Raw genomic sequence first — 139,341 nt, 5'->3', positions numbered from 1 at the left:
AATATTTCAGCATTCACATACAGTGTATAATCATTGAATAAAATTGCAACATCATTGATTTCAGCCCCTCTCCTGGAATGCTGTTGTTGTGAGGATACATTAATTAAGATTAATTCACAAAACTATAATTAATTAATTATTTTCAGTCCTTAATAGCAAGTGGCATGGTTGGTTATCATGAGGGAGGGGGGGGGGGGGTCATCGTGGTTTGCATAACCGGACATATTAAAAGGAAATGGATTGAAGCACTTATTATTTTTAGTCGCGGGAAAAAACCCAAAGATTTTTAAAAATGTTTTCAATCTGACCGAATTCTATCGACTTTTTGTAATTTTTTAAATAGCACTAATATATATGTAGTACCTGTGATCCCTCACATATTTTAACAATTTTTAAGAATTCAGTCTCCCGTATTTCTTGTTAGAATAATAAATTCCTGTTGAGGATTTAGTATTTTAATCGATTACGTCCTGGTAGTATGACTTAACAAGTACGTACTTAGATCCGCCACTGCCTGTCTTATTGTTACGTACGTCAAAACGTAGACATGACGTCAAACATCATCTTAACCTGCCTTTCATAAACATTGAATTTCGTTAAACATTTCGGCTAGAATGGTGCACTAAATTTTGGAGCTAGGAGGCCACAAGATTAGGATGATAATCCACGTAAGTTCACAATCAGATTCCAAGGTGTGACTTTGCGAGATCTCAGCCATTTTTGACAAGGGACTTCTGGGACTGGCGTAGTCTCGTGCAACCAGTAGCCTTAGTACGTAAGACCTCGAGCTCGCGCTTCATACTTCACCGCCAAACTCCCCGTCAAGGCCTCATTACGTCACCTACGAATAAACGAACTCTGGTGGAAGTTTGACTTCACCGCATATCGTAACGTAGTGCAGTAGGCTGTGACGTCATAGCTAGTGCAACCAGAAGCTCTGCTTTTTCCGTAAATATCCGAAGAGCAGCTCGTCGGAGATTTACGGAGACAGTCGAGTGTCTGATTGAACGAGACTAGAAGTTTCCTTGTTAGAGGTTAAGATTTAGCTCGGATTATTTCCCGTCATTAGAGCTCGCAGTACGAGCCAGCGCAGGTGAGCTAAAATGTATACACATATACCCAGTTCTTGAAAAAGTCTTTGATAAATTATACTTGTCTTCGTATTACTTGAAATCCATCACTATTTACAAAATGAGTAATGGATATAAAAGATAATGTTAAGATCAATTAAAAGATGTAACTCCGTCATACATTTTACATTCCATGCAAAGTGTCCATATACACATCATAGATGTCGAGTTTTAGCAGTTGCAGATTTAGAACGTGCATGTTACACACGAGAAAGGAAGTCTCTTTGTGGTCTCTATTTAACTTATTATAACCCTTCTGTATTTTTTATCTTTTAATCAAGATAATCAGTATTTATCTTGATTGGTGCAATTTTGTATTGGCGGGGTTTCATAATTTGTGCCCTCAAGGGGAGTTTACCTGTATTCAACAGCCAGGTGAGGGTGCACAGTGAGTAGTTTTCAGATATTATTTTTCTGGACATTTTCGCGCATGATAGAAAATACTTTCATGCGTTTCCGAGATATCATTTCTTAAAAATGATCTTGAAAACAGACAATTGGAGTGACCAACAAAAGAGGACCAGATATGCTGATAGATATACATGTAAAACATGCTGATAGAGTGATATACATGTAAAACATGCTGATAGAGTGATATACATGTAAAACATGCTGATAGAGTGATATACATGTAAAATATGCTGATAGAGTGATATACATGTAAAACATGCTGATAGAGTGATATACATGTAAAACATGCTGATAGAGTGATATACATGTAAAACATGCTGATAGAGTGATATACATGTAAAACATGCTGATAGAGTGATATACATGTAAAACATGCTGATAGAGTGATATACATGTAAAATATGCTGATAGAGTGATATACATGTAAAATATGCTGATAGAGTGATATACATGTAAAACATGCTGATAGAGTGATATACATGTAAAACATGCTGATAGAGTGATATACATGTAAAACATGCTGATAGAGTGATATACATGTAAAACTGTTCTTTGTTTGTTGCTGGATCTATCACTGTGACCGAAGTTCGAACACAAGCATTCTATACTATTTTCATGAAGTGTTAGTGGTGGAGCATAGCAAATACCTGAGAGAGAGAGAGAGAGAGAGAGAGAGAGAGAGAGAGAGAGAGAGAGAATATCTTAAATAAAGCATCTGTGTTCTCTTATTTCTGTTACTCGCCAAAGCCTCCCAAAGTTTTATGTTTTTCTTTTGATATTCAAAGCTCCAAACCAATTCTGGTAACTGACACACCGTTTTCAGAAAGTGCGACGCCCTTCCTTCATTGTAACCAATCATTGATAATTATGAATACAAAGGCAGTGTTGCCCAAGCAAACCGCTTGGACTTGGGATGTACCAATTTATTTGATACACGCAAACGTCTTTTGTATTGAATCAGTTTTGGCATAATTTTATGACACACACATCTCGAAATTAAAATACATTTCCGCTTTCTTTTTTTTATGCATAAAAAGTTGATGAAATGTTTTTTCCTCGTATCTTCAAGACAAGCATATACATAATACGAGATATGATCTCATGGTTATGTAGAAATTCCTTGATACTAATCCCCTCTCTACCATTGGTGATTTAATAAATGATATTTTCATTACTAGATACGATCTCGTATTTAACATAGTTTGTGGGTTTACTCATCAAAGATTTACTTCCCAAAAGTTACCCCGAAAATTTTCACATTTGTTTACGGAAGAATTTCTAAAATTATTTTTTTTTATAGAATTTTTCAGCCTCGGTTTTTGTTTTTTTTTTTTTTTTTTTTTTTTTGTGATCGATCTTCAAAGTTGGCGTATGTTGTGTTGCTGCTTGTTGGTAGGGCTATTTCTCTAAATGTTAAGATAAAGGTCATAGGAAAAATGCTTCTCATATCAATGTGTTTGAAAAAAAAATGTACCTAAAAACATGAAGAAAAGAAAAAGAAAACCGGTCAGCTAATAAAGGAAAATAAATAGAAAAGAAAAAAATATGAGTTGGTGAAACACGGACCCTGTGTATACCAAAGGTGGGATCAGGTGTCTATGAGGAGTAAGTATCCCCCATCGACCGGTCACATTCGTACTTGTTTCCTTTTTGACTGCAGAACTGCAGAGGAGAGAGAGAGAGAGAGAGAGAGAGAGAGAGAGAGAGATTGTGTGTTAATAGTTTTGTGTCACAGGAAGTTTATTTAAGAAAAGATGGTAGTATGGAAAGCTCTTAAGTCAAAGTGTCATCTTTTAACGTACTTCTGAATGCAGGTTTTTTCGATTTGTTTGTTGTTGTTTTTGTTTGTTTTTTGGTTTTTTTTTTATAATTTTCATTACTTTTCAAAACATTTATAAACATACAAGACAACTTTCATCCTTGTATCCACACAGTTGGGAAGAATAATTAAAAATTACAGTAGCAGTTTAAAGTAACAGCAATTAAATCATTTAAAAAATGAAGTTATTCAAAAAGACATTACCATTTTGACCACCTTTTCAGAAAGACATTTGTGTTATAAAGATTTTTTCATGTGAATAGTATAATTGTAAATATGCCAAAATATCATTTAATGTAAAAGGTGAATGCAGTTTTATTGTTATAATACAATGTAATCTGGCGTTCTCGGGTAGAGCGTAATAATCTTGATAACCATGAAATGGTTCAGTTTATCGGTGCTTCGTAAATCCACTCCTTAATTAGATAATCTGTGATACACCTACATGTATTACCTATATCTCAAAGATGAAGATATCAACCCTCGCATGTCTACATTTTGATATAATTCAAACTATGAAGTATAGTGATTAGGCATTAAAAACACACCAAAAATATATATCTAACAAAAGACAGTAACAAGCGTGAAGTAAAGTAAAGTAAAGTAAAGTATGTCATTTCTGTCCTTTATGTACGTCACCATGATGCTTCTGAAAGGTGAAGATAACGAACACTGATCAATGTCATAACTCCTATAAGCAATACAAAATAGATAGTTGACAAACACGGACCCCTGGACACACCAGAGGTGGGATCAGGTGTCTAGGAGGAGTAAGCATCCTCTGTTGACCGGTCACACCCGCCGTGAGCCCTATCTTTTGATCAGTTAAACGGAGTTAACTGTAGTCAAAATTAGTGTGCCAAGAACGGACTAACAATCGGTATGAAATACGTCAGACAGCATTTGACCCAATGATAGGTTGTGTTGACAAACTAGATCGTTATAAAGATTATAATATTCACATTTCAATTTTTTCGATAACAATAGAAATGATAGTCATTTCCTCATGAATGTGCGTATGAATGTTGATAAATATAGTACGGCTATCTTAACGGCTAAAATTCTCCAACAGAACGGAAATAGAACATAAATATCAGAAATAAATTTCATTTATGAAATACTGCACATGAAGGTTTGAACCACAACGTTTCACGCCAACATACTTTTCATGAAGAGTTAACGCTCCCCATGACGTACATGTATTTAGGCGTAAAGTGTCGCAATTCATACCCCCATGATCAGTCAGAAGCACCTTACACTAGTAGTCAATAACTTTAAAAATAAAAAATGTTTTCATTAAACTGAAATATATACAATCTTCACATTATTGATAATTTTAATTCTTGAACAGTTGAATTGTGTTATTTATTTATTATTATTATTTTTTTTTTTTGAATTTCCTCATATTTAAAAGAATCACACTTCAGAATATTTTTGTTACAGTAGAAGGCTTTCTTTCCACACCTACGCGTAAATAGTGTACATATATGTGGATCTTTCAAATGTTTCCTTATTAATAACAACATATATGATATATCCATAATGAAAAACAAAACATAACTAGTTTTAATTGTAACGAGGACCGTTACAGATGTTCCCCAAACCTCCCCCAATTAAAAAGTGATGTTCTTGTGAATCTATAGGAAAAAATCATTTTATTTTAGCCTTTAATTACATGTAGTACGTTCAATATGGTCATTTCAGTACCAAAAAATGAAAGAAAGCGTTGCACGTGCATACACGCGCACGCGTGTATGATTCCGAATTTTTGTTGATGTCGTTCAACAGGCATTTGTATCATATACCCACAGTATGAATTTCATAACGTTTCCACCAAATATAAGGAAGTTATAGCGATTTTAAAATCGTCCAATCAGAAATCAGGACACGTACATGCACGTGCTGAGCAGTAATTCTAACCACAGCAATTTGTAAGGAGTACCAAGATACATCTAAACCCCTAATATGAATAGAATTTGATGAAAAACAAAAACGTTATCGTCCTTTAAAAATTGAACATTTAAAAAACGTTGCACGCGCATGCGCGTGTGCGTTGGCATTTTTTGTTACACCAACATATAGATACACATATTGTCTACGTATGCTGTGAATATCATCTCATTCGCTTCATAAATAAGATAGTTACAAACGTTTTAGCATTATCCAATCAAAATGAAGTGCACGTGCATGCGCGTGCAAATTGGTAATTTTGACCATGTAAATCAGTTAAGGGTCTCAATATCTACCTATGATATGAATTTCAAGCCATTTCAATGAACAACAAAAAAGTTAGACTGATTCCAAAGTTAGCGTACAAATTTTGTAATGCGCGTGCACGCGCATGCGTGCGCGTACAGAAAAAAGAACTATTATTTTTCATATCTACAAATGATATCCTACCATCCTAATTAGGTTTCATATCGCTTCCTTCAATATTCTGATTTTCCATTTTTTGTACCAAAATTGCAATGCACGTGCGCGCGCGTGCATGCACGTGCAAACAAAATGACTATCACTATGCACATCTACAAACGCTATACTATCATCCTGGAAAGTTTCATATCGATCCCTTTTGTAGTTTCTGAGAACACTACCGGACAAAAAAGTACCGGAGAAAAAGAATAATAATAACTAGTAATCCTAATTGTTCGTGAACAATTAGAGGTCTTTCCACCTTTTCTGGATTTGTTTCTTGACCTTCAATCTTGATCCATTCTTCAGTAGGTCAAATGAGGCCAAAAAACTTTCAAGTCAATGTAAACTTGGAAAACTTTCAGGGGCCATAACTATTTAAAGGGGTTGGTGAATCTTTTCGCACTGAATAGATTGAAGAGTCTACTAAATCAGTACAAAACATTAATGATTAAGGTTTGGTATCTCCAGAGTTAACGGTTTCGAAGGACTAGTGATAACAAGCTTTATTTGTAAGATGGGCAATAATTTTTAAAGGAGCCCGGCTTAAGGGCCAAGAAAGATGTTTTAATTGGTTTTAAAAGAACATACTAATGATGCAATGAAAAATGATGTATGTTGAAAGACAAAAGAGATATAAAAAGAGCTAAATTCTCAATATTTGAAGTAACTTTGACCTTTGACCTTTACCTAATATTCAGGGTGAAAGGTCAATGATCACATTGCAGTTGGTCCCATGTTTCTATGATTATCCGTTTAAAAGTTAACGATTGGCACAAACACATAAAAGGGCAATAACTCATATAAGGGGTCAGCGGATCATTTCACACTGAATATGTTGAAGTTGTGCTTTGAGAAACTGAATACATTGGTGAAGGTTTGGTGTCTCTATGGTCTATGGTTTCAAAGGGGTAGCGATAACAAGGTTAATAATGTAAGGGGCAATAACTTTTAAAGGGGTCAGTCTTAGGGTACAGGTATCAAATCTTTAAAATGGATTTAAAAGGACATACTAAAGATTCAATTATATGTAGTATATGTTGAAAGACAAAAGAGATCTAAAAAGAGCTAAATTTCTCATATTTTGAATGACCTTGACCTTTGACCTTGACATAAATTAAAAGGTCAAAGAATGGAGATTCTAATGCAGTCGTCCTATGTCTCTTGGATAAATGGTTTTAATTTTTTTTAATTATTTGTAAAAATGAAAAACTTTCAGGGGCAATAACTCATAAAAGGGGTCGAAGACTATTTTCGCAATGACTAGATTGAAGAGTCTCCTTGAATAGTTGAAGACATTGGTGAAGGTTTGGTGTCTCTACGGTCTATGGTTTCAGAGGAGTAGCGATAACAAGGTTAATACTCTAAAGGGCAATAACTTTTAAAGGGGTCAATCTTAGGGTACAGGGATTAAATCTTTAAAATAGATTTAAAACGACATACTAAAGATGCAATGATATGTAGTATATGTTGAAAGACAAAAGAGATATAAAAAGAGCTAAATTTCTCATATTTTGAATGGCCTTGACCTTTGACCTTGACATAAATTAAAAGGATGAAGATTCTAATGCAGTTGGTCCCATGTCTCTAGGATAAATGGTTTTAATTTTTTTCAATTATTTGTAAAAATCAAAAACTTTCAGGGGCAATAACTCATAAAAGGGGTCGAAGAATATTTTCACAATGACTAGATTGAAGAGTCTCCTTGAATAGTTGAAGACATTGGTGAAGGTTTGGTGTGTCTACGGTCTATGGTTTCAGAGGAGTAGCGATAACAAGGTTAATACTGTAAAGGGCAATAACTTTTAAAGGGGTCAATGTTAGGGTACAGGAATTAAATCTTTAAAATAGATTTAAAACGACATACTAAAGATGCAATGATATGTAGTATATGTTGAAAGACAAAAGAGATCTAAAAAGAGCTAAATTTCTCATATTTTGAATGACCTTGACCTTTGACCTTGACATAAATTAAAAGGTCAAAGGATGAAGATTCTAATGCAGTTGGTCCCATGTCTCTAGGATAAATGGTTTTAATTTTTTTCAATTATTTCTAAATATGAAAAACTTTCAGGGGCAATAACTCATAAAAGGGGTCGAATATTTTCGCAATGAATAGATTGAAGAGTCTCCTTGAATAGTTGAAGACATTGGTGAAGGTTTGGTGTCTCTACGATCTATGGTTTCAGAGGAGTAGCGATAACAAGGTTAATACTGTAAAGGGCAATAACTTTTAAAGGGGTCAATCTTAGGGTACAGGAATTAAATCTTTAAAATAGACTTAAAACGACATACTAAAGATGCAATTATATGTAGTATATGTTGAAAGACAAAAGAGATCTAAAAAGAGCTAAATTTCTCATATTTTGAATGACCTTGACCTTTGACCTTGATATAAATTAAAAGGTCAAAGGATGAAGATTCTAATGCAGTTGGTCCCATGTCTCTAGGATAAATGGTTTTAATTTTTTTTTAATTATTTGTAAAAATCAAAAACTTTCAGGGGCAATAACTCAAAAAAGGGGTCGAAGAATATTTTCGCAATGACTAGATTGAAGAGTCTCCTTGAATAGTTGAAGACATTGGTGAAGGTTTGGTGTCTCTACGGTCTATGGTTTCAGAGGAGTAGCGATAACAAGGTTAATACTGTAAAGGGCAATAACTTTTAAAGGGGTCAATCTTAGGGTACAGGAATTAAATCTTTAAAATAGATTTAAAAGGACATACTAAAGATGCAATGATATGTAGTATATGTTGAAAGACAAAAGAGATATAAAAAGAGCTAAATTTCTCATATTTTGAATGACCTTGACCTTTGACCTTGACATAAATTAAAAGGTCAAAGGATGAAGATTCTAATGCAGTTGGTCCCATGTCTCTAGGATAAATGGTTTTAAATTTTTTCAATTATTTGTAAAAATTAAAAACTTTCAGGGGCAATAACTCATAAAAGGGGTCGAAGAATCTTTTTGCAATGAATAGATTGAAGAGTCTCCTTCACTAGTCGAAGACATTGGTGAAGGTTTGGTATCTTTACGGTGTACGGTTTCGGAGGAGTAGCGATAACAAGGTTAATACTCTAAGGGGCAATAACTTTTAAAAGGGTCAGTCTTAAGGTACAAAAATTAAATCTTTAAAATAGATTTAAAAGGACATACTAAAGATGCAATGATATGTAGTATATGTTGAAAGACAAAAGAGATATAAAAAGAGCTAAATTTCTCATATTTTGAATGACCTTGACCTTTGACCTTGATATAAATCAAAAGGTCAAAGGATGAAGATTCTAATGCAGTTAGTCCCATGTCTCTAGGATAAATGGTTTTAAATTTTTTCAATTATTTGTAAAAATCAAAAATTTTCAGGGGCAATAACTCATAAAAGGGGTCGAAGAATCATTTCGCAATGAATAGATTGAAGAGTCTCCTTGACTAGTCGAAGACATTAGTGAAGGTTTGGTATCTTTACGGTGTTCGGTTTCGGAGGAGTAGCGATAACAAGCTTTTATTGCAAAAGGGGCAATAACTCCTTGAGGGGTCAAAGTTCATATACCCAGGGTGAACTGCCAAAATCTTTTAAGGAGTACATTCTTATGGACTATAAATCTTTTCGATAAATCTTGAAACTCAAAATCACGGGGAGGAAAAATAATAATAATAATAATAATAATAATAACTAGTAATCCTAATTGTTCGCGAACAATTAGAGGTCTTTCCACCTTTTCTGGATTTGTTTCTTGACCTTCAATCTTGATCCATTCTTCAGTAGGTCAAATGAGGCCAAAAAACTTTCAAGTCAATGTAAACTTGGAAAACTTTCAGGGGCCATAACTATTTAAAGGGGTTGGTGAATCTTTTCGCACTGAATAGATTGAAGAGTCTACTAAATCAGTACAAAACATTAATGATTAAGGTTTGGTATCTCCAGGGTTAACGGTTTCGAAGGACTAGTGATAACAAGTTTTATTTCTAAGATGGGCAATAATTTTTAAAGGAGCCCGGCTTAAGGGCCAAGAAAGATGTTTTAATTGGTTTTAAAAGAACATACTAATGATGCAATGAAAAATGATGTATGTTGAAAGACAAAAGAGATATAAAAAGAGCCAAATTCTCAATATTTGAAGTAACTTTGACCTTTGACCTTTACCTAATATTCAGGTTCAGAGGTCAATGATCACATTGCAGTTGGTCCCATGTTTCTATGATTATCCGTTTAAAAGTTAACGATTAGCACAAACACATAAAAGGGCAATAACTCATATAAGGGGTCAGCGGATCCTTTCACACTGAATATGTTGAAGTTGTGCTTTGAGAAACCGAAGACATTGGTGAAGGTTTGGTGTCTCTATGGTCTATGGTTTCAAAGGGGTAGTGATAACAAGGTTAATAATGTAAGGGGCAATAACTTTTAAAGGGGTCAGTCTTAGGGTACAGGTATCAAATCTTTAAAATGGATTTAAAAGGACATACTAAAGATTCAATTATATGTAGTATATATTGAAAGACAAAAGAGATATAAAAAGAGCTAAATTTCTCATATTTTGAATGACCTTGACCTTTGACCTTGACATAAATTAAAAGGTCAAAGGATGAAGATTCTAATGCAGTTAGTCCCATGTCTCTAGGATAAATGGTTTTAATTTTTTTCAATTATTTGTAAAAATCAAAAACTTTCAGGGGCAATAACTCATAAAAGGGGTCGAAGAATCTTTTCGCAATGAATAGATTGAAGAGTCTCCTTGACTAGTTGAAGACATTGGTGAAGGTTTGGTATCTTTACGGTGTACGGTTTCGGAGGAGTAGCGATAACAAGGTTAATACTCTAAGGGGCAATAACTTTTAAAGGGGTCAGTCTTAAGATACAGGAATTAAATCTTTAAAATAGATTTGAAAGGACATACTAAAGATGCAATGATATGTAGTATATGTTGAAAGACAAAAGAGATATAAAAAGAGCTAAATTTCTCATATTTTGAATGACCTTGACCTTTGACCTTGACATAAATTAAAAGGTCAAAGGATGAAGATTCTAATGCAGTTGGTCCCATGTCTCTAGGATAAATGGTTTTAAATTTTTTCAATTATTTGTAAAAATCAAAAACTTTCAGGGGCAATAACTCATAAAAGGGGTCGAAGAATCTTTTCGCAATGACTAGATTGAAGAGTCTCCTTGACTAGTCGAAGACATTGGTGAAGGTTTGGTATCTTTACGGTGTACGGTTTCGGAGGAGTAGCGATAACAAGGTTAATACTTTAAGGGGCAATAACTTTTAAAGGGGTCAGTCTTAAGATACAGGAATTAAATCTTTAAAATAGATTTGAAAGGACATACTAAAGATGCAATGATATGTAGTATATGTTGAAAGACAAAAGGGTTATAAAAAGAGCTAAATTCCTCATATTTTGAATGACCTTGACCTTTGACCTTGACATAAATTAAAAGGTCAAAGGATGAAGATTCTAAAGCAGTTGGTCCCATGTCTCTAGGATAAATGGTTTTAAATTTTTTCAATTATTTGTAAAAATCAAAAACTTTCAGGGGCAATAACTCATAAAAGGGGTCGAAGAATCTTTTCGCAATGAATAGATTGAAGAGTCTCCTTGATTAGTCGAAGACATTGGTGAAGGTTTGGTATCTTTACGGTGTACGGTTTCGGAGGAGTAGCGATAACAAGCTTTTATTGCAAAAGGGGCAATAACTCCTTGAGGGGTCAAAGTTCATATACGCAGGGTGAACTGCCAAAATCTTTTAAGGAGTACATTCTTATGGACTATAAATCTTTTCGATAAATCTTGAAACTCAAAATCACGGGGAGGAAAAATAATAATAATAATAATAATAATAATAATAATAACTAGTAATCCTAATTGTTCGCGAACAATTAGAGGTCTTTCCACCTTTTCTGGATTTGTTTCTTGACCTTCAATCTTGATCCATTCTTCAGTAGGTCAAATGAGGCCAAAAAACTTTCAAGTCAATGTAATCTTGGAAAACTTTCAGGGGCCATAACTATTTAAAGGGGTTGGTGAATCTTTTCGCACTGAATAGATTGAAGAGTCTACTAAATCAGTACAAAACATTAATGATTAAGGTTTGGTATCTCCAGGGTTAACGGTTTCGAAGGACTAGTGATAACAAGCTTTATTTGTAAGATGGGCAATAATTTTTAAAGGAACCCGGCTTAAGGGCCAAGAAAGATGTTTTAATTGGTTTTAAAAGAACATACTAATGATGCAATGAAAAATGATGTATGTTGAAAGACAAAAGAGATATAAAAATAGCCAAATTCTCAATATTTGAAGTAACTTTGACCTTTGACCTTTACCTAATATTCAGGGTCAAAGGTCAATGATCACATTGCAGTTGGTCCCATGTTTCTATGATTATCCGTTTAAAAGTTAACGATTAGCACAAACACATAAAAGGGCAATAACTCATATAAGGGGTCAGCGGATCCTTTCACACTGAATATGTTGAAGTTGTGCTTTGAGAAACCGAAGACATTGGTGAAGGTTTGGTGTCTCTATGGTCTATGGTTTCAAAGGGGTAGTGATAACAAGGTTAATAATGTAAGGGGCAATAGCTTTTAAAGGGGTCAATCTTAGGGTACAGGTATCAAATCTTTAAAATGGATTTAAAAGGACATACTAAAGATTCAATGATATGTAGTATATGTTGAAAGACAAAAGAGATATAAAAAGAGCTAAATTTCTCATATTTTGAATGACCTTGACCTTTGACCTTGACATAAATTAAAAGTCAAAAGATGGAGATTCTAATGCAGTTGGTCCCATGTCTCTAGGATAAATGGTTTTAATTTTTTTTAATTATTTGTAAAAATCAAAAACTTTCAGGGGCAATAACTCATAAAAGGGGTCGAAGAATCTTTTCGCAATGAATAGATTGAAGAGTCTCCTTGACTAGTCGAAGACATTAGTGAAGGTTTGGTATCTTTACGGTGTACGGTTTCGGAGGAGTAGCGATAACAAGGTTAATACTCTAAGGGGCAATAACTTTTAAAGGGGTCAGTCTTAAGGTACAGGAATTAATCTTTAATATAGATTTAAAAGGACATACTAAAGATTTAATTATATGTAGTATATGTTGAAAGACAAAAGAGATCTAAAAAGAGCTAAATTTCTCATATTTTGAATGACCTTGACCTTTGACCTTGACATAAATTAAAAGGTCAAAGAATGGAGATTCTAATGCAGTTGGTCCCATGTCTCTAGGATAAATGGTTTTATTTTTTTTTAATTATTTGTAAAAATCAAAAACTTTCAGGGGCAATAACTCATAAAAGGGGTCGAAGAATCTTTTCGCAATGAATAGATTGACGAGTCATCTTGAATAGTTGAAGACATTGGTGAAGGTTTGGTATCTCTACGGTCTATGGTTTCAGAGGAGTAGCGATAACAAGGTTAATACTGTAAAGGGCAATAACTTTTAAAAGGGGTCAATCTTAGGGTACAGGAATTAAATCTTTAAAATGGATTTAAAAGGACATACTAAAGATGCAATGATATGTAGTATATGTTGAAAGACAAAAGAGATATAAAAAGAGCTAAATTTCTCATATGTTGAATGACCTTGACCTTTGACCTTGACATAAGTTAAAAGGTCAAAGGATGAAGATTCTAATGCAGTTGGTCCCATGTCTCTAGGATAAATGGTTTTAATTTTTTTCAATTATTTCTAAAAATGAAAAACTTTCAGGGGCAATAACTCCTAAAGGGGTCGAAGAATATTATCGCAATGAATAGATTGAAGAGTCTCCTTGAATAGTTGAAGACATTGGTGAAGGTTTGGTGTCTCTACGGTCTATGGTTTCAGAGGAGTAACGATAACAAGGTTAATACTGTAAAGGGCAATAACTTTTAAAGGGGTCAATCTTAGGGTACAGGAATTAAATCTTTAAAATAGATTTAAAAGGACATACTAAAGATGCAATGATATGTAGTATATGTTGAAAGACAAAAGAGATATAAAATGAGCTAAATTTCTCATATTTTGAATGACCTTGACCTTTGACCTTGACATAAATTAAAAGGTCAAAGGATGAAGATTCTAATGCAGTTAGTCCCATGTCTCTAGGATAAATGATTTTAATTTTTTTCAATTATTTGTAAAAATGAAAAACTTTCAGGGGCAATAACTCATAAAAGGGGTCGAAGAATCTTTGTGCAATGAATAGATTGAAGAGTCTCCTTGACTAGTCGAAGACATTGGTGAAGGTTTGGTATCTTTACGGTGTACGGTTTCGGAGGAGTAGCGATAACAAGGTTAATACTCTAAGGGGCAATAACTTTTAAAAGGGTCAGTCTTAAGGTACAGGAATTAAATCTTTAAAATAGATTTAAAAGGACAAAATAAAAATGCAAGGATATGTAGTATATCTTGAAAGACAAAAGAGATATAAAAAGAGCTAAATTTCTCATATTTTGAATGACCTTGACCTTTGACCTTGATGTAAATCAAAAGGTCAAAGGATGAAGATTCTAATGCAGTTAGTCCCATGTCTCTAGGATAAATGGTCTTAAATTTTTTCAAGTATTTGTAAAAATCAAAAACTTTCAGGGGCAATAACTCATAAAAGGGGTCGAAGAATCATTTCGCAATGAATAGATTGAAGAGTCTCCTTGACTAGTCGAAGACATTGGTGAAGGTTTGGTATCTTTACGGTGTACGGTTTCGGAGGAGTAGCGATAACAAGCTTTTATTGCAAAAGGGGCAATAACTCCTTGAGGGGTCAAAGTTCATATACGCAGGGTGAACTGCCAAAATCTTTTAAGGAGTACATTCTTATGGACTATAAATCTTTTCGATAAATCTTGAAACTCAAAATCACGGGGAGGAAAAATAATAATAATAATAATAATAATAATAAACAGAAGAATATCAATAGGTCTTTCCACAGAAAGATGGAAAGACCTAATAATAAACAGAAGAATATCAATAGGTCTTTCCACAGAAAGATGGAAAGACCTAATAACTAGTAATCCTAATTGTTCGTGAACAATTAGAGGTCTTTCCATCTCTTCTGGATTTGTTTCTTGACCTTCAATCTTGATCCATTCTTCAGTAGGTCAAATGAGGCCAAAAAACTTTCAAGTCAATGTAAACTTGGAAAACTTTCAGGGGCCATAACTATTTAAAGGGGTTGGTGAATCTTTTCGCACTGAATAGATTGAAGAGTCTACTAAATCATTACAAAACATTAATGATTAAGATTTGGTATCTCCAGGGTTAACGGTTTCGAAGGACTAGTGATAACAAGCTTTATTTGTAAGATGGGCAATAATTTTTAAAGGAGCCCGGCTTAAGGGCCAAGAAAGATGTTTTAATTGGTTTAAAAGAACATACTAATGATGCAATGAAAAATGATGTATGTTGAAAGACAAAAGAGATATAAAAAGAGCTAAATTCTCAATATTTGAAGTAACTTTGACCTTTGACCTTTACCTAATATTCAGGGTCAAAGGTCAATGATCACATTGCAGTTGGTCCCATGTTTCTATGATTATCCGTTTAAAAGTTAACGATTGGCACAAACACATAAAAGGGCAATAACTCATATAAGGGGTCAGCGGATCATTTCACACTGAATATGTTGAAGTTGTGCTTTGAGAAACTGAAGACATTGGTGAAGGTTTGGTGTCTCTATGGTCTATGGTTTCAAAGGGGTAGCGATAACAAGGTTAATAATGTAAGGGGCAATAACTTTTAAAGGGGTCAGTCTTAGGGTACAGGTATCAAATCTTTAAAATGGATTTAAAAGGACATACTAAAGATTCAATTATATGTAGTATATGTTGAAAGACAAAAGAGATCTAAAAAGAGCTAAATTTCTCATATTTTGAATGACCTTGACCTTTGACCTTGACATAAATTAAAAGGTCAAAGAATGGAGATTCTAATGCAGTTGGTCCCATGTCTCTAGGATAAATGGTTTTAATTTTTTTTAATTATTTGTAAAAATCAAAAACTTTCAGGGGCAATAACTCATAAAAGGAGTCGAAGAATATTTTCGCAATGACTAGATTGAAGAGTCTCCTTGAGTAGTTGAAAACATTAGTGAAGGTTTGTTGTCTCTATGGTCTATGGTTTCAAAGGGGTAGCGATAACAAGGTTAATAATGTAAGGGGCAATAACTTTTAAAGGGGTCAGTCTTAAGGTACAGGTATCAAATCTTTAAAATGGATTTAAAAGGACATACTAAAGATGCAATGATATGTAGTATATGTTGAAAGACAAAAGCGATCTAAAAAGAGCTAAATTTCTCATATTTTGAATGACCTTGACCTTTGACCTTGACATAAATTAAAACGTCAAAGAATGGAGATTCTAATGCAGTTGGTCCCATGTCTCTAGGATAAATGGTTTTAATTTTTTTTAATTATTTGTAAAAATCAAAAACTTTCAGGGGCAATAACTCATAAAAGGGGTCGAAGAATCTTTTTGCAATGAATAGATTGAAGAGTCTCCTTGACTAGTCGAAGACATTGGTGAAGGTTTGGTATCTTTACGGTGTACGGTTTCGGAGGAGTAGCGATAACAAGGTTAATACTCTAAGGGGCAATAACTTTTAAAGGGGTCAGTATTAAGGTACAGGAATTAAATCTTTAAAATAGATTTAAAAGGACATACTAAAGATTCAATTATATGTAGTATATGTTGAAAGACAAAAGAGATCTAAAAGGAGCTAAATTTCTCATATTTTGAATGACCTTGGCCTTTGACCTTGACATAAATTAAAAGGTCAAAGAATGGAGATTCTAATGCAGTTGGTCCCATGTCTCTAGGATAAATGGTTTTAATTTTTTTCAATTATTTGTAAAAATCAAAAACTTTCAGGGGCAATAACTCATAAAAGGGGTCGAAGAATCTTTTCGCAATGAATAGATTGAAGAGTCTCCTTGACTAGTTGAAGACATTGGTGAAGGTTTGGTGTCTTTACGGTGTACGGTTTCGGAGGAGTAGCGATAACAAGGTTAATACTCTAAGGGGCAATAACTTTTAAAGGGGTCAATCTTAAGATACAGGAATTAAATCTTTAAAATAGATTTGAAAGGACATACTAAAGATGCAATGATATGTAGTATATGTTGAAAGACAAAAGAGATATAAAAAGAGCTAAATTTCTCATATTTTGAATGACCTTGACCTTTGACCTTGACATAAATTAAAAGGTCAAAGGATGAAGATTCTAATGCAGTTGGTCCCATGTCTCTAGGATAAATGGTTTTAAATTTTTTCAATTATTTGTAAAAATCAAAAACTTTCAGGGGCAATAACTCATAAAAGGGGTCGAAGAATCTTTTCGCAATGAATAGATTGAAGAGTCTCCTTGACTAGTCGAAGACATTGGTGAAGGTTTGGTATCTTTACGGTGTACGGTTTCGGAGGAGTAGCGATAACAAGATTAATACTTTAAGGGGCAATAACTTTTAAAGGGGTCAGTCTTAAGATACAGGAATTAAATCTTCAAAATAGATTTGAAAGGACATACTAAAGATGCAATGATATGTAGTATATGTTGAAAGACAAAAGAGATCTAAAAAGAGCTAAATTCCTCATATTTTGAATGACCTTGACCTTTGACCTTGACATAAATTAAAAGGTCAAAGGATGAAGATTCTAAAGCAGTTGGTCCCATGTCTCTAGGATAAATGGTTTTAAATTTTTTCAATTATTTGTAAAAATCAAAAACTTTCAGGGGCAATAACTCATAAAAGGGGTCGAAGAATCTTTTCGCAATGAATAGATTGACGAGTCATCTTGAATAGTTGAAGACATTGGTGAAGGTTTGGTATCTCTACGGTCTATGGTTTCAGAGGAGTAGCGATAACAAGGTTAATACTGTAAAGGGCAATAACTTTTAAAAGGGGTCAATCTTAGGGTACAGGAATTAAATCTTTAAATTGGATTTAAAAGGACATACTAAAGATGCAATGATATGTAGTATATGTTGAAAGACAAAAGAGATATAAAAAGAGCTAAATTTCTCATATGTTGAATGACCTTGACCTTTGACCTTGACATAAGTTAAAAGGTCAAAGGATGAAGATTCTAATGCAGTTGGTCCCATGTCTCTAGGATAAATGGTTTTAATTTTTTTCAATTATTTCTAAAAATGAAAAACTTTCAGGGGCAATAACTCCTAAAGGGGTCGAAGAATATTATCGCAATGAATAGATTGAAGAGTCTCCTTGAATAGTTGAAGACATTGGTGAAGGTTTGGTGTCTCTACGGTCTATGGTTTCAGAGGAGTAACGATAACAAGGTTAATACTGTAAAGGGCAATAACTTTTAAAGGGGTCAATCTTAGGGTACAGGAATTAAATCTTTAAAATAGATTTAAAAGGACATACTAAAGATGCAATGATATGTAGTATATGTTGAAAGACAAAAGAGATATAAAATGAGCTAAATTTCTCATATTTTGAATGACCTTGACCTTTGACCTTGACATAAATTAAAAGGTCAAAGGATGAAGATTCTAATGCAGTTAGTCCCATGTCTCTAGGATAAATGATTTTAATTTTTTTCAATTATTTGTAAAAATGAAAAACTTTCAGGGGCAATAACTCATAAAAGGGGTCGAAGAATCTTTGTGCAATGAATAGATTGAAGAGTCTCCTTGACTAGTCGAAGACATTGGTGAAGGTTTGGTATCTTTACGGTGTACGGTTTCGGAGGAGTAGCGATAACAAGGTTAATACTCTAAGGGGCAATAACTTTTAAAAGGGTCAGTCTTAAGGTACAGGAATTAAATCTTTAAAATAGATTTAAAAGGACAAAATAAAAATGCAAGGATATGTAGTATATCTTGAAAGACAAAAGAGATATAAAAAGAGCTAAATTTCTCATATTTTGAATGACCTTGACCTTTGACCTTGATGTAAATCAAAAGGTCAAAGGATGAAGATTCTAATGCAGTTAGTCCCATGTCTCTAGGATAAATGGTCTTAAATTTTTTCAAGTTTTTGTAAAAATCAAAAACTTTCAGGGGCAATAACTCATAAAAGGGGTCGAAGAATCATTTCGCAATGAATAGATTGAAGAGTCTCCTTGACTAGTCGAAGACATTGGTGAAGGTTTGGTATCTTTACGGTGTACGGTTTCGGAGGAGTAGCGATAACAAGCTTTTATTGCAAAAGGGGCAATAACTCCTTGAGGGGTCAAAGTTCATATACGCAGGGTGAACTGCCAAAAGCTTTTAAGGAGTACATTCTTATGGACTATAAATCTTTTCGATAAATCTTGAAACTCAAAATCACGGGGAGGAAAAATAATAATAATAATAATAATAATAATAAACAGAAGAATATCAATAGGTCTTTCCACAGAAAGATGGAAAGACCTAATAATAAACAGAAGAATATCAATAGGTCTTTCCACAGAAAGATGGAAAGACCTAATAACTAGTAATCCTAATTGTTCGTGAACAATTAGAGGTCTTTCCATCTCTTCTGGATTTGTTTCTTGACCTTCAATCTTGATCCATTCTTCAGTAGGTCAAATGAGGCCAAAAAACTTTCAAGTCAATGTAAACTTGGAAAACTTTCAGGGGCCATAACTATTTAAAGGGGTTGGTGAATCTTTTCGCACTGAATAGATTGAAGAGTCTACTAAATCATTACAAAACATTAATGATTAAGATTTGGTATCTCCAGGGTTAACGGTTTCGAAGGACTAGTGATAACAAGCTTTATTTGTAAGATGGGCAATAATTTTTAAAGGAGCCCGGCTTAAGGGCCAAGAAAGATGTTTTAATTGGTTTAAAAGAACATACTAATGATGCAATGAAAAATGATGTATGTTGAAAGACAAAAGAGATATAAAAAGAGCTAAATTCTCAATATTTGAAGTAACTTTGACCTTTGACCTTTACCTAATATTCAGGGTCAAAGGTCAATGATCACATTGCAGTTGGTCCCATGTTTCTATGATTATCCGTTTAAAAGTTAACGATTGGCACAAACACATAAAAGGGCAATAACTCATATAAGGGGTCAGCGGATCATTTCACACTGAATATGTTGAAGTTGTGCTTTGAGAAACTGAAGACATTGGTGAAGGTTTGGTGTCTCTATGGTCTATGGTTTCAAAGGGGTAGCGATAACAAGGTTAATAATGTAAGGGGCAATAACTTTTAAAGGGGTCAGTCTTAGGGTACAGGTATCAAATCTTTAAAATGGATTTAAAAGGACATACTAAAGATTCAATTATATGTAGTATATGTTGAAAGACAAAAGAGATCTAAAAAGAGCTAAATTTCTCATATTTTGAATGACCTTGACCTTTGACCTTGACATAAATTAAAAGGTCAAAGAATGGAGATTCTAATGCAGTTGGTCCCATGTCTCTAGGATAAATGGTTTTAATTTTTTTTAATTATTTGTAAAAATCAAAAACTTTCAGGGGCAATAACTCATAAAAGGAGTCGAAGAATATTTTCGCAATGACTAGATTGAAGAGTCTCCTTGAGTAGTTGAAAACATTAGTGAAGGTTTGTTGTCTCTATGGTCTATGGTTTCAAAGGGGTAGCGATAACAAGGTTAATAATGTAAGGGGCAATAACTTTTAAAGGGGTCAGTCTTAAGGTACAGGTATCAAATCTTTAAAATGGATTTAAAAGGACATACTAAAGATGCAATGATATGTAGTATATGTTGAAAGACAAAAGCGATCTAAAAAGAGCTAAATTTCTCATATTTTGAATGACCTTGACCTTTGACCTTGACATAAATTAAAACGTCAAAGAATGGAGATTCTAATGCAGTTGGTCCCATGTCTCTAGGATAAATGGTTTTAATTTTTTTTAATTATTTGTAAAAATCAAAAACTTTCAGGGGCAATAACTCATAAAAGGGGTCGAAGAATCTTTTTGCAATGAATAGATTGAAGAGTCTCCTTGACTAGTCGAAGACATTGGTGAAGGTTTGGTATCTTTACGGTGTACGGTTTCGGAGGAGTAGCGATAACAAGGTTAATACTCTAAGGGGCAATAACTTTTAAAGGGGTCAGTATTAAGGTACAGGAATTAAATCTTTAAAATAGATTTAAAAGGACATACTAAAGATTCAATTATATGTAGTATATGTTGAAAGACAAAAGAGATCTAAAAGGAGCTAAATTTCTCATATTTTGAATGACCTTGACCTTTGACCTTGACATAAATTAAAAGGTCAAAGAATGGAGATTCTAATGCAGTTGGTCCCATGTCTCTAGGATAAATGGTTTTAATTTTTTTCAATTATTTGTAAAAATCAAAAACTTTCAGGGGCAATAACTCATAAAAGGGGTCGAAGAATCTTTTCGCAATGAATAGATTGAAGAGTCTCCTTGACTAGTTGAAGACATTGGTGAAGGTTTGGTGTCTTTACGGTGTACGGTTTCGGAGGAGTAGCGATAACAAGGTTAATACTCTAAGGGGCAATAACTTTTAAAGGGGTCAATCTTAAGATACAGGAATTAAATCTTTAAAATAGATTTGAAAGGACATACTAAAGATGCAATGATATGTAGTATATGTTGAAAGACAAAAGAGATATAAAAAGAGCTAAATTTCTCATATTTTGAATGACCTTGACCTTTGACCTTGACATAAATTAAAAGGTCAAAGGATGAAGATTCTAATGCAGTTGGTCCCATGTCTCTAGGATAAATGGTTTTAAATTTTTTCAATTATTTGTAAAAATCAAAAACTTTCAGGGGCAATAACTCATAAAAGGGGTCGAAGAATCTTTTCGCAATGAATAGATTGAAGAGTCTCCTTGACTAGTCGAAGACATTGGTGAAGGTTTGGTATCTTTACGGTGTACGGTTTCGGAGGAGTAGCGATAACAAGATTAATACTTTAAGGGGCAATAACTTTTAAAGGGGTCAGTCTTAAGATACAGGAATTAAATCTTCAAAATAGATTTGAAAGGACATACTAAAGATGCAATGATATGTAGTATATGTTGAAAGACAAAAGAGATCTAAAAAGAGCTAAATTCCTCATATTTTGAATGACCTTGACCTTTGACCTTGACATAAATTAAAAGGTCAAAGGATGAAGATTCTAAAGCAGTTGGTCCCATGTCTCTAGGATAAATGGTTTTAAATTTTTTCAATTATTTGTAAAAATCAAAAACTTTCAGGGGCAATAACTCATAAAAGGGGTCGAAGAATCTTTTCGCAATGAATAGATTGAAGAGTCTCCTTGATTAGTCGAAGACATTGGTGAAGGTTTGGTATCTTTACGGTGTATGGTTTCGGAGGAGTAGCGATAACAACCTTTTATTGCAAAAGGGGCAATAACTCCTTGAGGGGTCAAAGTTCATATACGCAGGGTGAACTGCCAAAATCTTTTAAGGAGTACATTCTTATGGACTATAAATCTTTTCGATAAATCTTGAAACTCAAAATCACGGGGAGGAAAAATAATAATAATAATAATAATAATAATAATAAACAGAAGAATATCAATAGGTCTTTCCACAGAAAGATGGAAAGATCTAATAAACAGAAGAATATCAATAGGTCTTTCCACAGAAAGATGGAAAGACCTAATAATAATAATAATAAGAAACAGAGTAAAAACAATATGTTCCCAAACTTTGTTTGGGGAACATAATTAAGATGAAATACTTTAGCTTTTCAAAGTTAATGACAAAAGTCCTTAGGATAAATAAAACAGAAAACAATAATTCTTTCCAACAACTTTTTTTTTTTTTTTTTTTTTTTGATTGCTGGGTTTCTGATGGCTTAAATCTTTTCTACATTTCACGAAATCAATATTGTTATAATATAAAATTTAATATCAAAACACGAAGTTCATGTTCATATTATGGAAACAAAGGGATAAACATTTTCTTGGACAGTTGAATTTTAAAACGAATCTTGCCTGGAGTTTTCTAAGATTCGTACTAAATTCGGATAAACCTTTCTTCAAAGTATAATCAATTCCAATCAATCTTTTAATGTTTAATCAGTAGAATTCCTCGTATCAACCCTAGTTTATATTTTGTTTCTTCTATATATCATTGCATTTAGGCCAATGAATCTCAAAGTGTTCGATTTTTAAAAAAAAAATCATCCGTTAAATGTATCTTTCATCTTAAAACGACACGATCAACACAGATAAATATGCAAGATCCGCGTATGTTGTTACGCACACATCAGGGGCGTGCATCTCTAATATCATTGGATAAAAAAGAAATACTATCAACTGATGTTGGATTAAATAGCAGTGCGAATTGTTGCAGTGGTGCAGTGGAAAGCTGGTTTTGAGTACTACCATCCACAATTTGCATAACTCCTAACATAAAGTAAGTACAATGATTTTTTTTAAAGCAATGGTTTTGTTAATTAAAATAAAAAGGGAAGGAAAATGATTCGTATATTTTTGAAGATATATTGTCTGTCTAACAACATACACTGCATGATGACATACAGTATAGTTAGGAAACATACGCTCCGGGTTTTTTTTTTAATATTATGTTCGAGTCACAGATTACCTATTACAAAAAATGATTACCGACATAATATTGTAATCAAGTGGAAAGTTCTACTAGTCAGCGTGTAAACCTTAATAGATCTCAAGTCAGGTGATACCTTTTTTTTTTTTTTTTTTTTTTTTTTTTTTTTACACTTTTAAGGACATTGTACACGATATCAAGATGGAATCCTTTACAATTTCATCCAATAATATGTCATTGGAAACATGGGTAAAATTATATACATTGTATGTTCAATGTTCATGTAAAATGGAAATATCAATTTCAGAATGGCAGTTTGGGTCAATACTTTCTGTACATCCATACCTGAAGCGGCAATAAGGGCAGGTTACGAAGCTGACGGTAAGCCCCTTTACATTGCTCGAGAATCAATGGACGGTGTAATGACGCCTGGTAAATGTGGACCTCATCTTCACGGGGCCAAAATTCCTTATGGCGGTGAAGAACGTGACGTCAACAACTACGAAGTTTTGGTTCTTCCAAGCGATAAAGACGGCTATTACGAATGGAAGAAAGCAAGTTATGGTAACGTTCCCGCCAATGCCTACAGCACGGACGATGGAATGTACATTGGCCGCGCAGAATATTCCGGAAGTTTAATTCCAGGTAAAGTTCATGCATCTCACCAATGTGCTTATGTGCCTTATGGAGGGAAAGAAGTAAAACAAAGCCACTATGAAGTTTTGTGCAAGGTCATTTAAAGCCTGCTTTGTCTCTTGAACATTTCAGAAGAAAAGACTTTATATGAATGCCGTCGGGCAAGACTTATGCTTAAAACTTTCACAATATGTTTTAACCTTTACTACTGTTTCTGATTATCATCTGATTATAGCTGTGTTACATTAAATATCTTTTGTGAATTTGTAAATTACTAGGAAATATGTAAACACTGTATTCGGAATATTGATCTCAATAATAAAATACATCTTCAATTCTGCTCTTATTTGTTATACTTTTGAGATTCGATTCAATGAGAGAGAGAGAGAGAGAGAGAGAGAGAGAGAGAGAGAGTACCTTATCCAGGTAATAGTTGGGTATATTTTTGGACTTGATATGCATCTCTTCTCCGGAAAGAGTATGTCATAATGAAATGCAGCAAAGACTAGTACAATAAGCAGTGCCACTAACCGAGCTGGTCGTTAGTATTTTGTTTCATTCGAGCTATTTTCCTCATATGGAAACATCAACATTGTCAGTGAAGGGCTGCAAGAATCAGCCCTATGCTCGGCGCTACGGTCTTTGAACAGGGAGACATCTTTATCACGCCACACCTGCTGTGAAACAGGTTCTTGATGTTTGCAGTCTCATCGAAGGACCGCCCAATTTAGTTGCTTTTTATAACAAGCGATGTGTACTGACAAATTCTAATCTGGATCCCTATAGAACACAAACACAGGGTGATACAGTAATATACCTTTGGGATGAACAATCTAAAATGTCCGTTCTGGTTTACATCAGAACAAATACTTTTGTTAGGTGTGAAAGCAGATATTTACGATTAAACGTTGCTTGTTTAGCATACTTCTTGAAAACTAAAATACATAAAACATTGAGCATGATTTTGACTTCTTCGTAGTATTATGACGGGTAATTTATATATCATAGTACTCTTAGTCCAGCTATCTAGCGTTATCTTCATCTGTCATGTTTTACATTTTGTCTGAATTGAAGAAACCATTATTATTATTTTATTTTATTTTTGGAATGATAAAAAAAAAATTTGTCAAATATACATGCAGTAAACTTTAGATGATGATTGATTTATACATAAGATAATTAAAAAACAATTAAAATTCATATTTGAAATAAACATGAGGGTATGAACGGTGATACTTTACGCCTAAATACGTCATGAAGCGCTTTAACTCTTCATGAAAAGTATGTTGGCGGGAAACGTTGTGGTTCAAACCTTCATGTGCAGTATTTCATAAATGAAATTTAGTTCTGATATTTACGTTCTATTTCCGTTCTGTTGGAGAATTTTTAGCCGTTAAGATAGCCGTACTATATTTATCAACATTCATAAGCACATTCATGAGAAATTGACTATCATTTCTATTGGTTTCGAAAAAAAATGAAATGTGAATATTATAATACACGCTAAGCCTTCTTCAAATCCAAAGTATAATCAATTCTAATATATCATTTAATGCTTATTAATCAATATAATTTTGTTTATTAATCATATAAATTTATATTTTGTTCCTTTTGAATTAGATTGCATTTAGGGCAATACATGTCATAGTGTTTGGATTTTAAATCATCATTTTAGCTCTTACAAGTTTATTGTGATTTCGAATTTCCACAATTTCGGCTTGAGCATCACTGAAGAGACATTATTTCCCGAAATGCGCATCTGGTGCATCAAAATTGGTACCGTATAAGTTTTACGTTAAATGAGGAAATATAATTTATCTTTCATAAAGCGAACTGCTGATCAACACAGATAAATACAAAAGACCTGCGTATGTAGTTGCGCATAGCTCAGGGGCGTGCATATTCAATATCATTGGATAGAAAAATAAAGACTACAAACTGATGTTGGGTTAAGTAGTAGGATCGACTGTTGCAGTGGCACAGTGGAAAGCTGGTTTTGAGTATCATCATCCTTGATTTGTACATATCCAAGTAAGTACAGTGACTTTTTAAAAAAAAAAGAGAGTTTTTAATCAAATGGAAATAAAACAAAAGAAAAAGATTTGGCGTATATTTTGAAGATATCTTGTTCGCTTTACAACATGTATTGTATGATAACAAACAATTCTACTATATTCCCACGCACACTATACAGTATATATTTATCACTTGCATATGGTGCTTATATCCCTCAACAGACTCGATACGCAAGAGCTTGTTCAGTATGATAAGTTTTGAAATCGTGACAGGCGATCAGCAAACAGATTGACGTTACAGGGGTTTTAACAATCTCGTTTAATGTCAGCATTTTGCAAATTTTATGATCGTTAACAATAATTTACTTTGTCATTACAACCTCACATTGGGTAAAATGCTGTCTGGGGTGTTTCAGACCGTTCTCGGCACACTGATTTTGACTACGGATTAATCTGTTTACATGATCAAGACATAGGGCTCATGGTGGGCGTGACCAATCGATAGTGGATGTTTACTCCTTCTAGGCACCTGATCCCAACTCTGGTTTGTCCAGGAATCCGTATTTGCCCAACTCTTTATTTTGTATTCATTAGAGTAGTTATTAAATTGATTACTGTTAATTATATTCACCTTTCATAAAGAGGAAACCAATGCTCCGGTTTTTTAATATTATGTTCGAGTTACAGATTACCTATTGCATGCAATGATAATTACTGACATAATATTGCAATCAAGTGAAGAGGTTTATTAGTCGGGGTATACACCTTAATAGATCGTTCGTCATGTGAGGCCTTTTCACACTTGGAGGAACATTGTACACGATGTAAAGGTCAATTCCCTAACATATACATTCAAAGATTTGTGTAATTGGAAACATGGCTGAAATGATACTCATGTAAAATGAAAATAAGATATCATTTATTTCAGAATGGCTGTGTGGGTCAAAACTAGTTGTACATTCATACGGATGGGGCAATAAGGGCAGGTTATGAAGCAGACGGTCACCCCCTTTACATTGCCCGATCATCGATTAACGGTGTTATGACGCCTGGTAAATGTGGACCTCACCTTGACAGGGCCCATATTCCATACGACTCGGATGAACGTATCGTCCATGAATACGAGGTTTTGGTTCTTCCCATCAGAAGTCAAGGCTTTTACGAATGGCAAAAAGCATGTGACGGTAGCGTACCTACAAATGCCTACAAGACGGACAATGAAATATATATTGGCCGCGCACAATATTCTGGGAGTTTAGTTCCAGGTAAAATTAACACAGCCCAATGCTACAGAGGTGCTTTCGTCTCTTATGGAGGGAAAGAAGTAAAGCAAAGCCACTATGAAGTTTTGTGTCGGGTTATTTAAAGCCTGCTTTGTCTCTTGAACATTTCAGAAGAAAAGATTTTATATGAATGCTGTCGAGTTAGACTCGTGCTTAAAACTTCACAATATGTTTTAACCTTTACTACTGTTCCTGTTTATTATCTGATTACAGTATCTTTTGTTAATTTTTGTTGTAGCAGTTACTGGAGATGATTTTACTGCAAATTCTTACATTTCAAGGAAATATGTTAACACATATTAAGAATCTTGATTTCCATTATAAAATACACCTTCAATTCTGCTCTTATTTTATATACCTTTAATCTTCGATCAAACGAGAGAGAGAGAGAGAGAGAGAGAGAGAGAGATAGAGAGAGTACATGTCTTCTCCGGGGCAGCTGGTCGTTTTTTGGATTTAATATGCATCTTTTCCCAGGAAAGAGTTTGTCTCTTTTAATGAAATGCAGCAATAAATACCACTAACAGAAGACAGGTAGGTTGCATATATTGGTTTAACACGAGAATTGTGCACTCATATGGGAACCTCATCATTGCCAGTGAAAGGCTGAAAGATTAAGGCCTATGTTCGGCACTTATGACCTTTGCGCAGGGAGGATTCATTATCATGTTCTTCCTGCTGTGACACGGGACCTCGGTTTTTGCGGTCTCATCCGAAGCACCGCCCCATTTAGTCGTCTATTATAACAAGCGATGTGTACTGAGGACCATGTCTAACCCGGATCCCCAGGGGACACAAGCACCGTGATATGCCTTTGGGATCGTCAATGAACAATGTGAAAGATCCCTTCTGGATTACGTCGATCGGAACAAATACTTTTGTTAGGTGTGAAAGCAGATGTTTATTGATAATCAAAAGTTGCATATATAGCATACTTCTTGTAAACTACAAAGTATAAAACTGTTTACTTCCTCGGTATTTGGTGACGTGTAATATATGCATGATAGTCTTAGGCAAGCAATGTATAATAGCAGCTGGTTCACCCTAGCGTATCATTTTTGAAAATCGTTGTTTGTGATCTTCGCCTTTTCTCAGAGATTTAAAGCTATGTACTTCAGCTACTATGCTCTTCACATAGTGTGATGCGCTACACACACACACACACACACACACACACACACACACACACACACACACATATATATATATATATATAATGTAGAATATAACATAAAAAAATGTTGACTGGAAGAGTTATCATTCTTAAAATAGAAAAACCCAAATAACCCAGTACTTTCTGTAAAAGAAAGAAAAAGATTGTACAATAAATACATAGTTGGTTTGTTGTTTGGTTTTTTGTTTTTTTTTTTTTTTGTTTTTTTGTTTTAGTCCAAAACTTATAACTTTTTTTTTCAAATTAGTGAGGACCAGACAAACTTATAATTATGCAATGTTCACCTTAGTGCAATCCAGAAAGCTAAATTTATACGCATAATTATATTTGCATTTAAGCAAAACAGCAAAATGCAATAAGGATACAAGTCATGTACATATATACCACACAGACTAGAAAACAGGATACACTATTAATCCCTCAATGTGAACCTCAACATAACGACGACATTTATCTATGAAATGCATGTTTTCATTCATATGTTGATTCGATATATCACATTGAACAAAATACATTACGGAGTCTTAAGCACTTGTGTATTTGATTGGGTGATCTCGTTTGTCATATACACTGAGTGGCCGAAAGTATTGCAACAAACATGGCCGACGTCATTGCTTGATCAGTTGAGTAGGCATATTTCGAAACCAATTATAACAATAAATAATTACTGTACTTACTTTTGTTTGTTAGTATTTAGTGGCATAACCTTTCTGTATTATCACTTAGCGTAATCTTGCCGGAATGGATGTATACAGGCTTCGTATATATACTTGAGGCAGGCCATTCCATATCCTGGTCACTGCAGCAATTGGGTCTTGTTTACTTTTGATCTATCTCTCGATTGAATTTAATTTTAATGCAATGCCAGCCATTTTCTATAATGTTCAGATCTGGGGATTGTGCGGGCCAAGTAAATTTCTGAATTCCATTTTCCTGTTTCCATGCAGATGCCTGTCTTGACGAATGGGGGGTAGCATTGTCATCTTGGAATATAAAAGCTCTATTTCCAAAAACGTTTGCAAATACTGGTCATAGATGAGTATCAAGTAATTATATACACTTGAGGGAGTTCAAATTACCATCAACAGGCACCATTATACAAATTGCATCATAAGTTATACATCCCCAAAACATGCAACTTATTTTCACTGTCGATTTACGCTGATTCAGGCAGTATTGTCTCCACTTTTCCGAGGCCTTTCTCCATAAACTAACTGAGTTATTCTGTCCAATTACCACCTATGTTTCATCACAAAATATACCTTTCTGCCACTGTTCATTTTTCCAGTGTCTCTTATTTCTACACCACAAAATTCGTCGTTGTCGATTCACTTTACTGATGGTCAGAGTCTTCTGAATTTTCCCCCATCTGTAGCCTTCCTGTTTTAATCTACGGCGAACAGTTCTATTTGATACTTTTACAGACGCTGTGTTGTTAAAAGATGTTGTAATATCACGCAGAGATTGTCTCCTATTTGTTTTTACCAGTCTGAAAGTTTTACGATCGCCCCTGTCATCAGTCAGTCTTGGCCTGCCACTTCTCCGGTTGTTTTCTACACTTCCCGATTCATTAAATTTCTTTGAAATTCCCCCAACAGTTCTTCGATGTATTCCTATTGTTTCGCTGATATTGTTGTTATTCAATCCCCTTAAGTTTAAATCTACGATTAATTCTTTAACATCGGATGAGAACTCTTGTTTTTTCTTCGACATTATTTACATTCGTTACAATACAGGAAATCGTCTGCTGTTTCGTAATTATTCACGGTTCCCCTTAACAATCATACCCACGTAAATGTTTACCCAGGATTTTATGTTCCAGCACGTTATTTATCCCGATAAAATAGAATATAAATACCGAGACGACGTTTACGGCGACGACGTCGGCCATGTTTGTTGCAATACTTTTGGCCACTCAGTGTAGTTGAGTTGTCAGTTTGCTGTTAATATCTACATTCAATACGATATATAGATATTAAGCAGATGTTCTGCATATGATGAATTTTTAAATGAGGACAGGTTAGTGACCACTGCATGTACGTTGGTATTACACGAATTTCTGCAGTCTAACCAAACGCTCGGCATTTAGAAGTGATAATCACAGGTCTTTCAGATATGATCTTTAAAAGGACGGTCCCGTGTCATGGCAGGCGTTGGGACGTTAAAGAACTCTCACTGCGACGACCCTGAGAGCTAAACATAGCTCTAAAGTGGTACTTCACCTACAGCTGGTGACATCTCAATATGAGTAAAAAAAATAAATCCCAAAGGGATAACCAATAAACAATCTAATTATAAACGGACATTCTCCTTAAAACAATGTGCCGCGTTGGCACAAATTCGTCCTCTTTACGTCATAATCCATCCTAACCCTAGGGTTGATAATTTGAAGGGAAACAAAACTTGAATCCAAACAACTCATATAGGAAGGTTGGATTTTTTGAATGATTTAGTGTGATCCTGTTAATCTTGAAAAGAGGAGGTAGAATTATAAAGATGTTCGTTGTATATTTTTCTGAAATATTGATCCTTTGTTGTGACCCTACAGCATCATCGGAGACCACAATATGAATGAACCTGAATTTGCATTATATCTGTAGACGCTGCATATTAATGAAAAAGTGAAAATAACGACCTGTGAACAATCTCTTCACTGCTGTGAGGAATATGAAATAAAGAGTTGGACGTACACGAACCCCTGAACCCAGTAGATATGGGAGGCGGTGCTTAGGAGGAGTAAACATCCTCCGTTGATCGGTCATACCTGAGCCCTGTATCTTGATCTGTGTAATTCGTATTCAAAAGTAGAATCACAGTTGAGAGATATAAACACCATATGCAGGTGAAAATGGCATATTGCTACATAGAAATGGAAAGTTGACGATTGAAAAGCTGACGTCATTCCACTTGACATAAACGTTCAATAAAATATCTAAGTATGAAGCAGATATGGAAGATTACGTGTCTGTGGTGTCTTTTATTTCGAGTTCACAGGGATATATCGAATTGACATCTGATTGAAAATGAGTATTGCTAACAGATGAAACGTCGTCGATATATACTCGTCTGAATTTCAAAAGACTGTTGCAAGTTCAGATCACCAATGTCTGAATGAGGAACTTCTTTTTATATCATCGTGAGAGTGATTGTGCGTAGTATCAAGTGATATCTAACAACACATACTTTTTTTATTAACTGATGAAAGGATATGGGCTTTTGTGACGTTTAGGTATCCAGTATAGGTACGGTAACTCATATCTCTCTTTGTAAGGGCTTTTGTGACGTTTAGGTATCCAGTATAGGTACGGTAACTCATATCTCTCTTTGTAAGGCTTTTGTGACGCTTAGGTATCCAGTATAGGTACAATGTACGGTAACTCATATTTCTCTGTTTACCTCATCAAGATATAGGGATCACGGCGGGTGTGACCAGTCGACAGGGGATGTTTACTACTCCTAGGCACCTGATCCAACCTCAGGTTTGTCCAGGGGTCCGTTTTTGCCCGGGTCTCTATTTTGTATTGCTTATAGGAGTTATGAGATTGATCACTGTTCGTTATCTTCACCTTTTATTCATTTATCCCATTGTCTGGGATATAAAATGCGTCTAAATCTGAAGCGTTACAATGTGCCTAAACATGCCCCTGTTGTTCTCCAGACCTCGTATTGTTGCCCCACCCAGCAGCAACGGGCTATGATTTGAACAAACTTGAATGTACTTCATGTCAGCAAGCTTTGTGGTAGACCGTAAATTTCATGTAAATTGTAAATTTCAACTTTTTCTGACCCAGTGGTTCTTAAGAGGAATGTTTTAAAATGACTCAGTTTTATGTTTACCTTTTTGTTAATTATTTCCACTGCAAGGAAGTCATGTTTCCTGATTTGAAAAAACCCCCAGAAATTCTCTTTTGGCCACAATGATTTGTGTCAAGGTTGACTGAATTTGACCTATAGCTCTGGAAAAATTGCGATAATGTTTTCAGACGAAAGACAACAGGCGATAAGAAAACTTCACTTCAGATTTCAGCTCAGGTGCGCTGACAAGTTCATAAACGTTGTTATCAAGTCAGGGTCTTAACACAAATGATGAAATTATATTTAAGTCAAATTCCAACGTCAATTTCACAATGTCAAAGATCATGGTTTAAATTGAATGTCATAAGAAATCATTATATCAAGTCTGAAAGCACTAGCTTATGAGAATTAAGAACATATTGCTTAGGTTATGTTTTCTAAAAGGAGGTGAATTTCCAATGTCATCAGGTTAAACTTTTGTTACCAAAACGATCTTGTTACAACGGTTGCAGAAATGAAATATGACAATCTAATCGTTCAAAATTCAAAACTATATGTGCAGGGTCAAAGGTTTAGTTGAAATTCTAGACGTTGGATCAAATTGACAAAATACATAGCATAAAATGTACGGTTATGAAATTATGAAAACCCTCACTCATGGAGATCAGGATCTATTACCTAAAGTTAGGTCGAAACCAAACACCACTATACCGAGTTTAAAGATCCTGGTAACAAAAAAAAAATAATGTCAGAAAAAATATGCATATTCTAATATTCAAATACAAGAAACCCTTATCTTTCACCATTACAAACTTATTCGGAAGGTTACAAATCGGTTTCATTTTCGAAGTCGAGTCAAAGTCCAAGGGCACAAGGTAAACAATTATATAGTATCAACTGAAATAAAATATATTTACAAAATCTTCATGTTCAAGAGATAGTGGATATGTTATATTTCAAAGGTAGTCATTGTTACAAGGTTAAAATCTTTGGTAAGAAGAAAGATCTTGTCAAATGGGATGTACAAACGGAATATGAAAACTCTGTCATTCACAATTCATAAGTTAAAGGCAAGGATATATCTTCGTTCATTCTCTGAGGCCAAGATTACAAGGTGAAACATCATGGTATGAAACATAAGGTCGTGCCATCAGAAAAATGTATTCAAATTATAAAAGCCCTGTCTCATATAATTAAGGAGATATTGTCTGAGTTAGGTTTTCTTAAAAGCAGCCCATACTCCAAGGTCAATGTTACAGGGTAACCGTTCAAATCGTTGATACCAAACGCAAGGCCTTGTCACAAGAAATGTGCGTATGAATTATCAAAGCACTAGTACTCATCATTCAAAACTTATGAGCAAAGCCAAAGATTTGGACAGACAAGACAAAAACAATAGGCTTCCGACTTTAGTCGCGGGGGGGGGGGGGGGGGGGGGGGGGGGGGATAACACTTGAATCCGCCCAACTTAGAAACGTTTGCATTTGGTTATTATTTCAATAGTACCGCCATGTTACTCCTCGAAAGACTGTGTTGTAAGAAGGAATGCTACACCAGAGAAATTTGAAATGACTACGAATAACTCCGTTTACCTGATCAAGATATAGGGCTCACGGCGGATGTGACCGGTTGACAGGGGTAATTACTCCTCCTATAGGCAGCTGATCCCATCTATGGTATATCCAGGGGTCCGTGTTTACCCAACTCTCTAATTTGTATTGCTTATAGGAGTTATACATTGATCGCTCAGGGCCGTAAATTAACCTTCAATTTGGAGGAGGCAGGAAATTAGGCGGGGGTCTGTGCACACTGAACACGTTTCGTGCAAAATCCTTGATTCTAGGGCCTTCTAAGATGTTACTTGACTAACTCATTCTAAAAGAAAGATTTGGAATGCTTTTTAAGGGAGGTATCATGTTCTTAGTTATTGGAAACAACATAAATTCTAATGAACTTTAAATTTTAATTTTTTTTTTGGCTCAAAAGTTGGAGGAGGCAGCTGCCTCCTCCGCCTCCATGTAATTTACGGCCCTGTCGCTGTTCGTTATTTTCACCATTCCTATGGATGAAAAGTGGAAGCTATATGTACATGTGTATAACAATATCGTGAAATTGAAAACTTTCAATGTTACTTAATCTAGTCCAAAAAAAAAAAATACAGTTTTAGTAGAAAGCAATCTGGAAAAAAATTTAACTCCTGCTGGACTTGAACTTGTGATCTACAGTTCAGCAGTCGACATGCTAACCTACTGAGGTAGTCAGCTGGGTAATGATATTTGAAATGAATAGACAAATATTACTGATATATTCATTTCCATTCATGTTTTACAAGGAAGTCAGCCATTATGACGATTAAGAGTACCTCCTTTTAAACAATTTCCTGCGTATTCTAATATCAAACTTGGATTTCCGATTGTAGCCCCACACTACTCTCGGGGCTCTTGAATTGAACAACCTTGAAGGTGTTGTATCTAAAGATGCTTGTATATCATCTAACCAGGTACTAATCATGGTCCAGCGGTTGATTGTAGAGATATTTACCCATTTCTTTTTTTAAATGACATCTTATTTCCAAAGGCCACAACTTGTAAAAACTTGAATCTGCACTATCGGAGAAAACTTAATCACGAATTTGTTTTCCTTGAGAAGAAACATCCACCCTATCTATTGCCATGTAAAATTTTGGTCCCATATTAAGGCCCTAACCTTCTTGGGATTACAGTTTGAATAAACGCGATTCTGCACTACATGGGAATGCTTGCATATGACTAAGACTAATCAATTATTATTGATGAGACTAATCAATTATCATTAATAAGACTAATTATGGTCCTATTGTTCTTGAGAGAATATTTACAGATTTTCCCATGTACCCGCATGAAAAAATGTAACATCCTACTTCTGGTCCAGTAATTCATAAAAACGATTTTTAAGTGACTCTTCATTATTCGGGGGGGGGGGGGGGGGCATTTTTTCTTCATTATATTCCTCTTTAAAGGGGACATGGCCCTTTATATAAATCTCATTTACCGAAGAATGATTTGTATCAAGTTTGACTAAAATCTGCAGACGGACGGACAGACAGATCTGAGAGCACACAACAAATTCTTGGAAATATGTTGTATTCCAGTTCATTTTTCTGTTTATAAACATGAAAACGTGCACGTAGAGAGTCGAGTACTTCTGTGTTGCATCGTGCGATTTCCTTCCTCAAATTTCACATCAATATTACGCATGTTTTGACATTCCAATCACAGACAAGACTCCAAGCTCGTGAAAGAGGTAAGTGAATTTGTATCGCGACATTTTTATATATATAATATATATATTTATTTGTTTAAATATAAAAAGAATGGTTGTGCAGTTCTAAAATATATTGGACACTTTCTCAAACACATAACTGTACAATCACTTTTTGTACACTTTAAAATTGAGAGAGAGAGAGAGAGAGAGAGAGAGAGAGAGAGAGAGAGAGAGAGAGAGAGAGAGAGAGAGAGAAACAGCTCTCCAACATTATGTACAGAATCATATGATTATATATACATTTTGTAGTTACGAGGTCAGATAAATAAGGATATATATAAAGCAATAACACGACCAGTTTTTGTCGTTTGTCATTTTGTGTGATTTATAAATAGATAGAAAAATAGATATATTTTTAACATTATAGTATTTGTTTGAGAAGTATGTATCATGCATTCGACATTGTCCATCCGAGAAAGGATTTTTCCTATCTTTCTATAGATAAATATTATTAATTTGTTTTTTTATTCCTCCATATCATTGAAACACAAGGAAATTTATATTAAGGAATCAAAGATCAACATAATCTATTTATAGCAACAGTGTTTTAAAAATACGTTTGTTTGTATGGAGGAAGAAGATATATTCTCTATAACAAATATGACATCAACATGAAATCGATATATTTATGTCAGGTGCTTCACGACCATTATACGGCTATGGACAGGACATTGAGAGTAATTCAATGCATGACATTAGATAAAATCATTGTGAACAAAAGACATCAAATCTTTGAAAATTTGAAATGACTGCAAGTGAAATGGAAATGAGAATAAACACACGTACATATGCGTATATAAAACAGAGATAAATGTACTAGACTGCACATCAACTGCAATCAACTCTTTTACGTCACCACAACAGAAGCTCATCATATGAAACAATAAAAGACACGGCGGACTAAAATACTTGCTTGGGGGTGATTTGGCCAATCAAAATACAAATTATGCATAGCAAATTACTTGAAGTAGAAGTTACTAAGCGAAGATTGAGATAGAAATTCGGAAGATCTGAGAGAGTGTACGTATTGGGAGTGAATCCTGTTGATGTTAAGCTTTTTAAGGGGACCTCAGTATTGATTTACAGGTGTTGGAGCTCTTTAAGAGGACGACAGTATGAATTTACAGGTGTTGTAAAGGAACTGAAGGGTCACTTTAGATCATGAATAGTGTAATGACGGGTACAAGTTGTCAAGGTGCAGGTGTCTTCTAGGGGTATCAGGGACAGTAGAATAGTGGCGTCGCCTCCCCTGGTTGTCATTAGGGTTTGTAGAATAATTGGGTTCCCTCCCTTGGTTGTCTTTGGGGACTGTATAATACTTGAGCCCCCCCCCCCCCCCCCCCGGCTGTCATCAGGGACTTTAAAATAGTAAAGTCGTCTCCCCTGGCTGTCATCAGGGACTGTAAAATAATGGAGTCGTCTCCCCTGGCTGTCATCAGGGACTGTAAAATAATGGAGTCGTCTCCCCTGGCTGTCATCAGGGACTGTAAAATAATGGAGTCGTCTCCCCTGGCTGTCATCAGGGACTGTAAAATAATGGAGTCGTCTCCCCTGGCTGTCATCAGGGACTGTAGAGTGTCCCTCGCAGATATTGAAGCGTGAACAAGCAACCGGTAATCTTAATTTGAACTCGTACTATAACACAATTAAAAAGAAACTTGAACTGAAAAAAAAAAATAGACATTATTATTGCTTATCAGATCAATTTCATAAATACATAAAAATGACATTGTATGGCTGTGTACTAATTCAAGCAAGCAACGGAGAATGACTTAAACAAGGTTTTCTCGCAACTTAAGTGCAAGACATGAATATTTCCCTAAATTACAAAGTTCGTGTACATTATGAACACTTAATAATTGTACAAATTTGAAAACAGGTGGTTTTTGCCAATAATACTTTTTGATATATCTATGTCGAAATTCCTCGTAATGAGGGCAAATTGATATAAAGTGGTATTCGTCCTCTATGTCATTTTTACAAAATTTACATACTCTATTTTCTCTAAGTATATTGTTATGGCGGCCTGTTTCAATTTCAAGATTATGAGAGGATAGTCTAATTCAACAAATGTGTCTTTTATACATATTAGGTATAGGTTTACAAATGCAATACTGTAACGAAAACTTACCAATAACATGTTTGTAATAATACACTTTGAAGAACAATTAATTTGTTCAACTAAGCTTTGAACACACATATCCGTCAACCTCTGTTTTATAATAGGAAAGAAAAGTTTAGAAGTTCCATTCTCCTGATCACACCAAATATATCCTAACACTATATCGAACAATTTTTGTTCAATGCAATAAGCCCAATTTTTGCTACAATTTTTCATTCTATCACAGTTGTAATATAATTCATCGTAACAATTTCTAATTATACAATTTTCACTACGCAACACTTTAAACCAAAATTTGAACATTCTGAAGAATCGAATGATTTTCATAGGTAACCTCCCAGTTTCAAAATACACCGAGGCAGAATTTATGTTTTTTCGCACACCTAAAACAGATTTTATAAACTCTAACTGTATCTTTTCTATATCTCTGGCATTATGGCTTCCCCATACTTCACAACCATAATTCAAGATACTTGCTACATCTATGTCAAAAAGTGCCAATAGTGTTTCTGTGTTAAAGCACATATTTTTAACTTTTGATTTTAATGAGAACATAGATTTTCTACATTGACAGGCTAATTGTTTTTGCGTAAGATTGTAGGTACCGTTAAGCTTAAATAAAACACCAAGGTATACAAATTTATCAACAACTTCATTTGCTGACTATTCTGATTCCATTTTTCTGTATGTTTGATTTTACCTCCATTCCTAAAAATAACAATTTTTGTTTTATCAACATTAACAGTAAGATCCCAGTCAGTTGTATATTCATTTAACTAATCTAACATATTTTGAAGCTCAGCAAACACGACCATATCATCTGCATACATCAAAACATACAAGTTTAGCTCTCGCAACTGTAATGGCACAATATCGTGTTTTAAAAATTCTTCTTCAAAATCATTCACATATAACGAAAAAAGGATGGGAGATAACACTTCTCCTTGTAATAGTCCTACGTTACTTTAAAAAAAAATCTGACATCATACCTGCAGATTTAACACTAGATTTCATGCTTTGATACATAACCCGGATAATGCGTAGTAATTTACCTCTAATACCATATGTGCTGAGCTTTTTCCACAATTTAATTCGATCAACAGAGTCAAATGCTTTCTTGAAGTCTATGAAACAACAATATAATCTCATTTTTTTTTTTTAAAGAAAGCGTCATATTAATAATTGAGGACAGACAAAAAATACCTTCTGTTGTACCTATGTGAGGCTGAAACCCAAACTGAGCATCAGTTATTATATCATCGTTGTAAGACCACTGTACAAGTCTTTGGTTTAAAATCGAAGTAAATAACTTACAAAAACAACTCACTAAACTAATATCTCTATAATTGTTGGGATCTGACGTATCACCCTTTTCATGTACTGGAACAATTATGGATTCTGACCATGCATGAGGAAAAACACCTGTTCTAAAAATTCTATTAAACAAATTGTGAATAATAGGCAAAATACAACTCTGAAATTCAATACAATATTCATTCAACAGCAAATCAGTTCCATGGGATTTCTCTCGTTTTAATCTTTTAATTGCGTCAAGTATTTTCCCCCCACTTATTTCACAATCAAGCTCCTCAAATATAGTTTCATCAATATTGGTAAAGTGTTCTTCTGATGGTGTAGGTGCTTGCGATACCAGTTCTTTAAAGTGCTCAAAGAAAATAGATGGATCAGAGTTTGGTCTCTTTCTTTTTTTCATTTCACACTTTGAATAAAATGCCTTAGGATTTTGTTTACGTAAGTAGTCCAACATATTTCCCTCTGTCCGTTTGTACTGACGCTTCAGTCTAGCTGATAGGACCTTGTATGCTTTTTTTCGACTGTAAAAGTTCCTGATGCGTGCTTCGCGTTTTAGTGCTATTGAACAATCGAAGGCCATTGCGGTACACATAATACTTTCTCTTCAGTTCAGGTCTATGACACACTTAAAACGTACATTTCACATACATGTATATGATGAACAGAATAAATGCAACAAAAATATATTTTGACAGCACATGCCATGCAGATATATATTTGAGATTTTATACAAGAAACGTGAGTAGAAAAACTTTTGAATCAACTATCTATAAAGGACACAAGGCGTTAGAAACGAACACATTAAAGGATACATCTCGTGTTTTCAAAGTATACATAATTATATACATTTTGTCTTCCTTATGCTTACAGAAATTAATTGTAATAGTTCGTTCGTTGAAGTATTGGGATAATTAGCCACAATACGAACTTAAATCTAAGCCCCGATTTCAAAAAGCCTAGTTAATTAGATAGGTAGGCACGTGGTACAGTGACGTCATATGCTACCTTCGTCGATCAGCTTGTTGTAAAAGTAGTGTTAGATATTTTTAAAAATTCGGGTTTTAAGGGTCTAATTTATTTACGATGGATAACATTTATTTCGATGTTGACAAATTTCCCGAGTCTTATATCTTTTAGCCACCAGTGCATACAAATAGCGACCCAAATGTAGCGAGGAAAGCGAGTACGAAATAAAGAATATTTACATGAGATCGCTGTCTAAATACTATTTGGTAATGCCATTTCTTTAAACAACTGTGATTTGCGTTGTTGCTTTTCTAAAACGAACAGTGCAATTATTATTAAATTTATTTTTGGATAAGTTAAATAGGCCTAACTTATGATACGATTACGTATCATCAATGACAACTAGGTCTACTGTCATGGGTGCATTTGGGGGAAAAAAATAAAAATAAAAATCATCAAATTTATAGTGAAAATCACAATACTTTTAAATTATTTTATTCAGCAATTTTATTAATCATTATTTTTTTAATCTACACGTTGTTACTTAGGAAGTGGGAGCACGGCGTGCTGTTGTTGTAAGTTACGTACGCGTTCCTTAAAAAAAAAGAAGGCATTATACTTCAATCCAAAGTTGGGAAATATCATATTTTATTATTTACAATTGAAAGTTCAATTATTTTTATCTTTAAATTTCTTTTTTAAAACTACCAGTTGGTAGAAACTACGAACACAAGTTCCGCCTATATGTTGTTACAAGGTAAATGTCAGTTGGTGCGAGTGTAGCTTCGATAGAACCATTTTCTCGCAGTTTATCTACGTCTTTGTCCAAGTACTTGTTTGAAAAAGTACAGGGACAAATTCTACTGTTTTTTTATGGCAAAGACGGGCAAAGTCGTTGTGCCGACAAAAAATATTCTGGTCTTGTTCCTCATACCTTCCTTCGAAAATTGAAAAAGCACAATCCAAATCCTCTCTACTGACAGCAAGTACACCCTTAAACGGCACAAAACACCCTAATTCAGTGTTATTTACAAGCCGTTAATATGATAATTGGTTGTTGTTGGTGTTTTTCTCGGTTTTTTTTTTTGGGGGGGGGGGGGGTCAATTAAATCTAATCTGTTTATTCTTGCTCGAGGTCACATATGATGTCACAGATAATGGCGCGTAAAATATCGAAGAAACAATTGGAACTCCTCGAATGTCTCGCGCATTCTACATAGATCTCCAAACTCCCCGTCGAGGCCTCATTACGTCACCTACGAATAGACCTCTCCTATGTGACGCACCACAATATACAGATTTGTATATTCTGAGTCCGCGATTATCACGTAGGCAAATAACACTAAAGAAGTAGTTCGCAGTTAAAAGTTTGAAGATATTGATATTAATATAAAAGTGTGGGTTTTATTTTAAACATAAAATTATCAAAAGATCATTAAAAAGTAGGGAGACTCTGTTCAAATTATTGTGTAAAGTAATGAACTTGATGTTTACGTTCTTGTTTTGAAAGTTGTTTACGTTTGACGTTATGTTTTTTCGTCATTCTACAGTGACGTCACAGTATACGCGGCCTAAGAAATCGCTATCCCATAATGCCTAAGTGGAAGAGTTTGGTTTGTGAGCAAACGAACTTTGGTGGAAGTTTGCATAGATCTCGAGTACGCGAGACATTCGAGGAGTTCCGATTGATCAAAGAAAATATGCATGTCGTAAGATTTGAATTTCATCGCTTTCAAACTCGAAAACTACGCAAACTGTTTCATTTAAAACACATGTGAAGTAGATTTAGGCATGAAATATAATATGATACATGTGTATATCATTTAATGCATGAAATGAATTAATTTTGCGAATTTATTGTTTTATAGAAAGACGTGATGAATTGCGTGCACTAGATGCGTTATATTTATTGATATCATATGGAAGTCACCTGGGGCTTCAATTCAAATGTTCCTTATGTAACATAAATTATCTCTTTCCGTATTGAAAATTAGATAATGATTTTGTGAATGCAATTGTAATCTGTCATGCCGATAATTGACCAAAGGTCGTTCATAATTTCAAAATTTAAAACACTGTAATCGAAATATAATGCGTTACATGTATATTAATGCAGGGGTGGATCCAATAATTTTTGAAGGGGGGGGGGTTCTACAATTAATTTTGGGTTTCAAACGGGGGGGGGGGGGGGTCCACCTTCAAAATGCATGATTTTACCCTCCCCCCTTACCAAAAATCGGAACCCTCACCCCTTTGGATCCGCCACTGGAATGACAAACAGAAAAACTGCTATATTGTAATCAGTGACTTCATTTCTTGGACACTGTCAGGTAGTGTACATCCCAATTTCAGTGAAATGTTTTATGTTATATAGTGCAAACTTCCCGGAACTGTCCCGGGTCATTCGATATATATGACATATTGGACAGTTTTCGATTTATTACTTACTTTCAAGATCTGTGTCATCACAAAATAAATTCAACAAAAATAATTTTTTTGGTGCTTATCCATGTGTTTGTACATATCAGTAACTGTTAATATATTATTACAAAAGCTAGTCGTAACATCACGAAAACATCTACAGCATCGAAAATATAAGATGAATATCGTATTTAAAAAAAACAACTTTCAATGTGCCAGATCGTTAGTCTCGGGAAGTCGGATGCCCTTCGTTGAATGAGATGTATATAAGTGATAGAATTATAAACCTTCATGAAATGATAAATATGGGCCTAGCCAAGACTATCATAAGTATAACTAACATTGAATGCCTACACATTTTTTTGTTGATCATGTTGTCTCGACTTGCCGGAAAGGCCCGAGGTTGTGCGATTGGTTGTATGATGTTGCCTCGCTTCGTTCAGGAAATTTCCATGACTAAAATCACAGATTGAGGAAACGAACAGGCATATTTTGATTTATTTAACAATTATCAAATCTTATTTCTTCTGTAAGATCAAAATCAAGCATCAATAAACAACAGATTAACTTCATATCGTATTATCTTAAATTGTCATTAAAAAAAAGGAGAAAAGAAAACTGGCTTGGACCCGCCACTTTTGCTATTTCAGGGTAGTTTATCGAAAACGAAAGTGTAAATTTTTTAATTAATTTTACTCTATTTACTAACCAAGTAAGGTTCTATTATAGCTTACGGACTTCACCTCACATATGAAACAATATCAAAGTTGCAAGCGGTAACTCTGGAGCAATCGTTTTGGAGTTTATTGGCAAAATGTTGATGGTGCAGGAGTTCCAACAGTCTCGTTTTAAGTCAGTATTTCACAAATTTTATGGTCGCTAAACGATCAGTTTGCCAATACAACCTATCATTAAGCCAAATGCTGTCTGACGTGTTTCATGCCGATTGTTAGGCCGTTCTTGGCACACTGATTTTGACTGTGGATGACTACGTTTACCTAATCAGGATATGGGGCTCACGGCGGGTGTGACCGGTCGACAGGGGATGCTTAATCCTCCTAGGCATCTGATCCCACCTCTGGTATATCCAGGGGTCCGTGTCTGCCCAACTCTCTATTCTGTATTGCTTATAAGAGTTATGAGATTGATCACTGTTAGTTATCTTCATCTTTCGTTAAATAGATGGCAGTGATTTCTTGATTTATTTTCTAGTTTAAATTTAAAATGTCTTAGCTGGTATTTTGCAGGGATGCTCTGCTTTGCGTAGCCCTGACCCCAGGAGTCATACAACTATATGTAAAACGATCTTACTTTTGATATGATTTAAGTCTCAATGTTCCTTTTTATAGATGAGAGACGAGATAAAAGTGAGACTGAGATAAAAGTAAAACTGATTTAAAAGTGGAATTGATATAAAAGTGAAACTAGGGTAAAAGTGAGACCGAGATAAAAGTAAAACTGATTTAAAAGTGGAATTGATATAAAAGTGAAACTAGGGTAAAAGTGAGACTGAGATAAAAGTAAAACTGATTTAAAAGTGGAATTGATATAAAAGTGAAACTAGGGTAAAAGTGAGACTGAGATAAAAGTAAAACTGATTTAAAAGTGGAATTGATATAAAAGTGAAACTAGGGTAAAAGTGAGACCGAGATAAAAGTAAAACTGATTTAAAAGTGGAATTGATATAAAAGTGAAACTAGGGTAAAAGTGCGACCGAGATAAAAGTAAAACTGATTTAAAAGTGGAATTGATATAAAAGTGAAACTAGGGTAAAAGTGAGACCGAGATAAAAGTAAAACTGATTTAAAAGTGGAATTGATATAAAAGTGAAACTAGGGTAAAAGTGAGACTGAGATAAAAGTAAAACTGATTTAAAAGTGGAATTGATATAAAAGTGAAACTAGGGTAAAAGTGAGACCGAGATAAAAGTAAAACTGATTTAAAAGTGGAATTGATATAAAAGTGAAACTAGGGTAAAAGTGAGACTGAGATAAAAGTGAGCTAAGTGGTCCTCAAACCCCGTCATACATGTATATACACTGGGATATTTCATATTTTGTCACTTTTACTATTTGACAGAATGGCGGTCTGGGTTACCTCTGCTGGATGTCACATACCTGAGGGGGCCATCAGAGCGGGATACGAGGCAGACGGCAGGCCACTTTTTATTGCCAGGGCAAATATTCACGGAATATTGACGCCAGGAAAATGTGGATTCCATCTTCCTGGAGCCTACATTCCGTATGGCTGTGTAGAGAAGGTTATGAAACAGTATGAAGTCCTGGTTCACCCGACTAACGCGACAGGTTTCTTCGATTGGATGCGTGCGTCGAACGGAAAGGTACCCGATGGCGCCTACCAGACGGACAAAGACACGTACGTCGGCCGGGCCCACTTCTCGGGAAGCCTGGTTCCGTGTAAAATTGCCACAGCCCTCCCTCACAAGTGTGCCTATGTTGGTCACCACGGAAAGGAGCACAACTTAAAGGATTACGAAGTTCTGTGCAAAATCAGATAACTCCATGATCATACTTTGTCTAACCGGAAACTCCATGCAGTGTGATATTTCAAATAATGCATGTCTAGATTTCTTTCAGCCCATGTATAAAATTTAAAACCGTAACTATGCAGTATATAATTATTTTCTAAGTCAAAATGTTTGAATCCATGCATTGGAAACAACGGCCAGCTGTATCTTCTGATTATAGATTCTGAAATGTCCAAGAATCAACCAATTTATTTACATATACATATACGCGTGTTAATGAAATCGGATTCTACTTGACAATCAAAGGTCTGAAGGGTCATAATAGCTTCCGGGTTTGATATGGTTGAAAGGTATTAGGGAAGACATTGCTGCACGTTAAACGCCAGTTTTGATGTTTGGGAATTCTTTACTGTATATTTCTACATAAATACGCGAGGATTTTATTATCGCGTAATTACATGAGAGGCGCCACTTGCAAAATATAAATACTTGCTTTTTGTTTTCGAAAATACAGGTAATAAGTCTTGATTAACAGACGACACGCGAATTATTGTTCACGCGATTTGAACGATAATCATTAATAAAATTTAAACTAAGTTTTATCAAAATAAAGATGTTGGTTCTATTGAATAGATAGAGCATTACACATGTACAGAAATAAATTTCTGTACGTGAAAACAATTATAATGTAATTTTGCTTCATTTAGCGCCTTTAAATAGATTTTCTAACACACGTATCTCTAACAAAAGTTTATATACCATTTTTTGTCATTGAAATTGTAAATCAATTTTTACAACAAAAATATTTGACACCAATATGACATCTGATATTGTTTTAACGGCAATACACATAACCCCAAGTCACACGTGCACCACTAACCGTGTACACCTTTCAATTCATATCAGACCAATGTTACATGCTACATGTACCTGTAGAAAACTTGTCTATTTCAAAGCACTACACCAGTAATTACCTGTCATTTCTAACCCTAGAATTTTAGCAAGGAGCAGTACGTACAAGTGCAGTTTATCGTTTCAAAATATGCATTGTTTTAACCTTGAAATTATATAGGATTGTAGAATAGTTTGTACCACAATGTAAAATGTCTGAATGCGAAAACACATTTTCTCTCTTCTTATTTTATGTCCATCAGATAAAATATTCGAAATCATCTTTCACCAAAATTCATAGCAACTACATGTATCAACAAAATAATGGTTATACAAATCTTTCTCAATCATTTGATGGCATAGTACCGTCCTATACCTGTAGTCACGTGTGTTAATTATACATTGCACATTGCAATATGAAGATTTTGTTTATAACTATGTTCTATCAATCATGCTCTTTCACTTTTGATTATTTTGTTTTTTCTTTAACATGCTAAAGCTGCCTTCAATGTGTCCTTGATTGAAAATAAACCCTCCTATCATATCGCTGTTAAGCCTGTACATATATATACTCGTAAACACAGGTCAATAGTATATCCATACTGATCTTTGAATTGCTCTTACATTGTCACATAATAGGGGATTTTCGAGTTCTTCCATGTCCGTGTTTAGTCTGCATTTAGTCACTATGACGTCATACTTTTTTAGGCATGGTCATATCCGGTTTATCATAGTTAACGTAAATACACAAAGTCTTGTGTAAGTGTATACAAAACATATTAAAATGGACGTTGATTCTATGCAAGTATCATCGAACTAAAGAAATTTTTGTAATAGATAAGTGTTTCTTGTTCCTTTTACCGTAAAAGTAATATACAAAGGCTATGTAAACTTGCGATTGGCCCTATAATCTAAATTTGGAAATCCTTTCCAAATATGTTGGTGTAGATACGTAAAAAGAATTGATCTCAAGCTCTTGAAAGTCAACCGCCGATTGGTAAAGAAAACTAACTGAATGACTGAGTTGTCGGAAATCATCAATAAAATTGTGGGGGAAAATTAAATGAGGACATATACCAGCTATTGAAAGTTATTATGTCATGATTTATCTTTACAAATACATGTATTTGGCACCATTGGAATGAACGGCGACTTCAGCATTGCAAATCCGATAATGGATATATCGGTACTTCTGAGGCATGCACGTAGAATGTGGGAGGGGGGGGGGGGGTCCCCATTTTAACAACCATAACTTTCTATTATTTATATATACAAATAAAGATATATTTCGTGACACAACCCCCCCCCCTCCGACTTTTTATGGCGGCAGAAGTGAATGGTACGAACGCAATTTATGGAGTGAATCCATAATATGTTCTCCCTACGATTCAAGTAATCAGAATTGGGGTGGGGGGTTGGGTTCTTATGCAATATACACGATACGTTACCCCCACCCCGGCCCCGCCGGCGTTGGCACGATAAAGAACCCTCACTGCTACGGCCCTGAGTGCTAAGCATGGGTCTAAATTTGCGGTACTTAACTTAAAGCTGTTGGTGTCTTAAAATGAGAAATGAGTGAAAACTCCTCGAAGAGTCGTAAAAACAATCAATCATTCAAACCTCCCTCCTGAATTTTAAAAGGTGTGAATATAATGTATATTGAGGTATAATAAGTCGTATGTCACTACTTAACCTTCATCCATGCATTTCAAATTTGAAAGATTTTAAATATTAGTCAAAAGAACATGTTAGGATTTGTTTGTTTTGATATATTTATTTATTTTGTCAAGGATTCTCTGACTACACCCCCCCCCCTTCCCTGAAAAACTATGCTTCGTGCCTGTTTTCCCCTCTTGCGTAAATCCGTATTACATCCCTCTGCCACTCACCAATGGCACTGGTACTTGAATTCGGTATCAAAACCATTGAGTAAAATAAATGAACGAACTCGTCTGATTGTTAGCTAAACCGGAAGAAAGCATGCCTTAAAAAAATCGCCAAATCACGTGACTTAGGTAGATTCTAAAACACAAAATACGCACGGAACGGAAGAACTCGAAAATCCCCTATTAACTTTACATACCTTGTATAAAACATTGTCAGGTACCACAAAGCAGCGCATGCGTGTGGACAGTTGCTCATTTATGTTCACACATGATTGGAAGGGGGTTGCAAATGTGTTCATAACTTTTTTTACTTTAAAGTGTTGATAAAAACAATCAATGCAATTGGAAACTTATACAATTGCCGTCCTATCGATATGTAATATTTCATGCTCACAGACAATTATATCGCTTGTGTTCGACTTTAATTAAAGAGTAAAGGTATAGAACTCTAAATATAGGGTGCCATAATTCGCCGTTGTAAAAAACAATAAACCAAATGCTATAAAATTCTATTTTATATTCTAATATATCTATATAAGTCAGCATTTCGCAAATTCTAGGGTCGTTACAGTGTATAACGATCTAGTTTGCCAATACAACCCACCATTGAGTCAAATGTTGTCTGACTTGTTTCATACCGATTGTTAAGCTGTTCTTGGCACACTAATTTTGACTACGGATAACTCTGTTTACCTGATCAAGATATAGGGGTCGCGGCGGGTGTGACAGGTCGACAGGGGATGCTTACTCCTTCTAGGCACTTGATTCCCCTCTGGTATATACAGGGGTCCGTGTTTGTCAAACTCTCTATTTTGTATTGTTTATAGGAGCTATGAGATTGACCACTGTTCGTTGTCTTCACCTTTTATTTATCCATACATAATCAATCTACATTACTGTCAAAGTTGATCGCGAAATTCCGTATACTTCCCAAAATATGCAGAAATGAATTCGGAAAATTGCTTATTATTTTTGGGTCGAGTTTTAGCTGGGCCCTGGCACTAAACGACTAAACAGAATGTTTGAATACTCAACCAGCTAAAATATATAATGTGCAGCTTTAGATATCATTTCTAAGTTGAATCTCTTCAGTTCATAAACTGAAGTCCGTATAGCTCCAAATGACTGAAAACTGGGAAAAAAATCGTCTGCACTTCCACTTATTGCAGCCATTTTGATCAGTACAACTAATTACTCAAAAAGGGTGAAAGGATCCATAACAATTTAGAGACTCAAATACTAATTTATATCAATATTAATTCATAATAACATGTCTTTACAAGGATATACATGTCTTATTAATATTTCATCCAAAGCACATTAATACGAGTGTTTGATGATTTATAATAATGATGTTAATTTGGGTAGTTTGTGGAAATCATGAATCAGTCCCTTTACATGTAAGGAGAAGGTACAGTAAGGGTCAATTTTGGCCTATTTTCAGAAGTTGGTAATTTTATGCCTTAATACTATATAGGGTGTGTACTTTCTATGTATAGTAATTGTATCCATGTATTACGTATATTTTTTGTGATATGTGGTACCAAAGTTGGCATGTTTTGCGAGTGCAAGATTTTAACCTGTGTCTGATGACGTTTTTTCAATTCTTATTCAGAAAAAATAGTTCGATATACCTTGTTAATTAAATTGCTTTGGATAATTTTTAAATATATCAAACTATTTTTTCTGTATAGGAATTGAGAAAACGTCATCAGACACGGATAGAAGACGCAACGTTAAATCTTGCACTCACAAAACATGACAACTTTTCTACTTCATATCACAATTCAAATACACCTTAATTGTAAATAGTGTTTCAAGATGATATTTGTAAGATGTTATTGAAAAGAATTTTGTTTGTGTGTGTTAATACCGCTTTGGCATTACTGCACTTTAAGACGGTGTGTAAGCTAAATTAAAGTCACGTTGTATTCCTAGCCACTCTGAAAAGGCGCGAAAATATCCTTCTCTTAGAGTTCTCTGTGTTTTGTACATTTTTCCTTGACCCATGAACTCGGTGATTCACCGTGTAAGTAAGGATCTATATCTCGTGATGTCATCCACATGTTTTGCTTTGAGAGGCGGGTCAAACATTTTTCCCGTTAAATTTTGTAAGATTTTAATAAACCAGAAATCCCAGTGACAAGAGGGACAATATTTTTTTTCTAACGTTACTAAAATTTGATATTTTGACTTGGAAGTTCAAATGGAAATCTTTTCATCATTTCATTTTTTTACGCTAGGAGGAAAATTCTCCTTCATGTCTTGACGGGGTCAATGTTACATTATTCTCGTCGTTTTATAAACTTATAAAGGTTAAGAGCGGCTGCGCAGATATATGTGTGTATACATGAGTGATTTGGTTGATTGTTTTACTTTCATTTGAGAATTTTTCACTCATATTGAGACGTCACCAGCCATAGGAATCTAGACCTATGCTTAGCGCTCATAGCCGTAGCGGTGATGATTTCTTTTACGTACCAACGCCTGCCGCGACACAGGACCTTCGCTTTTACGGTCACGTGTGGTATAAATATGGACTTGGTTGACAATTGGGTGTCGACAAAATCCAACTGAATTGCTATCTGAAAGTAAATATTGTTGGCAAAGTTGCAACGAATTCTATAGATCTTAATGAAAAAAATCTCAATAAGCATTTTGTTCTTCATATGATTTATGTACATTCACTTTTGAATACAGTATTTCGAAAGCTAAGACCTACCGTTTGATTTTATAGCTAGCAATCTCTAATTCCGTTCTAAACAATTCAAACATAATCGCTACGCCCATTTTCTTTTCGCTCTTGCTCAGTTTGACAATCTCATTAATTCCTCTAGAGCTCACAAACGTCAGAACTCCGCTAAAGGAAATAGATACATGAATTTTTCCAGCACACAATGTTTCATCGAAATTCTTTGTAAACAGCCATGAGCGAGATGCTGACGAGAACGGTTGGTCATCATGCAATGAGCCGTTTTGGAGTCCGTCAGCACTTATACCCAAACGAAGATAGGATGGAATAGCTCGGACGTCTACTGGTTTCACCTGTTTGATACACAGAGTGACCTCCTCGCCGCAATTAAGACGCCTAGTCAGACGACACACGGACCGCGAATTTCCGTGTTTTAGACTCAGCAGACGTTTTTGTCCCCCTGTGGCCTGCACATTGTCTCCCATGACGTCATGGAATTTCATTGGATTGGTTGCTGTGGATTCTGAAAATAATTCAATAAATGAAATAAAAAGTTAAGATAATTAAATATTTGTTTAATTTGCAAAATACTTACATTTCAACATGACTTTATTCTTTAAATAACCTTAAAAGATTGTGCAGTTCATTTGACAATTCGCAACACTCAAGGCATTAATTACAGTGTCACACAAAACGATGTCATTTAGGTCACAGTTTCAAATACGACCTTTTACGTCGAAGAATCCACGGTTAATCCATGGATGTTCCAACATTTTAAATGTAGAGAACGGAGAATTTGATATTGGCATCGATAAAATGATTTCAATTCTTGGCCAGGAGTAACAACTCTTGTATCCTTATTCAGACTCAAACGTTCTCCGGAACAAGAATACAATACATTAATAAATCCAGTCTGTATTCTAGCTACTGTACATTAGGAAACCATATTCAAGGAAAATCTCATTTAATTCAAAATAGTGGATCATGTATATACATGTAACAGCCGTCAGGATGACCAGTCAACTCCGCCGCCGGCTGATGTAGGGAATGGATTAAGGACATACACCGCCGGCTGATGTAGGGAATGGATTAAGGACATACACCGCCGGCTGATGTAGGGAATGGATTAAGGACATACACCGCCGGCTGATGTAGGGAATGGATTAAGGACATACACCGCCGGCTGATGTAGGGAATGGATTAAGGACATACACCGCCGGCTGATGTAGGGAATGGATTAAGGACATACACCTTAGTTTGTATATGGGTCTAGATAGATCAGAGGTTTGATCACATAATTAAGAAAAACAAGATCATCTAGTAATGTAATGGTCCTGGGTTCGATACCTGATTTTGCCAAAGATTTTTCTCTCCATCTTCGCTAAATTAATGTCCATTTATACAACTTACTGTAATACATTAGGGCTGACTTTACATTTTTATTTGCAACAACCAGGAACTATAAAAACTGCCCGGTCACCAAGGGATGCTTACTTCTCCCAGGTACCTGATCCCTCCGTTTTTGACCAACTCTTTATAGGAGCTATGAGATTGATCACTGTTCGTTATCTTCATTTATTCATCCTAACCTAACGGTGATGGAGTTTTAATACCAACGATGTGGAACTATTCGTGTAACGGACTTTTACAACTTTTTGAGCGAGGTATATTTTCTTATTTTGAATAACTGCAACGTTTTGCCTTTAAACATTGTAATTAATGGGGGTACTGTACTAATATTTGAAAAGTGTGAATTTCTTAAGCATTTGATCCAAAGCAGGGCATGTTATCGCAACATTTGCCTTTAATTGCAAAGTTTTTACTTTTGATCACTAAATTTATAATGGTTTTGCATATTGTGTCTAGTTAAAAAATGCATTGTTAATGTCTTTATTTGCAAAAAGAACTTTATTTGCAACGGCTTGCAGTTCATAAAAAATGTTGCGTTTAATTGCAAAATAACTTGCATTTATTCACAAACATTTCGTTGTATTTGCAATGTCCATTGCATCCAATTGCAAAAGTTAGCAATTATTAGAAATAACAATAAAATGCATGTGTATCTCTCAAAACAATCTCCGGAATAAGCTCCCTTAACTATTAGCTAATGCATTTCTCTTAAAGAGAGTTAAAAAAAATATTCAATATACTCACGCAGTTCAATTTCTACATTTCCAAATCGCAAATAAAACACAAGCCAAGGCGCCCTTCCATGGTCTGTATTCAAAACGTATCTTTGACCATCGCAGAAAAAAAGGAGTTGATTAGAATCTCTGGAAATTTTTACTCGGTTGGAAGAGTCGAACGTTTTCACCACGATGGCAGTCTTTAGTTCCGAAAAAGTAGAAAAAGAAGACAACCTCTGCCTATGAAGGACAGGGTCACTTTCTAGTACACCAAGTGCGACTTCACCACTCCCCGTGACGTCAATGCATATATGTTCTAAGTGCCCCATTGGTCGATTACTAAACGTCACACCTTCCGATTCAGAAAATTCCCAAAGTGCACATCGCCGATCGTTGGATACGTGGATGTTGTCTCCACAAGATACAAATCCCAAATCTGCACTTGTGTTCGACCCTGAAACATGTCATAATTATAATCATATATGATGTATGCATTTTGATTTCATCCTAAATGCTATTATGTTATTTTCCCGTGGGGATCCAGGTTAGCATAGGTCTTCAGTACCTCATGCTTGTCATAAGAGGCAACTAAAAGGGGCGGTTCTTCGGATGGACCGCAAAATCCGAGGTCCCGTGTCACAACAGGTGTGGCACGATAAAGTTCCCTCCCTGCTCAATGACCATAAGCGCCGAGCATAGGCCAGAATTTTGCAGCTCTTCACCAGCAGTGGTGACGTCTACATATGAGTGAAATATTCCCGAGAGGGGCGTTAAACAATATACAATCAATCAATTTCTTGTTATTTACGATACTTACTGAGAGGGTCGGAGGCCCACAACTGTTCACGCCAATTCTCGGATTGCTCGTTGACCATTTGTCGAGTGTTGGAAAGCTTTCGCATCCACGAGCTTGAGAGTTTTTTTATTAAGTCTTTGACTTTTCCTTCATTCAACAGGAACTTGGAGTTTTGCATTTCCTACAGAAATTGCGATACGTTGAAATCAAATGAGTTTATAAAAGGTATCACGTGATCAAATTACTACTCTAGATAGTGAATCAATAACACAGGTTTAATGAGTTAGATATGGATAAAAAGTTAATACTACTGGATGCTATTAAGAAATCGATTTCATTTATGTTATGAAAATACATGAGGATATGAACTGCGACGTTTCACATCGACGTTCTTCGTGAAGCGCGTTTGAACTTTGTATGTTCCTTCTGAACTCTGAAGATTAACAATACTCTCTGGTCTCCTCATTGACTCCCATTTTAAGGAAGTCAGCTCCTGAGCCTCTGAGAATAACTGCGAAGGATGCTTCAACTAAGCAATTACTGGTTCAATACTGATCTCATTGGTGCAAACATATTACACTGAACTCTATCCAGTTAAAAAAAAGATGTGTGAATTCAAATTTTGAAAGGGTTTGACAGGGACTATATTTTGTGGTGGAAGGATTGATTAATCAAAAAGTTCTAAATTTGCATGATATTACAGTTTCTGTTTCATGCATTATATCTTCTATACGTGTATTTCAGTTTGATAATTTATGATACAAGTAATTCAGACTTGGAACTAGTTCAAATGTTGTAACTGATTAATTTTGTTGATATATTTTTCCAAACAGAACACCCGATTCTTTAAAAAGTTTAAATTAATTTACTCGAAGGTGTGTATAACAATTCAGTATTTTCACCAATAATTTGAAAAAAATTATCTCCACCATACCCCCATTTTAGTTCGATTTGAAATTTTAAGACAAGGCCTTGAAAACTGTAAAATTTTAGAAATTGGCATTACTCGTAATATGTCCTTTTAAACTGTTAACTTTGATATCATGAAGTTTTTCTTATATCAAGTGCAAAAATTTCATTATTTCCACTACTTGTATCAAACTTCTGTTTTTCAAAATCTGTATTGATAGAAGACATGATTGTGTATCTATTTTGTGTAGTGATTGATTTGTGTTAAATATGTTGTGTTGACACCGACAGACAAATCAAGTTTAATTGGATAAATTTTGAGTCAATTTGAAGTGCAAATAGGTCATGTTTAGAACACTGTAGCTAAATAACAAGCATTGCGACCCCAGTTTTTCTTTTTGGTTTCCTAATTCTCCTTCAATGTAGACATTAAAAATACACCAAGTCTCTCACCCCCCCCCCCCCCCCCCCCCAATGACATTACTCCAAATCTAAGGTGCGAACCTCTTAAAGTACTGCTCCATGCTATAAACTGAACTGATATATGAAATGTTCAGGAAAAATATGTTGGCATGAAGCGTTGCAGTTCATAACCTCATGTACTTTCAAAAATGATTTTTTTTCTAAAATTACATTTACATTGTATTTTCGTTTCTGTCAGAATTCCCAGCCGTAAAAGAAATCTATCAAAATTCACACGTGCATTGTTCACAACTGATCTGTAGTGCATTCATGAGAAAATGACAACCGTTACTATTTGTAAAACTAATATATCACAGGCAATGACACTAGGAATGTAAATGCATGTATATTATGCATCTAATGAGCGCTCTGTACCTTCAGTGCAGGATCAGACTGACCGAATGTTGAACAAACCACCTCCAATCCCAGGTCTAACATTGGTAAGAGCTCGCCTTGGCGCTTGTTATTAAACATTTCCTGCACGTGTTCCAAATCCTGAAAGAAATTGATCGTCAATTAGCTCGACCTTAAATCAAACCGGTCAAAATCACACCGATTAAAATCATACCGGTTAAACTGAGTAACATATCTAAAGAAATATTAACCTTCAAAAGGGACACCTCTCTCTGGTTTCCATGACGCACTGTGGTGATGACAACCATAGCTGAATAAAGATGGAGAGGGTCATCTCTAAGAGTCCTTATGATTTCAGATATCTGTTTGCTACGGCGGATAGATATCACGTGTGCTATTTTTGTCACACAAGGAACTGCTCTATTCCACAATAAAATAAAGTCCGCCTCCGTAAGACTGATGGTAGTGGCCTTAGAGATGATCTCGTTTCTAAGTCTACGAAGTTCCAACACAGCATCTGTGACATCATCACCGAGACGGAAAACATCTAAATTTAATAGGAGCATAGACAAGACGATGATATCCAGACTCCTGCTGCTGACGTCATTTCTGACGTCATATCGGCAGCTACAAAGTCCATGTACAGACGTTTTGATGTGCTGACAATCGCGACTACGTGTGTGAACAAGGGTGAACAAATCTTCGTATTGTGATTTCAGCAAATGGCCAGAAAAGTAAACTGCTTTGTGGGTAGGGCAGGCACAACAGCCGTTCTTCTGCCACGAGTGAAATAGCTCGTGGCGGTACTGAAAAAGAAGTTCCCGGAGGGATATGTGTTTCTGCTGCAGAAAAAAATCCAGAACCGTCTGCAGTAATTCTGTTCCGTGTTTTAGAATCAGGATTCCCACCCGAAAGAAACGCTGACAGTCCTTGTCTAACATCAACTTCGACATGTTCCTGTATAATAAAAACTAATGATATTACAAACACACACACACACACAGAGAGAGAGAGAGAGAGAGAGAGAGAGAGAGAGAGAGAGAGAGAGAGAGAGAGGGAGAGAGAGAGACCTTACCTTAATTGGGACATCCGATCATTGGAATTTAAAGCTCCGCAAAACCTTTTAGATTTCTAATGAAGCTATCGGATTTTCCCCCCATTATCTTGAAACTTACGTTACATTGCACAATCAATAATCTTTTTCGCAAACTCTTCACTATTTATTCAATAAATCAGAGGACGCGATATGTACACAAGATTTTGCGACACTCTCGTTAAACGTTCGCGGTTTAGCTCCTGTTCTATGCAATACAAATACGTACAGTATTTTTAAGGTAAGAAAACCCACACCTCTTTAGGTGTACCCCGTCTGAGTAATGCCGATAGCAAAATAATCTTTTAGTTTAATAATGGGATAAAGTTTGTTTGTATTTCAGTCTGCAATAATAAATTGAATTGAAATTAAGTGAGTGTAACGGCGCGCTTTACAATAAATCAGATACCCACAAGACGATTTGTCTAGTTTTGTAGACAATAGTTACGGTTTGTCCATACAGAACCATTCTTATTCGAGCAATACACATCTTACAAAAGGACATTGTCAAAGTCTTACACGACCCGTGAGCGCTGTTGGTTTAAGATGATTGATTTAAGAAAAAAAGATTTACTGGGAGTGACAAATTGCACATATATAGATAATACAACGAGCGAACGGCCTTAATGGGTAGAAACCTCCATAATGATTTAAACAGCTGTACTTATCTCTTGATCAACAGCGACATTTAAAATAGGTATGAGATTTTTATAAGTTCTCGTACACTGCAAATATGTTACACAACATGAATCAAGTTAAATTTAGCTTAAGGAGTTTTGTTATTCAACTTTTATAATCGGCCGTCATTAGAAGGCTTTTAAGTACATTTAGTTTATAGTACACTTCTCGAGGTATAAATCAATCAATGATGTTTTGAATTTTTTCTAATCTTTAGTTCATGAAAATATGCAATGTCATACTCAAGATGAGATTATCTCTTTTCCCATTTAAAAAAAAATGGTTTCCACCCCACCCCCTATTTTTGCGATTCCGGTGGAGATATCCAGCCCAGAAGATATATTAACACTCGCATGGACAACGATGCGCTTACTTAAAAAATAAACCCTGTTCACATACATGGTAGTTTCATATTAAGGTTTTTTAAAAGATAAAAGCTACCTAAATAATCTTTTCACTGTTTTCTTTTACATGTAAATGTTTTCAAGCATGGAATTAAGGGAAAGTTAGTCATTTTAGTCACTAATTAATCAGCTTGAAAGTAGTTATGTACAAAAATAATACATGAACATCTGATCATACAGCTTTAAGTTCACGATAACACGAGAAAAAAACCCAACAACCCCCCCCCCCCCCCCCCAACAACATAGGCCTACAAACATACATTTCTGGTCAGAGATACGGATAATGCGACATCAAAGATACATGTACAGGTTATACGAAATCAAAGATTGTATTGATTGATTGTATATTGTTAAACGTCCCTCTCGAGAATATTTCACTCATATGGAGAAGTCACCATTGCCGGTGAAGGGCTGCAAAATTTAGGCCTATGCTCGGCGCTTATGGCCCATGAGCAGGGAGGGAGGTCTCATCCGAATGACCGCCCCATTTAGTCGCCTCTTACGACAAGCAAGGGGTACTGAGGACCTATTCTAACCCGGAGAGGAACAAAAGAGATGACAGCATAACGTCACAGCGGACAAACTAAACCATGCATATTTATAATAAACATACACAGTTATCTCAGAGAGTGCAAACAGACACAGTCATGTTAGTTAATTCAGATCTCGTTAACGTTTTGACGTAACATCGGGAAGTCTTAAATTACAAAATAGTGTTTGTTAACATAGATCTTTCGTATGTGAGAAAGTGCACTAGTACTACGCTCCTACAGATAATGACATTTCTCGTGTTACAATGTATAACCTTGCATTTAGTAATAGATCTGTCCACCTCCCCAGCTCCACTGCTAATTAGTGATTTGGAATATGGAATTTTGCAAGTATTTTCCCCTCAGTTTAAGTGGCAATACGCTCAAGTGCTTTTTTCACATTTTATGATCAAAGTTCGTTTTAAAAAGCTTATATACATAACACCATTAGATGAAATATAACCAGATGAAACCTGCACCTTAATTTTGAACATGATTTGGTTTCACCCTAGATATTCAGTTACGGTAGGGAATTATGTAAACATTTACAATGGAGAGCTTTTAATAATGCATAAATATGCCACTATCATTGTAAAAACAATCTTGGTTTTCTTTTTTTTAATCTAATAATAAACTAATTCTTTCATTTGCAAACGCTTCTGCACCCCTATCCCACTCATTGGGCTGGAAATCCTGGATCCATGCCCTGTGCGGATTGAGATTTAAATCAAAAGACATTTTATGATTCTCATTTGACAATGATTTTCACTTTACATCGTAACGGGGAAAACATGACAGTTTGTTTCCTACTGATAAAGTGAAAGCACCGTGTATTTTGCAAGTCCTTCGAGATATCGGAATACACACTGAAACAAAAAGATATCCCAAACGTGAATATTGCATAATATAAAATCATACGTAATTCGAAAGCTTTTTTTTAAACCTTTTATGAAAGTGTGACTTCTAATTTGAGAGTTTAGAATTCACAGTCAAGTAATCTACTAAATACTATGGATCATCTTCCTAAATAAACCTACTGATTTTAGCAAATCTTCGGTTTTAAATATCCTTGCCGAGGACAGTATACATGTACTATACTCCAGTATAGCGGTATTTGATGAATTATCGGCCACCAGGAAGCGGTCGGTTATATCACAGGAATCTGAAGTTTTATCAATTAAATAAAAAAATATTCAATCCGGGAAAAAAATTACCCACCATCTTCTTTTAAAATACACCAGGATGGCAACGGAATTAAGGGGGATTTCCCTAAAAAATTATTCCTGGGTTTAGCTGGACATATAGCGATTATTTCAACAACAGACTATTTTGTATATAGAACTATCATTCTCGTCTTCAAAGTTTTACATGGTCTACCCCCGGTTATTTAGATGTTTTTCAGTATGTTCATGAATTAGCAATAGATCTACCAGATTAAGTCAAAGTAATTCATTATATATCCAGAGGGCAAAGACACAATATTTTAGAAGATCTTTTACATTTTACGGTTCACAGTTATGGAATAATATGCCAGAATTTTAAAAATATTACCCAACATTGGAAACTTTTATTTATTTATTTTCAGTTTTAAATATGTAAATAGCGTACATGTTTGTATACAACATACCTTCATATACTATTTTATATTGTATCTGTATAATACTGCTGTCTGTATATATGTTTTCAGGACCACAATGTAAACTCGTTTTTAAACTAATTGTGCTATCCTGTTTAAATAAAGGACATTATTATTATTACTGGGGTGTTTCAGCTATTTATCAGAATAAATCTATCCAATCTCTGGTTATGGTTATCCTCAATCTATGGGCCGTTTCTAGCATTTTCCCCACTTGCTGATGGATAAAAAATGGGTTTTTTAAGATAATGAAAACAAGGTTTAAAGTATTGTTTCACCAAATCCTCATCAAATTGGATCTCTTCGATGTTCGTCCGGGATTACATTGTACCTAAGGTGTTCGACATCATCTAAAACAAGGATGAATTCAAAGAAATCATAATATAATTTCTGTATTTTCACAAATATTTATTAAAAATTTTCATGGCATTATATGTTTACCCATTGTTGGGTAAACGTTTAATAAACAGACCCCCCACCCCCTCCCCCACCCCCCCCCCCAAAAAAAAACTTCTTGAGACATAGAACGGGCCGAGTGGCTAGAGCATCGCACTTAAAATCACACGGTATCTCACCTCTGGTCAGCGCGGGTTCGAAACCCGCTCGCGCCGGTGTGAGAAAGATTCCCAGTTTACTTACGGAAGGTCGGAGGTCTCTTCCCCGGTACATTGTATCTGGGTTTTCTCTTCCACCAATAAAAACTGGGCGCCACCATATACCTGGAAATTATTGAGTGTGGCAGAAAACGCCAATCAATCCATAGTACAAGCTAGCGCTTTCAGATGCTGAAGTCGCGTTTTACATTACGCCGAGGGATATTGAATGATTAAATATTGTTTTACGCCACTCTCGATAATATTTCACTCATATGGAGACGTCACCACGGCCGGTCTATGGCTGTACAATTTAGGCCTATGCTTGGCGCTTATGGTCATTGGGCAGGAGGAATCTATATCATGCCACACCTGCTGTGACACGGGGTCTCGGATTTTGCGGTCTCACCCGAAGGACCGCCCCATTTAGACGCCTCTTACGACAAGCAAGGCGTACTAAGGACCTATTCTAATCTGGATCCCCACCAGAACAGCAGGAGTCATATTGATTTTCAAGCATCCTCATATAGAGATTCAAGTTGTAACCCCGTGGAGTATGGTGGGTTGAAAAGTGAGAAAGAAACTTTTATGTATAAATATTTAAGGAAAAAAAACCCTTAATCTTCCGAGGAATAGTGCCATGGTCAGTCTGATTAATATACAAGCATCCACAGGTAGCGCAGACGTAAGTGTGTTCCAGTCATGGCCCCGAAGTGTACAATGGGGCCTCAATAGAGGGTCACAGTTCTACGTGGTAATGTATAGGGAAATCGTCTTCTCAAGGCCAGCAGGACCATGCTTAGCCCATTAATATGCAAGAATCATCAGGAAGTGTAGATTTCGATTTATTCAAATCATTTAACCCTGGAGGGTAAGATGAGGCGAAAATGGGTGATCAAATTTTTACATGACAATATATGAAGAAATTAATCTGCGTCATTGATACTTGCTATCATACAAAATTACCATTTATTGAGACGTCACCAGCTGTAGGTGAAGTACCACAAATTTAGACCCATGCTTGGTGCTAAGAGTCGTAGCAATGAGGGTTCTTTATCGTGCCAACGCCTGTCGTGACACGGAATCTCAGTTTTTAAGGTTATGTTCGAAATGCCGAGCGTTTGGTGAATGAGTAATCACTGCCTATTTTAACGTTTAGGTTTGACGCGGCCAGGACACGAGCGGGGTTCGAACTCACGACCTCTTGGTTACGCTCTACCACTGAGCTACCGCGACCGGTCAATGTGTTTCTTGTGCTTCAGATGTAAGAGGTGACTATAAGGATAAGAAATAAAGGATACTTAAGATCGCAACGCAACAGAAACCTCACGATGGCTTGAGACTGAGCTGTATCGTCTGGCCTGTATCTGCAGACACACTTAAAGACTGTTGCATTGTATTGATAATTGTATACTGACGTCATCATGGTCTATTTAAGGAATGACTTTCATTCTGGGGCAAGTTATACAAGTATAACCCGTTTTGGGTCAGTATACGCTTTTTTATAATCCGCGAACGAGTATAACCTGGTTTGGGTCAGTTTACCCTTTATAGTCCGTGAAGCGGATTGTAAAAAAAAAAAAGAGTATACTGACCCAAACCAGGTTATACTCGTATAACTTGCCCCAGAATTAACGCCTTTCCTTATAATTTAATGCAAGAGACAAAGATACTAATCTTCGTTTATCAAAATGTACATAAACTCGGAAAAATACAAGTCAACTGAGCCGCGCAATGATTCACTTAGCAACAACGAAGCATCGCGTCTAGCTATGAAGGTCGCCATCTTTAGTCTTAGTTCTACGGAGCCTAGCCTAGGCCTATTTATCAAAATGTTATATCGAAGGTGAAGTTTGTCATGATAAAAAATATGTGTAGACTATGCATACAATGCGTATTTCGCTGCTCTTCAAAGCTAGAGATCGACTTTGAAGTCGCTTATCTCCTACAGATTGAGAAAATAAGAGAAATTGCATTGTTTAGGCCTACTCAAAATAAATCTTCAAATATCAGAAAATGCAATTTGCGGCTTTTAACTCTGTGAAAACTTCTACTACATGAAAACGCTGTCGCTAATAGTAAATCCAACACAAGAAAAAATATATATAAGCAAGTGACAAATTGTGATCCACATGTCAATGTGACTGACGTCATGTGATAAAATGTAACGTATGAATTTCCCCAGTCAGAAATGTATTTCAAAATGAACAGGACAATGCTTACTTGATAAATCATTAATGCGAATATAATACAGGCCTATTTGTTTTAATCTATTATTCGACCATCATACAGAGAAATATGTTTTACAACAGTGATTTGTGTACAAGTAGATGCTAATATTGACAACGAGAAAACAATATGTGTATCAAACCGAAGAAACTTATTGTACACGTTGACTTTCTATTCCATAGAAGGCTGAAAACAGTGCTGCGATGTACATTTAGAAAGAGAGAGAGAAAAATAGTCCCGGCTTCTGGTTGTTAAGGGGGTGTGTCTCCATACCAAACCAGCTGACCAAACCAGCTGATACAAAAAACAACCTGCGTTCCTCAATTGGAATTTGACCAATCAGAGACAAGGATACAATAAGAATGAAATCATATTGAAATATTCTTTCACACAAATGCAGGATCCCTTTACTATAACGAAAAAATGATATGCCTCCACGAACCTTTTGGAAAAACCCGTATAAACGACTCATTTAACATCTCAATGAGGTGAAAACTACAAGCAGTTCACGGGTACCCCTCCTGTATTTGAATAGTCCATTGAAATTTCCTTCGTGGATTATGATTCCCAGAAACTCTCTTGTTAATACCTGTAATGCATGCTGTTCTCTAAAATTTAATTTGTCTATACGAAGATAAATTGTGCTCTTAAACAATTTCAACACAAGTTGCTTCCCAAGCTGAAGTCTTGTAAACATTCCCTGTCGACCGGTCGCACCCGCCGTGAGCCCCATATCCTGATCAGGTAAGCGGAGTAGTCCGTAGTCAAAATCAGTGTGGCAAGAACGGCCTAACAATCAGTATGAAACACGTCAGGCAGCATAAATTGTATATTACACAATCTTACAAAACAATTATTTGGCTAGGCTTAAATCAGAAAATTGACTAATACCCGGTAACTACAAAATGACTAGTTAAAGTTTAAATCAGGCTGACTAATCGCATGACACAAAGTAGTCCAGTCAATAAAAAATATAACAATGCTAAAACACCGAATACATAGCAAAACAACGGTGCACAAAAAGGCCACAGAGCTACGACAAACGCTTCATTCAGCGTACCTTGAAACAAACACTCTGTAATGTGTAAAAGAGACCGAACAATGATATACTCTTTACCTATACAACGTCATGAATTGTCCCAGAAAATGATATGAAATATGGCAAGTCAAACGTGACAATATTTGACCTTTTCCATTTGTATTGTATAATTTTTCATTTGTACATGTATATGTTCCATATGCATTTCATAATTTTTCATTTGCTTTGTACATGCATATCAATATTTTCAAATTGATTTACAATCATGTAAAACAAAAAAATCCTTTTGCATTGGGTATTTTCTATTTCCATTGTATATTTTTTTTAATTTGTATTGTATCGTTTCCATTTGGATTTTGTTTTTTCAAAACTTGTATTGTATAATGTTTCATTTGTATTTTATATTTTTCATTTGTATTGTATCCAAGTTTGTTTATTTTGATTTAAAGATCTGTTCTTACATATTAATTTTTGACTACGGAATACTCTGTTTACCTGATGAAGAGATAAGACTCAGTCAACAGGGGATGGTGTGACCAGGGGTCCGTGTTTACCCTACTCCGGGTAACGCGTTTTAAAGTTATTTGAACATTTTCGAATTTTCCTTATATGTTTATCTACCAGAATTCAAAATGGTGGCCGTATGCAAATAAACAAATAGGATTTATTTCTGCAAGTGAGATCAGGAGGCGATGCTGTAAATTAGCTGAATGTGCTGATTAAAAAGCCAAATTTCGATTTCATCATAGTTTACATGAACCTCTATCTGTTGAACTAAGAAGTGATGACATTTGACCAGATGTTCACAATACGAAAATTTCAGCATGTAAATAAAACACAAACTAAATTTGAAACATCAACTATGTAATATTTTATTTCTTTTTATATTTCACAGTAATCAGTGCAACTAGGAAAATTGCATGTTTACAATGAGAAATCTAACTTTGACCTTCTCTGTGCAGTAAATGTCAGGAAATCAATTCTTCATTTCATCGTCTGTTTCAATAACGCCTGTAAACTGGAGGACTGCAGTCTCTCAGACAGCCAAAGCTACAGCATTTTTGGTCGCCTGGACAATTGTAATCTGAAGAACAGCGGGCCAGACAGATGGTGAACGGGTTTCCCTGACTCGGGGGTGGGCATGCGCCGGGTTTCGTTGGTGGATAGCGCGCAAAGGCTGATGAAAAAACGAAAACGATTGACTTAAATCACTGTTACATGTACATATAATACAATCTGTAAATCATATGACATATTACATAATAAAAAGATATTTGCAAAATATCTATTGCTTGATCTCAAGCTTAATTAATCATTCATTATTATTTTTTTTTTTGGTCATCGCAGCTCGAAAACGTAATTTAAGGGTACCACGTGATCTATCAAATGCGTTAACTCCAAACCTTTAACCGTAATAGATGATGATGATGCTATGCGTTTATCATGAATAAAGATATTGTTGTATGTTGACATCTGTTTGAAGATATTATGAAATATTTGAAAACTTTAGAAACTAAATCCTTTTCACAGTTCCATGATTCATTTGACGTGTAGTTGAAAACATGAAAAATACACTTTCGTTTACATCAGTTGCAATGTTAAGATCAAGATCATGCAATTTCATCATTTAAAAATGTTTTCTCTGTGGGTTTACACACTGTATATGCATATGTCTTGAATCTGATATTTACTATAGTTGTTTTGGTTTAAGTTCCGTTCCTCTGAGATTGATACATCCTGTCATGAGGTCGAATGCTGTCTGGCATGTTTGGCCGTTTTTCGCATACTAATATGAAGTACGGATTAATTCATTTCTCTGATCAAGATTTAGAGTTCGCGATGGGTTTGTCCGGTCAACAGGGGATGTTTACTCCTAGGCACCTGATCCCACCCTTGGTGTGTTCAGGGATCCGTATTTGCCCTACTTGTAATCTTGTATTTCGTTGTAGAATTTATGAGATTAACCACTGTTCGTTATCTTCACTTTTCAATGGATTTTGTCTAATTTCATGCAGGTTTGATTATAAAGTACTAATTGGAAACTCCCTCCTGGTATGACATTAATTGAACTCTCCCACACTACAAAAGATCGCCAGGGATGCACTAAATACGGACAAAATTATGAATCTGCGATTGCTTATGATGTTGAATTTCCTACTCGTTATTCCCTGACTGGGACCTGTTTATTTATAAGGTTAGTAGTAACCCTGTTCTAAAACAAATGAAAACTTACCGCATGTGCACATCAATCCGAGCAACAGAATGCTTACAATTCGAGACATTTTAAATCAGCAAGTTCAAGTGACGCTTACAGATAACTTGAAATCCTTATATACCTGATATGGGGGAAATTATTGCATATTCTTGAGAAAAAACATCACATGACGAATACCAATTCAACATAATTTAAAACTTTGAGATCAAAGTTTACCTATTCTGGTGACATCACTGAATTGAAGTATTAAACTGAAACATGGTGATTCAGAAAATTAATTGCTATTTACGCATTTACAATGCAAATAAAAATGACGTTTATGTAATTTCTGGAAAAAGAAGGGGAAAGAAATTTTGACATCATTGATAGGTGTTTCTTTGATAGGAATAAAACTCGGAAATTTTCATGTTTGGTGACCAGTCATCCAATAATACATTGTTAATCTTCGCTCGGATTCTACACACAAGTGCTCTCAAGTTGATATTAGAAAGATGCTGGAGTTCCTTATTGACAATATATAATTATGTAATCTTTGAAATGTAAGTCTGTTAAAATTTTCAAAAGCACAATTCGTTCTCCTTTATCCGTTGACTTTTTTCACAGGATAAAAGTATGCCATGCAGAAAACTGAAAAGTGGCTAAATGGTGGAGCTCTGGTATTCAGTAAACTTTCCAGACCTTTCAGTGAAATGAATGGGACAGTCTCATCTTGTGTGTATTCTTTGAGGCAGTTTTATGAAATATGACCTGCCTTAACATGTCGTTTATGTCTCTTTAACCGATTCAATTCGCGAGAGTCTGCTCAGTGCATGATCATTTATTGACAAATAAATTCATTTTTCAGGGTTTTCATCAGTCTCGTAGAAAGTCTACATTTTGCAAATTGTGTAACCTTGTCCCATCTTTTGCAAATATAACCTGTCATTAGATCTAATGCTGTCTGAGGAGTACCATACCAGTTGTAATGTCGTGCTTTATATACTGTGTTTGACTACGGATTACTCAATTTACCTGATCAAATTTGAAGACTCACGGTGTGTGTGACCTTCAACAGGGATGCTTACTCCTCCTCGGCACCCGCCAATCCCACCTCATGTTTCCAGGGAGTCAGTGTTTGCGTACTCTTAATTTTGTATTCGTCGTTTTATATATATGCATATGTATATTGAATTGGTCGTTGTTTGTTGTTTTCACATTTTTCTTGATCACCGTCCATTACCTTCGCCTTTTAAAAAACAGAACTAGGGTATTTTTCTGTACCAAAGTATTTATTTATTAATGGAAACCTTCGTATTGACCCCAAATAACAATTATTTGTCTTTTAGTTTAATTATATTTTCAGATTCATAAAATTTAACATTTCTAATCTTCATGAAAATTGAATTTCATGAACAATATAGCCCTTATTTTATGTATCCATGTTTACCATGCTTGAATTAAAAACAACACCCAAAACAACTGTGATTAGTAATCAGTTAGTATGCCCCCGTAATCGATTCGTTTATGATCTTTCCGTTTGTTTGTCTGCCTGTCCGTATGTTAGTCCTTTCAACTTGAACACAACGTTCTAACGGATTGTGATAGAGCTTTCATATTTCTTGTGATGAGACCTTTCTTTTGGCACCAAAGTTTTTGACATTGTGACCTTCATCTTACAGTTTGACCTACTTTTGAAAAAAAAACATTACCTTGGTGATAACGTTTGAATGGTCAATATTTTTATTATTCATAATTTACAGGTATATTTCGTATGACAATACCTTTCTTTTGGTAACAAATGTTTTTAACTCGACCATACAAGTTTGACCTACCATGAATAACTCTAATCTTTCCATAACATTTGAATGACCAGTCATAGGGCATTCATATTCCTTAAGTTTATTCTTTGTGACAAGACCACTCTTTAGATCTCACAAGTAGTTTGCTGCCATACGGGGACAATGGTGTTTCCTAAATAATCTTTTTTAACCATTTTTGAAATAAAGGTTTCACAACATCAAGCTATACAATACACAACCAACCAACCAATTTCTTGCAAACTGTAAGTAGAAATTGCAGGTGTATAGTAAATATATGCTAAAGTTTAAAAATAAAAATATTTTAATTGAGTCATCTATAGAAAATATTGTCAAAAATCCTCCATCAGAAATTCCGGATGGAGGAGTTATCTTTCTTAAAATAATAAGATCCACACAACCTGTTTTGTACGATATTTATACAATTTAGTCCAAAAATATAAATTCTTTCTCAGGCAAGTGGGAAACGGCACAGAAATGAAAAAAAAAAATTGCAATGTTAATTATGGTATCAACTGAATCTACAATGGTATCTACAATTTACATAATTTTAATGCACACTAGAACGCTAATCATATTATGCATATATTTGCATATGAGCAAAGCAGAAAAATGACATGCATGTTCTGATATTATAGATTCTGTTGTGAACTGTCTATAGCAGTATACATGATTAAGGAAGCTGACGAAAAGGAAGGTAATATACACAAATAACAAAACAAAATCTGAAACTAAAACAAAACACAACAAATAAAGACTGCTTATCAATTACTATACAACATAACACAAACAGATAAAAATTCTAATTGAGTTTGTCTCCAAGATGAAAGGTGAAAATAAAGAACAGTAATCAATGAAAGGTGAAGATAACGAACAGTGATCAATCTCATAACTCCTACAAGCAATACAAAATAGATAGTTGGGCAAACACGGACCCCTGCCTAGGAGGAGTAAGCACCCCCTGTTGACCGGTCACACCCACCGTGGGCCCTATAACCTGATCAGGTAAACAGAGTTATTCGCAGTCAAAATCAGTGTGCCAAGAATGGCTTAACAATCAGTATGAAACACGTCAGACAGCATTTGACCCACTGATAGGTTGTATTGACGAACTAGATCGTTAAAACGGCCATGGAATTTGCAAAATACTGACTCTCGAGGATGTTGGAACCCCAGTAACATCAACTTGTTTGTCAGTAACCTGCCTCGATTTAAATACTGATCATACATAGAACAAGTTGTTTGCGTATCGAATCAATTGAGAGATAGAAATATATTATGCAGGCGGTAATGGAATAATGCTACATAAATATTGCGATGTTGACGATGGAGAAGCTGAAATCATCCCGTTTGTGCTGTTTCATTCTAAATTCAATTGAAGACAAAAACAAAACCATCAACGAAATTGTGTTTCAACAATCTGTCCAATATTTGACCAATGACGGCAAAATATGTATTATTACAATAAATAACACCCTAATTTAAAGTTACAACATTGAATTATCATCAATTTAATGGAAATACACTTGAAAAATATTCTCGCCAAGGACAAATATATTTTCTCCTACGGCCTCGAGCAAAAGATCCGTTCTTCGAATGCGAAAATAACAAACAGTGATCAATCTCATAACTCTAAAAGCAATATAAAGTAGAGAATTGGGCAAACACGAACCCCTGAATATACCAGAGGTGAGATCAGGTGGCTAAGAGGAGTAAGCATCCCATGTCGACCGGTCACACCCGCCTTGATACCTGTAACAAACGAAACAGCAGTGTTGACCCCAAACCTAGTCATTAACTGGATACTGTCTGAGCACCTTTGATGTATAGATTTCATACATACATTTAAATCACACTTCAAATGAAACATTAAATATAAGGAAGAGTGAATTTACAAAGAGAGTACGGCAGACACAGGAAACAAACCAGAGGTGGGATCAGATGCCCAGGAGAAGTAAGCATTTTGATTATGTAAATGGAATAATCCGTAGTCAAAAACGGTATGTAAAGAATGGTCTAACAATCGGTACAAACACGTCGGACAACATTTAATTTAATTATGGGTTGTATTTGCAAATTACATAATTTACCTGATTAAGTTATAGGGCTCTAGGCGGATGTGAACGGTCTATAGTGGGTGCTTATTCCCAGTCACCTGATCCCACTTCTGGTACATCCATTGGTCCATGTATGCCTACATTATAGGAAAAGAACAGTGAGTTTTGAGATTGATCACTGTTCATTATATTCACTTGCATGGTAATATGGAGAGTATAAAAGTATCACATAACTCGATATATAATATACCCTGGAAAGATGTTCTGAAATTGAAAAATAATATTAAAGTACATTTGGATTTAGATACCGACGCCACGTCAAGCCATCACATCTAACATAGGAAATGACTGTTCCTCTTTCAACTGTCAGTTGTGAAAGTGAAAGTTACGCGTCATTCGAATAGGACCTTGAAAACGAAAACAAAAATCATCTAGTGGGACAAAATACAACAAATTTTTTTGATAATTTATTCATTATGCTCACCTTTGTATTCACTTAAAGGGAAAGGCAACCCAAAAAGTTTTTACAGGATAAATGATAGGGTTAATTATATGATAAAGATTTGCCATACTATTCTGCTGATATACGGCCTAGATAAGCTTCATTACTAATTGAAAACGTCAAAAATTGAAATTCCCGCTATCTATAAAGGCTGTCATGATGTGGAACTCTTTTGTATTCAAGACCACAAAAATCAATAAGTTTGACGTCACACCGTCTATTCCGGTTTTGATAAGATTCTAAGGTCATCAAAGGTATGCAAGTGGTAGATTTTACGAATACATTGTAAATAGGTTGATTAGTGTAACTAACTTCCTCTTGTCAAGCAGTTAATTACACTAATGCGAAAGGGAGATATGAAAAAAGTTTTTTTTCTCACCCTGACCCAACCAAGTCATCTGAAAAGAAAATACTATGTAAACTGTGGATCCATCATTTGCGTAATGACAAGTAAGTTGAGGTTCGAGACATTTATATGAAGAAATGTGTACCGTCTGCCTGGTCTGCGACTCGACTGAACGTCTTCTTTTCTTAATGTCTTCTTGAGAAAGAAGGGCTCAAATCTATACGGCTCCAAACTTAACTGTTCGTAACTTGTCATGTTTACAGTGCTGCGAATGAAATAAAATGAGTTAAAGACTGTCATTTACGATATCAAAAAGTAATACTTTATTCATAAAAGCAACAATGTGGTTAAAGTTGCCTTTCCCTTTAACGACAAACATTGTGTAAAGGAATGTTTCCTCTCGACTTTGATAATTTTACATAGACCTGTAACAAAAGGATGATTAAAATATCCAAGAAATAGAACATGGTTTTTCAACTGACCTTATCGGGCGTGTTTACCTATGTGTGGCCTTTCATGTTATCAATAACGGAGCCGATATACTCATCAAACTGTTAACATGTAAGGCTGATAGCAAAGAAACAAAATTAATGAGCTAACATCAAACATACTTGTATTTACTCTGAATCAACCCAGTGTCGCACTAATTGTGAACCTGATAATAAATCATTTTACCAAAATATTGCAAGTTGATCTGACATCATTATATTTACACGTGAAAATTATCGTTTGCATCAGTTATTAATTATAAAACATCATAAGAGATTGTTTTCCACACTGATTAATAATGAAATTAACCCACAATTTTGATAAATAATTACGGTAAGGTATGTAGATTTTCTTTTCAATAAGTAAAGCATTCGTAGTGTATTAACCACTCCTCTAAACAACATCTCCCTGACAACTAATTCTAATTTGTTCAATTGTCCACGTTATGCCGATTCTTCTCCTGTCACTTGATATTTTACTTATAACCATGACTAATACCTGACAGGTAAAATATGAATTCTGAAATTTGTATTTGCTTTCTACTCCATACGGAACGTATCTCTTTTCATTCGTCTCGAAACATAATCAAATGGTTACATTGTCATTTTACAAAAAATGAATGAACAAAACTCCACTAAATTGAAAATTTAGATAAAATCATGCTGAAAATAAAACAGGGCCGAGATTATTATCAGGGAGTGAGAACTTTGTAAAAGTAGCAATGTGTACAAAGCGTTGACAGAGACTGCTTCAGCACGCTTCATTGAACAAGTACAAGTATATTGTAAATTTTCATTCATTTCTGTGCGATACACTGTACGAACACACATCCATTAAAATGCATACAGTACATCAAACATACGTGACATCCTGTCTATCAGAACATTTGACATGCTACAAAAAATAGTTTAAACAAGCAATAAAGACGGACTTTATGGATTACATTTTCATTGTTCATGAAGACATATAAGCTTTTATCTTCTTCTGTTCAATATTTAAAATATGACTTTAAAAGGCCATCTTTATGCAAAACCAGTTGCAATAGACACCCCTCAAAAGCAAACCACCCCAATTATAATTATTTCCACAATATCTGCAGGTTCTGCTCTGCAATTATGTTTTTGGTCTGCGTGTTTTTATTTCTAGCAATTGTAAATATTAAATGAAATATTACTTTAATTCTGAAATGCCCAACTGTTCAGAAAATCTCTCTCTCTCTCTCTCTCTCTCTCTCTCTCTCTCTCTCTCTCTCTGTAGAGAAATATATAAGCAATTGATTGGACGACATGCCGGGACTATGAATCCATGTACTCTACCGATGGGATTCAAAATGACTTCCATAGACCTATATACATAACCTCTTCGTAAAATAATCATTATTTTAAAATACGTCGTTTTGTTCTAGCATTTTCAGAAATTATTTGTAAAATTACATTTACTTACTCTGATTAATAAAAATAGGTCTGCTTGTGACGTAATAACTATATCGTCAGTGTGTTTGTAAACACACAGACATCACGAAACGATTTCTAACACTGATCGCTTTGCAGTATGACATCTTCATCTAACAGCTCGGGAGATTATAAACTTTGACAGGGAATGAGAATCCACATAATTATTGAATGGTGATGATAACGAACAGCGATCAATCTCATAACTCCTTTAAGGAATACAAAATAGAGAGTTGGGCAAACACGGACCAATGCATATAATGCATGCTTAGAATTAAAGAAATAAAGTCATTAGTATTCACTGCTCAGTTGAAAAGACTCCTTACATTAGTAATGACATTTCCTTTTCTATTTCCTTTTAGGATATATAAAAATGCATGTAATTAAATAAATTACTTATATCTTTAATCAGTACATGTTGATTTCGTGCGAGAACTAGAAATGGAATACCTTCAGCGTTGAGTTTCTCTGTAACGTAAGTCGGAAATATATCTTAACTAGGTAAGGCATTAATCCGTAGTAGAAATAAGTATGTAAAGCAATTGGTATGAAATATGTCAGACAGCATTGGGCCTAATGACAGGTGGCGTTTGTAAACTGTATTCATTTTAAAGACGATAGAATTTGCGAAATGTTGACTTTAAACAAGACTGTTGGAACCCTTCTAACATCTACATATATGTAAATAACCTGCCTCGATTTAAAATATACACAGAGTATGCCTTATTGAATCAGTTAAGAGACATTAACACCATATGCAGGTGATTAAGGAATATTGTTACATAAATATAAAAAGTTAATGATAGAGAATCTCAAGTAGTTTTCTTTGTCATAAACTTAAGTCGACAGTTTATAGAACTGACTGCGTAAATCGGAAGGATCGTCACCGGTACGCTGTGCTGTTGTACCGAACCTGTGACTGGGTAACGTCCATAGTCACACAATTCATTCTGTATTCTGGGTTTGAAAACTCCATATTTGGATTCTTCAAATAACAAGTCAATACTTTCAAAGGAATGCAAATACGTTCACAAAGGTTATACTCAATTCCGTTGACAACATAAGATTTGTAGGTCAGCCGACCCCCCCCCCCCCCCCCCCCCCAGCAGTACCTCACAGATCCAATACCAAAATGTATGTAATCTTGAAATTTTCAAAAAAGACATTTAAGTTGCTTCGCTGTATACCACAATCCCTAATTACTCTACATAAACAGTATATTCTTAATTTTGTATTCTCTATGTAGGAGTTGTTAAAATGTTTACTGTTCGTCATCTTCACCTTTTCATACAGTATTTGGCTTTCTGTTAAGTGATGTAGTGAAACTGGGTTCTAAATTACGATAGGAACGAATTACCACTCTATTTTTACCGGAAACGGGAACCCCGAATCTCTTTCGTGGTTCCGGGATTTGAAGAGGCAAGGCCGCGTGTCGATTGTCCAGAGCTTTTTTGTCATTATCGTTGTGTTTATTGCGTGTCTTCTAATATATTTGTTTATTCTTGAAGTGATAAGGTTTTTAGGCCAGAGGATCACTTTAACGAAACAACACCCGAACAGTACCTGGTAACGTATTTAACAACTTTAGGTAAAATTAGTACTGAGAAAGAATATGGCATAAAGCAGACAAGGGAAAATTGAATTTTCAAAAGATATGTTCTCCTAAATACAATTTGAACTTATGACTATCGGAGTCTCCGCAGTAAATCAAACATGTACCTTGTACATGTAGTATATGTATCTGCTGCGAATGAGGGTGCTTTTTCAAATTCAGTTACCCTTTTTTCATATTCCATTGAGAGTACAAAACCTGTTAGAGTAGGAGAACTATTTTTTTGTGTTTATTCCATGTTGAAATTTGCTGTGAATTTCTTTTGATTGAATTGAAACGCAACCGCGGAGAATAAGTTTGCGTGGCCGATTACATGCCGCCAGGTAAGTCCAAAAGACTAGATTTTTAAAAAAAAATTTAAAATAAAGCATGAACAATAAATTGAGGAAATGCTTCCAGAAAGACACAAACATTACACGTTTATGATGTCACACACTGCAACATACCCCGTCCTTTACGCTCCGGACTGCCCACTATAGAACAAAATGATAAAGCCAACTGTTTGATCTCATATTCACTGCTTATTGTTACCGCCTTTAGTTTTGATTAAATTCCAAATTAAAACAAAATACCGATCTCTAATTTTGGAATGCTTCTATTCTATGACACCTTTTATAATGAATAAAATACCACATGTCGAGTTCTAAATCACCGAACTAACCTTTAGCCTCCACACAATATTTAAGTTTTACTTTCGTTTTCATTAGATTACTCCATTTCAAGTCTGAAATATACTGTTACAGAAGATTCAACATCACTTCCGTTTCCTGTTTCCTGTTCAGCATCAGAGTAAAGCAAACCTTTCTATAGACCTCCATACGTATATAGTTCTAAAGGTGAAATTCCAAGTTCTGGATATTTCACCTGAACTCTCGTTCTGACATAATACCAACACGCTTCTTCATTAATATGCAGTATATGATGAATAACAATGAGGAAACTCTAAATGTCTGGAGACTTTTTGGCATGAAATTTATTTAGGGTCAAAGCGTGATTACCATAAATAAAAGTCGTATAAAACCCCGCGTTATTTAGTATTTGTACTGAGAATTAATCACATCACTGTACTTACCAGTGATTGTCAGCATGATGAACACAATGAACATTAAATATCTGTGTGGATTTTTACTGCTCTCGTGCGTTGCTGGTAAGCCATTTCATCGTCTTGATGAATTTAAACATCCCTTGGGAAAAACTCATCTTAATCGATAAAACTATATATTTTATATTGCTTTTTTGAAAGATAAATGGACCATGGGATTTATTTCCAGATTTCACAAATTTAGTCAGCTTCTGCATGTTTGGCCACTATCGATAGGTTATATTTTTCTCTTCATACATTATACACTACATGCCTTATTTTTATGAACAGGTTATAAACTTGTGTTTTAATTCTATTTATAGATTACACACTATATGTTTAATTTATATTTATAGATTACACGCTACATGTTTAATTTCTATTCATAGATTACACACTATATGTTTAATTTCTATTTATAGATTACACGCTACATGCTTTATTTCTATTTATAGATTACACGCTAAATGTTTAATTTCTATTTATAGATTACACGCTACATGTTTAATTTCTATGTATAGATTACACACTACATGTTTAATTTCTATTCATAGATTACACGCTGCATGCTTTATTTCTATATTTTTATGTTCTTATTTATAGACTATATACACTACGTGTTTTGGTTCCAATAATAGTTTACATACTTATGTTTATTTCTATCAATAAGTTATACACTACATGTTAAGTTCTATTTATAAGCCATACACTACATGCTTAGTTCTATTTATAGATTATACACTACCTGTTTTAGTTATACACTACATGCTTAGTTCTATTTATAACTTATACACTAGATGTTTTATTTCTATTTAAAGATTATACACTACATGTTTTATTTCTATTTATAGGTGCACACATGCCAATACAAACCACCACGATGAGCTCCGTCAGCCATTGTTATGACTCCTATTATGAATGCACTGATGCAAATCCCTGCTATGAAAAAGAGGTGTGTCTTCACGGATGTTGTGTGAACGCTACTTGTCCAGGCCCGGAGTACTATTGTTTTTCAAATGGTGAATACCAGTGTTATGAGGACGAACACTGTGGCAAAGAATCTGGATGCTGCGAGAAGAGCCCCGTTACCACAACACCGCCCCCAAGTTTTCACCACGGACCCTCACATGGCATGGCTCACAACAATGCACATATGCCAACGCAAAATATGGGTCATGCAGGTTCTCGTAATGCGGGTCACGCACCTCACCAAAATGCAGGTCACGCACCTCGCCAAAATGTGGGTCACGCACCTCACCAAAATGTGGGTCATGCACAATCTCCAAACATGGGTCACGCGCCACCTCAAAACACAGGACACGCACCCGCCGGTCAGAGAAACTGTGCAGAGTATTACTATTGTTCAAGCATAGGAGACTGCTGGGAAAAAGAGACCTGTTATAACGGATGCTGTGTTAGTACCCCTTAAAGTGGATGGCTTCATCATGTCGTGTTAATATATTTCTACTGTTATTTATTTTATTTTCAAATACATTTAGACTGTAAGGGACATGTGTTCTGTCTATTTCATTTATATCCTAACCGCGTTCATTTTCTATTCCTGAACATGATTAATCTAACAGCTGAAAATTGTGCTGATTCATCATCCTTAAGAGTTGAATAGCAGGTGCGTTATTTGTTCAAAAGTGAAATAATGCTACACCACATTGTCATGGGTTCTTAATGGATGTAAATCTTTCTAAATTTCCAATTACTTCACACAGACAACGGCGTAACTCACACAATGTGAATAGAACAATATTTTAACATGTCTATGAATTATGTCCATTATAATTTACACATACTTACATAAAGGCAATTTTATTACGTTAATGAAAATATATTAAAAATTAGTAAATTAATACATGTGTCCAATTTTGCGTTTAAAGATTCAATTATTAATTAACTAATTGGAATTTGCTTAAAACTTCAGCAATAATTCAGGGAATTTCCGCCTATGTAAATGTATTTCAATAAGACATTAATCAAATTATATCTAATTCAATGACCCCTTGTCATTAACAAAAACGTGCAAATAACATAACTTTTTATATTTTGACAAGTTCCAGACCTGTCAATGTTTGTGTAATATTCATAATGCATAAAAATCCAATACTAATTATTGTGGTAATTGTTTCTTTATCTTCAAAAGTCGCATTTGCGGATCGTAAATTTTTATGTATGTATATTCAAATTAAATTACATAGCTCTAACAAATTATATCCGCATGCCAATAAAGTAAAAAAAAAAAAAAAAAAAAAAAAAAAAAAGAAAAAGAAAGAAAAATAGATTGGAAAACACACATTTCTAAAAGGCGTTTATTTGATTTAATTTTCAAAAGTTCTTAATATTTAATCAAGAAGGAAGAAAATATTGTGAGAATTAACACAAAGTTTTGTAGACACTCTCAAGTTTTCAATATTTGGACAATTGACATGACTTTGGAGGAGAAAACACATTTTTGAGAAAAACATCTATCTTTTTTACCTTGTGCAGACCATTGTGAAAACGAGCACATCACGAGAAAAGCTTGCTAGAAGTCATATCTGATTACTACTAACACTTACAGTGAATCATTTTTATTAAATATCGATATTTTGATACTTTTACAGAGACAATATTGCAATAGTAATTAAACAAACGAAGCAACTTAGTAACCGTGTATAATTGTATTTATTTTGGACTATATACAATGTGCAGAATATGTAGACCACGTGGTACATTTTGTTTAAATATTGTATTGATAAAACACTGCTTCGTTTTACTATGACTTTTCTTCTAATACATGTGACTCATCAAAATTGAAAAAAGAATCTTTGGAAATATATGAGTAGGAATAAGAGTTTCCTTAGATAATTTCCAACAAAACCAGAAACCTTGTCAATTGATTGATTTATTGAGTTGATATTTGAATGTCACTGTAGATATAGGTTTATTTCCTTTAATATACGGCTAGATTGACCAAGCAAAACCTAGCCATTCCAATCCTTAATTTGATGTATGATTTTCGAATGTTTATTTTATAGCCCTGTCTTCTCATACAATTAGTGCAGTTGCACAGGTACTGAAAAATGTATAATGTAGAAATTAATTATTACGAATATGGTATAAGAATTAATTCTATTATGATATCATATGCATTTCGTAAAAATGAAAGTCATTGCATAAATTTATTTGTCTCTCGGTGTATTCTATACATACATATTGTGCATTACTGACACGCGCAGCAAGATGGGACACTGTAAAAGTTTGTAATATACAAGATGTTCCCAATTCTAAAACATAAGAAATCGAGAAATGTCACCAGGTCAACGTTTTATAGCTATAATTATAGGAAATTAAAAACCGTTTTATTAATATATTTTCTTCATATTTTTGTCACATTATTAGAATCCTAAGTTCAAAGTTGGAGTTGTCGTTCTTTGTTAATATAGTATATTCATGAGCGCTGTTGAAAGTTCCAATTTTGATAACGTGCGCGTTTGCTTGTCATCAATTTTGTTTCAAATATTGGATCGTTACTTACAGGAGAAAAATGTTTTAATGTATACACAAAAGCAGCTTAATCATTCGCCATCGTAATTTTACAATAAACAAAAAAAAACAAAACAAAAAAAGAAAAAAAACCATCGGTCATAAGTAAGTTCTATATTTTCATGGACATCGATACTCCACTATTCTCTTTAGCACAACCTAGAATTCCAAAAATAGCATTGTAACTTTGACTGCTTTGTCACGTCACAATCCCAAACCAACCAATCGCGTTCTCTGACAATAAAGCAAATCTGGTTGTTCAGTGCCTACGACAGATCGACTGGCCTGTAGTGCAATTAATTTACAAGGATATTTTCAACACAATGCACATACATGTAAACAGAACGCTAATATATACGTAGATTGGTCAACTTTTTAAAATTTTCATGGTACATGAACACGTGTATGTAGGCCATGGAGTGTACAGCTATATATTTTTTTTATTTTTCATGTCGGTGATCCTCATGCAATATTCATGCCAGAGTAATTTCATAATTTCAAAAATAATCATTGACTGATTAGTTATAAGTATATATAGCGCCGTAAACAAACATTTTTGAGTGAATTGTAGACAGTTCATACCACAGATTGGTTAGTGAATTGTAGACAGTTCATACCACATATTGGTTTTGATATATTGACATTGAGTAGACGGTTCGTCGGTTGAAGCTAGAGAGTTCAAGCAATATCGACGATCTACAATCCCTAATCATTGGACAATTATTCAATTTGTGGTTTCATTACTCCTCGAAATTATGATGCCATGCCCATAATATTACACTTGGCAGCCGCGAAGTCTCACGATTTTCATCTGTTTGGATGTTTTTATTCCGTGTCCAAATGAATTTAATTTTCATATTGTAATGTACACTAAACGAAAGCCGCTTCTCGTTCGGTATTTTAACGAAAACAGAAAGTTAAGAACGATGGAGTCGTAAAACCAAAACTGAAGGAAATAGTCCGTAATTGGCACGGAGAGCGATGGCAGAAAAACAGCTGATCTCCGTGTGAGAGCCCGTCACTTATCATTTCTCGTGATGTGTTTCACCATAAAATGGTGCAGTTTAATCGAAACACTTTATAGTTATTGAAAGTGGTCTTACTTTTTAAAATTGGCTTCTTAAATGGACCCCCTGACAGGAAACTGAAACCAAAATAGCACTGGCAGGATGGTCTAGAAATAAATCAATATACATATTTTCTTCAGGGTTGAAAGGTTTTCATGCGATCAAGTATCTGCTGGTAAAAAGGAAGATTTACTCTCATTCGATGACTTTATGAAAGGCAAATATAACGAACAGTGATCAAATCGCATAACTCCTATAGGCAGTAAATGATCGTTTTTGTACTTCAGGGTGTTTGGTTTAATTTTACAGAAGACAATTAAGGGAAAGAGAAAAAAAAAACCAAAAGAGCATTTAGAGTTTGGCATCTGCCCAATTTGAAATGTTTCTCTCAATAAACGAAAGAAAAAACATCCCTAGCAGAACTTCCTTATCTGACGTCACAGATTAATGAACTGCAGATGGCGCTATGTGACACCATCCAATATATGTTTTACGAAGGATTCTGGTAAACATTTATATAGATCATTGTCAGAAAGTCCTCCATATTTAGTTGCAGTGTCGCCAAAAAGGACAATTAACGACTGTTAGTCTGTCAGATACAGGGATTGTTAATAATTTACTCGGTAATTGGAATTTAATCCGTAAAACATTGATGCCACACTCATCAATAGATTGGTACAGGCAATTTTCTGATAGTATGAAAAGGGCGAATCATTTAAGTGTGAACTATCTTCAGTCATACATGTATATACATACAATGCACATATTTACGTATTGTAGTAATTGATCATCACACAGAAGTAATTCGTTGATACATGTAGCATATGACTCTTTCTGTAACAAAGAGCTAAATCTACAATAAAGAATTGTATAAAACTACAAAAAAATGTAATGCTGTAAATTTCTAAATACACGGGACAAAATAATTATCATGTATTTTAGCGAGAGGCCTTACTCGCGAAAAAAAATTATTTGCTTTTATTTTCATATTGTTAAAATTCATATAAAAACTCTTGATCCCTCGCGAATGTATGTTCTCGCGATGTACACGAATTGTTTCGCGATATTAAGTACTCGAGTAAATTAAGGAATCTACAGTATATTTTCTACAAGCGTCTGTATGCTCTCTATAGAACTAGCCCCGTGGGGATCCGGGATAGAATAGATCCTCAGTACTCCTCGCTTGTCGTAAGAGGCGACTAAATAAGCATTTCTTCGGATGAGACCGCACAAACCGAGGTCCCGTGTTACAGCAGGTGTGGCACGATAAAGATCCCTCCCTGCTAAATGGCCATAAGCGCCGAGCATAGGCCTAAATTTTGCAGCCCTTCGGCGGCAGTGGTGACGTATCCATATGAGTAAAAAAAATTCGAGAGGGGCGTTAAACATTATAAAAGTCAATTAATCTATACAAGTATATTTTCCTTATCTAGTAAGCAAATAAAAGGACATCATTGAGAAAATGGGTGTGCCTAAAATTGTTATTTCCCTGCTCGAAATGAAATCAACAAACATTTTTTAAAAAGACTAATTGAAAACATTTTATTGAAAGAAGATATTAACGGTAAACTAAAAACTCAACTTTATGGCAAACGCTATGATTTTAGCTTCTCCATCGTCAACTTTCTATATTTAAGTAGCAATATTCCATTATCACCTGTATATAATGTGTATATATCTCGACTGATTCAATACGCAAGAGCTTGTTCTTCTCAGTTTTTAAGATCGGGGTAAGCTACTGACAAACAAGTTGATGGTACAAGAGTTTCAACAGTCTCGATTAAAGTCAGCATTTCCCAAATTCCATGTTAGTTATAATGATTTAGTTCGTCAACACAACCTATCATTGGATGAAATGCTGTCTGAAGTGTTTCATACCGATTGTTAAGCCGTTCTTGGCACACTGATTTTGACTACGGATAACTGCGTTTACCTGATCAAGATATAGGTCTCACGGCGGATGGTCGACATGGGATGATTATTCCTTCTAGGCACCTGATCGCACCTCTAGTATATCCAGGGACCCGTGTTTGTCTATTCTCTTTAGAGAAGTCGAGAGGCATAGGCTTCATCAACTTCTCTTCGCAAGCATTCATGTTTTGATTTTGAAAAACGTGTAAATGCCGGAGTCGGTGACGGTTTATGCCTCGACCGACCTTTCGACTCAGATGTGCCTGGGTTTACGCAATAGACAAGTTGTTTTCAAACATTTAATAGCAATGGACAAAATCCGTCACAAAGAAATCAAAACTTTCTTGCTTTTAATCCATTTTCAACATGTCCCCTGTCCCGGGTTTACGTTAACTGGTCTTGGGTGCTGTCACAATAGGGGACCAGTTAAGAGAAAAACAGGCTGACGTAATCGGAGTTGTGATTCAAACCCGGGACAGGGGCATGTTGAAAATGGATTAAAAGCAAGAAAGTTTTGATTTCCTTGTGGCGGTGTTTGTCCATTGCTGTTAAATGTTTGAAAACAACTTGTCTATTTCGTAAATCCAGGCACATCTGAGTCGAAAGGTCGGTCGAAGCATAAACCGTCACCGCCTCCGGCATTTACACGTTTTTCAGAATCAAAACATGAATGCTTGCGGAAGGAAGTCGATGAAGGCTATGCCTCTCGACTTCTCTAAAAAGAATAGTGTTTGTCCAACTCTTTATTTTGTATTGCTTATAGTAGTTATGAGAGTGATCGCTGCTCGTTATCATCGCTTTTCATTCTAAACCATGGTCATACCAGGTACACTTTAGCACATTCTACTCGCATGATAGCTACGCAAGGAATACTCCGAATAGAGAAGCCTCATTTTGAGTTTTAAAAAAACAAATTACTGAAGAAAATGTCTGTGGGGAGTTTGAATGGTAGATACTACAAAGTATCCCTGAACGCTCACAACAAGCGACTCAATGAATATTAATGGCTGTCTAATATGTCAAAATATATAGCCGACATGTCATCTAATTTGGATACATGTAACATGTACATTTATTCAAATAAGAGTGGACCTAAGAATCATGGCAATGTTTAGAGTCCAATATCTGTTTGTATATTTCTTTCTTCAACGTGCCTTCGTAAATTCTTCTCTCATACTGAGACGTCACAGCTGTTGATGACGTACCCCTTTAGACCTATTCTTAGCGCTCTGGGCCGTTGCAATGAGGGGATTTTTTAACGTGCCAATGCCTGCCGCAACACGGGACATCCATTTTTAAGGTCATATCTGAAAGACTCGTGATCCTCGCTACTAATCGCTGAGCGTTTGGCAAAGGAGCAATCACTACCTATACTTACCTCTTAGGTGTGAGGCGGTCATGTCACGAGTAGAGCTTGAACTGAAGACCCCCCAGTCACGAAGTGAATGCTCTACCTTTGAGCTTCCGGGACCGGTTGAGAATCCAAAATAAATGGTCCCTAATGTGACCGGTTGAGAATCCAATTATTAGAAAAGCGATTTGTCCTTAAAGCAATACAAACTGTAACTGACGGTAAATAAATTAAAAAACAAATAGAATAACATATTTGAGATTGAATACATATAACTTTATAGAATCAGAGTGAATCTGAAGCAATAAACCCGTCAAAATTTCATTTGAGTGCCACATTTCGGGAAGTATTATTTTTGTACGCTTATAGTTCTTTTTGCCATTCATGAAAGGATGTACATGTAATATTTTAAAACAAATGAAACGTGTAGTTGCCCACGTCAATTTCCGTCTTTGTATATGACCTCGGTCTCAGCAACCCGACTGTATTCGGCAATCATCGTTCCTATGTCCGTGTATATGACGCAATGGCGGTTTATACGAAACGCTAATTGTATGTACATGCATGCTCTCAAACAATATTCTCTTGTTTATTCTACTGAATGTTTCTACAGATCTTGAGAATTATATCAATTATATACCGACTGATGGCAATTAATACACAATTGGGTAGTTAAAAAATACCGTCAGTTACAGTTTGCATTGCTTTAAAGAACCAATACTTTATACCTCTCGTCATTGATTTTGATATATTTTGATAGAACACAACATGTATCCATTATGAAAATATAATTTGTAATATATCGTGTGTACAGTGAAGTTAATGCAGTTTTACGTTTCTCTTGAAAATGTTTCACTCAAGTAGCGACGTCACGAACTTTAGGTGAAGAGGGTTTTTTTTTTATCGCGCCAGTCACTACCATAACACGTGACCGACCTGTACTTTCACTACGAAAATCAGACGCTTGACGAAGGAACGTATGCAGTCACTATCTATGTTAAACGTTTTAAGTAATAAGTATTATCACAAAATGTACTTTCTGTTGATATGGAAAAACACGAAGATGTATATCATTCTCTCTCTTTCTCTTTTTTTTTTTTTTTTTGGCTTATAGAAATTACATTAAAATTAATAATCTTTTCAATCGCCCTTGTCAATATTGATACAAACCTGTTATCGTGTGGTGATGTTACACACCGGCCTTTACATACAAGCATATACGTATTTTTACTGACGTTTACAAATTCATAAATAAAATTGTTGATTCAATTATCCATTATTTTACGTAATACCAATTTATTTAAATTGTACTATTTGTGAAATCAAAAATCATATTGTTAATTTGTTTGACACTTTGATATATTATTAGGAGAGGGACCTAGTAAGTGGTTAGAACTTTTGATTTATTCAGTAAATATGTTCAACGCACACCGCGGGACTGGGATTAAGAATTGAACCCGGGATCATTATAAATGAATATACAAGTCATTAGAGTAATTAAGGGGAAAATAGTCATTGTTTAGAGAATGACATAGGTATTTGATAACAGTCAGTGATGTGATGCTGTAATTGTGGTCTAAGCGAATTAACACCTGAATTATCAATTCCACATCTCATTTTGTCACATAAAACCACACTTGATAATGAAAATTGTGCCTCTTTTGTCCTAATGATGGAAACGGCATTCAGTACATGTTCGATAGCTCAGATAAAGGTTAGTAAATTGTATCTGGGACTGTTTGTCCATGGTATGCCGAAATATTTCTGTAATCCTCTCTCTGGAGGCTCTGGGATACAAACAGCCTCATTGTTCATAAAAGGATTAAGTTCTAAAAAAAATTTCATTCCAACTGTTCTAATTATTTAAATATAATTTGTAGATCGCAGAAAAGTTTACGAAAATCAAAGATCGGAGCTAGCATCACACTGAAATACACGGAAATGCTGTTGATGCCCTTCGTCAATGATTCTTCCTACATAAATATAGATTATTCGATATAACTATACCTATGTACTTCTTATTCAGGTGTAAACTTTAATGTGTCCGGATTGGCTGTCTAATCACCTTCTAGCGCCGTACCAGACAGTCGTTTTAATAAAGGACCTGGGGTCCAGGAAGTTAGAATCGGAACATAATCAATGACCACGTGTTTTCTATTGTCGTAAATCAAGTAATGCCATCTTTTGCGGCTGGTTAGACAACCTGTCATTTACAATTCGGCGTGTATTGTTACAAGGTCATACCTACAGTGACTCCGTAATGCTTTTCTTCAAATGAATCTAAGTTTCAATATAACGATAGAGGAGAATGCAATGAATACACAGTTATTTAAAGATGGTGTCCGCTTCCTCTTATTTTGATCTTGGCCTGTCAATATTGTTTTCTTTTCTCGGTGACGCAGCCTCGTGAAATCGGTAATCACACTTTCTATCAATCGCTCTGTTTCGTTTTGTCAAGTTTAGCTGACGTGACGTGATGGAGTAGAAATATAACGGATAATGATTTCATACCGGACCGCTTTACCACCGGGATCATAGTCAACCAGTTCCTCGAGCAAAAACCAGCCGTTATTAAAACAATCGACTTACATCAAGTTACATGCAAGTTGCAGTCAATGTTCTCTCTTTAGTTAATCCTAGTAAACAAAAAAGTTGTTTGTCACATCTTTCACGACTCTTTGACATCTTTAGGACAGACCCGTGGGGACCCGGGTTAGAATAGGTCCGCGATAACCCTTGCTTGTCGTAAGAGGAGATTAAATGGGGCGATCCTTCGGATGAGACAACCAAAAACAAGGTCCCATATCACAGCAGGTGTGGTACGATAAAGATCCATCCCTGGCTCAAAGGCCGTAAACCCCGAGCAGAGGCCTAACTTTTGCAGCCGGAAAAGGTTGATGTCTCCATATGAGTGAACGATTCTCGAGAGGGATGTTAAACAATATACAAACAATCGTTAGGACACTCCTTAATCAGAGTTCCCCTTTGTTATTTAAATCTCAAAACTTGTAATATTTTGTACTTGTTTGATGCTTATGGACCTTGCCAGCAAACATAAACCCGGTTTCTCCCATTACAAACTTTATTTCATCAATCTGGCGCAATTGTTCTTTTTATGATTTTACTAACCTGTGACAACATACTTACAATGATTCTGATTGGTTGTTTATAATTGTCCAATTATCGAACAAGGCCTTTTATCTTTCATTTTGACAGAACATCGAGAACACTTGTGTCTACTGCATGAAAGGTGAAGATAACGAACAGTGATCAATCTCATAACTCATATAAGCAATACAAAATAGATAGTTGGGCAAACACGGACCCCTGGACACACCAGTGGTGGGGTCAGGTGCCTAGGAGGAGTAAGCATACCCTGTCGACCGGTCACACCCGCCGAGAGCCTTATATCCTGATGAGGTAAACGGGGTTATTCGTAAATGTAAATGTACATTTCAGTAGAGTTGACATCAGCTGAAAGACGGACGTTTACAAAACCTGCAAGTGTATGATGAGAGAACATGTTCTCCTTAAAAGCAGGTTTTCTCAAACTTTCGTTTTTCCTTGTATATTTATTTCGACAGAACATCGTGTATACTCGTGTAAATGTATATTTCATTAAAGTTGCTATCAGCTGAGGGAAAGAAATTTACAGAGTTTACCCCGGTTTCGAGATACGTTCGAGTTTTTTCCCTTTTAAGAACTCGTACATACTAAGACGCAAAACAAATTGTTCACATGCGAGAGTGGGACGAATATTCATCACTGCATAATTGAATGTACTCAGTATGTTTCTCATACGCTGTTTCATCACCCAAATTCAATTGATACACAAACTAAATAGGTGATAAATATTCAGGGAGTAATTAAATACATCAAATTCTTATTATATCACGTAATTTCGTTGGTCGTAGGTATCAAATACAGGGTATTACTTTCAAATGTGACATTGTTTTTATGAGAACTGCTTAAGTAAAACATTTCTTTTGATAGTATTTTGTATTTCCAACGTTTACATATTTAAAGAGAAGCCTCTTTTAATACATTTTATCATCTTCCTCACTGACTGCAGGTTCACTCTGTCCCAGTTAGGCCCTCAAAGTTCTACTAAATGTACCTCCTACACAGGAGAGATCTTATCTCGAATCTAACGTATTCCTTAAACCCAACAGAAACACGCCCAATAACGCGTGTTCGTTGCTAATAGCACCCGTTCCTTTTTTTTTTATTATTATTTTCAATAGTCTCGTGGCAAACTCCTTCTCTCAGAAAAATAAGAAAAATTAAGAAACTCGATTTTGAGAAGAAAACAGAAAGGTTAGTACAATGTAACTCGCATTGGTTATGGATTCTGTATATCCCCCATTCATTGCACTGAATAGGCCCATTGTTCTGACTTACATTGATTGCATTGTTTCCAGTAGTCTTTCGCAGGATGATGAGTTTATTTATATTCCTCAAAAGAAAGAAAATAATCGACGATGTTTTCATTAGATATTGGGTTTCATTTTACATTTAAGATCATACAACGTGTGATAGACAAGATTCTTTCTTTTTTGTATATTATTTAATCTTGCAAATGAAAATCCATAGCCATTTTAAACCAAAAAAGAATTGTACACAGACATCTTTATTAACGGAAATTATGACAATTTTGACCAATCAAGAATTTTGGTCTGAATCGTATATTTTAAAACTGGGCACCTGATCCCACCTCTGGTGTGTCCAGGGGTCCGTGTTTGCCCAACTATTTATTTTGTATTGCTTGTAGGAGTTATGAGATTAATCACTGTTCGTTATTTTCACTTTTCATAAAACAAATCGTAGGATAGGAGATTGAAAAAGGAATGTGGTGCACAGAAAAATGGTTCATCCTCTCTAACTGTCGTCCCTGTATTATCATACCTGTACATGTGAAGAACAATACATTTTTAGGTCACCTGAGTAAACTATTGCAATTGGTTGTCGTCCGTCGTGTGTTAACAATTGAACATTTTTAACTTCTTAATAACTACCAGTCCTTTTCTTTTAAAATTTGGTATGAAGCATCATTGCGACAAGGGGAACATAAATTGGAAATTCCAGGACTCCAATACCCCTGGGGCCCTAGGGGCGAGACAAAAATTGACCAATTTTCAAAAATCTTCGTGTCAAAAACCACACTCATGTAAGAAAATCTAAATGCATAGTGATGTAGAGCAGAAAGGCCTCTACCACAATTGTAAATTTCATGATCCTCGGGGTAGGGGTTCTGACCCCAGGGCGGGGCCAAACTTGGTATATAGTGTAAATGTCTAAAACATTTAAATAACATCTTTTTTATTGCTATTGATATTAAATTGAAAGTAAATATATATTTAGAAAGAACAGACAGTCCTTTACCAAAATTGTAAATTTGATGATCCCAGGGGTAGGGGTTTTGGCATACTTAGGAATAGCAGAACAGGATGTACAAAAATGATGAATTTCATAACCCAGAGTTATGACTTTAGGATTAGTCATATCTTTTGATGTTTTAATGTTAGTACACCTATCATTTAAAGTATTTATGCACTTTTGAGGGCAGTGAAGTTTTAAGAACACTTATACTGTTGCTGGACATTAGAATTTAGGTTAGATATTCAGAACAGGAATTTTTTTCTAGATTTCATAGCCCATGGAAGTAGTGATCCTTTTTCACTAGTATTGAGGTGACCAATAAGGCCTGTGGGCCTCTTGTTTTTCAAACTTTGGTCTATGATGCTTATAAATACTTAAGTCTTTGCGCTTCATGAAGTATGCTGGCGTGAAGCGTTGGAGTTCATTCCGCCGTGTATTTACATAGATGAAATTTATTATTTATAATTACATATTGATTTCATTTCTGTCTGAATAAAAACTATATTTATCAAGATTCGTTCGCATATTGTTCACATTCATGAGGAACCAGCCTATCGTTTCAATTGATAAATATATCGAAGGAAAAAAACCCATTGCAGCTCTCTGTAAATATTTTGTATATAACAAACAGTGCAAAAGAAACATCAACCAGAATCAATCTCGTTTTTCAAATAATCCTTAATTAGGATTGCATCTTGAATGAATTCATTACAGAGCATCATTGATCTACATCTCTCAATTACTAGTTCACGAGGAAACAATATCACCAATTATATCATCAGAAGATAACTTTAGCTATAGAACGTGGGCTGTCTTATACGTATGTTGTAACTTTAGAACGTGGGCTGTCTTATACGTATGTTGATATACCCCACCTAAAATGCTTTTATTTGCTATATCAATGGCAGAAATAATGTTTTTATTGGTTTTGTTGTATAGTAACCTATCAACTTATGATAACTTTATCTAAACAAAGATTATCCGGACAAACAATTATATTCTCTTGCAAAAAAAAAAAAAAAAGAAGAGATCCCTTGGCGAGAACTTTCACCTCAACGTTCATACTAAGAGATCGCACACAAAGTTAGAAAAAATATGTCCTTCTCATAACTCCACACCGACTCCAATTCCTTGATTTCAATTCTAGAAATGTTTCCTTTATGAAATACGCATCAAGAATCGGGGCTGAGGCAATCGCACCTCAATAACTGCTCTATGACAGTCATATAGTTCGGTGTTTTGTTGGTCACTTTGTACATCATTGATTAATTTAGACTCTATCAAGTGACATGATCAAGGCACATACATTTCCGATATTTTGTATCCTGGTGTGTATTGAACAGTTGCATATCCGTTTTTTAGTTCAATTGACGTCCTCTCCACAAGGTTATAGCCGATGAGCTTAAAGAAATACAGACAGGCAGATGTTGAATAGATGCAAAATGTAATGAATAATAAATCAAAGATGTCTTTTTCAAGGCTTCCCCCACTGAGGTGGTTTCTACAAGGCTAGAGAACTTGTGTTATCGAAACATCGAGTAAAATACCTTTCTTTCTTGGCATTCAATGCGATATATAGTATGCCCTATATGTCATTCTATCTTTATTCTAAACTAGTTTTATGACAGTTCTTATGGACGAAGAGTATGTTCGAATTGGGTATGAATTGAAAGAAGCGACATCGGAAGTGCAATTTCTGGATTAGATCTTTCAAAACATATTTACTAACATTTGTTATGGGTCAGAATAAACCCTAGATTCAGCATAAATCAAGCGCAAAGATTTTAGAAAGTCCAAATTCGCCTGTTGCTTAATGATTCTGATGCGTAACCCAGTGCTTTTACCATAACATTCACTGTGTATTTATACTACAACAACAACAAAAATGAAATTTCCAGACCTTTCGTTTCTACGACTCAAATCAATAGGGTTACGGCAAAACAAGTGTTACATAATTTTTTTAATATTGAACTGCCAAACATCGTTCTAAACATATGCCATCTAGAATAGTGTCAAGGTCACAGGTGTCAATAAAGTACAAATGTATTACACAACCCATTCAGAGCATAAACATGTATTGCTGATCAGAAAATATGCCAACACTAGAATTTCTAGTATCAATCTTTAAAAAATGTATTTCCTCTGTGATGAAAAAGAAATCGCGAATAACATGTACTATATGATAGAATTTTGTACGCTGATTTTATCCATTTCTCTTAAGAAAGGAAAACAAATTCTGTCGCAAATTGTGGTCTCTTCGAAATATTGTATGCAATGCAATAAAGTTGAATGGTTTGGATTTTGGAACCGTACAATGAGGAATGAAGAATTTATCTAAGATTTTTTCCTGCTCTTGATTTTGTATTTGTTATAGGAGTTATGAAATTGATCTCTGTCTGTTATCTTCACCATTTCTTTTCACCTAATACCACATAAACATGAATCCTTAAGTTCTAAAGGATTTTCTTTTACACACCTACATGTCCCTACACCAAATGTATTAACCGAATACAAGCAATCTGATTAAAATAAGATCTTTGATCCGCTCCGTTATTGTTATGTCGCTACAACAATAACCGAGCGGATCAAAGATCTTATTTTAATCAGATTGCGAATGCAAGGTGAAAATAATGAACAGTGATCAATCTTATAACTCCTATAAGCAATACAAAATAGAGAGTTGGGCAAACACGGATCCATGGATATACCACAGGTGGAATTAGGTGCCTAGGAGGAGAAAGCATCTCCTGTCGACTGGTCACACCCGCCATGAGCCTTATCTCTTGATCAGGTAAACAGAGTTGCCCGTTATCAAACTTATTGTACCAAGAACGGCCTAACAATCTGCACGAGTTACGTCAGACAGCATTTGACCCAATGATAGGTTATAATGGCAAACCAGATTGTTATAAGGATCATAGAATTTGCGAAATGCAGACTTTAAACGAGACTATTGAAACCCCTGCACCATCTACTTGTTTATCAGTAGACTGTCTTGATTTGAAAATTGATCATACGTAGAACAAGCTCTTGCGTATTGAATCAGTTAAGAGATATATACCATATGCTTAAGTTTTCGTTGAACTTAAGCTACATGTATTTGTATGTCAGAGAGCTGAGGTATCTCGTTCATCTCTCGAAACAGCTACTACTGGTGTAAATACAAAGTCTCGTATAAGACACATTAAAATAATATTACGTATTATGTATCCTTCTGTGTTCAATATAACCACCCCCCCTCCGCGAACAAAGTTCAGGGGGGTATATAGAAATCACTCTGTCTGTCCGTCTGTCTGTGCAGATTCGTGTCCGGACCATAACTTCTTTGTTCTTTGACATAGGCATACCATATTTGGCACATAGGTGGATCACCATGAGATGATGTGTCGAGTACCTTCATGACCTCTAAATGACCTTGACCTCAAGGTCAAAATTAAAGTTTTTTTTAGAATGGATTCGTGTCCGGGCCATAACTTCTACGTTCTTTGACATAAGCATACCATATTTGACACATGAGTGTATCACCATGAGACGATGTGTTGGGTACCTTTATGACCTCTATAGGACCTTGACCTCAAGGTCAAAATTAAAAGTTTTTACAATGGATTTGTGTCAGGGCCATGACTTTGTTCTTTGACATAGACATACCATATTTGACACATGAGTGTATCACCATGAGACGATGTGTCGGGTATCTTCATGACCTCTATATGACATTGAAATTTGACCTCAAGGTCAAAATTGATTATAGGGTTTTGACATAGTCATACCATAAGGCATGGGTGTATCACCATGATACTATGTGTCATGTACATTCATGACCTCTTTATAACCTTGACCTTTGATCTCAAGGTCAAAATCATAGGTTTATACCATGGATTTGTGTTCGGACTATATCTTCCATTTTCTTCTACAAAGGCATACCATATTTTTACACTCAGGAAAGAGGTAATTTATACCTATTAACGACACCCGTTGGGAGATTGGGGTAAGCGGGGGTATTCGTAGTGAGCATTACTCACAGTACCTCTTGTTAAACCAAAAGTTATGAAGGAATTAGTTACATGTACATGTAATTTACCTGAAAGGTGAAGACAGCGAACTTATATAAGGAATAAAAAGTAAAGAGTTGGGCAAATACGGACCCCTGGACATACACGTACAAATGGGATCAGATGCTTAGGAAGAGTATGCATCTCCTGTCGACCGGTTAAACCGACCATGAGCCCGGCTGACAACGTTTGTACCAACATTGTCTAAGGCTCATCATTACAAATGTATTTTAAACTAACTTAACTTTAATTCTTCAATTGGTCATCCAACTGATATTCCAAGTTCCCTTTCAAAATAAGAACTTCTTCAAAAGTACGCCGCAGTTCTAAACATATGTACTATTCCAGTCAGTGGGACGAATAGATATGATATACCGCATCTATACTAGATTCCAAAGCTTCACAAACTCCTTACGAACAGGGATACGTCGCCGGATCCGGTAAATGTACCAACCTCTATCTTTGCTCCTCACAGTAATATTAAATATTTCAGACGTATTGTACCACAACATATGGTAGATTAGCTACAGAACTGTAGCTCTCTGAAAAAAATATTGTGACGGACAGAGAGCTACAGATCCACCCCTATAAAAATCTTCGATTTACGGCGCACGGTTGAGGCCTGATATCGTTGTATTCTTGTGTTGCTCTCACATAAATTTAATATAAAAAAATTCTTAACATATTTTCCTACTATACTTGTGTCCAAACATACCTTCAAATATTCATTAAAGCCCCATACGAACCGAAAACTCAAGGCTTCAAATGATTTCGTTTGTTGACGTAGCCATGTTAAGTAGCCAGTCAAGGCGCGTTGCTTGTTGGCGTGAGAGCGCGAAGGCGCGTTGCTTGTTGGCGTGAGAGCGCGAAGGCGCCGTGCTTGTTGTCGTTAGAGCGCAAAGGCGCGTACCTTGTTGGCGTGAGAGCATGAAGGCGCGTTGCTTGTCTGTGCGAAGGCGCGTTGCTTGTTGGCGTGAGAGCGCGAAGACGCGTTGCTTGTTGGCGTGACGGCGTGTTGTGACTAACGCGCAGTCACGCTTTTGGAAATGGCCCTATCCGGACACCATACATATCTAATGTAATTGTTAAGATTCCCATACATCCACTAGCATTATTTCAGTAACCACGACCTTTCTCAGGTGATCAGACATGAATATCACAACATGAACTTGTTTTTTGCCATAAAATTTACTTACTGTGGTCACCGAATGCCATTCTTCCGTTCAGCTTTCGTGGATGGGGTTATTATTTTATAGCAGGTCGAGGTAATTCTTGTCCTGACGTGCCCTATGAACATCAAGCAGGGCGGGAATACAAACCTTGTTTAAACCGGTACGTCGCATTGCTATACGAATTTTGTGACCGTTCGACAAGGGATACTTACTCCTCCTAGCATCTGATCCCACCCCTTGTGTGTCGAGTGGTCCGTATTTGTTCAACTATGTATTTTGTATTGCTTATAGGAATTATGAGATTGATCACTGTTCGTTATCTTCACCTTTCATAGACAAACAGAATACACCACAACCGCTTTAAACCGTCTTAGGGCTTGAATAGTTACCATGGCATATGTATGGTGTGTGTATCATAACGGCATCTTTCTACACTTAAAGACATTAAAGGATTGTGATCTCAAATACAGTGCTGGCGTCTCTGTTGCAGTTTTCAGCTGAGAAGTTTGGATATTATTTGTAGTTCCTAGAAATTATTCAACAACTCTGTCTTTTCTGACTTTTTCTAGAATTTTCATGTTGATAGAAAAGTGAAGATAACGAACAGTGATCAGTCTTATAACTCGTATAAGTAATACAAAAAAGATAGTTGGGCAAACACGAACCCCTGGATACACCAGAGATGAGATCAGGTGCCTAGGAGGAGCAAGCATCCCCTCTCGACCGGTCACACCCGCCGTAAGCCCTATATCCTGAACAGGTAAACGGAGTTACCCGTAGTCAAAATCAGTGAAATGTTTTTCTCATTTAACTGACTTTCGATTCTATATCTTTGTACACTACGAATTTGCTAAATGACATTAACCTTAGTGAATATTGAAATTATGTTTTACATACATATACTATGCTTGCTGGGAATTTTCACAGATAGAAGAATTAATCCGTTTTTGTGGTAATAATAAAACGAATTTAGCCCCCTATGGTTTACATGCTCTTGAGAATAGTGACATGGAAGGTAGTGCTCTCGAAATTTTTCTTCCCTTTGGAACAGTTATAATTTACGTCGTATACCTTGTAATACACATTTTAAGAACATAACGAAAACGCTAGATGGCATTACATAATACATTTTAAAAAGCATACATCGTTGTAAATTGTCAATGTATTAGGAATGGTTGTATCCTACATTATATTTTCATGGAATGGTTGTATCCAGCGTTATATTTTAGTTATCATTGATAAACGTCTTCATCGCAAAGTTTTCTTCCTGACATTTATGGTATATACTTGTAATGGTGTTGTCTTTTCACCGGTGTAATTGAACTGTAGGTGGGTTTTTCTATTTTCTTAAAAACGAAGGAAGCGAACGACAGAGACCAATTTACAAAAAAAAATCTAACTGTGTTGAAGTGTTGAAGTAAGTAGTAGGGGGTCTGACCGAATGCGGTATATCATTCGAACCAGAATTCATTGCGTCACGTGATAGGCTATACAATTCAAGAAATATCTGTGAAAAGAAAGCTATAGGCCACTTTCTAACCCCTCCTCACGGACATCTACACTCTCCAAAATAAATTGCCTTAAGGGTTTGTTGTACTCTGCGTTAAAAGCATGATTGTATCTTACGTAGGAATGGTTGTATCCAACTGACGTTTGGCTTCGGTTTATACGTAGTCAAAATCAGTGTTCCTAAGAACGGCCTAACAATTGGTATGAAACACGTCAGACAACATTTGACCCAGTGATAGGTTGTATTGGCAAACTAGATCGTATGAGTCTTTAAAAAAAAACAAAAAAAAAAAAACAAACAAACAAAAAAACCCCCCAAAAACACACGACCATTTCTTACAAAGAATTAAAAACTATGTATTTTGAGATTCATTCCCCCCATCTTTTCCACTTTCATTCTACGCACAATAACCCTGAAGTTGATATTAAATAGATGCTGGAGTTCCTCATTGACAATATCTACGTGGTATTTGACAATCAAGTCTTCCTACAATCTATTTGAATCCCCATGGTTAAGAATTGTGCTTTTTTATTAGCCGACTTTTTGATATTCTTATGAGGCAGAATCTATTCAAAAGGTTCCACACGAGAAGAAGAAGAAAAACCCCTTGTAGTGGCGTTCAACTCGACTTTTAGATTTATCGAATACATTCCATCTATTAGGAGCGAGATCAAAAGGTCGATGTCAGATAAAAATCAAATTTCAAATAGTTAGGGGTAGGGTATAAAAAACCCGTAAGTTTCTGTCACCCGACATCGATTACGCATTAGTGGGAAAAAATAAGCGACTATTAAAAACCACATAATATTACATTAATGAGCATTTAATAGTTTTAATGTACACTTTCATGTGTGGTATATAGAGTGTTATTTATACTCGTATGTATTTACTTGTTAATCGATTAGACTAGTTTTAATATTCATCATTTTTAAAATGGGGGGTGGGGTATCTTGGTGATAAGTATGTGAATTCAGTTGTTTTTTTTTTGGTCAGACATTGAACTTTTGATCTCGCCCCTTACCAACGTTTATTTTCATCAATATGTCGATTCGATATATCCCAGTGAGTTCGAAATAAAAGACACCACAGAGTCCTTTATATGTGCTTCATATTTGGATATTTTAATGAACATAGGTGTTAAGAGGAAATTGACAACTCAACTTTACAATAAACGAGATGACTTCAGTTTCTTCATCGTGAACTTCAAATGTTCATTATTACATGTATCCGTATATGGTGTTAATGTCTCTAAACGGATTCAATACGCGAGGGCAAGTTTTAAATCCATGTAAGCTACTGACAAATACGTTGATGTTACTTGGGTCTCAACAGTCGTTTGAAGTCAGCATTTCGTGAAGTCTAAGATCGTTATAATCACCGAATTTGCAAATGTAACCGGTCGTTAGGCCGAATGCTGTGTTTCATACCAATTGCTAGGCCGTTCTATGCATACTGATTTTGACTACGGATTACTCCGTTTACCTTATCAAGTTAGAGGGAGCACGACAGGTGTGACCGGTATTCAAGAGATGCTTATCCCTCCTAGACACGTGATCCCACCCACATCTTGTGTGTCCAGGGGTCTGAGTTTGTCCTACTCTGATTTATGAGATTGTCGACTGTTCGTTATCTTCACTCGATTGCTGTAAGTTCCACGTGATTCAGGCACCGGTAGTCTATCAAATATACAGGTTCTCGATATTTGATTTGTTGTCTTTAATGTAACCACTTTTTTTTTTTTTTTTTTTTTTTTTTTTTTTTTAGAAATGCTGTGTCTGAATGAAGTTCAACGCAACAACGCAATTGGTTTACTGGAAGCAGATGTGTCGCAGTAGGTTTCAATGTTGCACAAAGCATCATAGCTCACCTTTGAAGCAGATATCAACAGCATGGTTCAACAAATGATTGCCATAAAGCAGGTAAACTACGCGTGACGTCAGCAGCATAGGTTCGCTTTATCTGCTTACATTATCATCGTCAACGATTCACAACAGCGTCATTTACAGTATCTACCATTCCGGGATTCACAGAATATCAGATCAGACTGTTTGCAATCGACTACGAGATGTGGGATTGAACGCGCAGACTTGCTTGTGGCATTGTTTGTTCTGACTTCGCAACATCGCTGGAACTGACTTCAATGGTCTCATACTCATAGAGTATGTCCGCAGCAACGCTGGCGAACAGTTTGGTTCAGCAATGCATCTTGATTTTACTGAAAGAGGCCTGGTGGATGACTCAGAGTGTATAGACACCAAACTGAACTTTTTGAGCAAATTGCATCCAGGAGGTTAACCGGTTTGTGGAGGTCGTGCTATGATGTGGGCAGGATAGCATATGTTCACATACAATGTACTTTGATAGCTCAACTGTATCCTTATGAAGTCAGGCAGCCACACTGGTTCCAGTAATGCAGCATATCGGGGCAGAATTCCTTTTTGCCAACGCCAGATCACATATTGTCATTTAACACGTGATTTTCTGCAAAGACGAAATATCCAGGTTCTTTCTTGGTCATCCAAATAACCAGATTTGAACCCTATCGAACATGCATAAGACGAACCAGATAGGCACCCGCCAAAGACAACGGCGGTATCAGACTCTGCAACAACAGGCTTAAGCTCTGCAGTTAGAGTGGAACAACATCCCTAGACAGTTTTAGAGACTTAATTGTGTCCATGGGAAAACGCTGTCAGGCAGTCATTGGTGCTTGTAGGAGGGGGTTAGATATTGAACTTGCGTGACCTTGAACTATTGGTGACTGTAATTACCATTATTGGTCTGATACTCCGAGTATTAACTCAATGTGAATATCATCTTTGTGTTATCAATAAATCATTAATAATCTTGCATGCCTTAAATTGAAATGAAATTGCACTACGCGTTTCTCTTTTCCCTCTTTTTCCCCTCCTTTTTGTTTTTCTTTTTTTTATCAGTATATTTTGTTTCAAATGAATTTTATTTGATTTTATTGAAAATAATTTTGTTGGAATACAGGTGTGAGCATTGTGTTATCAAGGTTATCGGGACATAAAGTGCGCTAAAAAGTCTTTGAGCGGTAAATGCTATATCCATAATCGGATATGTTGAGTAAAAGACTTGTACATGGGGATGCTCCGATAAAAAATATTTTTCAATAGCAATGTTAATGATTATATAACCAAAAAAAAGATATCATTTTGTCTTCAAGTTTTCTTTTATTCCAAATTCGTAGTCAACATCAATATGTAAAGAAACATGTCAGACGCCATTCGACCTTATGTCAGGATATATCTAAAAATTAGATCGGTATAACGGCTACAGAATTTGTGAAATGCTGATTGTAAATGAGACTGTTGAAACCCCTGTAATATCAACTTATCTGTCAGTTGCCTGATTGAGCATACAAAGAACATGCTCGTAAGAATCGAATCAGTTGAGAGACATAGACAAGTCATAATGTAATATTGTACGTAAATATGGGAAGTTGACGATGGAGAAGCCAAAGTTATCCCATCTGTCAAAAAATGTGTTGTTAGTTTGCTGTTAACATCTATGTTCAATGAAATATCCAGGTATGAAGCAGATGTGGAAGATTCTGCCGTTAATATTCATTTTCAATAAAATATCTAAGTACGAAGCAGATGTGGAGGACCCCGTTGTGTCTTTTATTTTGAGTTCACTGGGGTATATCGAATGTATAAATCCAAATGTTTAGTTGAAGGCCACAATAATTTTTTTTCTTTTCATGTAGATTCTGCCTCGTAAGAATATATAAAAAAAAAACTTGTCGACTAATAAAGGAACACAATTCAATCCATGCCCATGTATACAGTTTAAAAGTTAATAAAATCATCAAACATCACGCACATATTGCTGAAAAGAAACATCAAAGTATACCAGTGAATTAGATATGGAAATAGTTATTGATGAGGAATACTTGAAAGAAAACTTTCCACAAATTGCACGGTTTTTATTTCGATTTGTAACTACTTGACAGTGCTTGATATATATCTAATCATGATATATATCTAATCATCAAATTGGATTTCTATGTCCGATATAGTTCGAATATTATAGAATCGATATATTGATTATCAATGTTGCATATGATTATGAGAATTGATCGATTTGTTAATACTCTTATTGATCAATTTACTAAGTGCAATAAATAAAGCATATAAACCAGAATTTCACTTCCTATAAACCAGGTAGTAAGACCGAACAAGACCATCTAAATTCTCAATTTTAAATGCTATGGGGAGTTGAAGCAACAGTGATATAGGCTGTGATTTAGTATAGACTACAGGTGATTTAGTATAGACTACAAGTGATTTAGTTTAGACTACAGGTGATTTAGTTTAGACTACAGGTGATTTAGTTTAGATTACAGATGATTTAGTTTAGACTACAGGTGATTTAGTTTAGACTACAGATGATTTAGTTTAGATTACAGGTGATTTAGTTTAGACTACAGGTGATTTAGTATAGACTACAGGTGATTTAGTATAAACTACAGGTGATTTAGTTTAGACTACAGGTGATTTAGTTTAGATTACAGATGATTTAGTTTAGATTACAGGTGATTTAGTTTAGACTACAGGTGATTTAGTATAGACTACAGGTGATTTAGTATAGACTACAAGTGATTTAGTATAGACTACAGGTGATTTAGTTTAGATTACAGATGATTTAGTTTAGATTACAGGTGATTTAGTTTAGATTACAGGTGATTTAGTTTAGATTACAGATGATTTAGTTTAGATTACAGATGATTTAGTTTAGATTACAGGTGATTTAGTTTAGACTACAGGTGATTTAGTATAGACTACAGGTGATTTAGTTTAGACTACAGGTGATTTAGTTTAGACTACAGGTGATTTAGTATAGACTACAAGTGATTTAGTTTAGATTACAGGTGATTTAGTTTAGATTACAGATGATTTAGTATAGACTACAGGTGATTTAGTTTAGATTACAGGTGATTTAGTTTAGATTACAGGTGATTTAGTATAGACTACAGGTGATTTAGTTTAGACTACAGGTGATTTAGTTTAGATTACAGATGATTTAGTTTAGATTACAGGTGATTTAGTTTAGACTACAGGTGATTTAGTATAGACTACAGGTGATTTAGTTTAGACTACAGGTGATTTAGTATAGACTACAGGTGATTTAGTTTAGATTACAGGTGATTTAGTATAGACTACAGGTGATTTAGTTTAGACTACAGGTGATTTAGTTTAGACTACAGGTGATTTAGTTTAGATTACAGGTGATTTAGTATAGACTACAGGTGATTTAGTTTAGATTACAGATGATTTAGTTTAAACTACATGTGATTTAGTTTAGATTACAGGTGATTTAGTTTAGATTACAGGTGATTTAGTTTAGACTACAGGTGATTTAGTTTAGATTACAGGTGATTTAGTTTAGATTACAGGTGATTTAGTATAGACTACAGGTGATTTAGTTTAGACTACAGGTGATTTAGTTTAGATTACAGATGATTTAGTTTAGATTACAGGTGATTTAGTTTAGACTACAGGTGATTTAGTATAGACTACAGGTGATTTAGTATAGACTACAAGTGATTTAGTATAGACTACAGGTGATTTAGTATAAACTACAGGTGATTTAGTTTAGATTACAGATGATTTAGTTTAGATTACAGGTGATTTAGTTTAGACTACAGGTGATTTAGTTTAGATTACAGGTGATTTAGTTTAGACTACAGGTGATTTAGTTTAGATTACAGGTGATTTAGTTTAGACTACAGGTGATTTAGTTTAGATTACAGGTGATTTGGTATAGACTACAGGTGAGTTCACTGAATTTTGAATAATTGAAATAATCGAAGATATCTAAATGAGTGAATTAATACAAATACATGCAATCGCTAAACAAAGCACATGAATTGTTTGACAGGTCAGCATAGGATGCTTACTCCTCCATGTATGTCCCCTCCAGGAAAGTCTTACTCCTGGTGTAACCAGGGGTCGTTGCTTGTCCTTTTCTTAATGTTGTATTCTTTATAGAATGTATGATTAATCACTGTTCGTTATCCATACTTGTTCATCAACTAAAGGTTACTCAAAAGTTATTTCTTATAATTTGATCTAGCGTTACAAGCATGTTGCAATGTGCTCAGAAAGCATACGGCGTAAGTATCAAAAGAAGATATATTTTATGATTATGCAGGGGAAAATAAAAAAAAAGGTTGACCATTCTTTTTATGCTATTACAACTTTTCTTACGATAAGTTTAAAACAAATTAGTTGTTTTTAAAGAGCTTGAAGTAACTGTCAAAATTTTGAAGTTTATATAAGGATGTTATTTGTTGTCTGTTGGGAGATTATTGTGATGTCATGGCGTTGCAAGACCTGATGTACACGTTGTGACATTAAATCCCAAGTATTGTGGCTTATTTCTGCCCCGTGTATGCAAGTTATTTTTCTATGATTCATGGCTACATGCAAGATATATATGTCGTCATGAAGGATAATTATATCAACATGCAACATAACTATGTTGACATGCTAGAAAAATGTAATCAGATAAGAATGTGTAAAATATTCTAAAATTATCAAATATCGCCCACATGTGACTTCCAACATGCTAGATGCAACTTATCTATGTTGGCATGCAACTTCTTAATGTCGACATGCAACTTATCTATATTAAAGTGCAACATATTTATGTTGACATGCGAGATGAATATGTCGACATGCAACTTATTTTTGTTGACATGCAATCAATAAGTTGCATATGGACATATTTATCTCGTAACTTGACATAAATAAGTTACATGTTGACATAAATAAATTGCATATTAACATATTTATCTATATGTAGCATGTCAACATAAATGAGTTGCATTTAGTATGTTGGAAGTCACATTTGGGCGATATTTGATGCTTATTTAAAGTTTTTCAAATTCTTATCTCATTATATTTTTCTTGTATGTTGACATATTTATATTGCATGTTGACATAATTATCTTGCACGTCGACAAAATCAAATAGGAGGCAGAAATATACTATCATACCAAACTAACTCGCGGCTTTATTTGTTTCTGAAAATAATCATAAGTCGAGTTGTGAAGTAACCCCAGTTCCAATGCGTGCTTTATACACGTGGACCTTTGTAAACCGTGAATCCAGAGGTTTCAGTGACTATGAACTTTCTTGTGTGTCACGTCTACTGTCTAAAGTGAAGATTAATCTAGTGACACAAAATAATGGAATATTACAATGAATATTTCTTCACAAAATAACATTTTTAGTTGTTTAATTCATCTAGAGTTTTTCGCATATTCCTTTTCTTTCACTTTCATTTACGAAGAATTGGAAAGTTTTCATTACATTCAATGAAAATGTTAATGAAGAAAAATTTGTATGATAAAGTCTTCATAATGATACAAACATTTTGTGATCTGCCATTCTATGGGTGAAATTTAATTTAGTTAACGTTCAAATATGGGTCGGTTAATTGGCACTCCCAGGTGCACAATAATATATCCACGTATATAACAAATGAAATTCTTGAATCACAAACTATTGACATGTTTATAGCATCTCTCACATTTGCATTTAGAAGCAAAATGGATTTACGGTCAATCATTTCGAATTAGTTCGTACGTAAAAGACAATAAACAGCTGCACTAATCACCACTTTGTCGGACGATTTGTTTTACACAGTAGGGGGTGCAACGGCCTCAAACTGAACCCAATTCTTGATCACATCTCGGAGACTACTTTTGTTTTACGAGATTGTGATTCAGACTTTATTATCTCCACTTCTCTCTCCTTTTGTTTTCTCTTTTATCTTCAACTTGTCTACAACTGCCTCTTTATTTATGTGCTTCTGACAACAGAGGGCCCACATCTTGAAAGGAGCATTACTTGTTAGCTATTTGTCGAATGAATTTATCTTGTAAGAATACATTTGGTCGAAATTAATATTTTGATAAGTTTGTAGTTTACGGCTTCGTTGCAATACACAAAACCTCAGTAGTGAAAATTTCACTGATCATTCCTCCATACAAACATGTTATACATCGTAAAATCAATGTTCCAGTGTTTGGAAATGAATTCAAAGCCAATTTTATTTACTTGAAGGTAAAATGAATCTCGGAATGTCAGATTTACTGTCTAATATTAATTCCTCTAATATGTAGTAGAGTGGTGTAATAATACTAGAAAAGAAAACACACACGGCATTATACCTTAATTTATATCGTAAACATAGATGTGTGACGTCATCGGGTTCTGTCCTGTACTGTAACTAACCAGGCGTTCAGAAAGGTCATCAGCAACAGCGCCCATCTTTTCATCCAATTACCCCTGCCATGTGGGTTTTGTGTTTGATTTCGTTCATGTGTGTGTTCTTGTGTGTGCGTCTGTGAGTATGACTGTCTGTGTGTCCGTGTGCGTTTCTGTTTGTGTGTTCTTCATGTAATTGTGTTCCCGAGTTTGTGTGTATGTTTTATGTGTTTCTGTTCGAGTGCATACATGCATGTGTGTGTGTGTGTGTGTGTGTGTGTGTGTGTTCATGTGTGTGCTGTTAGTGTGTTTTTCGTGTGTTCATGTGTGGGTGCGTCTGTGATCTTGTGTATGTGTGTGCATCTGTGTTCTTGTGATCGCATGTCTTGTCGTATGTGTATGTGTGTGCGCGCGTCTGTGTTATTGTGTATGTGTGTGCGTCTGTATTATTGTGTATGTGTGCGCGTCTGTGTTCTTGTGTATGTGTGTGCGTCTGTATTATTGTGTATGTGTGCGCGTCTGTGTTATTGTGTATGTGTGTGCGTCTGTGTTATTGTGTATGTGTGTGCGTCTGTGTTATTATGTATGTGTGCGCGTCTGTATTCTTGTGTATGTGTGTGCGTCTGTGGTATTGTGTATGTGTGCGCGTCTGTGTTCTTGTGTGTGTGTGTGCGTCTGTGTTCTTGTGTATGTGTGTGTGTCTGTGTTCTTGTGTATGTGTGTGCGTCTGTGTTCTTGTGTATGTGTGTGCGTCTGTGTTATTGTGTATGTGTGCGCGTCTGTATTCTTGTGTATGTGTGTGCGTCTGTGTTCTTGTGTATGTGTGTGCGTCTGTGTTATTGTGTGTGTGTGTGTGCGTCTGTGTTATTGTATATGTACATGTACGTGCGTCTGTGGTCTTGTGATCGTATGCCTTGTCGGGTGTGTGTGTGTGTGTGCAGTGTCTACGTGTGTGTGTGCAGTGTCTACGTGTGTGTGTGCAGTGTCTACGTGTGTGTGTGCAGTGTCTACGTGTGTGTGTGCAGTGTCTACGTGTGTGTGTGCAGTGTCTACGTGTGTGTGTGCAGTGTCTACGTGTGTGTGTGCAGTGTCTACGTGTGTGTGTGTGCAGTGTCTACGTGTGTGTGTGTGCAGTGTCTACGTGTGTGTGTGCAGTGTCTACGTGTGTGTGTGCAGTGTCTACGTGTGTGTGTGCAGTGTCTACGTGTGTGTGTGCAGTGTCTACGTGTGTGTGTGCAGTGTCTACGTGTGTGTGTGCAGTGTCTACGTGTGTGTGTGTGCAGTGTCTACGTGTGTGTGTGTGCAGTGTCTACGTGTGTGTGTGCAGTGTCTACGTGTGTGTGTGCAGTGTCTACGTGTGTGTGTGCAGTGTCTACGTGTGTGTGTGCAGTGTCTACGTGTGATTTGGGACAATATGACATATAAATCATCTAAATGATAGCTTGGATTTCATTAAAAATCTCACGAGGTACAGTTTATCTGACTGACACGAATTCATTGAATGTGTTTCATTTAGGAACCTCGGATGAAGTCTGCGTTCTGTTAACCTCTCGTTTCTTGAAATAACTCGAATATCTGCACAGATCGTGAACAACAAAAGGAATCAAACTACTTCAAATCATAAAACATTCATAGCCCTAAGAAATATCATGAAATAAAGAATTACCCAGACTGCCTATAAATTAATTCCTCTAGACTTTAGGACTTCTTGTAATAGTTGTCACACTACCTTACCGTGTTCTCTGCAGTTTTTCTTCCTGGGGGGCCTTTCATAGCTTTCAAAACAACATATTAGACATTAATCAACTCAATAAAACTAAATATCAAGGCACCAGTCATACTTCTGATTATATTTACAGTTGAGAAGTCAAGGTCTGGATCGATGATTATTTAACATCTTGGTGATGTTTGGTTGTTGTGTTTTAATAAACGGTAAAACTTATGGGAGGAGACAGTACCAAAACGATTTTCTTTTATCTGCAGTTGCATAGATCTAACCTCGTTTCAAAGTATTTATAATAACTGTATTTCTCATACACGTATCTGTATGACCTATAGGATTTCAATCTACACTGCATCGCCAGAGAATACATCTACTGCGAATATTTCCTACAAGGAAATCAAAATTAAGATGCTAAGACATATAAAAACCATATGTAAAGATACATGTGACAAGAATAAGACCACCGTACTCACGGGCACTGGAAGTTAATGTAAATATATAGTATGTGCATGTATAAAAAAGGAAGGGTAGGACACTCTTTTTGAGGCAAATTCGGGTTTGGGTTATTGTGGGCGTTTCTCAAACGGCCTGACGCGATGAATCGTTCACATATTCCTTACTTTCAATATATGTACGGTTTCTTTCCGTTCCAATGCCGTTCATTCGAAGAAAAAGATGTTTTTACACCTCCAAGTGCCTAAGAATTTCGCTAGACTGTCTTACTTCCGGTTTAATCGCACTGAATCGAAAGGTAAGTTGTGATTGGTCAATGTGATAAACATTTATAAGTTTATGTCATATTCTTATTGGTTGTGAAATAATGATAAGAATATTTGAACTATAAAAACAAACATGGCTCATGTACTTAACCACTAGTCTCTAACACCATCATGAAGTAATAATCCTGAGAATTATTTTCTCTACATATGTATTTATGGATTAGATAACGTGTGTCAATTCAGACTTCAATTTTATTATTGACCTATCAGAACTTACCTTTCGATTCAGTGCGATTAAACCGGAAGTAAGACAGTCTAGCGAAATTCTTAGGCACTTGGAGGTGTAAAAACATCTTTTTCTTCAAATGAACGGCATTGGAACGGAAAGAAACCGTACATATATTGAAAGTAAGGTATATGTGAACGATTCATCGCGTCAGGCCGTTTGAGAAACGCCCACAATAACCCAAACCCGAATTTGCCTCAAAAAGAGTGTCCTACCCTTCCTTTTTTATACATGCACATACTATATATTTACATTAACTTCCAGTGCCCGTGACCGTACTATGTTGGCACTGGTATACATGTATAGTCGCCGTTTTTCACATACTGACCGATTTTGACGTCGATGCATGCTAATGACAAAGCTCTTCTATGGTTGTTATGGTAATGAACTTATCTGTAAATGCAACCTGGAATAAAGTCGAATGCTGTTTTACACCAATTGTTACTTTGTTCTTGACATTCTGACTTGGACAACCAACTACTCCATTTATCTGATCAGGGTATAGGGCTCACTGTGGATGTGACCGGTCAGCAGGGGATACTTACTCTTCCTAGGCACTTGATCCCACCTCTGGTATATCCAGAGAGTGTTTGCCCAACTCTCTATTTTGTATTGCTAATAGGAGTTATGAGATTGATCACTGATCATTTTTACCCCCTTTCATACTTATATCGTTGTTGATTATTTTATCCGTATCATTAAATCAAGCAATCAACAAATTCTGATAATTTCTAAGATCGGGAATCTGAATGGGTTTTTTTTTTTCCTGTTATTTCCTTCTATCGGATATCGGATATTTTCAATTCCTGGACTATGTTTCTCCCTCAGCAGAATCGATTTTCATTTTAGTGGAGGACATGTTCAAGATTCTAGGTGCAACCACTGATATTTCTTGACCAATTAACATTAATAAGGTTTTCCCCGCAACTTTCCGTCCAGCACCTTAATCTCTTCAGAAACGTCACATGATAACGGAGAATGGATTAGCGTAATAAGGAAAATACAGCAATGAATTCCAGATTTTAATCAGACTTGTATTACAGAAATGTAGTTGTTTTAATTTACTACAGAAAATATACATGACATGTTTATCATTGCTCTGTTAAACAGGAAGTAGCGTATGACTAAGTTCAAATAGCAGCAATCAAAGAGCTAAAATGAGTTCCTAATGAGTTAAGAGCCTTTGTATAACTCGTTATTTGACGCCATTCAATTAGATTTCTCTCCTGATACCTTGAACCACATGTAATATGCGATTTGACATTGTTCGTTGAAAATATAATTTTCCGGTAAATCAACACGAATAAAATGTGTAACGGAATCAGCCAGTCGTAATAGCTGACATTTCGAGAATTTCACGTTGGTATTCTTCCGCAACATTAGAATAATTCATCTGAGATTCCTACGCATCCAAAGAAAGATGTCAAAGTGTCAAAATGCCTTTCATGCGACCGGGTCTTTTAATCTTCGTACGCTCAGTATGCATTCAAAATGGCTTTACATAATTCTGGTTATAAATTTCTTTTTGAACAAAAACGCAAAGCGTCACATAAATATACGTTAATTATTGCAATGAAAAAAGTCTGTGAATTACGAAACAAATAGCATGCGGGCGTGCATTTCATAGGGCAAAAAGATGATCTGGCAGGCAACTGAAGAATGACAGAAATCCGTTAATTAAAGTTGGTGAGCACAATTTTTGCGATAGCCGTGAACTGCATGTCACGATTGAGGATCCTCCCATAGACACGTTGCTAGCTGAACGACGGGAAATCGTCAGCTCGGGTCAAAAGAGTTAACCATTAAAACTTCTGTAGAAGAACATGTTTTGTAAAGAATGAGAGGGGGGGGGGGTGAGAGAAAGAGGAGAGAAGGGGGACTCATTAGGTTCTGATATGTTTGTATTTATGAGAAAGAGGGGGAAGAGAGAGAGAGAGAGAGAGAGAGAGAGAGAGAGAGAGAGAGAGAGAGAGAGAAAGAGAGAGAGAGAGAGAGAGTTCAGTTCAATCCATTACAAAACAAACGGAAAAATTACTAGACTATGAAATTACATATTCCCATGACATGATAAAGTAACAGAATATGTTTTTCTATTAAGGAATGCTTTTCGTCACGATATTTCTTTATCTTGAATTGGTGTCATGTCACAGGAAACACTGCAGTAGTTTGGTAACATTCTACCACTCCAGCTCCACGTACCGGTTCCTTCCGATACTGGTACTCATTGCAGTTTATACTGGTTCAGGCATGTAATAGAATAGTCTTTATCATCAAAAGAAAACGTTTTTATTTGCACGTTCTTTCACTGTGCCTAGATGTAATCAATTTCTCATACAGCAATTGTACATCATCTCTTGATGTAGGTAGTACGTTGAAACCATACGCAGGTAAAAACAACAATGTTAAGCTACAAACAAGAAGTTTAAAGTATGTCAGCCTGCTGCCGTCAGTCAATACTTGACTGAAAATGAGCAAATTTCTATTCCAAGAACGCTTGTTTTTCTTAAGGATTTTTTTGTGTTAAAATCAAGGAAATCCAAAAGCTACGAAAATAAGATTGAAATTTGACTGTTAATTTCACTCTTAGTTTAATTCTGCTATCAACCCATTATTAAGCGACCCAATCGTTCCTTTTGTAAAAGGATTAATTTCATTACATCAGCTTATGGACGTGATGTATGGTGGAGTAATTATTTTCCGGCAGACGAACAAGTGAATAGAGTGGAAACGCTGAGAGTATTGACAAAAACCGCGAGGAGAGGAAGCGACGAGAGACAAACGCTCACCAGACGCAGATCTCATTACCAGCAGTCCACGTCAACAGAAGCGGTGACCAAACTGACAAGAGGTTAGTAAAAACAGTATCTAATCATATCATTTTTTTTTATTTTCTTACTTTTTCATTTTTGAGAATCTTTAGTGAATCTGTTTTGGGTTGAATTTTTAAAAAAAAATATTTTTCATCTCAAAGTTCTTGTCATTCACTAATAAAAATATTTCAAACAATTAAAACAGTATGTTGAATCGAAAAAAATATTATTATTATTCTTTTAAAATTAAGACGCAGTTCCGTTCTTATGAATCTCGCATTCGTAGTCACATTGAAACAAATTATATGGTGCTTACAGAATCATAACCAGAATCTGAAATATATTCAATATTTTTGAAGAATGGATTGTAAAATACAGCGTGTACAAAAATATGTTTCTGAATTCTTGATAGTACATGTAGCAGAAGTCAGAGTTTGAAACTTGAGAAATAGCACTATAAACCGAATTGTATAATCATACCTATATAAAAGAAAATTGCGGGGAAAAACAATATCTTTATTATAACTGTTCCTGCATCAAGCGTTATTTTTCATAAAGTGGCAAAACTGTTAATTAACTCAATTAGACTAATTGTCTTATCGCTCGATTTTCTTACTGGGTGATATCTGTGTCGAATTATACACCACCACGTGGAGAAGTATCTTTATAAACAAATACAAAGTTCAAATCCCTGTTCAGGTGTTTCTTTAATGGCTGGAAAATTAATGATCTCGTGTATAACATTAGACAAAAAGGAAGGAAGTGCTTTGATATCCGGGTGATTAATTCATATGATATGTTCATTGTGATGTTTATTTGATGGCTTGATTAAAATAGTATGTTGAATTGCCAATGGAGGATATATTTCTTTTCTGATGTCAAAAGAAAAAAAGAAAGGAAATAAATAAAAGTAAATAAAATCAATACCAAAGGAAATTGATTTTTAAAAAATGAGAGCATTCTAGGTAAAAGAATTTCACGTCTTTGAGAATGAATATTGCTTTAAACATGCTGATTGATTGTTACACAAGTTTGGCAAACAATAATCGACATCCCTGATCTACACTATAATATACGCTCACCCTAGGGTATTTTGTTAAAGGCTATAATATATTAAGTTCTTTTTTATTTGTCCTTTCTCCAGCAGATCTCGTTGACAGGGAATCTTGTTTTTTATTCGATGGAAACAGAATATGTTATTAAACAGAAATAAGAGTTACTGGATTGAGTTTAAGGACGCTTTCTACAAATAAATCGAACTTCTCTGCTTTTAAATATTTCTGCACACAATGTGAATAAATATGAAAAACGTGTTCACTGGTTCTTTGTTTTCAGAGCTTTTCCTTATAGAGACACACTGTAATCTCTTGAACTCTTTTCATATATTGATTAAAAAATTGTTCGAAGTGCATCATGTTTTTCAGTAAGTATTAATAAATAATCTATAGTAAGGAAATTTTCAAAATGGCCCAATTTTGTCAAAAAATGTAAAAAGAAAATGGATTTATTCAAAAGGATACAGAAAAATTTGTAGCAGGTGTCTTCATATCTGCAGTTGTCCAGCTTATAGCTAAGATGATTGGTTGCATATTGTTTAACGTCCCGCTCGAGATTTTTTTCACTCCTATGGAGACGTCACCATTTCTGTTGAAGGGCTGCGAAATTTAAGCCTATGCTCGGCGCTTACAGCCTTTGAGCTGGAAGGGATTTTATCGTACCACACCTGCTGTGACACGGGACCTCGGGTTTTGCGGTCTCATCCGAAATACCGCCCCCATTCAGTCGCCTCTTGCGACAAGGTAGGGGTACTGGGACATATTCTAACCCGGATCCCCACGGGAACCTATGAGATTCCTCATTATAGTAACAGTATTTCTTACATCGTAAAAGATATTTACATTGTTTGTTATTTACCGATTACGAAACTGAGAAATATGCACCAGAACGCTTCAGCATTAGACTAAATTACAACAGTTGAATTGTTTATTACCAAGAACCATACAGTTCATAGGTTTAACGTTTTTACATAGAATAAATAAACATGAATATAAACAAAGGATATACTTAAAGTTAATATAATGCAGGATAGGTAAATGGACACAATTCATTCAATGTATATATAGATAGTTGATGTGTGTGAGATAGTAAGTGTAGTTTGTAACAATGAATATGAAATATACTATTGTAAAAAAGAGGAGTACGTGTGTACCTAACAAAGTTTTTAGAAACTGATAACCGTTTGTTAGAAGGTGGCAATCTGATTTGCTTCATCGTTTATAGGTCTACACTAATAAACAAGAAGGGTGACAAACTCGATAAAGGGAGATAATTTCTATTTATTGCGTATTACATGACTGTATCATTGTAAGAAGAGCGACTTGTCTCAATAGTAATTCGATCAATTTGTAGCAGTAACGAGTCGATGGTTAGTAATCCTCTCACGCCTGTGGGGGGTAAGCATGCAGTGACTTAGATAGACACTGAGGGCGATGAATATTTTCATTAGATTAAAATTGAGGATGCAGAACTATCGCTACTACACGATGCGCGTGGCCTCTCGATAAGACCTGTAGGGTATATTAATAGCGATTTTCTGTTATATCAGTGCAGGGTGTGGCGAACGATGTTATTTCAGAAGAAAAATCCAGGATACCGTCAAAAATTTTCAGAAATGTTTTTTAAAGACAAGATGGATTTCACTGATCTCAATCCAACATAAAGGGGCAGGTGGTTCATTGAAATGAGCTACGGAGGAAATGATTTAGAAATTGGCTCTCGTCTTATTAAACAGAGACGATTAGGAGAAGTTCTGAGATAAGAAATTTTGGTATTTGTAGTTTTAAATACTGTTACGCGGGTAAAATGAGTGCACTAAACCTCGCCTTCAGTCAGCGGCCCCTACGGCGTGAGATAAAATCTCAGTTACACCCGTCTGATAAAAGACTTCCGCTTACAGCCTGTCCCCCGCAATTTGAAATGCATGTTCTTTATATACGTGATTTTATGTAAATAAACAAGTTTTAATGTGGCAGGTGTCAAACAATAAGCTGTTACGGATTGCATGATTACTGACAACGTTCATCTAAGTTATCTGACAGCATTTCTATACAGTTCTTGGACACCAAATGTTGTTGAGTTGCCTAAAAAGGTATCCTTGATAGAATGTGTGTAATGTTGTAGAAAGCTAATTTACTTTCTTCATTAGGGGGGAATTGTACTCTTTTGATTACTTACCTATTATATAAAGACAATCTCGTGATAATAACAATAACGAAAATTGGTATTTAACAAAAAATAAGCAAATCACAGAATTAAATTGTAAAACTGGAGGAATTTCTTTTCTCTAGAGACTGTATCAGTGAGGATTCCCGTCTATTCTTATGATATTGGCTAAGCCTAAAATATTTAACATAGGTGATGACTGTTTCTTCGTCAAGTGCCAGGCATTAGACATGAAAGTCACGGGTCTTTCGGATGTGGCGTACAAAACGATGGTCACATGTCACTGTAAGCATTGTGACGTTGAAGAACCATCACAGCTACGGTCTAAACACCATGCGTAGGTCAAACGCTGCTGTGCATACAGCTGGTGTCGCCTTCCTACTGAGTGAAACATTCTCAAAGGGGCATAAAACAACAAACAAAGGAATAAAACACGTGTGACTTAAACAGGAATCACATTGATGAGGAGCGTCTTCACGTTTCAGGATTCACATTGATGAGGAAGATACGTGATGCATCGAGAGTTGGTTGTTGGAGATGAAGTCGATAACATTACACACGTGTAATAACGATCCAGTACAAAACTTCCTGTCCAGATAACGACATCAACTTCTTTCACGTTTGATCTTTAATGACAGAAGGACAGTAGTCCACACTAGTTAAGCCTCATTATTCTCACAGAGAACTCATTAGATACGGCCAAACTTTATTGTAGGACGTACATATCGTTTATTTCAGACCTTCTCACCTCTCAAATCTTTACTCTGTGTGATTTACAATTGTCAACTAATTACCTACTCACAATTCCTACTCACAATGCCCCTATTGAGCAGGGATGAGACTATTCCATGTTGTATTGACATGCATATAAAAAGAATGTGGGCGAATAAGATATGATTTCTGCAGGAATCTGGGCGCATAGATCAATTTTCTCCAACTTTCGTAGAATTTGATAAGTGTAGACTTGTGATACACGATTGAAATAAAGGACACATAATTTTTATTTCCATGGTAACATATGGCATTTTTACCCCACCCTACTCCACCCCCCAAAGAAGTTGCTGATATATTTACAATTCAAGATGTACACACTGCCAAGACCTCCTTAAGAATTCTGTTGATCTAAATTAAACATTAAGATTTTGCAGTTTTCTGAATAATCAAATCCTCTGGTCAACAGACAGTGTCTTAAATCCCATTTTATTATGGGTCCCGAATGATTACACTGGTAAGAAAACCATTACCTAATCTTACGGGTGTGTCATTGCGGGTTCGAATTTTCATTTATACTGATTAGTGTTTTTGGCATTGTTTTTCATACGAAAAATTGACTGAACTTCTTTTTAAAGATAATGCTTTTAATACTTTTGTAGAATGAAGATTACATCGTTGCGGAGAGGTAATTTACATGTTCTCTGCAAAATGTGATAGCATAAAAATATCTCGGTACTTTTGATCCCTGCTAGATCTAGTCTTAAACGACCCACATTTTTGACAATACTTACAAACCTCCTACATGAAGGGAAAAGCCACATTATAGCATAAACATGTGTTCAATTTCAACGATACTCATGGGAGTCCGTAAACAGTAGGATTACAAACGCATTCAATTTTGATAATGCTCATAAAGTCCTCATACAACACGTCACTGCATAAAACTATTTTTAGATTTTATAGTACCCAAATGTCCTTACATCCGGGGCACAGCAGGGTCACTGAATCCTATCAAACATGTGTTTGATTTTTATGTTCATGTTATATCTTATACCGGTAGTACTATTGTAGTGCGCCAGTCATCAATTAATGATTATTATGAATGTGACAAACAGGGACGGCACGACACCCCATATGTTCACTAGTTCACGCTGTCGATAGAGTCTTGTTACGCACATCAGCATCCCGCTATCTTGCAGTTCGTGTAATGTATAATTCCTGTTTTTCTCCGGATCTCATCTTCAAATCGTAAGTCGCCATTAGATTTATGCCAATTTTATCAGTATCTTCTCAACTCGTATGCCACGTATCTTTTATAGAATCTGTGAGTACGATGTAATTATATCTATGGCAACTCGAGTGTCAATTGGCGTGTCGCGTAGGAAAAACAAGCTCAGATCGCAATGTATTTCCAGGGTGTGGGGGCATCAAGGACCTATGGTCATACCATTTGAATTTTATTGATAAACAAAGATACTTCATTCAAAGTAAGACAACATTGGTAATATACATATACCGCAGGGAGGAGTTCAGACATTTTCAGAAGGGTTATTCTTAAGCCCTTATCAAATTGACTCGAACCAACGATTTTTCCCTTGCTTACAAGAAGAGCTCGATATGAAAGCTCTCATCCGGTAGACCTCTAAAGTCCCAGGTGTCCTCAAGTTGCCACAGTTATCAATGTGTTCTTAAGTGTGATGTCAGACGTGCACTAATAGCAATGTACCGGTGTAGACAAACGTACAGAGATCCGGCATACGAAGGATCCGTTCAATATTTGTACTTTAATTTTTTGATTTATCATATCCTTTAACCATCTGATTTTTCCGCCCCATATCCCTGTCTCTTAATACTAGGATCAATAATCTTATTAATAACGGAAAGTAGAAAATCCATAAATACAGCAAATTAGTGGCCGCAAAAATATTTTAGGACATTTTTATGTTCGATGGGGATGTCCAAAATGACATTCAAGCACCCATAAAGATAAATTAAGGGATTACAATTGCTGTCTTTTTCTTTGTGTCTGTCATCTACAAACAGATCTGTAAGAAAAATAGGGTCGATATACGCTGATTTGGGACTTCGAGTTATGGCTTCTCGCTTGGGATACGTCACAAGGATGTACGAAACAAGCGGCGTCATGCACTTCCGTTTAAATGGAAAATGTGAAAGGTCATAAGCACTTTTTTTATGTTGAAGTTTGAACAGGTGAACATTTGACTTGTACGTGTGAAAGCGATTTTCCGTTACATGCTTGGATTTGAGACTTCACTACGATGTCTTCTCTCTAGAAATACGGTATCAGAGAGAACGTTACACAAAGTCTTATAACCCGGCCGGTTATACGTATAAAACAATGGGACATCACTTTCAGATTAATCATTTTAGACAACTGACGGCTTTTACGGAGGTTAATATAGAATTAATGAATGAAATAAACATTGCATTGACCGAGACACAGATGAGGTCAATAGCATGTTTTATGAATTATCATTAACGAGAGTCAGTATTTTTTAATATCATATAACGATATTCACTTTCCTCTATCATTTTTATTTATCAGAAAGCACAATCGAACACACAGAGGTATGAACATACGTTTATACGAACGAATGCGAGAGATATTAACAGAATTGCGACGAGACTATAGGTGTAGTTGGGTATGATACCGTTGACGTCAAACCAATTGTGGAAAGCTGGATGATATCACAGGAGGCGATATGACAATCCAAACATGGGATTTAAACTACTTGCTTGACTTTTATATACAAATATGAGATGTCATGTTGTGGGTTTTTTTTTTCGTCCCGGCGAGATTTGTTAACTTATATTGAGACGTCACCAGGTTGATGAAGTACCACAAATTTAGACTTATGCTTAGCACTCAGGGCCGTAACAGTGGGATTCTTTAACGTGCCAATGCCTGCCGCGACACTGGGCCTCCGTTTTTAAGATCATATCCGAAACACCTGCTATTCTCACTTAGGGAGCAATCACTACTTATATTTAACGTCTTATGTTTGACTCCTACACTAAGAGTGATGTAAAACGCTCTGGTTTTCATTTTTATAATCATAATGTCAATTCTAATACATTAAAAATTTAAGCGTTTAAGTCTCGTTAATGAATATTTAAAGGGAAGTAAACCGTAGTTAGGCAATGTATCAAATACCCCATGGATCTATCTTTGAAATGTTGAAAAGTAACCCGCGTGTGATGAAAAGATTGATATTTTATGAAATAAGCTTTCGGACTCTGTATCAATGAAAAACAAATCCCACATCAAAAATACTCTGCTGTACATACACAATATTCAAGGATGAAAGTTTGTAGTATATGATACATAGAAATCCATATCATATGTCATATCAGCCCTCGGGCCATATATCAGCCCTCGGGTCACATATCAATCCTCGGGCTACATATCAACGCTTGGGCCATATATCAACGCTTGGGCCACATATCAATCCTCGGGCCACATTTCAACCCTCGGCCCTCGTGCTGGACACGTATGACTCGGGCTGATATGACCTATAATATGGATTTTTAGCATGTAATATTCTATACTTTTATATGTAAGTAACATGCTTTTAGACAAGTTGTACGTGTGGAGAGTATTCCATGCACACGTGCCAAAACCAATAAAATAATATGACAGAATGCTCCCATATCTAAACAATGCTAGATGGATCTAATTATTAGCCGTTATATCAGAAATAAGTCGATTAGCAATTTATTGTCCAATAATGACACCATGTTCGTGCCAGGGCATGCATTCCACTGCTTTCAAGTGGAAGTCAAATCATCAAAGTTTTCTGCCATTCTTCCGATGACGTGAAGTGAACTTCGGGTTGCAAAAAAGAAGTATTTTTATTGTGAAACTTACTTTCAAAGATTTTCTACAACTCCTTACTAATGGGATTTTCAAGTAAAAATGCGATGAAACTTCAGATTCTCCTTAATTGCTCGTCTTTGTGCTGGTTTATGACATTTTATTTCCTTTTGCGTTAAATGATCGACCGCTTTAAAAACTACCAAATCAATCTCTTAATAGTATTCTTCTCAAGGAAGATCACCCATAGAAAAGAGAGAGAGAGAGAGAGAGAGAGAGAGAGAGAGAGAGAGAGAGAGAGAAAGAGAGGGAGAGAGAGAGAGAGAGAGAGAGAGAGAGAGAGAGAGAGAGAGAGAGAGACTGCCTATATAAGTCCTCTCCGTAGAAGGTACAAGGTCATACAATCTTTAGAATATGTAAATACACAAAGTATATAATAATTTGAACATTGCAATCATATAGGTAATTCTTGAGATGGCAGCTTATAATTAATTCTAATATAATTTCGTGTGAAATTATAAAATAGTTTACACTTTACTGTACACTTGGTGTCCAATCGTTATATGTATAAATATTGTCGGTATTCCATATACAGAATGTATAAAACAGTTGGTAACTATGCGATACATATTTTTAGGGTAAAAAGTTACATCAACCTTTTCTTAATGAAAATATCAAATAAAAATAATCATTTACCACATATATGTTTAGCAATTTTGATATTTTAGAATCATTTATCAAGGGATGATAACTCTTCAAAGGAGTTTCAAGTGCAAAAACATTTACAAGTCCTGTTAATTTGAACAACATGTATTTCACTTTCATAATTATTCAAATGATAAGCATTTATATCTCGTTTGAAATCATTCAAATTCTAATCGTTCGTCAACTTGACCATTTTATCACAAAGTACGAAAGCTTATTTGTATCAAGCAAAACGACAAGCCTGGTAATTACACGGGAAAAAATGTGTCGTAATTACGAGAAAACATTTCGTAACTACATCTTAATCATTTCGAATTCCCTACTACCAGAAAAAAAAATATCGTAGGAAATTAATTCCGCCCGTTAAATATTTACACAAAAGCATCTCGCACCCTATTAATAAGTTGTTTGGGGAAAAGGTTATGGTAAATATACATAGAATTCTAAGAACAAATATGATAACAAATATGAAAAACTGTTCTTTGGGGGCATCGCCATTATTTTAAACGAAGGATATACATGTATTTTATCATAATTAGATCAATAATTTGTAATAATGAGAAAATTATGTCTCGAGGAAACGAATTGGTAATTCCAAGCTTTATTCTCGTAAATACGAGATAATCAACTTGAAATCTTTTATCGTGATAGCGATACAAACATATCGTAATTTCGAGAAGAAATAACTTTTTTTCCTTTACCACTAAACTTGTTGACACAGGAGAAAATATAACTACTGTAAAAGAAGACATTTTGAGCGTTATTGATGAGTTTGTGCTCCCTTAATTTTCATCCGAGTACTCATTTAATCAATCTCGGTATTTATCTTATTGTCCCGAACGAGGTTGAAGTTGATCAATTCAATTAATGGCCGAGAGTGACCTGGTGGTAAGGCCGCTTTTTCACTCATCATTTTGGTTGTGTACCCCCACCGGTTTTTTTTAAAAGAGGTATGATGAATGGTTTGGATGGTTTTAGTGTTTGTTTTTTGTTTCTTTTAATTTTTTTTTTGGTATTGGATTTTGGGGGGATTTATTACCATTATTATTCTGTGCGTGTTTATTTTTTATATTGTGTGTGTGTTTTTCTTCTTCTTCGAATCCCATGATTTCTGTGAATGAAATACATGTATTGGATTTCCAATGGCAATCCTTAAACACTGAATTCCGTGTAATCATTGAAGTCAAGTCTAATTGCACCTTGATTATATCGATATGCAAGGGGTCGTTTATTTCCATTTATCTTTATTCTTTCTTTTGTAGTGGCGGTGGGGGTGGGGTAGGGGATGTCAGTCTGAACGTGGCATAGAAAGCAACATCACTGAAGTGAACCATCGTTAAGAAATATCAATAACATGAAGAAATTATAAAAATACAGCTGTTAGTAGTCAGTTTTAAGACAACACAAATGTGAGAAATAGGAGATTATATTCCTCCTTAGATCTAATGTGAAATTGTAGACCTTAGAATGGTACACTCAGTGCACGTGGTAACGAAAACAGGGCACAGCCATTTCAAAATTCTGTTTCGTAAATATACATCTTGACATTTGCTTCATAAAAAAACCCCAAATGGTAGATTGCCATAAAATGGTTTTATCAGCCACAGACGTAATGGATTCAAACACCCTATGGAATGTTGACCAACCCTATCTTCTAAGTATATATATATATATATATTAAACATACATCGTGGAATTTCTGGGTATATATTTATCGTGGAATATAATTGATATCAAACCCCGGGGAATTCCTTATTTGAACAAACAACCATGCAATCTTTGACAGAGCGATGTATATTATACGAATAAATTCGTGATTAAAAGACACCAGAAACCAATCGCCATTCGTAAACGACGATACAGGTCCAGATATTATTGAAGTTTGCCATGTCGTTCAGTGATAAAACTGGCAATAAATGAAATCCATTTGGAATAAATGAGTCCTTCAGGATAGTCAGAGTTGTCGAGGAACCATGTAAATCAAATAGACTAGCACCTCTCTGTGAAAAATTCAAAGCTTGTATAAATGTCGGGCTCTCCAATGTTGCTAAATAGTTGATCTCCTTGCCGCGGAAAACAAGTAGTTCATAAGAGAAATTAGACAGCAAGGTTCTGTTAAAGGTCACGGATGTGCTGTTAGAAAAATGATAGTTTTAGATGATCACGATAAAAAAGTTGATGAAACACGCAAGTTTTGTGTCTGAACACATTATTGTGCATGTATCGGTAGTTCAACCCCGACTGACCAAGCTAAGGTTGCCCAGTACAGGGTCGAAGCTGAAGCCTGGAAGTCAAAAAGCGCCCTGCTTAAGTTAATTACCCATGAAACAGAGGAGAGATGAGCATTGTAGATAGAGGTCTGTATCATCCCGGCACGGTAATAACGATACTCAGTGTCCGAAATCATCAAACACTCATACTGACTGACCAGCTGTCACGGGGGACAAAATAGCTGCATAATATTGTGACGGCATTATTGCACACAAAGGTAGGGATCGCTTGTATCTCGCGAGATCTGTGACTGGAGTTTGGAAAAGAAATAATATTACTTATACTAAATATAAGTTTATGGAGGGGGTTGTGTGTGAAATGGAGATCTAGAACAGGTACTGAATTTATGTTTTTACTCTTGATATTAATTATCGACAACAACATCGATTCAATAAGCCACAATTCCAAATGCTTTAATAATTCCGTCTCACGCTTAATACATCGGGTGTAATGTGTAAGTCAAAACAGTATTGAAATATTACAATCTGCAGTAATTAGTGTTAAGACACCGAATATCAAAATTAATGAAGTAGATTGATATCTAAAACATAATCAGATCAATTCGAATTGTGGCTTTATGAAAGAAAACCGTTATGACAATACAGAAACGCGTGTAAATGTCGCTAATTAAATGCATATATTGATCGTGAAAATTACGCTAATTATATCAAATACATATATTTATCAATATTTCTGTCGTAAATTTTCTGAGAGAGGTTTTCTGGATGGTAAAATTGTCTTTTAATCAAATCAAAGTTTATTTATTCTCTCAAAATAACGTGCATATGATGAAGTAATATGACACGCAGATGGACTATCTACATGTATCTGTACACCAGTGATGGTATTTTAACGTCCTCGTTACTTTTTGAACTACTCAGTCCGTGTAAGTAAAGATATGAATATAATTATCTTTCTAATGAAAAACAAATATCGTCCTTGTTTGTCTTGAATTTCGGAATATTCGAAAGTTGACAAATGGACCAAACGCTATTGTCATGTATCTGTTTTCTTAACGTTCCGGAATGAAAAAAAAAGGCTTTTGTAATGTTAGGGACACCAATGGCGACATCTCTTTATTGCTCGGACAATTTCATATTTTACATTGTATTGATGGTGATGACGACGATGAAGATGTTGTTGATAATGATGATGATTTTATAATTATATCATTTAGTTTATACCTGTATAGACATAATAAAACACGGTGATGCTATCAGCAGAGCTAGAATGACCTTTCGTACTACTTTCATAAAGTTCATATTAAGTAGTGTGTAATATTGGAAATATTGAATAAAAAGTGTAATAAAAACCAAATTTACGAACATCAGTTGTAAAATTTTACATCTAACAACAAGTAAAATCTAAATTTATTCAACATTGTGAAATTCGTTTCAAAGTGTACCAGACAGCAAACAATATTCTTTCGTAATATTATCCAAAACCAATCTTTTCTATAGCAAATGTGTCAAAATGTTTCCTCAAAATCTAGATCAAAAGAACCCAAAACGGAGCATTACATATTTTTGCATTGTTTCCCTAGTAACCGATATTTATGAAATCTTTTCCACGGCTGACTGGAAATTAGAAAAACCTGAAAAATGAATGAAGCATTTTTATCCGATTGGATTGTTTAAGTAATGTCTTGCAGATGCTGTGAACTAAATAAAGAAATCATGAATCAATTTACACGCTTTCTGATGCACAATGCAAGTATGTGGAAAAAACGATCAGTTAGTGGGGCGCAATCATTTGAGCGTTGTTTGCACCGTGTTGTTCGGTACTACAGCCCATCAGAATTGAGTGAATTAGAAAGCAGTTAGTGTAGAATGTCATTGTATTGTTTCATTTTCATTTTTACAAGTGTTATACTGATGTAAAGAGATCTCTGAGCTGGGAGCTATGTCTTTGGCGGCTGTTTATTTAAGAGTCTTTTAGAAATGGTTCCTTCTAACGTTATGGTTTTCTTACTCATGGTACCAATAGGTGCGCGATTTAAGGCATGGTGACCGCGTGACGTTTGTTTCGTATTGAAAGTCTTTTTCTTACAGTTTTTACAGTACAAATCATCCAGATACTTAACAAGGAACATGCAATTGTATTGAAGACGACTGTGCCATGGTCCTTTTCAAAAATGGCATTAGAAATTAAATTATTTTTCTTTATAATTTCTACGTTTTCTAGGTCGAAAAACTTTTCATTGGAAATAAATGACTTTCAGAACCAAAACATATTGATGTTATCTCGATATCTACTATACATATACACTGTGATGTAAGTAACATTTTTCTGAATCCATTTAAACTTCTTAACACAAACGACAAACACATTTGCGAGGATTACATTTGTAACGCAAAACAATTTTATATGATAACTTTCATCTATCGATGAAACACCAAGATATTCAACAGATGTAAACGGCAAATGGCTGTTCTCTGTGAAAGCAACAAAGTAGCATACTCTTGTTTTCATTGGAAACAATGTTCTTTTTACGCTGAACATATTTTGTTTGGACGATCTATTTCTCTTTTCACAGGTGAAGGTCCATTAAAGACAACTCGGTCATGAGCGGAAATACGACATTCGCTGCACAAACGGCGCAAAGCGACTGCACGTAAACGAAGATCAAAACGAGATCGGCAATTGACTACAAAAACACTGTGTATCTGATAACATTAACATTAAACAATTGACAGACATCTGATTGGCTTTTCATTGTGAAGTCCTCGAGATGAATTTCAGTGACACGGGGAACTGGTCTTCGTCCCATGCACCCTGGGAGATCACGGGTTTCAGCCGGACGACGGACGGGATAAACATGTCCGCCCAGAACCTGTCGGACGAACAGTACCTCCTGAAAATCATGGGACCCAAAAGGAAAGACATGCTATCTGCCGTGTGCCTTCTGGCGATCTATAGCTTCATCTTTGTGACAGGAGTCGTTGGAAACGTGTGCACGGCCATCGTAATTGTCCGGAACAGATACATGCAAACTACCACGGATTACTATCTCTGTAGTTTAGCCATTTCGGACATCCTCATCTTAGTCTCATGTGAGTATCATTTCTTGCCTATTATTCTGAGATGCGCGAACTTTAAATTTTCAATTGAATGATAAAACATGACTATTTTATGGAGCAGAAGTTCAAGAGAAATACAGAATTCAATAAAAATCCACAGACAGGCTTTCCTAAATTCCCCATGAAATAATTTTTATAACGAATTATTTGTTAAGTTATGTAAATATTCACTTTAGTGTATACACGAACAAAGCTAGAATGGACAGTTTCTTCCTCCCACGGTCCTTCATGACTCTTAACAATCGCGCGATGATATAAGTGAAGTCTAAAGTATATCTGAATGGCCCGTGATTTCACTGCTTAGTGGAGGAACATTTGCTAACATGGTAAACGTCTTACACGGGGGTTTGACGTGGCGGTGGGGCGGATATTGATTGATTGATGTGAATATTGTTTAACGTCCCTCTCGAGAATATTTCACTCCTATGGAGACGTCACCACTGCTGGTGAAGGGCTGTAAAATTTAGACCTATGCTCGGTGCTTATGGCCATTGAGCAGGGAGGGATCTTTATCGTGCCACGCCTGCTGCGACACGGGACCTCGGTTTTTGCCTTCTCGTCCGAAGGAACGTCCATCGAGCCCGGGATATCGCGAATCGAGAAGGAAGTCTCTAGGTAGTGACTGTTCCTTCGCTAGGTTCTCGACATCAGAAGTGGTAGTCACTGGTCTTTCGAATTTGTTCTTAAAAACTGGGGTCCCTTGTCCCAATAGGCTTTGGTAAGATAAAGAACCCCCTGAGCGTTATGTGCGGCTCTTGACCTAAAGCTGGTGACGTGTCGTGGGGACATTTTATTTGATTGAAAATCCTTGAATGGGACGCCAAACAACATGCAAACAAGCGACAAAGTGTCATTAAATTTTATCATTTTACGCTTGATAGATGTAGTCTGAGGCTACTTATAAGATTTACCCTTATCTACATAAAAAAACCCATTGTATGTAAGATTTACTCTTATCTACATAATAAAAAAATCATGTATGTAAGATTTATTCTTATCTACATAACAAAAAATCATGTATATAACATTTACTATTTTCTACATAAAATAAATCATACCCACTTAGGTTTAATATTGTCATGGTCACTTAACAACACCATTTCTATGCAAATGTAGACCATTTAAGCGATACATTAATTATGATCCTAAAACCGATTATCAACGTCACATCGCTATAAGGAGCCAGTGAAAAAAAATAACTTGCAGAAGAAGACTTAGTGACGGATTAGACTCCCATCGAATCATCATCCCGGAAATCGGGCTCGGTCGTGATTGACCGTGATACATAGAAGTGCTTAATTCATAGAAATCTGATGTAGAAAGTGCCCGAGGAAATTATCAGGACGGCCACAGACAAACTACTTAATTACACTTAATCAGGACAGATTCTGTGTATATCGAACGTCTTTAATTCAATATCAGCCATTGAAAATTATGTTTTATGACCAGTATTAGGCAATTTTATACAAAAACTTTTATATATTAGATAAAGGATATGGAAATGTTCTGTAATGAGAAGGGAGCACTGATTCCATTATAGTGAATACTCAAGTTCTTTGTTTTTTTTTAATTCCTGTCTGAAAGTATGAAAAACGAATAATGGGGCAAATTCATTTTTTTTCATCTGGTCAAGGTATAATGCTCATAACGCTAGTGGCTACGACTTATCAACAGGGGGTGGGGGGTGGGGGTTTGCTCCTACTAGTCACATGATCCCACCTCTGTTGTGTCCAGGGGTCCGTGTTTCGTGTTTGCCCTGCTCTTAATTTTGTATTCTTTATAGGATTTATGAGATTAATCACTGTTCGTTATCTTCACTTAATGGTGATTTGAAGATAGATACTTGACATCTAATTATTTAGGATAATTGTCCATCTTGTATCTCAAATTAAATCATGCCAAAATTATTCGGTACAATGTCTGCCCTGAGCGACATCTAAAAGTAAATGCCTTGCAGTTTCGTTTTTAAATCAAACAAGTCTACAAAATGAGAAGAAGAGACTATCAAAATTTAGAAAGCACGTCATATAATATCATTGTTGAAGTAATTGATCACACTTTATCGTCCACTATCCGATGTTCATTGCACCACTGCTGTCATTTCTTTAATTTCTCAGTGTGTCACAGAATTCTGCGACAAAATGTGTATCAACATCGTGTAGCACACAGGCAAGTTGTCCAATTGGCAGGTTTTTTTTTTTTTTTTTTTTTTTTTGCCTGGTCGCATTCTTATTTCTGTAAATTTCCAAGCATCATCGGTTTCCTCGGAAGGTAGTCTTAACTGTAGAAATCTAGCCTCGGAATATTCTGCATTATGATTGGTGGAAAGTATACATGATGTTAGAATTTGCATTCATTACTCATTCCAAGGGAGACAATTTGACAGTATATTAATGTATAAAAGGCTAAAAAGAAAAAAAAAAAAAAAAAGAGAGATAAAAAAATAAGACCCTAATAAAGAAATAAAGGATATCAGAAGGAAACAGAGGTTTTTACACTATCATAGATGCATCCCATGACGCCCATATCCAATGTGAATATAATTCTTTTTCTTAGATAACGAATTTGCTTTGGGACAGTACATGGTACATGTAATTGCGCTTAAAAAAATCTCAATAACTTATTTTCCAACCTTTCTTGATTTAGTACATGTAAAATGATTTGGAACCATGACAAGGCAATCTAACAGCACCCCTTCCATTTGAAAAAAAAGTTTAAAATGTGTTCTCCGTGCAATTGTGTATCACGTGAGCATGCGTCAACTTTTATAATGAATAGAAACAGTGTAAAGATGGTGTGCCTTTGAATAACTTGTACATGTGTTAATAACTTGTACATGTGTTAATAAGTGTTAATAACTTGTACATGTGTTGATAACTTGTACATGTGTTGCTTATTACCGATGTCATATGTTAAAACCGACATCAACTTTTCAGAAAATATTGAAATCTATTTCACCTTTCTTTATGCGGTCACAATGAAACAAAGATTAAACAAAGGAATCATGTGTCTACGAATTAAAGTTTCAAACGATGTAGAAACATAAATCTCTTTACAATAGATAAAATTCTCAAATCCATGTGTATATCATAATAATTACATGTAATTAAGGTACACGTTTGATTATGTTCACGAAGATCACACTGTTTCTTTATCCATTTGATTCTTTTTCTGCCCCAAGCACTAAAGGAATTGGGGAACTTATGTCTTCATCTTAAAAATCAATGATATTAACCGTTCTTCTGATTTTGTTTTTGTCTGTTTGACCCATATGTTATTGTATATATGTAAAGTTTTATGTACCTCTTGTACTATTTCATGGTTTGGTTATTGTATATATGTAACGTTTTATGTACCTCTTGTACTATTTCATGGTTTGGTTATTGTATATATGTAACGTTTTATGTACCTCTTGTACTATTTTATGGTTTGGATGATATAAACGGAACTGGGTAACTTTGACGACTAAACGAAATGCGCCAAAAATAACAGAAATCTAGTGTGTATGTTTATGCCGTGTGCTTGGCTGCAGATTTCACAGCAACACAATATCAATGATGATGGCAATAAAAATTGGGGTTGCGTTATTAAGTACCAACAAATTTAGAAACCGTGGATTGTGATGGAAATCTGGAGATTTATGTATTTTTAAACTTTTATTGCATGTCATCACGACTTGGTATTTCATCCCCCGGAAAGTAATTGGTAATTTGAACATCACTAGTGATCTGAAACATGCACATCTTTACCTACGATGTTCAATAAGTTATCTAACCAAGCACGTGCCTGTGAGAATTACTTAATATCCAATCTATTTTGTATTGATATCCTTTCGGCGCCAAATGATCAAAGGACAGATCTGTATAAGACACCAGAATTCGGTTGAGGAAATGTAGTCCTTCAAAAGATTGCCAAACATCGGCGTTTTAATTGACAGATAATACCGTATTAGTGCTCTTTGTAACAGATCTCGTCCTTCCCAGATTCTAAACAGCATCTCTATTTGTCTTATAGCCAGTAATTATAACGCAATGTACATTTCAAGGTTAGTCGTGCAGACATGGAGATTGCGATATTACTTATAGCAAAAGAGGAATAGGCCTTTGTTGTAATTAATGTTCATAATGCAATTATATCTATCACGGCATTACCAAAGTACCTAGACGGAGGGTTTGATTCTGTCTGTGGGGTTCTCTGTTGTTTTAGTTTAATAATGGCAATATCGCCACGGCAAAATGACGTACACGAACGCGCCGTGCTTAGGATAGTTTATATAATTACCAAGGGTGATTATCCGCTAATTAATTACCACCTCTATTCAAAACAACATTATACAGTGCGAAATCTTAGATTTTAGTCCACTTTGTAAGAATGCTATGTATATCAATAATACTTTATTTTCGAATTTATATATGCATAGTTTCGTATAGTAAGGTAACCTTTTCACACAACTTGACCAAATCTTGACCTATTGATGAAAAGCCTTCCGATTTTATTTACCTGTCGTTCCTACCTGTCAATATCGGCTATCAGCGGTAAGATTATGGGTTTAGCTACGCCATTACATCGTGTTCACTGCGTTTGTTGTCGTATATTCTCAAGTCAATGCCTCTCAATCAGCAATTAAATGCAGAAACATGTCCTCATCGTAAGATAAAGACTGGCGTATTGTTTGTAAACAACTAAAAGAGGCAAAGTCTTGATTGTCATTTACTCGATTAGTCAGAATATTTCGGGGTGTTTTTTGTTTTTTTGGTTTTTTTATTTTATTTTATTTTTTTTAATAAGTACACAGAATAAATTCTGTTTTGTACCGAAAAAGGAAATCAATTCTTGACAAAAGCAACATTTTCATGTTTGTTTGATTTTGTTCTTGTCTCAAAGCACATATAGATTTTTTTTCCACTGTAACTTCGACATGAAATATAACGTACATGCGTACTCAACACGTCATTAATCAAAAGTGAAAGATTTTTTTTAATGTCGGAATACTTTGATTACCGGGGAGAACCATATCTACACAACGGGATTAGATCAGAATTACCTTGCTTGTGGCAATAATGTCAATTTTAGTTTTACTCTTTGAAGAATGTTGCGTCTCCACAAGCTATTATCAAATTAAAGCCTCGTTCTAAGTAGTATTTTATGCAGGATATTTCTGTACTGACTAGGTCGGTATGTGTTAGTTCTGTAGCCAGCTTTACAGCTTATCTATTTCAGGACCGATGTTGTAGTCGCAGTTTTATTTTATTTCATTTACAAAGTAGCTTTCTATCAATGTACCGCATCGGTGCCTGCCTTAAATTCATACAAACCAACTCCCCTTAGATATGAAAATGAACACACAACTAAAATTGTGAATTTTATGATTAACGTTCTAAATACCTCGGAATTGTTATTCCATATTCATTTTCATAGAACGTTTTGAATTTCAAGATAATAGAATGAAAGTCCATTTAAATGAATAAATCCGACTTCTCTAATTTTATGTTTTAGTATTTATGAAATACTGCAAACACTCTTTATATAGTTTGACTGACGATGTTTAATATGTTAAACGACCACTATTTAATACGTGTGTAGTATGTTTCTAATTTCGGGTTTCATTCATATTGTATTCAGTGGAAATTACATGTCAACGTCGATAAGACAAAAATTATGGTTTTTTCCAAAGGTCGACCTCCAAATAATACATTTTACTTTAATAACAAAGTTATTGAAATTGTGAAAGAATTCAAATATTTGGGTATAATTTTTTCCAGATCAGTATCGTTTAACAAGGCAAAAAAACATTTATGTGAGCAAGCCCAAAAAGCCATGTATGGGCTTATACGAAAAATTAGACAATATAATCTATCAGTTGAATGTCAACTTGATTTGTTCGATAAAGTTGTTGCACCTGTACTTTTGTATGGTTGTGAGATTTGAGGGTTCGAAAATCTTGACATTATTGAGCGAATGCACTTAAAATTTTTAAAATATATTTTCAACTTAAAAAGTAGTACTCCAAATTATATGGTCTATGGAGAAACTGGCCGCTTTCCTTTATATGTAACAGTGTATACAAGAGTGATTTCTTACTGGGGAAGGTTATTTTTAAATCCAGATAGTACGATTGTGTGTAGTTTGTATAAGTATGTACATGATCTATTCTGTAGAGAAAGTTATAAGAATTCTTGGTTATCTTGTATTAAAAGTATTTTTGATCTTTGTGGACACTCCAATATATGGAATGAACAAGCATTTTTTAATACTGACTGGTTAAAAATTACTGTTGAACGACGTCTTAAAGATCAGTATATACAGAAATGGCAAAGTGATATACGGGAGTCATCTAAGGGTGAAACGTATGGCATTTTCAAAAGTGAATTTGGGTTTGAAAAATACTTAAATACTTTACCTAAAAATTAATATTTATCAAATTTAGAACTTCAAATCACCAACTCCCAGTAGAGACTGGAAGATGGTGTGGCACTCCTAAAGACGAAAGAACTTGCCATATCTGTAATACGGGTCAGATAGCTGACGAATACCATTTTATCCTTGAATGTAAGTTTTTTGAATGTTATAGAAGAAAGTATCTGTGTAGAAAATATTGTCACAAACCTAACTTTTTCAAATTTTCAAAGTTAATGTCAACTTCAGACCCTAATGTACTTATCAAATTGTGTAGTTTTATATCTAAAATATATGACCAATTCTGTCCTCCTTAACTCATTTTATGTAAATAAAACAACTCCCTTCTTTTTTCACGTGTACCTTGCATATAATATATTCTATTTGTAAATATTGTATATATTGTACCTCATGTACCATAATATGGTGTGAGTGAATAAAGTAAACTGTAAACTGGGTCCCGCGGGGATCCGGGTTAGAATAGGTCCTCAGTACCCTTTGCTTGTCGTAAGAGGCGACTAAATGGGGCGGTCCTTCGGATGAGACAGCAGAAACCGAGGTCCCATATCACAGCAGGTGTGGCAAGATAAAGACCCCTCCCTGTTCAATGGCCATAAGCGCTGAGCAAAGGCCTAAATTTTGCAGCCCTTCACCAGCAATGGTAACGTCTCCATATGAGTGAAAAATTCTCGGGCGGGACGTTAAACAATTTACAATCAATCAATTTAATTTCGGATTACCAGTATATTGTATGTAATAATGCTTCTGCACGCTGTGAATTGTCTCTTGCATCGAATACATGTGCATTTTTAAGTGTTACGACATGTCGACATTCAATTGTTTGGCATGAAATAGAATTAGAGAATTTCATTGTTTAAGACAATAAATAAATGCTGACTTTAAGGACGACGTTGCTACTTTGATTTCAGTCTGATATTTTTAAATCTTCTGCCTCATGTATTCTGTCAATCAAATGACCTTGTAATTCGTTGACAACTTGATAAATGAAATTCTTCATTCTGAAGTTTGTTAATACTACCAATGATTCAATGTCAAATACTACATGTCTTGCAAAGCTTCATAATTGCGACACTTTGTTTCCATGACATCAGGCAAAGATATGTACTTTCAGTTTTCACTACCTTATTAGCATACTTAAAGAATACATTTACCGACACAGATTCCGCAATAATATGCTCTTTTTTTTGCTGTTTATATCCCGAGCCCGATTTGATATAATTATCCTTTCTCACCGATATTGTATAACCCTGGCAGGTTTTCAGGTCCAGGTTCTCTGTTATTTTGTTATTGAGTCTATGCACATTACAGATGTAATAACACTTTAGAGAAATTGTTAATAAATCAGCCCCATCGTATTTCAGGTATCCTAATTGAGCCTTAATTGTTTCATAGAGATGCATCTCACCTACTTGTTTACGATGTTTTTCTTCAGTATCACGATGTACATAAAACCACCTTGCCTTGTTTCTCCTCATCAAATGCGCAAAAAGGATTAAACTGTTTTCCCGTAAATTGTAATGTGCAAACTTGTACTTTTGCTTTGTTTTGTTTTTCCAGAATACTTTGTTTTTACCCCTGTTGTGGTGAACATTTAAGGATGTATTGCGAGCAAAGAGATGTTATCGTTACACCGTTCGTATAATGCTTTAAATCCCTGTTGATTAATATCTAGGGATTAATTTAATTAAGTTATCGTCGTGTGTCTGGCGTCGGTTGCACTTTAGTGGTGACGAGATGGGGCAGTTATATTCCCTGATAACAGTGTTGTGGCGAGAAAAATCTGTAAACTGTTTTACATTCATGGCTGCTTATATTTACGAATCCCCTTCTTTCGAAAATTAAACTTCGTGAAATTAAAGCTCTGTCAGGTTACAACGATTCAGACAACTTCTACCGATGTTTGGAAAAATACCGAACAGGCAGATGTACACTGACATTTATTAAAAAAAATAAAAAGGGAGCCGCTTTTAGGACAAATAGATAGTATTATGCCAGCGCATAACACGTGTATATTTGATCTATTGTCAATACATGAGTGACTCTTTGCTTAATGTCCTCCAGCATTCAGGTCATGTTAAATCTTGGGCATGAAAGACTCCACATATAAAAAATTGAATGTAGGTCAACACCAATCACTGCATCAGCAGTGAACTGTAACTTATGGTACCAGGAACTTCACAAACCCTTACGTTTACTATTTATGTATTAATGACCGGTCTGTTTCTCATGAATCAAAGCATAACACTTGTATAAAGAGTGGGTGCGTGGGTGGGAAAACTAGTGATGATCATCATCATTATCGTCGTCGTCGTTATCATCATCAATTTCATTCCCTTCGTACATTTTTCTGCAGTCAAACATACATGTACATGTAAGTGTCTGAAGAATGACTGATACGTCACAAGTACTTCCGGTCGGATATTATCCAATGAGGCTCTAATGCTATCCTCGGTGATTGATTGCCTCCAGCATTCAAATTTGGACATAAAAAAATCCCAGGTCATCCATCATCCATTTACGTTCACTCAATAAATCATATGATACTATAACCTTCTCCCACGACTCAAACTAAAAACCAGTCCATATTAACATTTAACTAAAAACGAAAGAATTATTAACATACATGGGCATGATTTCTTTTTGAACCAAACATAGTGTAATGAAAATTGATGTATTTTTAACATTTTCAGCTGCGAGGAAAGGGACTCTCCCTTTAAGTGTAATCCTTGCTGCTTGTTTCCTAATCTTTACAACCACAATTCAACGTACAGATCGAAACTTTCATGAAAAATACCGTTTGGATTAAACCCCACCTTGTACAAAATTATGATAATCGATTATGATATCATAAATACCGCAATATAACCAGAAACATTTAAATTCAAAGGAAGAATTCCCTTTTCCCGCAACCCACGTGATAAATCATGAGGCCATCAGTGTCCCTGGGATTGCAAGACAACGATGATTTACCCCACACACTAAAATGAAATTGTGAGTCGCACACAGAAAGCGGGATAACTCTAAGTCAATTCATCGTTTTTTAAGCCGTGTTAAATGTTTCAATCACCACGAATCGTTATTACTATAAACAGCAGCCAGTAAAGTCATGGACCACACTGCGTCTCTTTTGTCGGGTAAATTGGGCCCAATCAGGGAATGCACGTGTAGCTTGCCATCTCGAACACATTTAAATATTGAAGGCTTTCACAAACTTGCGATAGCCAATTCATATACGCAGGATGAAGCAAACATTTGCCACCAAGACCACCCATAGTGCATGTTTAATGTTTATGAGTTTATAACAGTACACAATGTATTTCTAACTCGTTTGACTTATCCGTAATATTTATTAAACTTTTTCAATCCTAGCTGGTCATTAGAAAAATATAATTTTCAAATAATCATTACAACAGTAATTTGTTGGAGACAACCATGTGCCTACTATGTCGGCAATCACGCCAATAAACTGTCATTTTCATGTCCACAGTAACACACTGTTGACGACAGTGGCGATCGAGCGATTCCAAGAATCAGCGGAGGAAAAGATAATCCACATCAATTTTGTTTTAATGAAAAGAATGAATAGTAATCAATAAAAAGTGAAGATAACGAACAGTGATTAATCTCATAGATCCCAGAAACAATACAAAATTAAGAGTTAGGAAAACATGCAACCTTGGTAACACCGGTGGTGGAATCAGCTTTGTAGGAGGAGTAAACACCCCCTGTTGACCTATCATGCCCGCCGTTAGCTGCAGAACTGTAGCTCTCTGAGAAAATATTGGGACAAATCTGTCCCAATATTTTCTCAGAGACCTACAGTTTTACAGTTAACCCACCGTGAACCTATTTTTTTTTTATCTTGATGAAGTAAATGGAATAATGCGTAATCAAAATCTGTATGCATAGAACGGTCTAACACTTGCTATAAAACACGCCAGATAGCATTCGACCTAATGACATAGTCTAATTTGCAAACAAGGGCATTATGACTATAGTATTTTCGAACTTTTGACTTTAAAGCAATTCCACCCTCCTGTGACGTCAAACAATTTTACAAAACCATGCAATGATTCATTTTCATGTATGCATGATATTACCATAAATTTTGTTGAAGTATTTTCCAATGGTCATTGTAAAAATCTTGTTAAATATAAAATATTTCAAAAGTCTAAGTTATAGATGAATAATCAATAACATGTTTTAGAATATTGAATCCAAGGAGAAAAATTCTGTTTTCATTAAATTCTCTATCAAGTTGATTATGCGATAAATTTTCCTTGATTTTTACAGAAATTTTGAATAGTTTTGTAAAGAAACAGTTCCGTAAAAATTATTTTATTATATCACCTTAACCAGATTTTGTGAAATTCTAATGATGTTGCAAAGGAAAATTACAATTTTCTGACATTGACATATAATTTTGTATATGTATGTCTCGCATCTTAAAAAGTGTTATGACCTATATATATATATATTATTTAATGATTTATTAGTCCTAACTCTAGTGAATTGAAATAAGTACACTTCTTAAACTTTCATCAGATAATATTACGATTATGGAGTTACCTTAAACGATAATGTTTAAACCCATGTAAATTAACTTTACTTGTCAGTAACCTGTCTCAGTTAAAAAATTATCATACGCAGAAGATGTTCTTGTGTATCAAATCAGATGAAAAAGATAAACACTAAATACAGATGATAATAGATTATTGCTACATAAATATGGGGAGTTGAAAATGGAGAAGTTGAAGTCATCCAGTTTGTTATATATAGATGCGTTGTTACTTTGTTTGTATCGTTTTTGTTCAACAAAACATCCAAATATGAAGCAGATGTTAAAAACTGTGTGTTGTTTTTCATTTCGAGTTCACTGGGATAACATCGAATTGAGCTGTGAATGAAAATGAATATATCTAACAGTTTGTTTCAACATAATTGATTGTGGTCTTACGAAGAATGGGACAATAAATCACCAACTTTTAAAAATATACCTATGGATTACGTAATCAGGGAATAAAAAGGCAGTACTTTGTTATTAGTAATCTTCTATGACTATCCGTTAGTTTAGTTAACGCACATATACTGAGTTGGCTTCCCTGAAAGGCCTGACGTAATACACCATGCGGGAGTTACATAAATTTCATTCAAACAGCCTATATCTTGTTAGTGATGAAATCTTATATGTTTCAGGTTTACCATTTGAAGCTTACTCCATCTGGCAGGCCTATCCATTTAGTTTTGGTGAGGTGTGTTGCATTGGAAAAGCTTTACTAACAGAAATGACGTCATATGCTTCAGTGCTCACTATCACGGCGTTTACGGTAGAACGTTACATCGCTATTTGCCATCCGTTAATGTCACACAAAATAGCGGATCTCAGGCGATCCATTAGGATTATTGTTGGTATCTGGACTGTTTCCTTCCTGATCGCCCTACCGTACCCAATCCACACCCGGACTATGTTCTACGCAAACAGTCCTTCGACAGGAAAGCCGCTGCAGGAGTCGCTTGTGTGTAATATTCCACCGAAGTGGATCTTCGAAATGACAATTATGTTCCAAATATCAACATTCCTGTTTTTCATTGTCCCTATGACTGCTATCATTATTTTGTATGTGTTAATCGCGATCACTTTACGACGATCAGCATTAAACAGAGCAAATTCGGAAGAATCCTCCGGTGGACACCATTCTTCGCATTCCAGAAGAGTTGTTCGTATGTTAGGTGAGTTTCCAGGATGATATCATATATCAAATAAGTATATCAAATATTGAAAGATGACCACCAGGTTCATTTTTCTAACGTTCCAAGTTTGATTTATTGATGTACAATGTATCACACAAGATATAGGGCACACGTCAGATGTGACCGGTCGACAGGGGATGCTTACTCCTCCTAGGCACCTGATGCCACCTCTGGTATATTCAGAGGTCCATGTATTCCCAATTTTCTATTTTGAATTGCTTATAGGAGTTATGAGATTGATCACTGTTCGTTATCTTCGCCTTTTCATCTACATTGTAAAAGAATTTGAAAAGAGAGATAATTATATGAAAGAAAAGAATAGACCAATAGGCTACAGCACTTACTTGCACCATTCTGCCCATACTGAGAGTTTGGAACAATAATAGTGGCTCAACAATTTGCCATGATCTGTAGTTGGAATGTAAATTACACGCTCTTTTTCTAACAACACCAGCTGAACACATACTTTATAAGAATGTCTTCTCCATTGATAAATCTTGAGAAGACGACGAAAAGGGAACAATTTACACCAGACAGACAGACAGACAGAAGTCGGACAAAAGTGACATGAAGTTTACTTGTGATTGAGCTACACTTTTCTTACTATCCTTACGTTTTGATATGTATTATCTAGTTGCTGTGGTTTTTGCGTTCTTCTTCTGCTGGGCCCCATTCCACACACAACGACTGTACACTATCTACCACACATCAATCTGGACACCGCTGGAGCTAGAAGTGCAGAGTCACCTCTTCTTCATCTCAGGTCAGCCAAATCATGTATTTGAAATAGATTTGAAAATTATCCAGAAACCCGTCTTTTGAATGAACTTTTTGTTGCATTGTAATGATAGCTTGTATTCTTTACACTACTAAACTGATTACCGTCCATTTATTTTTTCAACAAGAGTTTAGGGGCCTTCGTGGCCGAGTGGTTAGAGCATCGCGCTCAAAATTACACGGCCTTTCACCTCTGTCGGCGCGGGTTCGAAATCCCACTCGTGCCGATAAGTGAGAAAGCTTCCCAGTTTACTTTCGGAAGGTCGGCGGTCTCTTCCCAGGTACATTTCCTGTGGGTCCTCTCTTCCACCAATAAAAACTGGGCGCCACCAGATAACTGTTGAATGTGGCGGAAAACATCAATCAATCAACAAGGGTTTACAAATAAAAACCTGCAACTTAGTAAGCGGATGTAGCTTAAGCAGAAACGATTTAGATAAAATATTGTAAAGTGTACAATTGTTTTGTTCTTTTAGGGGTGCTATATTTTGTGGGATCTACTGTTAACCCTTTCCTGTACAACGTAATGTCCAAGCGATATCGAGAAGCCTTCAAAGAAACCCTGTGTTGTTGTCTGGGTCACAGAAAATCAAAATATCAACGTAGTCTTGTCTACTATTATAACAACATGAAGAGTACGGTTAGGAGTCATTCCTCGCCAGAAGAAGCAGAAGAAAAGCAATGTGAACAAACTAATTTAAACAATAGTAATTCACTATCCAGGAACTCAAAGAAAGAATCAAGATATCCTTTGAAAACTAGGTTTTTTTCTTCCAATGCTGACAAAGCAAGTGATTCCCAGGAAATTAGACATAAAATTTCCCGTGGCGGCACATACGTTGATAATGAATATCACTCAGATAACGAAGATGTTAAGCTTCTTACATATTTACCATTAAACAAAGCTGAAAATGTGGAAATGATAGTGCAAACGAAATCGAATATCTTCACGTCCAAATCATAACGGTAACATTCTTTCATTTACAACAACTGAACCACTATTCCGATAATTCTTACTGTTGTTTTTGCTGACAACCTTGCTGAATTTTGCATTTTTTCTGTGGTTTACGTATCGTTGCAATTAAAAATTTGACACTTCCAATTTTTTTTTATTATTGGTTATTGTGGCTCACTACTTAGAACATTTGCTCTGTGACTGGGAATCATGGGTTTGAGATTCGCTCGTACATCTTAAACTTAGGGTGTAAAAGTTAAAAAGTGACTGTTCGGCATTTAGAACTTAACGTCGTGTGTCTGTTGGATGAGACCTTAAAACTGAGGTCTCCTAATACAGCAAGCATTGAACAAAAAAGAATTGTCACTGTTGCATAGGTGTAAGTTTGTGGAACTTCACCTACGGATGCTGAGGTATCGATATGAGTGGGGAAATATCTGCATGTTCTTGACAGCTTTGACCTCTTCGGAGTCAGAATAAACTCTGTCACTGGTCAAGATATGTCCCACAAAACGAACTTACTTACGACGTTCTGGACATGGCGTGTTCGCAGTGTCCAATTCATCTCTTCATCACAGATTAATTCTCAGTAGTCAGAGCTATCGCTTCATGGCCGAGAGGCCGCGTGTTTGAGCCCAGTGTGTCAAACTTAAGACGTAATATTTTTAGTAACTGCTTCTTTGTGACACACACGGGATTTAGAAGGGGAAAGTTACAGGTCTTTTGAATGAGGGGCGAAGATAACGAACAAACATCAATTTCATAACTCCTATCAATAATGCAAAATAGAGAGTTGGACAAACACGGGTCCCTGGATATACCAGTTGTGGCATCAGGTGCCAAGGAGGAGTAAGCATCCCCTGTTGATCGATCACGAGATTGATCACTGCGCGTTATCTTCACCTTTCATGAGGAATATGAACTGGTTATGGCTCACCAAGCTTGTAACAAAAGTGTCTTTGTAAATTCCATTGTTACAAATGTAAAACTTATACGGTACAAATTTTGATGCACCAGATGCGCATTTAGACAAATAATGTCTCTTCAGTGATGCTCAAGAAATGTTTGAAATCCGAAATAACTATGAAGTTTTAGAGCTAAATATAGCCAAAAACAGCGTGCCAAAAAAGTGTATTTTAAGCAAACGTGCCCATGGCTCCGGTTTGTACTCCATTTTTCAAGGATAAAGTCTGTTAATTTGGGTCGCTTTTCGGATTAAGATATATTCCAGTCCGTGAAACGAGATGAGTGTGGATTGTCGTACCTGTGCTGAATTATGCGGCTGTACGGGATCCTTACAGACAGAATAGTTTACTGGATCCTGTGAATTCTGCGGCTGTACGGGATCCTTACAGACAGAATAGTTTACTGGATCCTGTGAATTCTGCGGCTGTACGGGATCCTTACAGACAGAATAGTTTACTGGATCCTGTGAATTATGCGGCTGTACGGGATCCTTACAGACAGAATAGTTTTCTGAATCCCGTGAATTATGCGGCTGTACGGGATCCTTACAGACAGAATAGTTTACTGGATCCTGTGAATTTTCCGTCGGGTCTCTGTTTCTCTCTTCGCTGGAGTATCAATTGCAATGTAAGAGAAACTTCAGGGGTATTGTGGTCCAGCATGTGCGAGAAGTGATGTCGATGACTGTTAGTTAATTGGAAAACGCAAGGTTTTCTTTAATGTTAAAATCATCAGATTGTCCGGTTTTCAGCACTTCGCACATTAAATTGAACACTGGACTTTTAGGCATCGTGGACGGCTGCTTTTGTGGTTGAGTAGATCTCTGAAACATTCATAGTTCGTCAATACAACCTCACATTGGGTCAAATGCTGTCTGACGTGTTTCATACCGATTGTTAAGCCGTTTTGGGCACACTGATTTTGACTGCGGATAACTCTGTTTACCTGATTAGGATATAGGGCCCACGGCGGGTGTGACCGGTCAACAGAGGATGCTTACTCCTCTTAGGCACCTGATCCCACTTCTGGTGTGTCCAGGGGTCCGTGTTTGCCCAACTGTCTATTTTGTATTGCTTGTGGGAGTTATGAGATTGATCACTGTTCGTTATCTTCACCTTTCATCTATTGAGAATACCCACTTTCATTCATATTTCGCTTCAATATATTCCAGTGAACCCTAAATAAAGGACAACAATGAGTTTTCCATATCTGATAATTTTATAACATAGACATTAATGGCAAATTCATCTTTATGGCAAAGTCATCCTGAATTCAGTTTCTTCATCGAAAACTGCCCATATTAAAATGTATGTAATATTCCATTATCACGCTTATGTGGTTTGTGTCTCTTAACTGACTTGATACGCGAAAGCATGTTTTGCATATGATGTATTTTCAAATCAAGGCATGCTACTAACAGGCAAGTTTAATTTACAGAAGTTTCAACAGTCACATTTAAATTCAGCATTTTACAAATTCTACACGTATGTTTGTTAGAATAATTCAATTTGCAAAATCAATCTTGCATTAGGTAGAATGCTGTCTGACGTGTTGAATACCTATTCCTAGGTCGTTCTTCATATATTGATTTTGACTACTGATTACTTCATTTACCTGATCAAGATACAGGGCTCACGGCGGTTGTGGTCGTTTGACAGAGGATGCTTATACCATCCAGACACCTAATTTGTATTATTTATAGGATTTACGAGATTGTTCACCATCTTCTCTTCATGTATAGATTTGTGGCATTTTACCCACAGCTGGTGACGTCTCCATATGAGTGAACAGTTCTCGTAGAGACGTAACCAACATTGTATCTTGTACATAACAATATACTAACTTTCATATTCCAGATCATAGAAAAATGAATGAGTGTTTTCATTCCAAAATGATATTTTTAAATTTGAAATATAAATGGATAACAACATTTTACCTGCACGTACTTTAACAATGCTACTAGATTTCCGTGATAGCCAGTGAACAAGATGCACCAACTACGGAATAATGATGCAACAAAGCAGTAACCAGTCCTTCTCCATCTTCCGATTAAGATTGTGTATCCAGTGCATTTCAAGTTTCATCTTTCCACCTTATTGTTGATAAGCACTTTTTGCATAATCTTGTAACCCACGTTGACTGGTTTCACTCATCAAAACGTTTCAAAATAATTTGGTTGTTAGGCTGTTCTTTGCACACTGATTTTGACCCATGATTATTCCGTGTACCTGATCAAGACATAGAGATCACGGCAGGTGTGATCTGTC

The 139,341-nt window shown here is 35.5% G+C and overlaps 5 protein-coding genes and 1 long non-coding RNA gene across 8 annotated transcripts; 4 read left to right on the top strand and 2 right to left on the bottom strand.

Annotated features, from left to right (window-relative positions):
- The first annotated feature begins 22,929 nt into the window (after positions 1-22,929).
- On the top strand, positions 22,930-24,215 carry LOC125677046 (natterin-3). The gene is made up of 2 exons (XM_048914954.2): positions 22,930-23,090; positions 23,548-24,215. The coding sequence occupies exon 2, from the start codon at positions 23,549-23,551 to the stop codon at positions 23,978-23,980; it is 432 nt and encodes a 143-aa protein (XP_048770911.1). The 5' UTR covers positions 22,930-23,090; position 23,548; the 3' UTR covers positions 23,981-24,215.
- Positions 24,216-35,357: 11,142 nt separating this feature from the next.
- On the top strand, positions 35,358-46,192 carry LOC125675280 (natterin-3-like). The gene is made up of 2 exons (XM_048912802.2): positions 35,358-35,425; positions 44,349-46,192. The coding sequence occupies exon 2, from the start codon at positions 44,350-44,352 to the stop codon at positions 44,785-44,787; it is 438 nt and encodes a 145-aa protein (XP_048768759.2). The 5' UTR covers positions 35,358-35,425; position 44,349; the 3' UTR covers positions 44,788-46,192.
- A 2,565-nt stretch (positions 46,193-48,757) lies between these two features.
- LOC125675279 (uncharacterized) lies at positions 48,758-56,249 on the bottom strand. Its single transcript, XM_048912801.2, has 7 exons — positions 55,949-56,249; positions 55,125-55,830; positions 54,895-55,014; positions 53,170-53,329; positions 52,381-52,806; positions 50,257-50,749; positions 48,758-50,119 (listed from the first exon to the last, which is right to left on the bottom strand). The coding sequence occupies exons 1-7, from the start codon at positions 55,960-55,962 to the stop codon at positions 50,116-50,118; spliced, it is 1,923 nt and encodes a 640-aa protein (XP_048768758.2). The 5' UTR covers positions 55,963-56,249; the 3' UTR covers positions 48,758-50,115.
- Positions 56,250-63,931: 7,682 nt separating this feature from the next.
- Positions 63,932-65,557, bottom strand: LOC130053306 (uncharacterized). Its single transcript, XR_008801851.1, has 2 exons — positions 65,309-65,557; positions 63,932-64,252 (listed from the first exon to the last, which is right to left on the bottom strand). It is a non-coding gene; the product is annotated as an uncharacterized LOC130053306 (long non-coding RNA).
- Positions 65,558-72,374: 6,817 nt separating this feature from the next.
- LOC125675063 (uncharacterized) lies at positions 72,375-76,132 on the top strand. Of its 2 annotated transcripts, none has more exons than XM_048912544.2 (2): positions 72,375-72,432; positions 75,476-76,132. In XM_048912544.2, the coding sequence occupies exon 2, from the start codon at positions 75,484-75,486 to the stop codon at positions 76,051-76,053; it is 570 nt and encodes a 189-aa protein (XP_048768501.2). In that variant the 5' UTR covers positions 72,375-72,432; positions 75,476-75,483; the 3' UTR covers positions 76,054-76,132. The 2 variants fall into 2 exon arrangements, with proteins under 2 accessions (XP_048768501.2, XP_048768500.2); XM_048912543.2 differs by lacking the exon at positions 72,375-72,432 and adding an exon at positions 74,237-74,690.
- Positions 76,133-107,787: 31,655 nt separating this feature from the next.
- LOC125677123 (pyrokinin-1 receptor-like) lies at positions 107,788-136,255 on the top strand. 2 transcript variants are annotated; one of them, XM_048915096.2, is made up of 5 exons: positions 107,788-108,419; positions 121,665-122,181; positions 133,822-134,355; positions 135,011-135,139; positions 135,630-136,255. In XM_048915096.2, exons 2-5 carry the CDS (start codon positions 121,860-121,862, stop codon positions 136,115-136,117), a joined length of 1,473 nt encoding a protein of 490 aa, XP_048771053.2. In that variant the 5' UTR covers positions 107,788-108,419; positions 121,665-121,859; the 3' UTR covers positions 136,118-136,255. The 2 variants fall into 2 exon arrangements, with proteins under 2 accessions (XP_048771053.2, XP_048771054.2); XM_048915097.2 differs by having other exon boundaries at positions 107,890-113,565.
- The last annotated feature ends 3,086 nt before the right edge of the window (positions 136,256-139,341 follow it).

This window comes from Ostrea edulis, chromosome 3 (genome assembly GCF_947568905.1).
Source record: "Ostrea edulis chromosome 3, xbOstEdul1.1, whole genome shotgun sequence".
NCBI lineage: Eukaryota > Metazoa > Mollusca > Bivalvia > Ostreida > Ostreidae > Ostrea > Ostrea edulis.
This window is presented reverse-complemented; position numbering and strand designations above follow the sequence as displayed.

Excerpts from the sequence above, each read along its gene's own strand:
- LOC125677046 (XM_048914954.2), top strand. The coding sequence starts at position 23,549 with ATGGCAGTTTGGGTCAATACTTTCTGTACATCCATACCTGAAGCGGCA.
- LOC125675280 (XM_048912802.2), top strand. The coding sequence starts at position 44,350 with ATGGCGGTCTGGGTTACCTCTGCTGGATGTCACATACCTGAGGGGGCC.
- LOC125675279 (XM_048912801.2), bottom strand. Across the intron at positions 55,015-55,124 it reads GAGAGGTGTCCCTTTTGAAG|GATTTGGAACACGTGCAGGA; the intron begins GTTAATATTTCT and ends AATTTCTTTCAG. Across the intron at positions 50,750-52,380 it reads AAATGTAGAAATTGAACTGC|AATCCACAGCAACCAATCCA; the intron begins GTGAGTATATTG and ends AATTATTTTCAG.
- LOC125675063 (XM_048912543.2), top strand. The coding sequence starts at position 74,630 with ATGATGAACACAATGAACATTAAATATCTGTGTGGATTTTTACTGCTC. Across the intron at positions 74,691-75,475 it reads ACTGCTCTCGTGCGTTGCTG|GTGCACACATGCCAATACAA; the intron begins GTAAGCCATTTC and ends TTCTATTTATAG.
- LOC125677123 (XM_048915096.2), top strand. The coding sequence starts at position 121,860 with ATGAATTTCAGTGACACGGGGAACTGGTCTTCGTCCCATGCACCCTGG. Across the intron at positions 122,182-133,821 it reads CATCCTCATCTTAGTCTCAT|GTTTACCATTTGAAGCTTAC; the intron begins GTGAGTATCATT and ends TATATGTTTCAG. Across the intron at positions 135,140-135,629 it reads TCACCTCTTCTTCATCTCAG|GGGTGCTATATTTTGTGGGA; the intron begins GTCAGCCAAATC and ends TTGTTCTTTTAG.